General features: G+C 44.6%; 3 protein-coding genes across 4 annotated transcripts; 1 reads left to right on the top strand and 2 right to left on the bottom strand.

Annotated features, from left to right (window-relative positions):
* Window positions 1-17,253: 17,253 nt before the first annotated feature.
* MOGAT1 (monoacylglycerol O-acyltransferase 1) lies at window positions 17,254-41,963 on the bottom strand. The gene is made up of 6 exons (XM_063338150.1): window positions 41,284-41,963; window positions 31,367-31,545; window positions 30,750-30,951; window positions 27,966-28,140; window positions 24,086-24,285; window positions 17,254-20,925 (listed from the first exon to the last, which is right to left on the bottom strand). The coding sequence occupies exons 1-6, from the start codon at window positions 41,375-41,377 to the stop codon at window positions 20,771-20,773; spliced, it is 1,005 nt and encodes a 334-aa protein (XP_063194220.1). The 5' UTR covers window positions 41,378-41,963; the 3' UTR covers window positions 17,254-20,770.
* Window positions 41,964-42,349: 386 nt separating this feature from the next.
* FARSB (phenylalanyl-tRNA synthetase subunit beta) lies at window positions 42,350-82,063 on the top strand. Its single transcript, XM_063339251.1, has 17 exons — window positions 42,350-42,451; window positions 43,306-43,361; window positions 44,494-44,648; window positions 45,195-45,267; window positions 45,742-45,857; window positions 46,182-46,332; window positions 47,568-47,676; window positions 49,855-49,925; window positions 51,249-51,310; window positions 51,395-51,446; window positions 52,998-53,059; window positions 53,478-53,685; window positions 54,112-54,192; window positions 57,097-57,189; window positions 58,163-58,280; window positions 64,879-65,031; window positions 81,384-82,063. Exons 1-17 carry the CDS (start codon window positions 42,394-42,396, stop codon window positions 81,533-81,535), a joined length of 1,770 nt encoding a protein of 589 aa, XP_063195321.1. The 5' UTR covers window positions 42,350-42,393; the 3' UTR covers window positions 81,536-82,063.
* A 5,198-nt stretch (window positions 82,064-87,261) lies between these two features.
* SGPP2 (sphingosine-1-phosphate phosphatase 2) lies at window positions 87,262-126,350 on the bottom strand. 2 transcript variants are annotated; one of them, XM_063339008.1, is made up of 5 exons: window positions 126,038-126,350; window positions 111,887-112,045; window positions 100,143-100,322; window positions 97,084-97,173; window positions 87,262-89,620 (listed from the first exon to the last, which is right to left on the bottom strand). In XM_063339008.1, the coding sequence occupies exons 1-5, from the start codon at window positions 126,254-126,256 to the stop codon at window positions 89,075-89,077; spliced, it is 1,194 nt and encodes a 397-aa protein (XP_063195078.1). In that variant the 5' UTR covers window positions 126,257-126,350; the 3' UTR covers window positions 87,262-89,074. The 2 variants fall into 2 exon arrangements, with proteins under 2 accessions (XP_063195078.1, XP_063195079.1); XM_063339009.1 differs by lacking the exon at window positions 111,887-112,045.
* Between the last annotated feature and the right edge of the window lie 2,468 nt (window positions 126,351-128,818).

A 128,818-nucleotide genomic window follows, 5' to 3' on the forward strand; every position in this document is an offset into this window, starting at 1 on the left:
GAGGAGTGAAAGGATTTAGAGTCCTGCTTAAACTATGAAGAAAGCCGTGAAGTTGTTCAAGCAATGGGTGCATACAGTGCAGGTTCACCAGAAGATGAACCTCTAACTATTGAGAAGTTATTCCTGGAAAAAAAACCAAAGATGACTTCTGTATACAAACAGGTAGTTGTGCTGTGTATCTTGTGATGTGAAAAAACCAAAAGTATAGTATATATTTTGAAAAAAGAAAGCCATTGCAATAAGTCCCAGGTCTGGTGTGTAAAAATCAAATGGTTTTTGACTCTCAGACTCCAAGGTGCTGTTGATCAATACACTCAGAGTCTGATTATTCAAATTCATAATGAATTCATACATTAAATTGATTTTGAATCCTAACACCCACATCTGATTTCATTTTGGCATAACAAATCAATCATTTTAATACCCATGAAATTTAGGCCACCAAAATTAAGTTCATTGACCATTTCCTTTGTAGTGCAGTACAGCAGTGCTTTGATAGAATTGTGACACTTCAAAAGAACAGCTTTCAGTGTGCATTGCATAGGAACGAGCAACTCCTTTCCCCTGCCGAAGATACGGAAAGGAAGCCATCCTACTGATTTCAACAAGCTGAAACAGGGAACCCTTCAGGAAGTGAGGGATATGGCAGAGGTGTCCTGTTTTGCAGGCTGTGCTCACCGCTGCCAGGCTGCCTGCTGCTTGGCACCTGCTTGGTGCTTGCAGTTAGTGCAGTGTGTCCATCACACTTCTGTAGGACACTTTGGAGATGCTGCACCTCCACAGCAGTGGAGTAGTAGACCCGAGACAGGCTGGTAGCGGATGGGAGAGGGGAAAAAGTTAACTATTTCCCTAAAGCCTCATTTATGACATTTGTACACATGTAAAAACAGGGATTATTCAGGGGCTTATGTGTCCATGGGTTCTTCTGGGCAATGCTGAGCAGAATGCCAGATCTGCTCAATTAGACATTTACATTGTTCCTTACTGATTGCATCAGACACTCCATACAGCTTAAGGGAACCTTCCGTCTTCAAGTTACTCCTCAGTAATGATAAGAGGAAGTTTATTTCAGTTTTCACTGATGGACATACTCCTTTGCTGCATAGCAATTACTTAGATAGAGAATATCTGGTATCAGAAACAGCAGGCAATGAAATAGAACTTCACTAGCAGCTAGATTTTATATGTCTAATAAAGAGTCATTGCAAAATTCAATACATTTTAAGGCCATCTCACTGCAATACCGGAGAAAGGGATCACTGGTTTAAAAACAAAGAAAAATAGATTCTAAATCAAATACTAATATACTTAAATACACACTAACATTCTATTCTATATTATAAAATCCTATTAGAAGACATTTTAGAAAGCATAAAAAGCATTAGAAAGCATATAGAACTTTGCACTCACAGTAGCAAGTAAAATCAGAAAATATACAGGGAATAAAAAGAAAATATGCAGAGAATAAAGACAGGAGGATTTAAGAGAAAGGTCTCATTCAAGAATTCATAGCTGGAGGTGCAATAATAAAAGTATGATTCTAAAATCCTCCTACGTCTTGGCATTATTCTGAAGTAAATCTAAGAAGGCATAAATAACTGAAGAGAGTGTGATCTCTTTGATGATTAAAGTGATACAACACTCTTGAGTTCAGACACAGGGTGGTTCGGGTTTAGGGAAAATCGGCCGGTAATATCTGGGAGCACATGGAGCGTTCATCCTCACCTGACACAGGAAAGGTCTAAGGATTAGAAGGATTAAGATTAAGGAAGACAGTTGGTGCGTGAGAAAGACTCTAACCACGCTTGCTTAACAGCACAGAGAGAGGACATCTGCGTACCATGGTCTGCATCACTGCAAAATGTCTGCTTCGGCAGCTAATGGATCATGCGCGTGTTCTTCAAAACACTGCATTCTGTACCTCTTCTCTCCCCTGATATGTCTAAGACACAAGCATTTCTAAGAACTGAAAGTTGAATATATGCAAATGTCTACAAAAATCAGAAACAACAAATACTTTGTATGTGCAGTGAATATTTTTAAGGGATTGTTCCCCTAAATCTTTCCCTTAGGAGACCAAAACTCTATCACATTTGCAGGAGAACATCATAATTCAGAGAAGTCTTAGGTCTTGAAAGGGTGATCCAGCTTAAACAAGAGCGTATTTCCTCCTGCACGCTGTACGCTGGACCTTTCTGGAGACAGCCCATGCCAAGAAGTTCTAACCCCGGTCCAAATAGCCATTACGTTTGGCAAGGAGGCAAGGAACGTGAATTTATCCTCTCAAACTGTAAATAACTCACAAAATACATTTTGGGCTGGTCTTTGCTAGCCAATTAAGCATCGGAAGGGCACAGTGTGCTCAGTACTCAGTGCAGACATGGACCATCGCCTTCCTGTGAGGCAGCTGTCAGCTAACAGCACGATAGCATGGGGATTCACAGAGAACCCCTATAAACAAAAAAACATGTGTGGTTTTAGTATATTAAGCTTTCACACTTATACCAGCTTGGGAAAAAATGGACATGCTTTAGCTAGTGATTAACTTACTAGTTAATCACTGTAAGATTTTTATACTGTATCTGCACATTGTTTAGTATTATTTGGGTTGTTTTTAAAGGTGTTTTGTCTCATCTATTCCTCTAGTTGAGACAAAAGCCTGGGATTTTAAATCATCGTCATTAGCGCAGCTCACCCAAGGTCATGTTCCCACATAACCTGTTTTGCTCCTGGGAGACAGCGCTGAGAGCTGAATTGCAGGTACTGAGTCAGCTCCCCTTTTCTTCCAGGATGGGATGCTAACACAGGCAACAGCTTTATTTTCGCTTGTAGCAAGGTATTGCTGCTCACCCCGGGAGGATTTGGCAATAATTGCTTCTTATGTAAACAACTAGAAATGAACGATGTTTTCTGGAGGCCTAAATAAAAGTCTTGTTAATTTACTGAAACCATGCATAGATGTAAAATCTTGCACCCGATACATATTAAGTCCTTATACACTTAAAGTTCTATTTCACCTCTTAAGTTAAAGCAATAAGGGCAGTTAGTTTTGTAGCATGCTGATGTCTTAGAAATACCTGCAAACTATGAGGCTGGTTTAGCGTACAGTATTGTTAGAATAAATTAGAGCATTATTTTTTCCAAGATTTTAAGTCTGTAATAGACAACTAGGCTGCTCTGCTGACACTGTAATTAAGAGTGATGTAAATGTAATATGAATAATGAATGTAGTTACTGAAAGTATATTGTAGAATATCTAATCAATGTGTGAAATCTGGATGCCTTTAGGATATGATCAGCTGGAAGAACTGTCATTAGGTGTCATTTGCTTTGCTCCTGCTGAGGCAAAGAAAGCATGATACAGACCACTGAGAACTAATATTTATCAAGAAACTTATTTTTGAAAGCCCTAAACTCTCCTCATTGCCTCCTAATTTTTCTTGTGCAAGGTATACCAGATTTTATATTAAGTTTCCTCTGAGTATGTCAAAGAACGAAACTTCTGGGAAAAAAGATGCTTAACTGAGCCATCTTTATTTCTATCTTTAACAGTTTGCAACACCAATTCGTGAAGCCCTTTATACTTATTTATTACTCCATCTGTCTCCTCCTCGGTACACAGCACTGAAGGTAACAATCACCATCATAGTCATTACACCGTGGAAAGAGCAGTTATTTTTTTAAGCGAGAAAAAAATCCAGCTTACAGTTTGATTTTAGAAATTCATCAGTACTATTCTGCAAACATACAAAGAATCATGCAGTGAGGAACAGATTACACCCCATCAACCTCATGTAATATTTTGATATGATATTTAGTAGTATCTTTTGCCTGGAGGAATACTAAATAGCCACGCTTTTAATTCTAAGGCACCAAATGATCCCCCAACCTGCTGAAAAGCATCGCTCCCAAAGTGCTTCTAGCCCTCACCGTCAGCCTTGGGGGAGCGTTTTCCTACATTTCATTTGCCAGAGTCACGTACAAAAGAAAAACTAGTCTTCATCTAGAAAAACCCTAGCAAATAAGACACCAGTGCTTGTATAAACAAAGCCTGAAATCTTGACAGGCTCCAAATCCAGAATGCAAAGGATGCAATCTTAGATTTGCTATTAACATTTCTTAGATTTTCTGTGGTGCAAGTAAAGATTTTATTTAAAAAATTTAGGCTTACAATGTGGCTTTCAAGAGACACTACCTATAGAACCCAGCCTTTGATTTAGGAAATATATATATGCTATGATATCATGGGAATTGGCTAACGTAAGTCCCAAAGAAGTCATGTTTGAAGTGCCGGCTGCGGAGCAGCCCAGCCGTGCGCTGCTGGAAACGCAGGCAGGAGAACTGCCACTGGCACGTCAAGAAGTGGGTGTTATATTTCAGCAACAGCTCTTTTAAAAGAGCACAACGAAACTGGTGCTGGGGAAGGAGAGGCCGACAGGTAATCCTCCTGCTGAGCTAAACTTTTGGGTCCCCTCAAAATTCTGGGTTTTCCCTTCCTGCAAGAACTGTATTCCTCATGTACAACTTCATCTGGAGCAGGCTGTTCCCAGGACGTAACTCACCTGCTCCGACTGAGCTGCCATAACCCCTGCTCTCCATCACCTTTGCCCTTTTTCTTCATCTTCACGGCTTGTTGTGGTACATGGAACATAGCCCTTGATCTTACAGCAGTTGCACTAGACTAGGATCAAAGTTTAGAGGCTGGCAAATGAGCATGGGAGACTCCAGCCACAAGGAAAAGGCCTTCTTATACTTCAAAAACAACATGCATACTCCTGCTGCCATGTAACTAAAAACATAGTTATGGTTAGACACATGATGATGAGTAACAAGGATACAGATTACTGGCTCTTGAGTGCATGGGGATGTGTTCACGCCATCCGAAATGCTGACACTGCCAGCATTCATCACTTGCTTTTAGTGACACCTCCCCCTCCGTGCTTTTATTTTTTCCATCATGAGCTAAAATTTCAGAATATGACAGTAAGAGCTAGTTATGGGTGTCCTGAACTGACAAACAAGTGGTTATCCACAGAAACGGATATATTTTAAAAAAAAAAAAGGGGGGGGGAAGTTCATGCATCTGTATCCCATCTCATCAGCACTAATTGTGGTAATAGCCCCCCTTTGTGACAGGTCTAATGATGATGTCTCAACAGCTGCATTCCCTGCCCCTTAGCTGGGCTAACTGCTGGCTGACCACTTGGGCTGACACGAGACAGGGAGGGGAGTTACAAACCGAACCCGGTTTTCCAGCTCTTGGCAGCTCTGAGCTGCTCTTGCTGTTGGTTTTCGTTCGGTCCTTCAAAGGGTGACGGAAAAGACAGGATAGTGGGGCTTTGATGTCCTCCATGGTAACTCTGGGACCTGCAGCCGGTGTTGGCAGGAGGACAATTCTCACTGGGATCAGTGGAGGCACTGCTGCTCCCCAAAGCCAGTTATTTTAAGTCACATCTAAACGAGGAATTATCAGCTTAAGATCAGCCTTTCTCCCCTGCAGCAGGTTCAATTAGATGCAATGCTTGGTAACTAAAAAGCAAAATTACATCCCTCGGCTTGAGCCAGACTCCTCTTGGCTTCCCGTGGGTGTTGTCTCCTGCTGAATGGAGGAATCCACAGCCTGGCCGGAGGTATGCGGGTAAATACCTGGGAGGGTGACGTGCCCTGTGCGCCTGTTCGCATAGCTGGACCCCAGCCAGGGAGGCAGGGCAGCCTCATTGCAGACGCTCCGTGCTAATTACCGCCATCCTTGCCCGCAGGAGGGTAGGTGACTCTGTACCACTTCTTGTACCACCTGCCTGGCACCCCCTTGCTTTCTGGGGGTAGTTATTTGCCTTCTCTCTAGCTCATCCCCCCAGCAAAAACAAGGAAACACACCACCAAAAACTATCGCCAGGCTCTCTACACCTCACAGCCTGCCCCCCCGCCCCAGTTTTTCTCCTTGCTCTCCGTACCCCGCATTTTCAGCGGGTATTTGGTGCTGTGGCCATCCTGCATTTAGTGGCAGCATACCTGCACCCGTGGCTGGCATCAGATACGCTGCTATGGCCCAAGCAGAGGCTAAGAGCCCATTGCAGACAACGTCTTAAAAACATGAAGAAACTTGCAATAAGGAAAACAAAACAAGACCAAATGCTCTTAACCACTGTGATTTTTTTCTATGAAGCTATTTTATGGCTGGGTTTTTTTTTAATCCATCACTAGGGCTCCTATACAGTGTTGTTGCCCATTAAATAAAAAGATTTACATACCAAAACAGAAAGACATACCAAAAAGCATATTGTATTTCCTAACAACCAAATCCCAACATCTTTATTTTTGCCAGGCCCAGCTCAGGAAACCTCTTGCTGGGCTGAATGTCTAAGCACCAAACCAGGGCCTCAACAGACATCTATATTGGAGATACCACCAGACGGTGACGGCCAGCTCCAAAGAGTGAAGCAAGGCCATCCTCTTCTCACCACTGAACTACAAAAAGCATGGGTGAATCCCCTTCCCCTCACAAGTCAGAGTATTTCTATTAACACCAGTCAGGTGAGGACTTCACTCTATGTCCAAATACCTCTGGAGTTCAGGCGGGCGCAGATCCAGGGCTGACACTCATGTCTTGTGGACATCCATGATGTTGCTCCTCAGCTTCACCGGCCCACATCTATGGCTGCGGCTCCATGGAGCATCTCCTGCGGCACGCCAAGCCTGTCACCCTCAGCCCCAGCTAACCCCTCAGCTCCTCCAGCTCACTCCGCCCGTGTCCGTCTTCTCGGCCAGATTTCTGAAATGATTCAGTTTAGGAAATAAACAAAAGGGAGCTTCCACCCCCCAGGGGAGAGGCACGAGCAGCAGGCGAGCAGCGAGAATGCCAGCAACCTGCCGTCACAGCCTCAGACTCCCATTACCTTACATTGCATATAATTAAGGCTGCGATTTAGCATCGCTGAATTAATTTGTTCAATCACCGCATTCAACTACATGTGGGCTTCGGCCGTGAAGGCGGGTTCCAGGTTTGCACTCTTCAAACTTAAAAGGAGAAAACTCCAGCCCAGACTCCTCTCTAGTTCTTTGTGCCTATTTCTTTACTTGCAAAGATTTCTTTGAAACTGATGATGAATTGGGAAACTTTTGAAGAATCTAACCAGAATGAAAATCCAGATGAATTTTGTGTACATATACATTTTGAAAGATTTCACTTAATTTCATCAATACTGCTGTACTAAGCACAATGCTTTTGAGAATCCAGGTATGCATTTCGTATAAAAAGGTAGAATAAGCCTAGGACTGATGGTGAGAGTGCTGGTGGAACTAACGCGCATTTAAAACATAAAACCCCTCCCTTCAGTACTAATTTGGTCCGGGATCTAGTAGAGCAATGGCAGCCATCAGGTTGCTTTATACACCAGTGAGTTAGGCTCCAAGTGCTTTACAAGAGAACTAAGAAAGCTCATGGCGAGAAAAACCGTCACGCAAAATTTCTAAGAGCTATTAGGAGTGGAAATTAGCTGCAGAAAGTTCTATCATTTTATTGCATGCATGCACACACGTGTATACACATCCATGTATGTGGAACTGCTTATTTACGCATTAATTAACTTTTCACGCCTCCCATCCATGGTAGCTCCTTTGCTGCGAGCCCCCAACCGAAACCTAGGGGTGGCTGCAAAGCCCTTTTCAAATATTAATAGGACCTGGACATTATGTTCTAATTCTCTTTATTTAAAATGTTTATAGATTATTAAAATAGGAGACGTAGCTAACTGTGCTGTAGAGAAATCATGTTATACCTAAGCTCAGCCTGCCGTTTTAACAATACCACTTCTTTCAATAGCTGAGAAGTTAAAACGTATTGCCGGCAAACACGCAACAGAAAGTTATTTTTCTGTCGACAACTTAATTGAAAGTTATGCCAAGTAATAATGGAAAACCATAGCAGCATTGGCGTGACATCAAACGTCAGTCCTGGGGCATTAAAAATGTACCTCTCTACCTTTCGTGGTGAGAGGAAAGATTAAAGGATACAGAGGGTCGACTGGTGGGTTTTTAGTAAGTTCTGGCAACCGGGCCACGACTCTGGACAATGGCCAAGGGCACAGTTTTTACTTGCAATCAGGGCTATAGCTTAAAACAGAGAAGGAATCAACCCCCCCTCTCTGCAGTCAGGGCTGGGGAGGGCAAAGCCAGCAGGTGGTCACGGTGGAGCCCAGGAGCCATGACCGGGGATGGCTGTACATTACACTCCAATTCATTTTCATATTGATTTTTTTTTTTTTTAATGCAAGCGATTAAAAATCCAGCTGTCCATCTGCACTGCCCAATGACAGCTGGTTTTGCCTTCTCACAGATATTAAGTCGAAGCCCATCAGTCTCCGCAAGCCATGGAGACCACTGCCCATTGATGTCAGTGCCTGGTCCAGCCCCGTTCTCCCTCCACCCATTGACTGCGAGCAATGGGTGACTCCAGTGGGCCACCGCCATGGCAAGTGCAATCTGGGTGCCTTGGTAGATAGGTCAGGCTGGGGAGGCTGTGCCCGACCGCTTCCCAGCCACCACGGGGCAGAGCAGCCCTCCCGCTGCGTAGATGAGGTCAAGAGCGGCATCAGGCCCAACAGGAATCGTGAATGAGGCTGAGAACGTCGTACCCAACAGCCTCGCCTTTGAGGAGCATCTTCGACCCCAGCACACCCCTAACGTTATGCCCTTTTACAAATACCGCTTTGCCTTAAGCAAAGGAGTTGCGTTTAGATGAGAAGGTGTCGCGAGGGTCCCGCAATACAAAACTTCACTGGGAGCAGAATCAGATTTCTTTTGATGCAACCGTGCAAGAAGCGCAATGGCGTGTGATTAGCAATTTTACATGGAAAGAGCCAATTTTATGCTCCTCTCTATTTTCTCCAGCTCGTACCATCTTGCGCCGTGAAATGCTACACAGCAAACATAGCAATATAGTCAAGAGATTATCAGAAGAATATCCTTCCAACGCTGAAAAGGATACATCACATACAATGTTAGCAAAAATGACAGTAATGCCATATAAATACTGAGCAGGTCAGCATGAATATCCAGCTGCCGCTGCAGAGGACTGTAGACAAATAGTGTAACAAACATTTTTAAAACTGGGGATTTCCATGCAGGTACCCAATCAGTAACCTTTTTCCCCAAAGGTTTAGAGTGCCAGGCTATCGTCATACAAAATCAGATGAAGATATTCTTGTGGAAACAAGATACGGGGTTTAGGATTACAGTCAGTGAAACAATTAGTTGCACTTCAAAATAATTTTATGTTGTTACATTCAGACTTTTGAGTTTCTTCTCTCAAGTGTGGCTCATTTTCTTACACACTTTTTTTTTTTTAACTAATGGTTTCACTATCAATAATGTGCCTGTTTCATTTTCTCATCTCTTATAGAAAAGATCAATCAAGGAGTTTATACCAGCTTTTAAAACAAAAATTATTGTCTAAAGGAGTAATCTAGGAACCGTTTCTTCTAAGATAAACTTCAATGCTTAAAAAGGAAGACCGAAGTTGGTGACAATATCACTTACTAGTTTTACCTCCACTGAGAGCGTGTCCAGGCTGAGATAAGGGCCAGAGCTTTTCACACCCACCAGAGGTTTTCTCCAGAGGGCGAAGAGCTCAGGACACTCGTGGTAGGGCTCCTCCCCTTGCAGTGAGGGTCGCGTTTCCAGCACTGGGTTTTGAGAGACAGGGAGATTTAGTGTTCACTGGGATCAGGCCATGAAAATACCTTACTCTCTTCTGCTTTTTACGCCCGTCTGTTATGGTTGGGTTACTGGAAGCAGGGGTCCCAGGTGCTGCAGGGGAGCAAGGGAAGCAGGGGGTGACTCTGCTTCCCTTCTTCATGGGAAGACATGGTTGTCTTCACAGAAGACTCTTCTTCTGTGATTCTGTGACCGAGCTGTACGCACCGGTACGTGCCAGCCAGTGCGGTGTCCGGTGATATGGCTAGCAGTTTGCAGCTGCGGACGCCTGGGAAGCAGTAACGATGCTGTGTCCAAAGAGGTAAACTGAGGCACAGAGGACGAGGACCTGGGCCGAATCCCACGGCAATCAATGAATGAACCCTGATTGTTTTATTACAAAATGCTCAGCCCTTTGTGAACCCGTTCGCTGTTTACCAACCCACCGTCCTGACTTCTGGACCACGTTTAGACTGCTGGATCAAACCCACTTTCACCTGGTTAAAAGGCCTGAGAAGCCAGCAGAAGATCTATTTCCCCATTTGAATTTGGTTTTAAACACATGAGGGAAGTTGTTGCACTGCCAGTACCTATAAGCAGAATCCTCTTGAGCTGATTATCCATGAGTAACTTCTCCCAAGGTTACTACGAGTTTTTAAGGCTGAATTAGGACCCTCTGTAGTGACTCATTCCCATAGGGTTTGTGGCATAGCGCTGAAGTCCATCATACCTAAGGTTTCTGTTTACTTCAGCAGTTCACATTCTCTCAACGCTTCCTAAGACATCTGGAGTCGTATAGGAGACTCTGGGCGATGAGAAAACTTCAAGGGCTTTGCTCTGAAACCTCCCGTCTCCGAAGACAACACTTCCTGAAAGGCAAAAAGGTCTTGAGAACGAATTCCCGCGAGGCTTGCAAGAGGACCCCAAGTCTGAAAGCCAAACAAACAAGAAGCCCACACGGTCTACAAGGCAGAAGGCATCAGCCCTTTTTCCTTGAGCTTTGAAATCTTCATCTGACCCGCTGGTGACTCCTCGCTTTTGCCTCGTGTAAAACTGAAACAAGCTTCACGGATAAGACGCAGGATAACACGCTCTCTGCTGGGGGAGCGAAACCTTCTCACGTTTTCCTGCTGACTTCAAGACCTTTCCCCTGGCACCGTACGTTTTCAAAGAAAGAGAAAATGCTACAGCCAAATGCATCCCAGCCTCCCCTGCTTTTCGACTGATTCAAAGCAGATCTGAATTAGCCGCATCAGATATATTTAAGAGTTGCGGTACACCAGGGAAAAGACACCCTGCTTTGGACTTATTTCTGGAGTGCTTTTCGGGATGGACGCCTTAAAGGCTACATGATGCTTGGTCACTGAGCAAAATCCAGAACCTGAGGATTGCGGCTGGGGAAATTATTGACATGTCTGCACTAGCATTTTATTTCACCTTGGGGATGCGCGTTTGAACTGAATCTCCCAAACACAACAGTCAGAACTAGTTGAAGTTATGATTTGTGGTGAGTAAACACTACAGGAGTAAATTCCTAGGTACAGCTTCGCTCCTCACCCGGGAGCAACACTTAACGAGGGACTAGAAATGGAGCCACTTCTTCCCTAGTAGTTTGGGTTTGGTGAGAGCTGTGGATGCCCACACTGCCCTTTGCGCACACCTGTGAGATACCCGGCATACCTTGACTCCTCAAAAATGACAACGCTTATTTAGGCTTGGCTGCGTGCGTTTTCTTTCTCCCTCTCACTGTAGTTTGCAGCTGAAATTTCAGCTTCGCTTTCTTCTCCCCAGCTTCCCCCCGCGCCGTCCTGTCCCCACCTTACAGAGGCTCTGCACCGCGAGATGCAGGACACGCTGCAAATTCAAAGGCCAAAAGTTGCTAAAGCGCTTATGCAAGTTAATTACTGTGCCTGTTTAATCCCACGTAATGCAGATTAGTGCTGTCAGCTACTGTAGGGAGAGCAGTTGATGTAACAGGCAGCAGGGAAACCACTCTCCTCAAGAGCAGCGGAGTCGCCTCAAGTGAGGAGATGCCGATCAGCGCCGGCAACTTCTCCCCAGTTGCTGTCAGGACGCAGGAGGTGGACACAAAAGCAGATATGACAAACAGGCAGGTTTAAAGAAGGTATCGGACCCCTCATTTCCAGAGAAAATTGTCAGCTTTGACCCTGTGTCCCACTTCTGCACGTTCGAACGAAAAACTTCTAAGCTTCAGAGAACAGTCCCACGAAAGACATCCATAGGTCAAGACGTGAGCCAGAATGAAGTCAAGCCACTAGCCACTATTCTCATATCAAACTAAAAATCCTAACACATGTTTCTATGAAAAATGAACACCGATAGGCCAAAGAAAGTCAACCAGTTTGAACAGCCAGTCATTCCTACAGCAGGAGAAGGTGGAAACTTTTCCTGGGAACTTGAGCTTCTCACAACTCGAGTCCAATCTAATTGGATTAATTTGCAATCGTTACTCAGGTAAAATGCCCTTTGGCAGCAGCGTGTGTTTTCGTAGGCCCTGCCTATCCCCCAAAAGAGTGCAAACACAATGTGTTCAGATGGCTCGTTCCAGAAGTTAATGGCATGTAATATTTCAGGATTTCCAACAATGCTTTTCCTGTTCTGGAGGGCTAAATAATAGTGGTTATCTTGATTTGTCAGGGGTAGCCAGGGCTACAGCATTTCATACGACACCACTGGTAACCCAGCTATGGCAATAACACCCACTTCCTCCACTCATGCGTTATATGACAGTTAAGCAAATATTTTCTACCTCAGCAGATTTTATGGTCAAATTACAGGCTTTTCTCTCTCTGCTTCACAGCTGACAGAACTTCGTTTGACGGAGATAGTAATGACAGAATATGTGATAAGGCTCTCTATCACTCTCCACCACTGGCTGAGAATCAAGACACGGGGCACTGAACTTCCACGTTTTTAAAAGCCTTTCTTATTCCACGTGACACACAGATGCAGTAAAAGTTTGAGCAGCCTGGTCTAGTGGGAGGTGTCCCTGCCCAGGGCAGGGGGGTCGGAACGAGATGATCTTTAAGGTCCCTTCCAACCCGAACCATTCTGTGATTCTGTGTAAAAACTGAAACACTATTTAAAAAAAAAAAAAGGCTAATTAAATGTAAATCACATAAAAAACTTTTTTACATTAGAGATCTAAATCTTTTGTATTCTAATAAATGAGATTTTGCAAGCAAAAGAGACATGGGATGAAAAGGTGAATGAGTGCCTAGCAACTGTTAATCTCACACCCAGCGTGCTTCAGCTGTTAGCTCTGATGCCTGAGGACAGACAAAAGTTCCTCTGAAACCTGCAGACATTTAACTCACAATGAAGCCTGTCCCCTTAACATCTCCCTGCTGGGACCCCCCCATCTGTGGCATCGCAGTGATGCTCTCCGGGATGGGATGCTGCTCGGGGGTGAATGCGCACGGGTCTCGGTTGCACCCAGAGCCGTTCCTGCCCACAGCTGCCTCTTCCTCACCCCTCTGCCACTTGCTGCCAGCCCGAGCTTCGGTGGTGGCCTGAGGTGAGATGCCAGGCTGAGATGCGGACGCACATCTTGTCCTACCAGCTCTGCTAAGGGAGTGCCGACGTCCCTCAGGGAGATGGGGCAGGCAGCAGAGGGGTGACGTCTCAGCCATCACGGCCAGACCTGCAGCAGCACAGGTACGAGACACCCCACGTCTCTCTGCTCGTCCCCAAGGACAGCGTGAATCCAAAGGAAGAGGTGGGTTACCTCTAACTTCGCAGGAAGGGAAGGTGGGCAGATATATTCGTCAATCGTTAGCCAAGTACTCACTTCACACAGCACTGGAACAGAAAGTCACAAACGAGGGAGGCAAAAGCATCCTGCAGAGGGCAAGTACAGGACAACGGAGAGGCTCAAAAGGATGAACACACCAAAAGATAAATCCTAATAAAAAATAACCCCAAAAATAAGAAGTAAACAAGTTTCCAGTTTGAGAATATTAACTATTTTTTCCACAAGGCCTTTTTTTTCTTTTTGCTGAAGATCAAAAAGCAACGATATACTTCAAATAGCTTCCAGACCACCAACAGCTTTTTCCGTTTTTTTTTTGTTTTGGGGTTTTTGGTTTTTTTTTTTTTTGTTTGTTTTTGTTTTGGTTTGGTTTTTTTTTCTTTTTTTGCCTTCCTTCCATCTCCCGGCCTCAGGAACAAAAATCTCAAGCTACAAAGTCATAGAGAGAGAGAAATTTTTCAGGCAGAACATTGAACCAGAAGGAAAAAAGGCGGAAGAAGATGAGGTCGGAGCCGGGAATGAATGGATTCCAGCAGCAGCACCTTCCTCGGCACGGGAGCATCCTCCCCTCCCCTCCCCTCCTCCTGTCGCCACCTGCCCTAGTCAGAAGTCTCTCCCCAGCTTTCTGCCCGCGAAGGGCCGCGTCCCCGCGATGAACACGGCGGGATGCTCGCACGTCCCTCGCTGCCCGGCTCCGACGGGCTCCCCACACCCCGCGGACAGCCCCCACGGCGTCCCCCGGTCCCCTCCGCTCCCCGCCGCCGGGACGCCCCGCTCCCCCCACCCAGCCCCGACGGGCCGCGGCGCAGCAGCGCCACCTGGCGGCGCGGGCCGTGGGTGACACGCCGGTGCCCGCCCCGCCCCGCCCCTGCACCGGCAGCGCCTGCCCTCGGCGTCACGGGCACCGGCAGGGCTTAAATGGGGAGAAATCCGCTGCTGTGTGACCACGGAAGGCTCCGGGGAGACCTTACAGTCCCTTCCAGTACCTACAGGGGCTACAGGAGAGATGGAGAGGGACTCCTGATCAGGGAGTGGAGCAATAGGACGAGGGGTAACGGTTTTAAACTGAACGAGGGGAGGTTTAGATTGGATATTAGGAAGAAATTCTTTCCTGGGAGGGTGGTGAGACACTGGAACAGGCTGCCCAGAGAAGCTGTGGATGCCCCATCCCTGGAGGTGTTCAAGGCCAGGCTGGAAGGGGCTTTGAGCTGCCTGGTCTGGTTCAAAAGATCCCTGCCCATCACAGCGGGGCTGGAACTAGATGATCTTTAAGGTCCCTTCCAACCCAAACCATTCTATGATTCTATGACTTACAAAAAACCCCCACATTTAAACGATAGAGCCTCAGGCCTTCATTTATCAGGATGCATACATGTGGTGTATCAATCAAAGCCGATGGGTATCCGGGGGCGAGGGGGCAGGGTAAGGTTCACCAGGCACCACCCGTGAAGCTGAGCCCTCTCCTGCAGCCAAAGGCAGCCTGGCACCCAGCTCCTCTGCGCTGGCTACCGGCACCATGGCCACCAGCTTCCAGCCCCTGGGGTAGGGAGCAACATCCTCACCTGAAACATGTTCTTCCAGCACTGAACGGAGGTCACGCCAAAGTCACGAGCAGTGGGAAGTGATGCTCTGCGCAAGCAAAAGGGCACGGTCCGGCCCAGCCTGGCGCTCGGCTTCTGCAAGAACTACAGTGGCACAGAGTACCAGGATGCCTTGTTTTAGCTGGACTCTGGTTTCAATAGGCTGCTAACGGCCAGGAATAACATGGGAAAAATCATGAAAAAACACTTGCTTTAAATAGAAAAATTCGGTTTCCACCTTGTACATACGCAGCAGGCAAATTTAGAGAAGCAGCACAAATTTTAGCAACAAATAAAACACCTAGGTTCTGCTTTAATGTGGACTCTTACTTCAGTGCATTTTAAAGCACATATACGATGTCCATATTATTATGCCTAAGAATTAGTCCTAAACAATTTCCCCAGGAATACACTATAATTCATGTCTTTACGGGACAGTCTCTGCCCTACAAATAGTTAGCGAGAATGCCAGTTTTCCAGCCAACAAACCGATTCTCTATATTTAAATATTGCTTGCTCACTGCAGAAGGAAAAGATTAGATGACTGCTGATTCACGTTAGCCAAGAAAAGCTCACGGCCAACGTGCCAGGCTCGCTCTTTGTCTGCTCATTAAATTTCATCATAGCCACTCAAAAAGCAACAGGGCTCCGTTCCTATCAGTAGGAAATTTGACTGAGAATAAACTGCACGAACAGGAGGCGTTATTTGGCTAACAGTTGTAACTGATACTGCTGTCCGAGACAGAAAAGAAGCCAGGTTAGATGTTGGCCAAACCAAGCACACACAGGCAACAAGTATTTCTGGATCCCAGCACGCTCTAAGGGCACCTCTTCCTCTTTGCAATGCCAAAGGCTCTGCCCAGGCTTGCGCTGTTTGTGAAACTTGCTGCTAGGCTATGGAAGGCAACCACAAAGCATAGGGTTCCTCACCTTTTAGTTTCTTTTTTAGATGGATATATTTCTCTGGCATATGACTACATTAAGTGAACTAATTTCCTCCTTTTTCTCTTCTCCACTTCCTTTTCTACAGCTCTGTTCAGTCTGTGACACTGAGAAAAGGCAAGGGGGCTCCTGGGTCTGCAATACAGGCATGGCTCCAGCAGTTCAGCTGAGACAAAACTGGTAACGGCCTTAAGAAACATCAGCTGAAAAACCATCTATGTCCTTCCGTCCCCCCGATTCCCTTCAGAGTCAACTCCCCAGGTACGGAGATAACATCACTTACCTATCACAAGCAGTCGTGATCAGGATTAGTGTTGCCACAGCACTTCAAGAAGCATGAAGATTGAGTTGCTCTCCATTCCTCATTCTTCTCCGCTTCTTGCTTTACCAGTATAACTTGCTTCTTTTTAGTATTTCAGCAAAAACAGGATGTGATGTTGATCCATTGATGAACCATGACACACCTCCCACTTACCGACACGTGGGTATAATGAGACTACTTCAAAGCAACTCGAGCCCACTTCACTTTTTATCCATTTTTCCCCTTTATAGTATACTGAGATGCACAGTGGGATCGTTCCATAAAGGAAGTATTAAAACGGTAACAAAACACAATTAGCCTTTCCCAGGCTTGGGAATTCATACCTGTCAGTGCCATACTTCTAAAAACCCTGAAATACGTCATTGTTTTAAGATGGCTGGTTTTCCTCTTCACAACAAACACAACGCTTTCTTACTCCAGGCAGCGATTTAGTTCCCCGGTTCCTAGAGTTCAGCAGAGCCCTCTGCTGAGTTTGTTCTTCTTTCTGGGCTACAGATATGAAGACTTGGACTCCTTGATGCAAGTTTCACTTAAAATTCGAACTTATCCTTAAACTTAAGTTGAATTCAAGTCCAAAAGCTATTATTTCACCAGTTCCTGAGAGGAGCCGCCCACTCTCCTGTGCTCTGGCTTCCCTGCTGCGTCCCCGCGTGGCGTTCCTGGCTGTGAGCTGCCGCAGCCCGGCCCTTCCCTTCCGTGGATCCCTTCTTCCTCAGACCCTGCAGGCTGCCAGCAGGAACATGGCTCCAGGTGAGCCCTCAGGAGACTGCAGCAAGCCATCCACCCATCTTCCCTGCCCCCCGATTTCTCAGTATGTTATGACCATGGCCTTCTAGCTAGTCTAATAGGACCTCTTCAGTCCAGCCAGGCTCCAAAGGTCCGGGGGATGAAGGCCTTGCCCAACAGTGGTGATGTGTATTTGAATTCCAGTCAGCACAAGCACACATTGGTACAAACCTTTATTATCTCACACCTCCTTGCCACAGCCACCATTGGAACAACTGACATTCATATCTCACAGGGACCATAAATACAAAGTGTAAAATATGCTTTGTAGTCCACAGTGTAAAAATTCCCGAGGACTGATGTGTGAAGAGTTTCTGTAAACAGAATTTGGCAGAGGGATGTTCACCCCCAAGGGAAGAGGCAGGCGCCGTCAGCTTGAGCCCACTGGAGAGGCAGCGTGTGCGTGGTGGAAGGCTGAGCATCCACCTTGTTGATAGATGACTAGCATCCCCGGGATTACCCGTGTCATTAAAAGGCACAAAGAGAAACACATCACAAAGCAGGCCCCAGTGAGTGTGGACATCCCATCCCACCAGAGATGTGAGCGCTACCTGACTCCTCTAATGGCAGCTGGCGGAGGGAAGCGTCACCATTCCTGTGAGCTGCTCGCTCTTGCTTTGTCCGGCACGAACGGCAACCGAGGAGTGCGCTGGTACTTACTCTAACGAGCACGGGCAGCCTCCTCATGGCTGCAGTGATGGTAGGGCTGGTACCTGCACTAGCCACAGCTGGTCTACCTGCAGGGCTGTTTTACAGATCGATATACTAGCACAGAGGTAAATATTTCAGGTGACACCGTGCCAGTCAGGTTTAGAGACTGATATTCTATTTTAAAATAGTCCCAGATACACTAGACAATTTGTTAATAAAAGGTAGTTCAGAAGGACCATCATAAGCAATATGCAGAAGTTATTGAGCAACAATATACATTTAAGTAGCTTGGAGATTTTGTTTTCTTTTTTTCTCCATCTTCCTGTGTCACAAAGCAATGAAAATTTCAGTAGTCAGAGTAACACAATCCCTACTTGTTTTGTCTGTGCCGGTTATTGATGGTATTCAGAGCCCACGATAATTTTCGCATGGAATTCAGCCTGTTTGTAGGGTACCCTCTGGACCAGATATTGCCCCAGAATCAGTATCCACATGTTCCCTATAAGTTTTGGTTAATTTGATCAACAACAATCCACTGTTACTTCCCATCCTCAACCCAACGCTAATGCTTTTAAATTTACATCCTGAGCTCCTATGTCATTAAGGTAATAGGTAAAGAGCAGGCTGAGAACGAGAGGAAATATCTCATTAGAGCAGATGACCTAGGAGAGAACAGTCTGACACAGACTCCAAATTCTTCTTTCATGAATAATCAGCGCTACTCATCAGGACAGGCAGCAAAATAACAAATTCAAAGGAAATTTCTCACAGCTGGCTAAGCAAAAATGACTACCCAGGGCTCATCACTCACTACAGTCCTCAGCACCCTACAGACCTCTTCCCGGGTATCAAACCTGCTGTCTTTGACCTCCCTAGACGCATGCCCTTCCAAGAGCCGAAACAATCCTGACCTTAAGCTCGTGTTAAACACGCACAGTCACAGTCCTTCCTCTTCTCAGGCCCTGCTCCTAAAACCCATTTCTGCTGAACGATAACCCACCACTCAATGTTTTCTATGCATACATAGTCCTTTCAGAGATCTTAACCCAGAGAAAGGTGGAGAGAGAGTGAAGAGATAAGATGTCTACGCCACAGTGGTCATCAGGTAGCGAAAGCCTGGGAAGGGAGGGCAAGCACACATGGCACCGAGAAAGCTCGAGTAGAGTAGAGGTGAACTGTGGGCACACTGACAGCAGTCTGTCAGGGAGGAGGGGGCTACTTCTTCAGGCATGACGAATTCCAGCCATGGCTCCCAGAAAGACATCTGCCTCCTAGAGAAAGCGAGAGCAGGATTTACTGCTCAGTGCTGGTCACCTCTGAACGACAGATAGGCACAGGAAGGAACAGCCCTCCTAAGGAAACCAACCTGTTGTTGGAGGTTCTTTTGGAGCACATCAGATCAACGTACATCCACTCTGTCCGGCAAATACTTACTCAGCTTCGGGGCTTTGGTTCATTAGGAGTCCACTCCTCGGGAGCCGAGATATTTCCAGCCTTTTCTTTAAAGGCCTTCATCTTGCTAAGATCTTTTCTTTCCAGAGTTTTACCTTTTTCCCAAAACCCCAACTGTGTTTCTTCTGAGGAGGCTGCAGCCCGGCAAGCACACAGTGTGCCCAGTGCCTCTGTGGGACCAGTGCTGCCGTCCCCGGGGCGCACCAGCGCCGAACTGTCCTGGCTGCAGTCAGCCCAGCCTGCCCTACAAGCCTGCCCGTGTCCAGTCAGAGCACGTAACTGGTGTAATTCAGGCACCAAAATTGCTTAAAGCAAATCAAACATTTTTCAATAAAACCAGATCTGCAAAATCCACGTGCAGATACAAAGCATTTACACATACAAGAATTTATCTTGTAAAAAAAAAAAAAAATGCAATAACGTACTATAATTCTCTTCACACACACCATCATCTCAAAGACCTAGGTATTTTTGCTGGAAAAGACGGTACACCATCTCTCAAATTTAGGCACTTGTTTGAACAGAAAGCATCCTCTTAACCTGCTGCGCCCCGGAGCTGTGCGGACACTGCCTCAAGCACAGCCGTGTCGCGCTGCGGCACAGCGCGCCACAGACCGCCCCACATCTATCCGCGGAGCAGAAAAAGGCATGTATCAAGTATGCTTTCCTTGGGGAAGTTTCAGAACTAGACTGAACAAACCGAGCTCCCCTACCTTCTGTGGAAGTGCTTGGAATACCATCAATTAATCTGCCCAAGATGCACAGTTCACATGATTCCCCCGCCAGCTCCCGCGGTACGCTTCTCCTGTCCGGTGCCTGCCGTCTCCTCTGAGGCTGGAACTACCAAACAAAGCCGCTTCATCTTCCCAACTGACAATCCAAAGCACAGCTTGTCCAAAACAAACAAAATCACTTCGCTCTCACCACCCAGCATATACACGCTCACAGAAAACTCAACGTGCTGATCTTCCTCCAAAGGGAGGGTTTGCTCTGCTCCATTACTTGGACAAACCGCCTTTGCTGATATCCTATTCAGGGCAGAAAGCTCCTATTTATTCTTAAATTCACACGTAAATGGCTTATAATAGCTGAAAACACATGCCTTCGTTTCTACAGAAGAGCAGCGGGGTTTTTTTGCTATTCAGAGAACAACCTGATGTCATGTTTAATATGTGCCAGTAAACCTCTCAAATTATAATCACGGACTTCTCAGGTTTTTACTTTTCTTGCTCGCAATCTCACGCTGGGACAATTTCCTCTGCTCAAGCTACGGTTAGGTACCATGGTGGTAAGAACACGCATGTTGAGTTTCTCATGAGCATTTCTGGTACGAATAAACCTAAAAGGACAACTCAAAACAGCTCACAGCTTCCAGGCTCACACCTTAAGGATTTATTTATTTTTTTTCCCCCAAGAGTAAGATAAAAATCAATAAATCATCTAATAATCCCTTCTTAAAATTATTCCTTACACAAGGATAATTACAGATTGCAAAATACCGATTGCAGGGAAGACATCTTTCAGCATACGTTGTTTTTTTCCCCGAGATTCGGAGCTACGAATTATAATTCGCTACTCGAAGATGAGAGATTTATGCTCAGGGATCCCATAATTTCTTTTGTGTTCTTCAAACAATGTTCTTAGTTTCTGTAGGTACAGTGCATGTAGCTGTTCAATCTCTTCAGTGGTGGGGTTCAAGTTCTGTTTTACAGGGATGGGGCTTCCCACTGTAAATCAAACACAAGAGCAACATTAGCTCCGTTGACATCTCTCTTCATGTAGAACTGCTCTCCTTCCGGTAACAGCTCCACCACCGCTCCCAGCCAGGCGGCAGAACCACGGCACAATTCTCCTGCCCCGGGGCCTGATCCTGCCTTTCACAAGCCTGAGCCCTGGCTCTGCTTCTCCACTTCCTTTTGCTCGAGTTCAGATCACGTGAATTTAAACACCCCCCCCCCAATCATTTCAGTTTAGCAGCAAAATGAGGAGGGGGTTAAGCCCTTACTTGAAGGAGCAGGTCACAACTTCAACGTACAATCCCATGGGCCACGTGCTGTCTTGCCATCGGGGCAGTACTCCACAAGTTCAAAACAGCATTTAAAAAAAATGTACCTTCTCACCATCTTCTGCTCTGAAAGCTAACAGTATCCAGCGTGAGGGACACGCCTAAGAGGATAGTGGTGGCCTCAAGCACGCAGCCACGTGAACAGGACTGAAGGAAATACAGATAGCCTCCGATTTATTCAGAATGGGTATCGCTGCACCAGCGCCAGAGATTATGTTGGCTACCTCAGCCTAGGAAGCGCATAAAACCCCCAGACCCTGGAAGGTCTCTCTGAACCATCCATCGCCCACCAGTCTCATCCAACTGAAGCGTCCTCCAGGCAAGAAGCACGGCACAAAGCCTGCGACCTGCTCTGTTGGAGTGAGAGGGAGAGGGAGCACGGGAGGTAATTCCCCAGCAGTCCAGAGGGCAGCCTCCTCCTCCTCCTCCGCAAAAAGCTACCGCTAAAAAGCCTATGATAAGCTAAGAGAAGCTTCCCATGATCTCAGTCTTCCTTGCGTTGTTCAATCACCACAGATTTTGACACCTATTATTGCACTGGAGGCACTGAGAGCTTAATAGACCGACCAAGATTACAGAGGAAGTCTGTAGAGGAGCAGAGAGCTAAAAGCACCCCCCAGGAGCTTTTATAAAGGCACCCGAAAATCCCTTTCAGCAGATGTTGCGACTTCAAATTGGATGGTGTTGACTAACAGGAAGGGAAGTTAAGCCAGAACCACAAAGGGGCTGATTCTGCATTTTCCTGCTGCAGCTCCAGCTGCCAACAGCTCTCGGGCCCTACACGGTGCTGGAATTCAGACATTAGGTGGCTACGGGTGAGAATGAGAACCCAGCCCTGCACTGAGCAATACCTTGGGGGGCGGGGGTGGGAAATCAATATACATCCAATGCAGGATTTCCAGAAGCATTACTGGAAACATCAAACAACCCCCACCACCAAGCCCTTCTGCAGCGGTCTCTTCTCCTACGAGCAGAGACTTCTTGTGGAATTGGAAACTACACTCATCTCTAGTTTTATATGCAGCTTTAAGCAACCTGCTTAATTTAATATTTGAGAGTTGATTCTGTTTCTGAAGATTCAGAATATTCAGTAATAATTTTCAGGAAAAACAAAAGTACTCCACTTGTCCAGCCCAAAACACCCAAACTTCATGGACCTTGGTTTTGCTGAATTGCACCTCCTTGCTTTAGGAACCACAGCTTCTGAACCAGGAGGAAACTCGCTGACACCCGGCCACGTTGTCAGCACGGGTAACCGGCTCGGGTGGAGCTCAGCGTGACTCTGCAGCTTTCGGGAGCTGAGCTAACACTTTCAGAGCCGTGTTGAGCCATACCGAGACCCTCCCCAAGAATCCGGGAACACGCTGATAGCTTTCAAACATGAGGAAACAGAGACACCAAAGGTAGGGGATTTCTTGAGATCATATAAGTTCTGCTTCAAGATGTTGGTCTTGCTGATCTGAAGCACTCAAGTGCTTTAGCCATGGACCACCTCTGTCCTTGCAGTAAGCGTTACAATGATGAAGATTTGCCTCAAAGCGAAAGGTGTTTTAAGCTTCAGAACAGTCTCTATACCATCAGCCCAAGGAAAACTGCAGAAAATACGTTTCTCTCATTCCAGTGCTTTGAAAACTTTTTGGCTTTAAAATAAGTGGCATTTTTAGCCTGCCTGTGCGCAACGTGGGCTTCAAAAATTAAATCTTTTCTAAAACATTTAACTATATGCACTGATGAGACACAGAGCGGCATGAAATTTAACATAAAAAGAGCTACATTTTTGCCTTAAACATTTTTGATTTGAGTTGTACTAACCATACTAAAAGGTGGGCCTTCTTAAATGTCCCTTGTGGAGTACCACTCGATGTACTTTTCTGTAGAAATAGGCTTCATTAGTTCACTCAGCTCAGAGCCTAAAAATGATCCATCCAAAACACATAGACTGCCAGCTAGTCCCTTCGCATGATGCCCAGCACAACTTTTTTTAAAGGTGTGGTTGCCAGTAGCACTAGTTAAAGCCATTCCAATAAAAAAAAAAAAAAAAAAAAAAAAAAAAGAGAGACAGACATTCAGTCCTACACTCCAGTGAGAGCAAACAACCAGGGATGAAAGCTTTTGGGGAAAAATCTCTTCCCAACTGCCTGTCGACATGGCATGCATGCTCTCAATTAAACATGAAGGGATCTTTCCTTGGGGAAAAAAAACAAAAGGGAAGGAAAGACTCTAGGGAGCTGCAATGCCATTGAAGCCGCAGCCTGCTGCAGGGCTGTGGCAGAGCTGCCACAAGGTGCCCTCTCCCTGGCCTCCTCCGTCTCTCCCCAGTCCCCAGACGTGCGGGGTCAGGGCTGCACCAGATCCTTCCTTGCTCTGGAGCACCACCACGGCGGCCACGCATCAGCTGAGACACCCAACCGCTGCTTCTCTGCAGGGCTGGGAAATTAAGGTGCCGGGCATCTTAATCACAGCGTCCAGAATCCGCAACAGCAGCTCCAGAGCTGTGGCAGCCCTCTGGGCTGGACAAACTCTTGGGTTCCCTTGAGGATTGCTGAGGATAGAAGCCTGTGAATAACTGCGAATGAAGAATAAAGTTTGGCCTAGGACAGAAAGGGGAAAGGGAGAAAAGAATCTCCCCTTTTAATTGGGGAAGGACAGGAATGTTTTTAAAAAAAGGAAATATTTATTTTAAACCCCACATCCTTGCTTTAGATGCACGGTAACCAATTGTTTCTGTTAGAACAGATTTATAAATTTGCACAGATATTAGTAGCACACTTACATGTTTTTAAACATTTGCAAAAGCATTAGAAAAGGCACGGGGAACTTACCAACAGTATGAATAGGTTGCCTGTAAGGTATTAAGCCAAAACTGTATTGAAATACTCCTCTAGCATGAAACAGTGGTAAAGCAAAGCCCATTATCTTCTGCAGCTTCTCCTGCACGTTTCTGAGCCGTGAACCTTTGGGGTTTGCGACTTGCTTGAATAGTTCATTTTCCCCAAAGGAAAACACTGGGACCAGGTGAGCCCTGTAAAACAAGGAGCACACTGAGAATCCCGCATCAGCCCGTGCTTCCACTGCGGTTCCCGTCGGCAGCATGGAAACGGTTTCACAATAACCAGCCCAGAAAGCGTCGGCAGCTCTAGACTTCATCAGTAACAGGCATTCAGCTCTTCGGATATGCAGCTGCTTCGGGGTTTAAAAAAAAAAAACCAACACAAAAACCCCACAACACAAGTGACTGGCATATAACTAGCAACTAGCTTTTGGGCAGTATTTAGCTGGTTGGTACGCATCACAACTTTTTATGACTGTTCATAACCATAAAAATTAATAGTTGTATATATCATAATTACAATTATGATCTTATCCACCGCTATTTCAGCAAGTCCACCACAGCATTTTCTCCCTTGGCAAGCAAAGAAACATCATCGTTAACCTTATAATGCTCCCAGCTGGGTGGCATCAAAACCAGATCTTGGCTTTCTCCTGCCTTTTGACCGGGGTAATGCACGCACTTCATTTCAGCACAAAAACCGTGATAAAAACCAGACATCCTTACAGACAGGAGTGCAGTGCCAAATTCCCCTGCTGCCCAATTCCCAGTGAAATCCTGCTTCCTCCAGACTTCTTTGAAAACGCGAGCCTTAATCCATTATTACCAGAGGTCAAATCCTACCCACAGAAATTATACTAACTCACTTTGGCTCCTGCGCAGCCTAATGAATTCTCCTTCAGTTCATGAGTTGGCTTGGGAGGAAAGGCACTGACTAGCTCCGGGACAAACTGCTTAGGCGGACGGAATCACTGCAGTTGTCTCCAAAACCACCGCTATATTTAAAACCTTGACTGCAGTACGCTTTTTGATTAATGCTTAGTTTCGTTAAATCGTATTCTACAGAGTTTAAGGAAAAAAAAGAGCAGGGTAATCCCAAGCAGTCTCTGAAGGATACAGAGGTGGTTTATTTGCTTTACTTAAGCCTGAGCTTCTATATCTTAGCTCAATTCAGCCCACACTATCTTTGAGAAAAACCTTACTGTAAAAGAGCCGCATTGCTGTAATATTGTCAAGATGAATTGCTGCGGAGCTCTGAATGCTTGGGAAGGATGAGTTGAGCACAGAGCTGGCTGGAAAGTACTGTGGACAATCAAAATCCACCTGTACAGAAGAAACAAACGCTTCTGCAGCTTCTCAAGCCTGAGGAACCCCAAGGACTGTCATTCCCAGTCACTATTCTGATTGGCGTCTGCTCAAAGGTTCTTTCTCAAATACAGCATATATCACCCAGCCACCTGTAAAGGAAATATTAAAAGCCTGGTACATACTGTGGCTGTGCAAATACCCCACTTTTTACTACAACACTAAGACAAACAGGAACATCTTGTGGTGCAATAGCACCCTGAGACTGTGGGATTTGTTTTAATCTGGTGAAGGCTTTTGCAAGATGCTATGTAGGAGGTTGAGACAGAGAAATAAGTAACTTACGATTGTGAAACTAAAGATAAGTCAGCTGATTCGTCATTTCTTTCATGTCTTTAGGATTTCTTCACTTCGCATCAGATAGCTGTACTACCTCGGACCAAAATGCCTCTTCCAGAAGCACAGAGGACTTTTGCCAACATATTCAGACCACATTTGACAAGTTCCTAACTGAGGAACCGCAGCTTCTGTGCTGGCAGTACAGGAGCCAGGGCCAGAGGGCACAGGTCTCCTCACTGCCCCTGGTCCCCGCACCGCCCCTTCCTCTCTTGCTGTTTGATGCTGCAGATGATGAGCACCAGAAACATGTGCAGGCATCAACAGCAGGTGGTTCTTCTCACCCACCTCCCGCAAGCCTCCCTTGCCCTTTCACTTCCACGTGAATTGGAAGCTTGTTTCACATTTTGTTAATTGTTAGAAACAAAATGTTAAAACCAGAAGCAATTACTGGATGCAGAGTTTTCGGCCAAGTTCAGGAGTGCCAGCAGTGCTGCAAGAGCTGCGAGGGCTGGAGTCATACTGCCCTACTGCCCCACAGCCCTGCTCCACAGAAATGAGGTCAGGATTCCTATGCTTCACACAGAAGTGGTTTTTCTTGCCAGTGTTTAGACCCAGACTGACTTGTAGCCGGGTGGTTAAGGTGACCATGTGCGAGGTGTTAGGTTTCAAGTCACAGGGACAGAGACAGGCATTAACACCCTAGTGGAGGGCTCTAGAGAACGAAGTCTCTTTCTTGAAAAAGGCTTTTAAGTTATCTAGAAAAAGTTATCTGTAGATCTTAAGTTATCTAAAAAGTTATCTAGAAAAGCCTCATCATGCCTTTCTGTTAAGAAAGAGGCTTAATTACCTAGAAAAGCCTCATCTTTAAGAAGAGGAGGAACATCATTTGAAACAAAGGACATCATTAGGAAAGAAGTGGCCATTCCTGTGTTTTGTAAGTGTCCTGATCTTGTTGTTGTGTGTTGGGGATGCTTTTGAAATCAAGGCCATGAGAGGCACAGGTGTATCTAGTTTCTCAATCCAAATCAGTTTAGATGAGAGATAAACACCAACCTTTGATCTGACAGATCAGATATACATGGACATGATGAAAAAAATGGCACCTAAATATTCTTCTAAACTTTATGGTTAAGAAATAAAGACTACTGATAGCGTTTAGGATCCCACTGGAGTAAAGACTCTTTTAGGCACTGAAGTCCCAATTTAAATACACAAGTGTTGATTTTGGGTGCAAATTAGACTAAAGTTTTACTTTCTATTGGAGAATAGGTCCTTTATGAGTCTCCTAGTGATAAGTATAAGAAACCGTCTTGGAATTTTGACACAGAATAGTTACTAGAAAAAATGGACCTCAGCATAGTGTGCAAAACCAGAAAGCTCTTCTTCTCAGACCACCTTTTTTACAGCTAATAGCTCAAAAAACTGTTACAGATTTCTCAAGGCTAATATTTTTTTTCTCATTGCTTCGCATGTCAATATATCATCCTGGGAGCTGTTCAGAAAGATTTTGCAGGAACAAGTCATTGATTGCAATATTTCTAGTATACAAGACATCTAGACCAGCCCAGTGCAAATACAATAGCTTCTACTGTGTAAATCACTCACAAGATATTAATACCACCTCTGTTTATTACGCACTGATGGTTGTACGATAGTAAAACGTTAAGCTAGATTTTCTTGAGATTTTCACCAAAAATTCCCAGAAACTTACTTTTACAAATAATAATCTTCAAAAGAAAGTCTTTAGAATAAAGGTGAAACCAAATCCTCTTAGACCACCATTTTCAGTGATTTAATAAAACAGAAAGCTAGGCCCTAAGATTTATTTTGTTTGCTTAAAATGATAAGAAAATTCTATCTTAATATAACTTCAATTTACAGAACAGAAAGCAGAATGTCTGCTCCACTCAGCAATAATAGCCAAGGTTTACTAATATTGTTTCATAATTCTTACTCTTTGCTAGGGCAAAAAACAACTGAAACATAACACCAAGATATGCTAATAACACCTACTGCTTACAAATTATGAAAGTCAAAGGGAGTTTTCAACACTCCCAGATTGGATCTAGGTGGACAGACTGGCTCCTGTGCCAGACATCTGCATGTTCTTAGACAAGTAACTCTTTCAAATTCTAATTTTATGAGTTTACTATCTTTAATATGAACTATTTAAGAAGCAATCTGTATTCAACACATGCTTACTACAGCAGCCCAGATGGGAAACCTACCCATGTTTCAAGGCCATTTTAATAAAGCCCTTCCTCTTGAGGATGTTCAAAGTTAAACTTCCAGGATGTGCATTCAGAGATTCCTCTGCTCCTCCGATCACAATGACGGATGCGTGGCCACCTCCTTTGTTATCCAGCACGTACGAGACGCTCTCCTTGGACGCAGAAACCATGCCTTCAGGAGCAAACATTACAAGAGTGACCGCTGGATCTTCATGTACAAGTACAGTGGTATTTAAGAAATATTTTTCAGTAGCTAAATGATGTTTCAAAATGATCACAGCACAGGTCAGGGTTCAAACCCCCTCACTCTGCAAGAGATTTGGTCTTAGGTAAGTCTTTTGCTTTCACCCTGATGAGCTAAATGCTGTTTGCCCGTCACAGGTGTTTTGAGATCTTGAGGGAAGAGCGTGCTCTTCTGCCAACTTAACTCGGCCTCAGAGAGATTCTGTGCCGAGAACAGAAGAGCTGAACGGCAGCAGACACTGTTGAGAGGCAGCAGCTAAAGCCATACAGCAGGTGCATACAAACACAGGCACAGAGGGTTTAACAGAATGAATAGAGGACTTGTTAGCTTAAACACGGGTCCACAGTGCCAAGCTGATCCCCTCCGCTCTTTTCAAAGCGATAAAGCAGCAGCCCCATCCAAGGCAATGACACGGCAGCATCAGAAGGAGCAGAAAAGGGTCACTTGTACCGCTCCCAATGACTGCAGCTCCTCATTGTCTAGCAACCAGGGCCTGGCACTCGTCAATCTATTTAGGATAAAATAGCAGAATATATGAAGCTTTCTTGGTACTCCTGCTAACTCCGATACTTCTAATCAGAGGGACACTGCTGTATGAGCCTTTAACCTCGACTTAGACCTTGCTCTGAACTCGGGGCTTCAAAAAAATCCCCTTTCTAACAGATATGCATCTGGCCCCTCCAGAGTCCTTTGGGCCATAAATTTTACTTCAAAGGCTCACAGTGGTACCATTTACACAGAAGCCACATTTAATTACATGGTGTTGAATTAATATAGCCTAAATTAGACCTAGAGATCAAGTCTAGTTCGCATTGTTGGTGGTCTTTTATAGGGTGACTATCGAGGTGTGGTCTTTTGGATGCTGCTAAGCAGAGACTTCATCTCCTGTGACCTGCTTGCTTTTTTTTTTTTTCCTCCTTATTAGGGACATTACAACATGGATTATGAAAAACTCACAAGAAAGGGAAGATGATTGTGACCTAGTTTTGCGAGCTGGCCACTGAGAGGAATAGCTTGCTACTGAAGCAAGCTCAGACCTCAGTAAAAAGCTACTTCCATTTGCCATATACATCTTCACAGTCATCGTTACTCTGAAAAATGCAGCTGACCTGAGACTCACAAATAATTTGAGTGATGCTTGTTCACCGGTCGGCGTGTGTTTTCTCTGGAAGAGAAAGCAAGAGCCGCTGTCTTTCCACAGGACGACTCTATCTGCCTGCTGCAGCCCAGATGCTGGCCCGCGCTCAGGGCACGGCTCCCGCTCACTCACACAGCAGCTCGGGACCTCGACAAGGATGGCCGCAGCCCAGTAGGCTTCGGGGACAAAGGTGGTGAGATGAAACAATGTGCTAGCAGCACGGCTTTCAATACAGGGAAGATTTGGGAAGCATTTTGTTATACCAAAGGTATATCTGGTTTATCAGCTACGTACCTGTGAAGAATGAGCTACAATTCTGGCTATTCTTCAGCATGCTTTTTACTCAAGCTATTTCTCATCTAGCAGGTAAATTACTTGTTCCTATGGGTCAAGATGCCAAAAACATGTATAGCTGACTTCCAGGCTAGGCAATGTTTAAAACTGCCATCTTCCACCACTGCCAATCCCAAGCCTGAAAGAATCCCCTCAGAAATAACACTTGCATGGAAGGGCATTCTCTGGTATGTTGAAGTGTATATGGATATACAATTCCGATTTTAATCTGAACAACATGCTGGGCGTGTTTCTACAAATGGAGCAGCTGAATAGTGTCTGTGTTGCAGTCAGGAATAAGAGCTGGATCTCTGTCTCCCAAACCTAGCTTTGTGCACCAGACCGTACTTACCCAAAAGCTCTAGTTTAATGAATTTAAGTAAAATAACTCCTGTATTAAACCACTGTGGGGGGAAACATTAGTCCTGATCTCATTATACAATCTTCTGCTCCCCAAACTTTATTGCTTGTTATTTTTATCTTTTATTACTGCAGTACCAGTCATTAATATCACCCCTTTACGACAAATGCTACTCAGAACAGAGGAAAAAAAGGTTCCTGTCTTTAGAGTTTACATCTCCATTGAAATTACACAAATTTGCAATATGGAACCTCAGTCCAGTCCCTACCCCAGTAGGTAACTAACTTCTGACTAGAAAGATATTTGGAATGAGGAGTACTTTAAGCCCTTCAGGTAAGAGATTATCCTCAACTTGTTTTACAAGTGTCTGTGCAGTGACTAAGTAACATTATAAATTAACATGCCTGTCTCTTCTTGTAAATAACTGGTACTCAGTACTGCTGTCTCATGGTGGACAGGAAAACCAGCATTTTTTTTCAGAAAGATAAAAAACTTAGTGATATAGTTTAACAAAACTATTGATAAAACCTTCCAAATTGTTTTGCAGACAATTTGTTCATCATAAAACAGAGGTTTAACTTAGCACCAAAGCTGATCCTTCTGAAATGAAATTACTTACCACTCACAGGTACAGGAATAGGACCCTACGTTTGAAGCAGAAGCTACAACACAGGGCAACAGCTGAGACATGCTGCTTTTACCTACCAGCGCTCATTATGTATTCTCTGAAGAAGGGACAGCTGAACCAGATGGGCATGATATGAAGATACGGAGTAAGCCCAGGAAATAAGTTTTTGAAACTTGAACTGGTACAAAAGTTTCCGAAGGCTCCAGCTACGAGGACGCCGTGAGGGTGAAAGCCAAGCAAGTAGTTGTGATTTGGACTCAGATCTGAAGTTTTTATAAGCTGAAAAACAGAGTCAAGGGAGGACATTAGAATACTTACCTCAGAAGGATTCTCAAAAACAAGTACAGAGATTGAACATTGACAAGACACAGAACTGATGAAAATTAATTTCCTTCTGAGCACTTTAAACCACTTTCCCATTTTACAGCTGAACAAAGTTAAATAGATGTGTCTGAAGATATCAAGTCTAGCACTTACTGTGCTGAGGCACTACCTTGTGATCCAACAGTCCCAGCGGAAAATCAGCCACTGCCCCTTTTTGTCAATAAATCTCAGACTTCCCATGTTTTAAAAAGAAGCACACCCTGGAGTAAGTATTAGAATTTTACCAAAGATGAGTCTGAGACATCTATCCATGCTCATGGCTATTCAAGCTGTCTTTGTTCCAATGTTTACAGAGAAAACGTTTACTCACGTGAATGGGAAAGTATTCCCTAAAGTACTTCCAAACAGTCCAGTTTCTGACCCACTGGGACCGTCTGCCCCCTGTGCATGGCGTTTCCCAGTCGAGGTAGAGCCACAGTAGGTACAGGACAGCAAGGAACCAAAAGTTGCCCAGGATCAGGATCACGAAGAATCCACAGCAAAACTGTGCTACAAGAGACAAAAAAGGAACACGCGGAGAACATGGATCACACCTGTCTCCTTTTAAGATCTTGAATTCCCAGCCCTGACACTTTTTTATGGATGTTACTCAAAATGCTTACAAATTGAAGTTAGCTTATCCCACATTGTGTGAATGTTGTTACACTGAGAGTGAAGCACCTACAAGGGTGTACCACCTCAGTCTATAGTTCTTACTCTACTTCGCAACTGGAGAAATAAGTCTAAGAGGATGATGATTTACTTTAATAAAGCAAAAGCATAAGCTGAGAACCAGCACATTTTGTCTTCTCCCCATGATGAGGGTGAACACTAACGTTTGGTAGAGAGCATCTGTTTTACCTAAGGCAGAATAAAAGGAGACAGCAAGAACTGACACAGATGTGATGCTCCAGTGAGCGAGAAGAAGGGAGGAGAGCTAGGGAAGGACAGCAGGGAAAGGGAGCCACAGCAAGATCTCTTTTCTATTGGGAGTGGTGTCAGGCAATCATTTTCCCTTTCTGTTTCTTAACTTCTCTAGCTATAAAATAGGAACGGCAGTTCTACTCCCCTGTGAAAAGTGCTCTGTGACTGGCCAAGGAGATACACTAGACAAGACCAAAACATTAACAAGTTCCATTTCAGCCTCTAAACATGTCGCTGTAAGTGGTAACTCACTGTTGCTATGGGAAAACAACAGCAGTTTTAAGTCCCGACACTTTCAGACCCAGATTAGTAAGAATTGTAACATCCTATCACAATAACAATACATAGGCAGTGTATTATACACAACTCAAAAAGCCAGAAAAAGTTGTTTGATTAAACAGAATGTGTTACTTTGGGGCTCAACCCTGAAATAATCACGCAGGGCAACTCCCTATGGAAACACTACCTTGGCAGGACCTGCAGAATTTCGCGCTCTTGCAGCAACTCGAGCAGCTCTGGCCAGCGCTGGCTGAAGCGCGGCAGAGCCGCAGCCGCTGCTCTCCCTGTCCTGTGAGCCAAACGCAGCGGGCTCACCTATCGGAGTAATTCAGCAGGTGCCAAGTTCCAGGTTTGCAAGGGGGCCAGGGCTTTAGCATCATGTATTTATAGAAAGGCAAGCAAAACAGGACATGGCTCTCGCTGGAAGTCTCAATAGGCAGATATAAAACAGGAGTTTTTCTGTGACATTTTACAAAGCAGAAGTGGTACTTTGTATGGCCCACAATTGACTGGATTTCATGAGGGCAACGTCCTGTTATGTCCTAAAAAGAGTTACACTGGTGAAACATGTTGAGCTAAACAAGTAAATAGAGCGAGAGTAAAAAAAATAACAGAAGTACATCGGGCGATAATTTGCCTAACACAATGTAAATATTGACAGACCTGAAAACTCTGAAATAAGCAGATGGACCAAGAGTAAAAACCATTCATCCTAGTTAAGATCAGCTCCATTCGAGAGAGATTTCTTGGATGTTGAAAACTCACAGCAGATTCCTTATATCAAGCAGGTTTCGAGCTGCTGAAATTCTGAGCTTAATTTGGCCTAGGAGCACTCTTGTGTTTCCTCCAACCTGCATACTTATTTTTTCTGAACTTCAGCCAACTTTCCCATGTGCCTAGGCTGACTGCACCTTCAGAGCAGAAATGGATATATCATCATGGAGTACCCGAGAACTACTGCAGAATCCAGAAGCAGACAGAGCAAGCAAGGCTGCTGGTTAGATTGAGTAGGAAAGAAAGGGATGAACATTCCCATTTCTGGCAGGGAATGAGCAGAAAAAGAAGGAATCGTATTTGTTCTGAGGAAGGAAGAAGGGAACAGCCATAAATAAAACCAGAAGCAGGATCACATCTACTGTTTTGAGGGATACTCTATTCTTCAGTACCATCAGGACAGAAGCTACTTCTTAAACAGACAACCCCGGTCTTGCACAGAGAAGCACCCCAGTAAAAGCCCTAGAAAAATACCAGAGCTAACTGAGGTCCACAGACATCCAAAGTCAGTGTGGGAAAATCCCAAAAGCTGCAACAAGTCCTGGGGAACATCATTAATGCAGGACAAGTAACAAAGTGTAGGATGACGCTCAATTCCACTGCTCCGGAGGGAGAAGTCACTGGGAAATCCATACCAGCAACACTTCAAAATAGGCACTGAAATATTTTGAGCAAGAGTCATTACCTGTTCTTTGAAGAAGAGATCCTGAAACTATAGAAATTTCTAGGAATGCTAATCTGGACAGGATGCCAAGGTTTACGGTCTAAGTTTGAATAAGTATGAGAAGCTTTTTAATTGCCATAAATCAATTAATTTCAAGTTGTTATGCAAAAATTGGCAAGGATTTCTATTTCCTACCCTTCCTTTCAGAAGGACTTTTGGCTCAGTGCAAAATCACGTGGCTTTTTACTATCGGTTTCCTAGCCAAATACCCGAAATGTGCTTTGGATCAAAGTATCCTTGCCGTGAGAGCTAATTAAATCAGCAGTAGTAAGTGCCAGATAGCACTATTTAATACTTTGGAGACAAACAAACCTGAGATCGACAAGCTCACTGCTTTGCTTTAGCTAGAACACATTCCTGCGTGCATGTAAGGTATGGGGAGATAAGTACGCTGTCAGCACGTCCTGAGGGGAGTTCAGCATCTTGTAGGACTAAGCTGATTTAGTATTGCATTGGCAATGAGACACGCAAAGCAAATTCCTTTTACCATACCTCCTTATTATTTCAATGCATTAAGAGCCTGCAAGATGAGTTAAACACTGGTGACTCAAAACCAATAAACCTGTAAACACAAACCCAGTTGTTTTCTCCTTCAGAGAAGGCAGCGAGTAAATAAATAGCAACCATTTTACATAAATTCATAAACAAATTCCAGGCAAAAGGTGAATAACTTGGAATTTGTCACCTTACTATATCATTGCCTCCTCAGATGTAGTTCCAGTGTTCACTGTAAGCATATTTTTTTGCTTAAACTTGAATTAAAGCTTTGAAAATACATCTGTGGTGTATTGGAACAGTGGGGACAAAAGGGAAGCAATCTGAATTAAAAGGCAAATCACTGCCATGGGACTCTGAACATCTGGTTTGCCAGCCAACATTGGCACGTCCCTTTTCCTTCATTTCCCTATTTACAACACGTGGATGCTCATCTGTTGCAAGAAATGGATGAAAAATACCATATACAGTGTTAGTTAGCAGCACTGGCAGCTATCCTGCCCAATGATGTTCGAACACCTGATGCTTCGCTCATTACTTATCCTCTAAGTTTGCAGAGGTGGGCACCAATTCATAAAATGTTAAGTGCCACAGAGATAGGAAGTAGGAAACCAACACATTGGGTGGGGAAATATGGGTGATCCCAGTAATTGGGAGCTCTGAATGCATTTGCAGTTACTAAGGAGTCAAAAATATTTGAGTAATATCTACCGTGAGGGCCACCACAGCTAAGATTGTCCACTAGAAGAAAAGCCTCCCATTACTGAGTGACGGCCTTAGTCATTTTGTTTAGTTTTAGGTAATCCTGCGAGGAGCCGGGAGTTGGACTCGAGGATCCTTCTGTGTCCCTTCCAACTTGAGATATTCTATGATTTTATTATTCTATTCTCAGAGCAGTCACAAACGATGCCTGGCCAGCGCAGGTCTACCCTAGGTGGCCAGGGTGCTCATCTCAATCCAATGAGCACCGCTGTAGGACCCCATAAAGCCAAGCAAAGCAGTTTGCGCTGCTTTGGAACAGAACATTGGAGGGAACACACAAGAAGAATTGCACAGGAACGTTTCCATCCCTAATAAACATTTGCTAATATTCATCCCTAATAAACAAATAAAACCAGCCTTAATTCCTGGAAATACTTTGTAAATTATTCATAAATGGCAAAGAAAGGGATAGAAATGTAAATGAAATAACACGTACAGCAAATGAACTCTGACAGTGCTACCAAAAGAAGACCTGAGACAACAGACAGCACCCGTGAGGAGGCAATCTGCAAAGGCAACAGTAGGCAAGTTCATGCCTCTGCAGAGTACTCCTCTCCAGCTTTTACACAGAAGGTCTCTTTTCTTAAAAAAAAAAAAAAAAAAAAAAAAGTCATAATGTTAGTACTATCCTGCTTAGATCCTACTAGTCTGTGCAATTCTGTCAATATACAGATTCCCACCAGAACCAGGGGAACTTGCTGTGGCTTTCTACCCATGACATACAGGAACTGCCCAGCAAAAATTGTACCACTAGCAAAGAACAAACCGGGACTTATTTAAACTAACTGCACTGGAAAATTGTTAAAGTCCACAGGAATTTGGTAGCCATCCCCAGGACCAAGGTAGCAAGGAGGTCATTATTTGTTGAATAGCTATCAGTCTCCCCTGGCAGAGGTCCTTTCTCAATTTATTGGTCACAACTGGGAGGCCCACTCATAAGCTTTCCCATCAAAGGAGCTGTGTTTCAACACTACGATGATAACAAATGCAAACCCTCAGATGCCAAGGTTTGAAGGCTGGTTTATAGGCTGTTTACTCTGGAATTTGGTTGCAGTTCCCAAGCAAGCCAAGCAATTCCGTTGACAAATACTGATAAACTAGAGATACAGAGCATTAGGGACTATTGACTTGTAGAGTCGTCTGGATACAGTAAATCCTCGAGTTACTAATTACCAAATCCTGAGACAGCATGTCAAAAGTAGTCTACATATTTCCTGTTTCTTTTATTTCTCCTTACATATCCACTACCAGTTATGGTCACATACAGGTTGCCAAGCCAGGGCCTCTGGCCTGACGCAGCACAGCCATTTTTCTGTTCTTATTCTTCAGAGATACAAATATTCATGGACACATGCTTAAATTCCCTCCCTAAGATATAAGTAACATAGGTAGAATTCCTAGAAATACTAGTCAGTCAAGCATCAGTAAATACCCTGTTATTCTCCGTGATTACACATTGGTCCCTGCCCATGAGCCAGTAATCGGCTTCGGGGACAGATGAGCACGGGCTGACAAAACCAAGCAGCAATGCCAGCCAGCCTGCTAGGAAAGGCTCGCAGAGCTGAGCTGAGTTTTCTTAGGTATCAAAAGAGAGTTCTTTTTAAAAAGGCTCTGAGGAAGAATGAGACCCTTTTAGTTAGCCAGCTATAGCTGATGAATTAAATCAGCACCAGATAACAAAACACCATCACACGTTCAGGGAAAAGGCTATTTTTTGCTTTAGCACATTACACTGACACCTGCTTTCTCAACACTTAACTCACTTATTACTCCAGCAGCAAAATTTTACTCTGTGGCAAACGTTTCATCATTTCTATTCTTTTGCGGAAGCCAGATCCACAACTCCAAACTGTCTCCTGCCAACTTCAATTAACAGAGCACTTCATCCTACATGCACAGAAGTCTAATCACTAGAGAACAGGATGTACTTTAATATATGCTAATGTCTTTAGCATATTATTTTGTGGCTTCATGCATATTAAAGTACGCCTTGAACTATGCACTAATTTCATATTATTATTTCGTAAATAAACAGAGGGCTGCATGCACAACAGTCACTTCCTAGGCCCCCAGTAAGGAGAAGACCAGCGTGCCACTGCTGGACCCAGAAAGTGAGCCACAGAAGATGCACCATCCTCCCTTACCACCACCTTGTCTCAAAATAAAATCCTGGTATCGTTGTCATAGGGTCAAACTCTCTCTCATTTCCATCTCTCCTTGCCCGGACCAAGACACCACCCCCTCCCCCCCCAATTTACCTAGTTCTCTATTTGATTTTGTACACGCTCAAATCCCACTGTCCCTTTTCATATCAAATGCACAGAAGTTGGCAGAGGGGAAGCTCGCCCACTCACCTTCTGGCTTTGTTTTCTCCAAAACGCTGTCATTTGATTTGTATACATTAGAGGGGAAGAAAAACAAAAGGCTAAAGCACCCGCGAAGGGGCACTTAACGCAAATCTCATCGATTTTCTTTGTTTAAGTTGTTTTGCCTTGAAACGAACCCTTTGATCTACCTCCGGCCCGGGTACTGATACAAACTGAACCTCCCTCCCAGAGGCACGCAGCTCAGCCCCGCAGCACTGCGCGCTCACCTACCGAGGGGAAATCACTGCTCCCCGCTGTGCCAGAAACAGAAAACCTACACTAACAGAAGGATATCAGACATACTATTAACTGCAGCAAAATTAACTCAGTCAAAGTTCTTAAGAAAAAAATTTCCAAGCTTAAAAGCAAAGATTTCACGCTAAACACCAGCGGCGCTTACAGGCTTGGAGATTCCATTTCTGCAGGTGACTTTCTGCCTGGGGTTGGGCTGGACAATGGCACAGAGAGCCCACAAGCAGATATCAGCACACAGCTTCACAGGTGGACACAATGTAGGTGCCACAGCAGGTGGAAAGGGGCCAGACCTGCCCCGGGACCGTCATCAAGCTGATGAACCTCTAATAACAGTAATTACAGGTATAAAACTACACCTATCAAAATTGCCTGTTTCAACTTTTTTTCCCAAAGTAGGTACTCTGAAACTGCAAAACTTCATATATTTGCTGTTTCAGCACTGAAACGCTAATGACTTGAAATTATGCTTCAGCCTGAAGCTCTTTGGGATTTCTGCTTCTTTAAAAAGAAAGAATCCCATTTAAAACACTTTTTTTTTTTCGTGGAACTTTACCTAAACTGTTTTAGTCTGCTGTACTTACTACAGCACACAGGAAAGGAAACCTTACAGCAGTTTCAGCTGGCACAGGGTGGGAAACTGTTACATGGGCACTTCTCTCATCTAATCCAGAAGCTCTTAAACACAGATCACAGTATTTCCAAGCTCATTTTTGCTTCTGGTGTCATGCCCCTGGATAACTAACAGAAGAACTACTGCTACAATGAGAACTTGTCTTTTCTGTTTGAGGGTGAACTTTGGCAGCTCAGAGTACAAAGCAGGGAAGCAGAACAACTTATACCCGGAATTTTAAAGAGGTTCCTTTTGTACGTAATGAAATTCTGTGTGCATCTGTACAGCCTTTTGCGGGGCAGGCGCATGTTTATTCTGCCTACGCTCTACAACAGAAGCAACGTATGTGTAGTGCAGAACCAGCCCAAGCCAGGACACTGTGCAAAGAAGCCGAACTTTCTTGTTTGTACCATGCTACTGCAGCTATTTGTTCAGTGTTTGACAACTGATCTGCTCTTTCTACAAGTGGTGATGAGATCCACAGTCTTCAACAACTATTGCATATATGTATTTCGGGCCAACTTGGGAGTCACCTTTAGTCCCACATGCAAGAGGGCACTTTCAATCATCAGTTCCATGGTCTCAGAAAACCACGCAGCATTACAACAAAGCTAGCCTGGAGAGACAGTGGCAAAGACTAACACAACACAACTGGCTTATAACCTTAAATTCAGCTATTCTTAAGGGTCTCAGGGGAAGATAAAACCAATGCATCATTTTCAGAGTCTTCTATGCAAGTCATATTGCGTATTCCAAGTTGTAATAGACTCATGTTCCCCTTACGGCTTACTCTGGGTGCCAGATCATGTTTTCACATGTCACTCCCCAGATCTAAAGGATATCATTACCCAGTTCAGCTTTTGTCTTTCAGAGCACTAATTTTTAGAGTTCTCTTACTTTATCTGTTAGTCCTATCGGTACGTTTTATTAAGATATGGCACCTCACTGCATACCTAGATGGACAACTTTAGCAACTAAGCTAGTACCCCATTTATTCACTGCTCCAAACAGAATCCCTGTATCTACAATATGAGCCGTTAGTTATTACATGGTGTTCATGCAGATATTTTTATATAAAAAAAAGACTGAATCTACATAAGAACTTGCTTGGTATAAACTAGTTCCAGCCACATACCCACCCCCAAACAACACCCACCCTTGCAACCTATGCTGCCATGACTTCACACGGTATTTTCACTTGTACTTTGGCATCCCCTACATGATTTGGAAGCGTCACTCTTGAATTCAAGAGCTTACAAACAAACAATGTTTCCATGCTTTGTCTGCTCAGGAGACAAGAAATAGAAGTCTGAAAAATCCAGACATAATGGCAATCCAGAACTTCAGAAACCAACCCATTTTTCCCTTCTTTAAGTCATGTAGGATTCAGCCATCTGAATTTTCCTGGAGCTAAGCGAAGCTTTTCAGCCAGATCACTCCAACTGTCCTATGACCGAAAAGGTACGCCCACGAAGTTACAAGGTCACCTTGGATAGCTCTAAAGATCAACATCCCCATGAAAGCACAAGCAGCTTATTATTACTAAAATCAATTTGTCCACCAAAATGTAAGCATTCTTGCAAACATATTTTTTTCATGATGGCGTGCACTCACTGTATTCAACATAACCAGCCATAAGACGCCCTCCTTGTTGATTTTCCTTGACATTTATTCCCATGCAGCTCCAGCTGCAGAAGACAGCTGCCTGCTTCTCCCACTGAACTGCACCAACTGAGGATTTTCTGCAGCCCAGTCACTTCTAGGAAGCAAAGAAGGATGGGATTTTCTGCACCAGCATTGTTACCAACCAACCTAGGATAAAAATTGTTTCCTTCCACTGCCACTGAACTTCTACTGTGTTATCATTAGACTGGACTAATGGATATGCCAAATTCTAATTCAGTAACAGTAGCACAGGCTATTTACAATGTTGCCACAAACATGAACTGTTTATAGTCTAACCACATACAGTTTAGAGGTAACATAAAACAGCGAAGTGCTAAGGATAAACCTATGAAGGTGCTTCATACCCTCCATGCTTACCCCACACACCTGAATCACTTATGTGTGGGCTGACAACCTAAAAACAATTGTCTGAAAGACAAGAAACCACCACTGAATGATACTGTATTTGCAAGATATACAAGGAAGATACGTGCACATTTCGTTTCTCCTTATATGTCCTAAAGCACATGCGATGGTAAAACATTCCAACATTTACAGTAACACACAGGTAGCCAGTCGCTTCACACCTCAGATTCTGAGTTTTCTTCCACATAGACTATTCAATAACCTCTTGCCAATTTACACAATCCATGGATCCGGTCCCAGAGCGTTAAGGCTTAGCTTACCTTATCAAGTGACTCATTTTATCAAGTTCAAGATAACTACCCATGAGAGTAAGATCTGCTCCTGTGAATAAATGTTTAGTGATAGGAATCTATTAAGATATTAGGAAATTTCACTATAGAAGAATAATCAGACAAAAAAGTTTACCAAGAAAATTTGTTAGCAACGCTTTCTTAAAGCAAGTAAGGACATTTTTAATACATTTACAGAAGTGGCTGCCCTTAAGCCAGTTCACTGTTGATCCTTACTAATTTTCATCAGCTAGCTAAATGAGAATTTTATTGAACTACAGAATATAGAGTTATTTTACAAAATCAGTAATGAAAACAGCCATTAGTCACATGCCAGCCTTTATAACCATAAAGTTCAGTAAAAAGTTAAAAAGTTGGTAGTTGTCAGAAACCTAGTGGGCATCTCAATGAGAAGATGCGGTCACTAGCTTTTAAACATCATATTCGAAAAAGAACCCATAGAAAGAAATAGACCCCCCCAAAAAAGAGAAAAAGCCATCCAAAGTTTTCAGAGAAGGCCCAAGTCCAGATGTGTGATGCTCTTGCCCGCCCAGGGATAGCCGGGGAGCCACTCGCCACCTCTCATCCCAGGTGGAACCACAGGTGACACAGACCGATGCCCACGGTTGATGCTGGTTAAGGAAAAAGCTGACTTTTTCCCCCTTTTCTCTCCGGGGCAGGGAGGAGGAAGGCTGTTACCCAGCAGGAGGAAGGAGAAGATCCACTGCAGCACGGCAACCGTCTGGATCCTCCTCTTCAGGGGGACGTTGATGGGGGCAAACTCGACCTTCATGCCGGCGGCGGGAGAGAGCGCAGGGAGACACGGACCCGCCGGCTCCAGCCCCTCTCCCGGTCCCGGTGGCAGCCGGCCGCCGCGCCGCTCTGCCGCCGCCACCCGCGGCCCCCGGCTTGTGTGGCAGGGACGCGCCCCCTCCCGCCGCCGGCGCTGCCCACGGCCGCGGGGCCCGGGCGCGGCCCCAGCGGGCGGGGACGGGGAGGCGGCCGCCCCGCCGCAGCCCGCCCCGGACACCTTCCGCCCCCGCGCCCCGGCAAACCCGCTCCCCGCCGGCTCTCGGAAGGCCGCTTCCACCGCCCCGGCTCCAACAAACGGCGCCGGGGGAGCGGGGCGGGCCGCTTCTCCTCAGGGATAGGCGCCATTTCTGCCGTACCCCCTGCCCCCTTCCCGGGCACACCGCCGCCCCTCAGACTCTTACAGCGAACGCGCTTACGGCGGCTGGCTAAGAATGTAAGATTCCCGTGGCATTTGGGTTTAATCCTGTCCTTTTTAATTAAACCGGCGCGTGCACAGCCTCCTCCCGCCCCCGGCGCTTCACCTGTCAGTGACAGGTGTCAGCAATAAAAAAAAAATATCCAGTATGGAAAAAAAAACCACCACACCCCAAAACTTGCAGACGCGCTGTCCCGGCTGCGCCCCGTTTCCCCCGGGGGACAGCGGGATCGCGGCGGCTCGCAGCCCCGCTGCCACCGGCCCCGCACCGCCCACCTCAGGCCGCCGAGAGGGTACGGGGGCTCCCGCCCCTCTGATGTCACGGACGGTAGCTGCCCGTCGCGCTGCCGGTGCTCGCCGCTCTGCCCGCCGCCTCCGTGAGGGCAAGAGACGGGTCGAGCCGCTCCATGGGAGGCCGGCGAGGCTGACCGCGCACCGCCGAGGCGGGGGACGAGGGGAGTGGGGGGAGCGGGCTGGGGGAAAGGCCGGCGGCCGTCAGGCAGCGCGGCGGGAGGCGCGGCGGGGGCCTGTCGGGGGCCTGTCGGTGGCGCAGGCGCGTCGCGGGCGAGGCGGCCGCAGCCATGCCGACTGTCAGCGTGAAGCGGGACCTGCTCTTCCAGGCGCTGGGCAGGACCTACAGTGAGTGGGGCGGGCGGGACGGGGCTGCGAGGGGCCGGCGGCCCAGGCTTCGGACCTGTGGTGGTGTCTGCATCGGGGGTGCTCCCCAGCCCTCTGCCCTTCGCCAGCCCCCGGCCTGCCGGGCAAAGCCATGTGTCCTCCCTGCGCCCCGCTGGCCAGGCCCAGGTCCCTCAGGAAAGCAGAACCACGCGTTTCCAAATGGCGGTGTCTGGTGGGGGTGTCACGGTCTGTGACAGGAATCGGTTAAATCGAAAAGGAGAGGGGAGAGGCGGGAGCAGGCAAAGCAGTCGATGAATTGCCGTGCTTTCATTCAGGCCTCCTTCCCCGGCCCTTTAGAAATGTGGCTTATGAACTGTCTGTTTGGCTGAAACAGCGTTTAGGGACGTGCAGCTCCACGCTGGGGTTGGCAGGCCCTTAAGACACATGGGTGTGAATCTCCCTTTTCTGATGGGGGCTGTGTTACTCACATGTCATAACACGGCTGATACCACCTCCGTATGACAAGCCGACTGATTAAAAAAGTATCTGTTGGCAGAAGCTGTCCAGTTCCTCCCTCCTGTTTGCATTATCTGTTCAGGCCAGAGTTACCCTGACAAACTTGGCTGAGGAGCTGGTAGTGAAGCTCGGCTGCGGGGCTCAGAAGTCCTTGCTGTAAGAATAACGTGTGAATAAATGCAATATGTACTGAAGAAACTGCTACTCAGATGCAAATACAAGGAAAATTCTTTAAATTACTTTTCCCTTTTTTCAAAATAGCATTTGTTGCCTTGTTTGAAAACATTCAAAACAAAAAACAATTATTTTAAAAGTCTGAGGTCTGCTTATTAACCAAAATTCACCTTCTTTCTTCTCAGCTGATGAAGAATTTAATGACCTTTGCTTTGAGTTTGGTTTGGAGCTTGATGAAATTGTAAGTAACGTTTTTGCTACTTTTTCAGTAGATATGGTGTACTGGCAGCATTTATGTTTGGTAAGAGTTTGTACTGCATGATTTCCAGCGTATTCCCTGGTACAGTGTTGGCCGATGCCCTCTAGCTTGTACCAAGAAGAGATATGGAGGATACCATGCCACAGGTATCCTCAAAAAGCAGTGTGGACAACACTTGAAGGTCCCCTCCATCTATACAGCACTGCAGCAGGCTTTTCATCCTGAAATATCCTCATACATTTCCATACCACAGGGCTGAATATTAACACATACCCTTAAGTTGTTGTTATAAAATACTGTTGTAATGGACTGTCTTAGCACAGGTGTTTTGAATCTGAAAAAAAGCCCAGACATTACCGTCTTGGAAGCAAGAGACCCCGAGATGGTATATTACTATACTTTGTGAAAGTCGGCAGTCTGTGCCGCTTGGTCTTCAGTCTCTGGCCCCATTTTATTTAGCAGCATAAATGGGGCCACGGACCATGTATTGAACATATTTTACAAGATCTGTTTGGTCTTGTTTTGTATGCATTCCTCTGTGCAATAGCCACAAAAATGTATTTGTCCTGGACATTGTTACCTAAGCTGTATCTAATTTATATTTAAAGTTTTGATTTAGATTATGTACTTGTGAAAACTTGCCAGGCCTGATAACTGTATGCCTGTAAATCTTTTCAAGTAGACCTGCTTTGGTTTTGCTTTTTAATTTGAATTGATCTTTTAATGATGTTTATCAAAAGACATCTGAACATCATATGTTGCGTTTTATTTCAGAATACCCTTGATATGACAAGTCATTTGCCGATCTATTGCCAAAAATAAGGTCTCATTTCTGCTAGCATGGAAACTCTTGCTTCTATAATATCTTTTTTTAAAATTGCAGCTCTAACAGTGAATCTTTCTTTTGGTATACTGCATTACAATCTCTGAATCTGAGAAAGGTTTAGATTTTATGTCATTTCTGGTATTTGGTGCGTCCATTTGCTATATAAATCCAAACTACATTGTTAAACTTCTAGTTAATACAATTTTTCCTATTGTATTATCTTAACTATCATACTCCTGACAATGTTAAGATATTTCAGGTTAAAAACACATTTTTGCTTAATTCCAGACATCTGAGAAAGACATAATAAGTAAAGAGAAAGGTGAAGAAAAGGCAAAGGGTGCATCTGAAACCATTCTCTATAAAATTGATGTTCCTGCCAACCGTTATGATCTTCTTTGCCTTGAAGGGTTGGTCCGAGGATTGCAGGTCTTTAAAGAAAGGTAATGCAGAGTTATGATATTTTTGTGTGGTTTGTTATTTGTTTAAACACAAGTCCATTTCCGGCCCATAAACAAACTTGCCACTTGCTTGGATTTTGAGTATGATCACATACATAGATCAGATTCGTCAGATGTTCCTCTGGAGGAGGATCTATTTTTTTTAGTATGTTTTTAGAAGACTAGACTAGAATGTTACTGGGTTTTGGATCTGTCCTAAAAAATTTTCAACTGCTGTTCCATTTGGGACTTATCCTGTAGAGAACTCCTGCAGACGAACTTCCTTGTGATTGTCTGTAATAAATGCCAAAACAAATTATTTATTTTGGTTTTCTGCTATGACTTTATCTTCTTGAGTCCTTCCTTTCTAGTTCAGTAATCTGTTTACCATCCCATAGAAAACAAGTTTTAAACAGTTAGCTAATTTACATGCCAAGAAAAGTTACTAGGAAAGTTTTCTACATATAATTTTGCTACCTTTCTAAAGTGTCCTGCATTTGGGCAACTTTCCTTCCTTCAGTTACAGACTTATTTCTGTTTTTATTCTAGGATAAATCTCCCTAGGTATGAAAAAATAATACCACCTGAGGGTGAAGGTCAGAGGCTGATTATCACTGGAGAGGTAAAAGTGTTTACTGCACCTTTGTAAATTTATAGTAAGTTTCTGGACCAGCAAGACAGGTATCAGTACCAATTTTATAAGAACAGTGAGACTGGACATCTTATTTACAGAACAAAAGCTAAAGAAATTTAAATATCTCTACTCATTGTGATTTATTTTTAGGGAAGGGGAGGAAAAATAGACAAATTATTTTGGGTGAACCTAGTAGCAGATCAAATCAAAGTTTCAGATGCTCACAGTGCATTGACCTGGGTCATTACACAGTGTATTGGAAACCTTGTCTTTACCAGGCCTGGAGTGGGTTTGTTTGGGTTTTTTTCCCTTTTGGAATTCTGATGTCTTTCCATGAACTTTCCATTTGATTACTATTTTTCAAAAGAGGGTTTTATGAAGAGAAGTGCACATTTAATTAGTTTTAGTTTTGTGTATTTCGTGTACTTGAAATTTAGAATGCGTTGCTGTTGTAAATTGCAGACTGTCCATGTCCGTCCTCATGCTGTAGCTGCAGTCCTTCGTAATATAACTTTTACCAAGGAACGTTATGATAGTTTCATTGACCTCCAAGAAAAACTACACCAAAATATTTGCAGGTTAGTGCTTCACTTGAAAGTAGTGTATAGTGTCTATGTGTATGATTTTTTCACATGGTAAGACTGCACATCCCTGTGGCAGAGAGGCTTTATATATATTTATATTTATGCTAAGGATTGGATTTTCCTTTGACTGCTAGGTGTGTTGTTAACATTTGTTAAAATGTTATTCGTGAAAATAATTTCTAGGCTTCTCAAAATTGCCCTTCTACTTTTTCAGTAAGTTCTATGAATGCCTAAGAGTATAGAGCATCATGAAATACTGTCTCAAAGGAACTCCAAATATTACTAGTAAAATTATTATTTTGCTTTCTATCTTTCTAGGAGAAGAGCGTTAGTAGCAATAGGTACCCATGACTTGGACACCATCTCTGGTCCATTTACTTTTACAGCTAAACCACCTTCTGAAATTAAATTCAAGCCCTTGAATCAATCCCAGGAGTACACAGCTTCACAAATTATGGATCTGTATAGGGTAAGTGGGCTTTTTCAGACTTGTTGCACAAAATGCAGGAAGATAAATTTCCAAGCCTTAACTTCTCTCATATCCTTGTTATTAAGAGTTGTTCTTACACATAAACCACAGTTATCTTCTGTAGCTTCAGACAGTGATTGTTCCACATTTTGCTTGTTCATGAGAAATGCGTGGTAATGCTTTATTTTTATTGCCCAGGAAGGATACATCATGGTGTTTTGTGGCTAAGCATGACTCTTAGGATAGTGGGTTTGATATTAACCCTCTGGTTTATCAACACAAAGACTGCTTTTCATAATGCTCCTAATAAAACTGTAAAAGCGTTGCATATTTATCTACACTGGTAAGATACTCAGTGTGCAAAGCTGAGAAAAGCTTGGGGTAAATAATATCAGATTTTTAAATGTTACTTTAATTTGGCCAATTTACCTGGGGAAGATGTTGAATTATTTACCCAACTATGTATTAGGCAAGTGTAGCTGTGTAAAAGGCTCAAGTTAAGTCTGTCACTGCTCTTGACCCAGCATCCTGATGAAACCAGGTAAATGCGAGGAAAAGATTCTATCGAGTCTAATTTTACAACATTTGCATGGACCACTTTAAATGTCGGCATTTGAAAATGATAGTGTTATCACCATCATTACAATATACAGTCCTGCTGGAGCACACATACTGGTCATAGAGATAAATAAATTCTCAAAGATCTCTGACTGACAATGAGTAAGAGAGCTAGGAAACAAGGCGTATCAGAGAGACTAAAAGTAAATTATGGTTTTGGTACAGTGTATACCTATGCCATTGGAACAGATGTAAATTTTGAATCAAATTGAAGCATAAATGTGTCAGTATTCAGCAATTTATAATTAAAAGTATTGTAGTGCTAATTTCATCACTTCTAAGCAAAGTTCCTATAAGCTAAGGATGTCTCTCCATGGGTTCGGCAATGAAAGGTCTGCTGTGGTGAACAAGGGCATCATTTCGACAGCATGGCCTATGCATCTTTGAGAGAATCCTTAAAGAAATAATTTTTAACACTTCTGAAGCAAATCCAGGTCTCTCATTTCAAAATTTTCCTGCTTCTGAGAGCAAACGGCTTTTGCTGCTGAAGTGCCTACCTCTAAGACCAATCCTTCCCTCTTTCAAAATTCCCTTTAATCTCTCAGCAAAGGATTGTGGCACTACGGAAGTTCACAAGTGAGCTAATGTGAAATTTACGTTGTGCTTTGTTTCTCCAGACTGACAGCCACCTTCGACACTATTTACACCTAATAGAAAACAAGCCACTTTATCCTGTCATTTATGACAGCAACGGTGTTGTTCTGTCCATGCCACCAATCATCAATGGTAAGATTACTTACGACTAGTTTATGTTGTCTCTACTATTTTGTGTGTGGGTCAGAATGTCTAACAGAAGCACTGATGTGTAAAAGTCCCACTGCAAACCTCTGCATTGAGCTTTTTGTACCATTCTAGAACTCAAGAAAGGTTCCTTGTGAGAGGAACCTTCATTCGGAAAGCATTTTGTTTGCATGCATAAACATTGTTCATCAGACATTTAGCTAAAAGAAGCATGTAAGAAATTATTTTTTAAACTGATAACTGTAACAGTCTGCTTTGTACTCCATTTTATGTGGTCACAGTACGGGACTTTTCACCTAGGTCTTAAGCCCAGTGTATTTATCAGCAGTGTAAACCAGTTCTTGTGGATCCTTTTGCTATCACACAAGTGAGTCCAGAAGACTTTAATCGCTTAAAAAGAATAAATTGGTCTAGACTTTTTTGCGTTGTTTCTAAACATGGGTTTCCTCTGAATGCAAAAGAAACTATGTGTGATTTTTGAGAACAATGTTAACTGAAGCCACTTAATGATATGGCAAGAATTACTCCTTTAACAAAGATATTTCAGTATACCTATATATTCACTTCAAGAATCAGTAACTTGCCCTACACTAACTGATAAAATCTGCAGTGATAATTTCTATAGATGTATTTTTCCTGGTCGACGTTATCCAGATCTTAAACAGCTAGCCCAAATCTTTATTAAAGGCAGCTCAAACTCCGTGGCAGGGACTGGTAAGAACCAACTGTTCTGAACTGAAGGTGGTGGTCAACTGCTGTTGTTAGGCTCATGCCAACTTTGGAGTGTTCCATGTATAAGCACTGCATATTGTTTATATTTTAGCAATTTAAAAGGTTGAGCTAAATTTAATATGTGCTCTGTTTTGAAGAAGAGTATTTGAGAGAAGCTTCCAAGTTAAAGGTTCTTTTTAAACAGATAATGAAAGGTAAACATTTTTATTGGGTTTTTCTGATTATCTACAAGCACTTAAGTGCAAAGTTATATTTGCTTTGAAGTAAGTCCAGAAATGCTGAATACATTGCATCTGCAAAGAGGTACAGCGCAGCAAAGGGAGGGGAATATACGATCCCTCAATCTTAAGACCTTCAGTGCACCAAACTTTCAGTTTAGCTGTGACCTAGTTTCTCAGGTAGGAAACTAAAACACAGAAGCTGAACAACTTGCTCAGTGTCAAACAAAGGAAGCAAGAATGCCCATGGTATCCAAGTGTGTGCTTCCCTTTGCCTCCTGTGGGGCGCATCTACTTCAGGAATGGTGCGATGAAAGGCAAGAAGGACAAAGAGGTTGGATTTGGCACGGTCCCATGCAATCCCAGGACTGTGTATGTCCATGCTGCAGAGTTACCGGCAAGGAAATTCATTCAAGCTATTCGCTGCACATCTATACCTAACAGGCAACATGAAGCAGATTTCTTTACAGCTGCTCTAGATCGCTCGTGGCTTACTAACAGAACACCACTTTTGTAGGCAACCGACTCCTGGGGGACTTTGCATCCAATTTGCAAGAGAGATGCTTTAGGTGATGTCCCTAAGTGTATGTTCTACCTTGCTTTTTCCAGATGAGAAACAGTGCCCAGTACAGACACAAAGCAAGTTCACGCCGAAAAGGAACCTACACTAGGACCTGAATCGCTAACGTAGACAAACCCATAGTGTATCAGCAGACAGTGTCAAGAGATCTTGGTTATTCACAGAAGTAGCTATGGATATTCATCAGTCTAAATCACTTTTCTAAAAACCATTTAATTCTTTCCTGTCCAAGGCTGCTTTCTTATGCACATCACACATCAAATGCAAATGTGTTACTAAAGCCAGGGGAGATACTCTGGAGGTGCAGAACCACTTTGCAACCAGCAGATGGCCACTATTCCACTAGTTTACTTTTTCAACTGCATACTGAGATACCTGTAGATTTGTCTTTCAGTGTAAAGCATAACCCGGTCAGGGGGTCCAGTCTGTCTTTTCCCTCTTTTTGATTCATAAATTTAAAATTAAAAAGCGCTGCTGTTCTGGTAAGAATTGTGAATGTTGGTGCAGTAGACAGTGGCTTTTTAAGCTGCAGATGACAATGATCTTTCTGAATCATAAAAGGAGTCAATATTAGTGTCATTGCAAGAAAAGTAATAACATTTCTTGACATGTTTTTGTCTTCACGTGTTTTAGGAGATCATACAAAAATAAGCGTAAAAACCAGAAATGTGTTTATTGAATGTACGGCCACAGATATTACAAAGGTAAATTAATCTTTCCTGCTTTTGATATGCTGTAATATCATTGTTTTCCCTTTGGGTGATAGGGCTGCAATACAAAGAGCCACAATAGCCAGGCACTTACTTTATGGAGCCAACCTCCCATTTCAAAAGGACAGGGTAAGTTGTAGGACTCAACACGGTTTTAGGCTTGCTGTATAGGCAGTGTTGTATTTTCATGGGATTTTGTTTTTACTGTGTCTTTACATTGACACTAAGTGTTTGGTTTGTATGAGAAAGTAATTTAAGTCAATTAGGGGCTTTTTTTGTTGTTGAGCATTTTTTCTAAATCTGAAAGGTTTCAAAAAGAGTAAAATTCACTAAGACTGCCTATTTTGCCAGAATACTCTTTGTAAAGAATCACTTTGTCTCCTGCTTAAAATTTGGGCTGAGAGAAGGAAGAAGACGCTTTTTCTTCTTAGTTATCTTTTTCAAGCAGGGATGCTGTGCAAATAATTCTCAAATTGAAGCTTTCCGTATGCTAATTCTGTAACTCAAAGATGAAGCATGAAAGCCTAGCAGTTACAATTGCCTGTTCTTGAATATAGGTTGTGCATTCATTGTTGTTTTCCCTAAAGTATGTATCTTGATGCTTAAGAGCAAAAACATTTTTAACATTCCCTACTACACAATACGTTAACGACATAAATAAATTTGCACATTGGGGAGTGGCTTCTAAGCAAACTTAATAAATAACTGCTTCTTGCTACTGCTTGTCTTGATAGTAAAACCAAAGATAGTGCTGTTCTAAGTACATGAAGGAAATTATACTGTGAGGCATCAAAAAAACCCCAACGCTTGTAGATTGAGAAGTTGATCTGAATCTCATTGTTATGTTCTGTTATACTAATCTCTTAAAATATTCACTGTAAAACAAAAGACGTTGCAGATGAGGTTATTTGATAAGATATTACTAAACAACGCACAGTCCTTCAGCCTCTACATTCTCACTTGAATTTCAGTGAAACAACTAATTAGACTAAAGGTTGGGAAGACCCAGTTCCAACTAGTAATAAAGACCCTGTGTGCCTTTAGAACAGAGTTTAGCAAAGATACACAAACGCTTCAGAACCTTGAAAACCAAAGCTTTCACATTTTTGCATAAATGTCTTTGCAGCAGAAGAAAAACATTTTTTAAAATTCAATCTGGTATTCTAGACTGCTAGGATTTTGGTTGTTATTCTATTTAGAATAGAATGAAGAGAGCGTAAGACAAGATTTTTTTCCCCATTTTTTGTTAAGATATTTTGTCTACTTCAACACAAGTAGATGACAGATTTCAATGTGATTATTATCTTTATTTTGTAGGCAAAAATTGTTCTTGATATTATAGTCACGATGTTTAGTGAATATTGCGAGAAGCCATTCAGGTGAGTATAAATCTCTAGTCAGAGAGACATTACATTTGGGCCACGCGTTAAAAACATTTTTACTTCTGTTTTTCTGTCTCTCAGTGTTGAAGCAGCAGAAGTCGTTTACCCTAATGGGAAGACCCACATCTATCCGGTAAGCATAGGGATACGATGTCTCAGTATCCTCGGGGAAAGGATTTTATTTACACAAAGTCTGGCAAGAGTGACATTGTCATCTTTTTCTGCAGAGGCAGTATACACTTGTTCTGAGATACAGCGTAAAAGCTCAGCTTGGCACTATCTGTATATTAGTGAGTCAGGACCTTCTCTAGCTCCACAAAAAATAAGTTCAGCTCCAGCTTCCCCTTATCTACGAAACTCATTCTGAAGCTCCACTAATTTATGATACAGCTAAAAACACAGTCTCGCTGTGCCCGATACTCCAAAAAGAAGGGTAGGGTTTAAAGTTACGAGTGGTAATCGCGATTGTCGTTTGGAGTTCATGTGATATGAACTTTTTCAGGAACAAGTAAAGATTACAATCGAAGGTCATAATCTGTGCCTAAAGCCTTTAAAACCTATGTGTTCCAAATCAGGAAAAATGAATGCAGGAAGAGGTCCTTCAGGCTTAAACCAGTGGACAACTGAAATCAGCCTCAGCATAACTTTCTTATCAGATCTGGAAGCTGTAATGCCCTTCAGTTAAAGTAACCTTGTAACACTGGCTTTTTCAGTCTTTCACTTTATAGATTTCAACTATATAAAGGTCTATAAGGCAGGATGTTGACTTCAAGTGCAGGTTTGCCTGCATTCAGAGTCCCAGACAGACCTCTCCACAGTAACGTAGTCTTACTTTTTTGGTCTCTTAATAAGTGTAAAGAGAGCAATTCCTCCCATTTCCTGAAGGTAACTGAAGACAAACAGAGATCTGGTTGAGTTCATAAAAATCAGATTTATCAAGCAAGTACGAACTGTTTAGAGGGAAAGAAACATATTTTTACTGAGAGCTTTTCTAGTGGTATTTCAGCTTTTTCTTTTAGCGATCTCAGCTTTACTCAACAGAGGAAAGACCTAGAATCCTGAAGAGATATCCAACGAAACAGAAATCTCTGCAGTAACCAAAGTAGCTTCCCTAGATAAAATGGAGAAAAAAATCCTGAAAGTTTAAGACGAAGTTTAGAAACACCTAAGTAAATACATACAAAGTAACTTTCTTAAAACATGTTGCAAACTTTCTAAGTAATATACCCGTAGATATTTCTGTGCCAATATGGAAATAGAAAGTTTTCTTTCCTTTTCCTCCTAAAAGTCATTTGATCTGTACTAGACCATGAGCTCTCATGCATGACTATTCACTGCTTTAGGGCTTTGACTTAGGATGAACTGGTGACTAGAAACTTTTAGCAACTCTGTTACTTGCATATATCAGAAATTATCAGAAGTTTCAATAACAGGGATTTCATGCTGCATTCAACCTTTTAGCTTAACGGAGAACGGCTTTTGCATCGTGTACTATAATATGTTTCCAAGAATCGTGTTACCTTAAAACATTAAGTTTAACCTAATATTCCACACTTGTCTTCTGTGGATGTCATTTTAGTATTGTAATTAGAAGAAGCTAGATTACCAAGATGTCAAAATTGAATCCTCTTAGGTAGTAATGGCAGGCATTGTGCATGCTGAAAAGCTTTGTCTTTCTTTTTAGGAACTGGCTTACCGAAAAGAGAAGGTGAAACCAGAACTTATTAACAAGAAAATAGGCATCAGGTGTGTTATTGCAAATGAAAACATAGTTTTCATTAATCATGAAAAAGGTACTAGAAAACATTGATTATTGCATTGTTTTAAAAATGTTTACACTATGTGATTATTTTTTTTTTTAGTTTATCAAAATTCAGGGGTTATCTTAGGTAATCAGACTGACTCTGTAAGACTTCTTCCCCTGTTTTCAAGGAAAGTGAATTATTCTTTACAGCCTCACAAGTGTTATAAGTAAAGAAAAATGACCATCTCAAGAGTCAGAATCTGAGCTCGTTCTGGTGGAATGCTAAGCCTATGTACAGTCCATAACGCGCTTGGAGATTCTTCAGGATATAAGGCAATGCAGCAAAAACATTAATTACTTTAAAAAGACAGTCGGTATAGTACAAGATCCGTAAATTACTACTCTCTTGTTTTGTTTCAGTGAGACTCCATCAAGCCTTGCAAAGCTGCTGACTAGGATGTGTTTGAAGTCACACGTCATAGGGAATGGGAACAATATAGAGATTGAAATCCCTCCTACCAGAGCGGACATTATCCATGCATGTGATATCGTAGAAGATGCAGCAATAGCTTATGGTTATAACAACATTCAGATGACTATTCCGAAAACGTACACCATAGCTAATCAAGTAAGATTGCCCCTTCAAATAAACGCTCTGTTGTCAGTAAATGACTAGTGCATGCCAGAAGGGCTTTGGGGAAAACAGAACCTAGGAATTAAATATTTTGACATGCTTTGCCTTGAGAAGTATTTACCATGGATAGGATACAAAACAGATGCCCCACTGATTTGAATAAGTCCAAGACCAGTGGTTGCTGGTACTTGAAAAAAGACAGGGTTTAAGTAGGGAGCCCATATTAAATCTCTAATTGGGAGATTCATTTCCTCAGGCAAGCCTAAAGGCAGCTGGCTCACGCTTTCAAAAATTTTAAGCACACAAGCCTAGTACCTCCCTAGTGAATTCAGCGTAACGTAACAGACAGAATCACCTCAAGAAAGAATAGAAAAAGTGTTTTTAGATGGAAGTTGAAAACTGTTTTTTGTTTCATTTTAGCTCCCCCTCAATAAGCTCACAGAACTTCTGAGACTGGACTTGGCAGCTGCTGGATTCACTGAAGCACTCACTTTTGCCCTGGTATACTATATTGATTTCATATTTTTCTTAGTTGCGTGTTGGAACAGCGATGCAGCCAAAACTGCAGAGGATGGTCTGAGGATATGCTGTTGTATAAATGTACCAGTATTAACCGTTACTGTTTTGACAGGTGATTGTTTGCTCGTGCTTTGGAATTACAGTATAGTATTTTGTGAGTTTGTAGGTCAGAGAAATTGAATGAGTCACTGTTAATGTGGCACGTAATTCTAAATATAGAGACAAAAATAACTGCCGAAGAACTGTTTTTAGTTTAACTTCATAGGATGAAATTGTGAGACAGCAAGTCTCTCTCGAGACTTTGGTCACCAGATGTGAAATTCACCATTGTTTGATAATCTGGAAAACAAACATAAAAATTGAGTACTTTCTGGTGGATATTACTAGAGGTTAGAGATTACTCTGTTTCTATTTGTCTCTTTTCAGTATTGTTGCTTGCCCGTGATTCCTTGCATTAGATACCAAGCTGATATGTAGTTATTCAGTCAGCAAGAAGTTTATTTTAAGAACACCTGTAAAAAAGTTTTAATGCACACTGAGAAGACACAAATTCCTCTGTAAATTTCACCACAGGTGGGGTTTTTTTGCATGGAAAAACAAATAGAACTATAGTAATTGTCATTACCACTGCTTGCAGGTACTATTCATATTATTTGTTACGGCCGTGCCAGTAGTCTTTTTACCAAGAATTAGGACTCTGCAGCAGCACATGCCACTCCAGTACTAACAGCTGGCATAATTTCTAATACTGAATTTTTGCAGCAGCATTGTTTTATTGAAATAAAATCTTCAATAGGAAACACCATCTTGGTCATGGCCACTTGTTCATACCCCTTTGCCATAGCTGTGAACTGGATCAGAGAACCCGATCTACTATTATTTAAAAAAAACAACAAACAAACAAAGTTAAGTGCACCCCCATGCCCTCCAAATGTATATGGTAGCTGTCCATTTGTGGGCATTGGCATAGTCAGCTATTGAAAATACACTATACATTTTAGAAAATCCTTTCTGTTACAAGATCTGCTCAAAGCCTTTGCCTTAAAGTGCAATTTGTGGACATTTTAGCATATGGGGAGCTACCATCACATATTCTGTTAAAACCTCTGTGGAATTTCTCAACCTTTTCCTGAACTTAAAACCTATTAGATGCCAGAAGTATACATCCCTGAAAGTACGCAACCTTTTAAGAGACAGTTATCTGATCACAGATTATTTTTTGATAACTTACTCAAGGATTTTAAGATACAGTGATGCAGGCTCCTAAAACACTTCCACGCATTTGAAAAGTTCAGGTATTGCAACCAAAGTTGGTAATCCAAATGAATAAAATTTTAACACCTTCAGATTTCATGGAGGTTCAAAAGCAAAATTTGGACTAATTTTGAAGTCTGAAAAACACATTCCAGTTTTAATATTTTGTTGTTAACTCATTTAAGTAACCAGGACAATAACTAGTATTACTTCCTGCAGTGCTAGTATTTGACAAAGATATTCAGACTACCTGTGGTAGTACCATGTTGGGGAAATAATAGGTATAACATGATCAAGCTGTTATAGATTTCCTTATTAATTAATAAATATAATTCATTTTTTCAGCACTGAATGGGTAAGATGCTTAAAAACATTGAATATGTTACATTGCTACTACCGAGGACCTTTATGAACTGCAAGAGCAGAATTTGTAAGATCATGCAGTATGTCATGTTATCACATTACATATTTATATTTCTGCTGTGGCACGATGAAACCCTGCAGTCTGCTGTGTCATCAACACTTTATTAAAATGTCAATGTGAGGCCTATGGCTGTGACAAATATCATATATGCTACAACATTCTGTAGCCCAGTGTTATGTGACAAACACTGCTTATGTATTTGTGCATACAGTCTGTTTCTTGGTTTGAGCCCCAAATTATACTTGTACACAATAACATTGCTTTCTGTGGGGAGCTCCAATTTAGCCAAAACGCATTTAGTTAAGTCACAGTAACATACTGTAGTTTAGATACACATCTGAAAACTGTTTAACACAGTTTTCTCCTCCAAAGGTCAGCATTCATTTAAGATTTTTTTTTTTTTTTATTCCGTAATCCACTTTTTCAGATGGTATCATCTGCTCATTTTCCTCACATTTGGTCTATCTACTTTTCAGAGTGCTGCCAGTGCAAAGGCAATGCTTCTGGGAGACTGCAGTGTACTAGCAAATCCTCAATTACATGCCTAGTCTGCTATTGGTTTCTTTAATACATTAATAAAGCTATAAATTCTGGAAATCTGTAGCGTGGATCTTATCAGTAGCATCTGTTGCTGTATGTGCCCAGATATCATCTGAGCCTGATAAAGTGCAAGTGTATTGCTTTACTGACTAGCTTAAAAATACAGCTTGAGAGTAAGGGCTTTAAATACTCCGATGCAAAAATTATGAGAACAACAACAATGAACTATGAGAATCCTGCGCAGCTATGAAAATTGCAGGCTTGGCCATATGAGCCGAGAAGCTCGGGTGCCATTCCCCTTACAAGTGCTGTTTTCAGAATAAAATACTTTACCCCCTGCAAGTCAGGGGGCAGAATCTGAGCCTCTTGTTTTTAAAACAGATGACAGCAATCCATGATAGAAGCCTAAATAAACACTTGCTTTTTTTTTTTTTTTAATAGGTTTATTTTGGTTAGTAATTAACATTTGTAGGTAAACCAGTTTGCCTACTTAGTCTTAAGACTGGGGCTTAATTTTTATTATGAGTGGGTGTTGCACATGACAGCATATATTATGGGGCCTCAGAACAAGTGCTACAATTGCATTGTTCATTCTTGATATCAAATTTCCTTGACTTACTGTCTGTTCTGACTACTTGACCTTGGTGGGTTTTGTCTCTTCCTCTCAGTGTTCTCAGGAAGACATTGCAGATAAACTTGGCATGGATATCTCTGCAACAAAAGCAGTGCGCATAGCAAACCCCAAAACTGCAGAATTTCAGGTGAGAGAATTCAGGTCAAATTTTGACAGCAACATTGTCACAGATTCTATATTTAAAGAGGAAAGAAAAGAACCAACAGGAAATAAAATTTATAAACTGTAGAGCTACTTTTCCTGCATTACAGAGGATGTGCATATTTATGTGCTAAACTTGCTAGCAGTCATTTTCTGTTACCCCTTCACTGAGAAATACCTTATTTGGTGTGAAATAGTATTAGCGTTTTGATAAAGTAAAATACCATGCTCTATATGACAGCATGTGGCAAAATTGAGCTGTCTCATTACAGAAAAATCCCAGATAATTGTTCAACTCCCACATTTAGAAAAGTCATTCAATATAAATGGAACTACTAGACCCGGCAATCTCTAAACTTACTGAGCTCTGGATAGGAAATGTTTTTTTTAAAATTATTAAATTATTAATCATTATTACTTTTCTTTTTTTTTTTTTTTTGGTAATTCTGTATTGCTCTAAGTATTTTAATACCCATTTCTAGATCCACAACTGCAATCTGAGTATATCCGTTTCTGTTACTTACGTTCTGCCTACATCATTGATATCAGGAGCTATCAAGATAATATTCAGATACCATTTAATATTTCCAAAATAGCACTTAGTATTTACCTTTTGCATAAGTGAGATTGAATTTATGGGAAATTTTTTGCACTTCTTTCTGCATTGTTTGTTTTCCAACCCTGCACTGCAGCTCAAGCATCTGCGAGATGATAACCTATTCTTAACCTCACATACATGCTCTTTCAGAAAATGCAGTATAAAGAACATGCAGAGAACATACGTTTTCAGGTTTAATAACTCTAAAACAAAGTTGCTCAAACATAAAGAGATCAGTGCACTATTTGCATCTGACTACTTTTAAACTCTTGTTACAAGTGAGCAAAACAAAAAATTAAAAAAAAATCTAACAGCTGTTTTGGAAGGTTTTTCACTTGCAGCAACCATGTTTGTCCTGCAGGTGGCACGTACAACCCTCCTTCCTGGGCTCCTGAAAACTATTGCTGCTAACCGAAAGATGCCCTTGCCTCTGAAACTCTTTGAGATCTCTGACATTGTAGTAAAAGATCCTAATACAGGTAAGAGAACGTTTCTCAAAGTCTTCGATAATGGAAATATATGCTTACATACTAAATGGTAATAGTAAGTAGATCTGTATTTCTTTAAAAATCTGATAACCGTTACAGACTACATTCTGTTTTTTAATTTACATGCACGAGTTAAGAGGCTAGCATAACATGTTAGATTTTAGAGTGCCTAGAGATACAATTCTCAGAAGTGCAAGTGGGTACCTTGTAAATATTTTTAGGCATCAAAATCTCCATTAAAATCTGTCAAGAATCCTGCAAGATTCTAAGGATAAATAAATGCAAGACAGTTTTGCACCAAAAAAGAACCTGCTCTAAATTGCTGATGTTGATGCACCCATTTTTGCTTACTCTTAATCTAGTGCTTCTTTGCATTCTTATCAGGGCTGTAACTCGTGAGAGAAACTCCCTGCTGGCAATGTTTTCAAGTGGCACAAACCTTGGAAAGTAGCAAATATCGAAGGCACACTGCTATCGCAGTGCTAGAACCTGTTTAAACTGCTGCAGTCTCAAAGACGTGCGGCGCTGTGCCATCTGAAAAGCAGTATGTCCCAAGCCTGTGAAGAGTGGGTTGCACTTGCAGACTCGTTCTATTCTGGAGAGCTGTAACTCAGAAGAAAATATTGGGGTCACTGTGTCTCAGCGTGAATCCCTTTTCCATCCTCTTTAAACAGGATCGCTTGTATTCGTTCTCCAAAACTATCTTCTGGAAAACTGACAACCAATATGAAGAATTAGATTTGTAGCACAGATACAGGCAAAAGAATGGAGCAAGTCTGTGTATAAAAATAAATAAAAAGCTCAACAGTATAATATTTCCCCTCTCATCTATAAAAAGGTTTTCCTTATCTTTCCACTTCATCCAACTATGCTAAGAAAGCGTGTCTGCCTTTGAATTGTTCTGTAACCTTAATTGTTTTACGTGAAACAGCCAAAGCAGCCAGTTCACTTTTCAAAAGCTTCAGTGAAACCTTCCCTGCGTGGTGGGGCCTCTTTGCACCGATTTCACTGGACAGGATCAAAATTTCAAATTATCTTTTTTGTCTGGAAAAATGTATCAAAGTAAAACAAACTGTAAGAATGGATTTTCAGAACCTTAACAAACATTTTTCTAAAATTTACTGATTCATTTCTTTTTACTTGGTATATTGGGCAAAAGGAGGGCACAGCTACATCTTGCAGGAGGAAACTTTGTATGCTGAATTACAACTCCAAATGAAGTTTTGCCTCTCAGTGAAAAAGGCTGACATTACTTTAAATTCAGCAGCAGAAATCATTCTGTTTCGTTATCTGGTTTCAGATTTTAGTGGTTGTGTTTAACGTATCTAGGATCTGCAAAACAAAGATTTATATAAGGCATAAACAAAATGGCAAGTAAATTGCTTTGGTGATGAATTTAATTTGTAGATTACTTTTATTTTTTTTTAAGAAAAAAAAGTCTTGCCAAGCAAAATAAGCAGTTCTAGCAAGCCACGTAGACTTTTTTATTAAATACAGGCAGTTTGGTGGTGCAGCTCATTCCTTGTTGGGCATGCAGTTAGCTAGAAAGCAAAAAGACTTGGTACAGATGGCAGAATACATCAGCATTCCTCAGAACCAAGAGGGAGGCTGTTTATCTTAGTCTACGGAGTGCTTTTATTCTGGCTTATAAAATTTGCAAGCTAAATTGTTACTTTTATTTTGTGTGCGTTAACTGTAGCTCGTGAAAGCTTTTATTTACGTGGATGGCTGCTTAACGGTTTTATAAAGACTGATTTTGTAGTGTACTGCGTTTTGGTGGGAATCACTGCAACGCATGAAAGATAACGATTTCGGAGGCAGCAGCTTTGTACCCCATGCTCCTGGGCAGCCCTCTCATGGGTTGAGCGCTTGCAGGCTACGAACAGTGGCTTTTAATGTTGTGTTTAGAATAGCTATTGTCTTTTTCCCAAATTTACTTCCAAAATTAAACTTGGCTAATAAACAGTTTGAAAGGGGAGGGGAGAAAGAAATAACTAGTAACTCTGCAAACACTGAAAAATGCGGGGTTGTCCTCTCACATATGGAATGAGATTTCCTGCAGAAGGCTTATGTCATCAGACTGACTAATTTAATTTTATTATTTCATGATTTTGGCATGCAGAATTTCCAATTAATAATTTAAAAAGTATGGGTCAAAAGAGTACTGACATTAACTGTATTTGAAATGGCATCTTGTAGTCATTCATGTGTGAATGAACCTAGCTCTTTTAAACGCACTGGTTTTTAATAAAATACCTTCTTACACGGAACTCGTGCTTACCAAGGTGAACTGAACTCATTTCTCTTCAGACATATCTGGCAGAAAGGTTTGACGTACTAAATTAGCAAAACGTGTGCCAGATTTAATATAACTAAATGAAACCAAATCTGAGCAGAATGTTTCTTCTCAAGGCAGGAGGAAATGCGCTGATTTTGAGTATGTTACACAGTATTTGTGTGGTTAGCTTGTAACACTAGATAGCCACTTCTGGTAGGATAGTTACACTAGTTCAGCGTTTAAATCACCACTTTACACCAGCAGTCCTAACAGAGAATAGCCTTTCTCTCCCTTACCGCAATGAAAGAAATGAATCCATTAGAAAATCACCTCTGAGCAGTGATCTTGGGGAATCTGGCAAGCTTATGGTAGCACACATTTAGTACAATTTACATCATTTGCGAGTACAGCCGCTGCCACGCTTTGGAGCATTTTCCAAACTGTCTGGAAGTGTTAGTTATATGCAGAAACTCGTTTGGGATTTTTGTGAGGCTGAGAGACGAGTTTAAATGAGCAGGTGCCCCCTTTCAGATCACCAAGTCATTTTTCTGAAGCATCTCTAATTTGGAAGGGGGCAGTGCACAACACTGCTTTATCTTCCTCTGCACTCTTTTGGCTCACATATTCCTAACCAGCTGCCCATCCTTCGGATTGTTTTTCAACAGCATCCCCAGGAAGTGCTTTGAAGTCTCAGAAATATATATATATATAATTTAGGTTGACATACTTGGCAGGCTCATTTAAAAAATAGAATTGTTTCATGGCATGACACAAGAGATCTCTTAAGTGAGTTATAAAGAACTGAAGCATTTCTAACATCCGCCAGCTTTTGCCTACAGTTCCTAATACTTCCTTTTTTTCTTCCTATCGCCTGTGAATGTGAATGAACTTCTTGCATTGTAATATAACTCCATAAAGGACTAAGTTTCATAACACAGCTTTTTGGAATGCTTGAAAAAACATCCTTTCCCTTACCAAGGATTTCTACAGTTGAAAACACGAGGTATAAAAATTGTTGTGTATATTTATTTCTGATGCTTTAGTTAAGAATAATGATCTGAAGACACCATTGACCTTCTGAATAATAATGAAATTAAAATTCAGATGGTTGTCACAAATTCTGCTAGCATAATGACTCACCGGAAAAAAAAATGAAATAGTTCTGGTGAATGTCTAGCCCCAAAGAATGTGCTGTCTTAGGGAAAGGAAAAACATTTTCTTCTTTTCTGTGGCTCAATACAACGCAAAAATAAATTATTCTCCATTCAGGACTATATTACTGATTGGAATCTTAGTAGAGCTGGGAAACAGAGATAGATAACGATGGCACTGAGCAGCCAGTGTACTCAAACCAGAAATCAGGTGTTGCATTTACTGATATGTTCTCTGTAGCCTTTACTTTTCTGTGTTGCCATTTCAGCTTGAGTTCGATTCTCCAGTGTTACTTAACACTGCAAATTATTATAATGACAGGAAAAAGATCCTGAGTGACAAAACGCAGACTTACTGCTGCAGTAAGTTCAGCTTTCAGTGACTGCTGAGAGAACTTGCAGCTGTATTGCCAAGTTGCTGCCTTAGAAGTGTTGAATGACTTTTGGCTCAAAAAGGCTGTGCTTTCAATCCTTGGTGCAGCCTCTTGCTCCTGTATTTTGCAGCCCTTTTTAATCTGTGTGTTTCTGGTCACTTGGTAAATGTTTTCCTGTTTAGTTTTTGACAGACTTTTTTGTTACTAAATGGTTCGTTGGAGCAAATAAACAAGAGGTAAATTTAATTTAAAAAAAAAGTCTCTAATTTCTTATGTGGTAGGGATTAACAGTTCAGGGAACTCTCAACAACCGCTAGAGTTTCTGCTTGTATTTCAGCTCACTGTACATCAAGCACAAAGATCAGCTGTGGTGGGTCAGACCAAAGGCTCTTTTAGCCCAATAACCTGTCTGTAACACTAGCTAAAAGTGGTTGTCAGGGGAAAAGCATGAGAGGGGGTAGGCATATGTAGTATTGCCAGAGTGCTCCCCTGTTCTCTGGCCACAAGTAGCTCAGGGACTTCCCGACTCAAAACATGGTTCTTGGTCTGCAGTAACAAGTAATAGGCTTATCTTCTATGAACTTCCTCTGCCTCCTCAGAGCTGTGTAAACTTCCAGCATCCACAAAAATCCCGTGGGGAAAAAGTTTCACTATTTAACTCTATGCTGCCTGAAGAACCCATTCCTTTTCTTGTTCTGATCTTGGCTCCTGTTGAGTTTGATGTGCCTCATTTCTTGTATTGAATGCAGCAGCAGACAACTGATGCCTGTAGAGGAGAACCGTCTGAGGTGCTCGGTTCTGACACTTATATCCAGAACTACCTGGAAATACAATTCAGACCGTAGGTGCAGCTGTAACTCCCATGAAGTCACTAACCATATAGGGATCTTTAACTGTACTCTTTCTATGAGCAGTATGCAGTGCAGTGCCTTTTCTTCTAGGAACACTAAGTCCAGCTGAGATGTTTCATGACCAGACCTGCTCCCTGTGAACACAGGTTGACTGTGTAAAGAATGTAATTCACCCTGGCATGTATCAGAGTCCAGATGCCTTCCTTTTGGGTAATTTTGGGAAAGAAATATGAAAACCCAACACATGCAACTATGCCGCATGGTGCTGCCCTACATTAACTTGCAGACCAGACAGACTTGCTCTTTTTACTCATTCATTCCTTCACTGCTGAAGAAGTTCTTACTCCCTCTTTCCCCTCAGTATTTGTAGATCAGAAGGATTTTTTTAAGGGAATGCAACTGCTGTCAGTAAATACATTTCCTCCCTAAATCTAATCACCATTAAGTGGAAGAGGAAGATGAGAATGTCCGTCTAGACATGAGCAACTAGAAGACTACAGAAGCCAGAGGACTCTCTAGAAAGGGATGAAATTGATGCATGAAAATCTGTCTATAACTTGTTGTGCTATATGCCAATATTACGAAGCAGTGCAGCACAGAAGATCAGCTGATGACTCGCAGTCCATGCTATATGTCCTTTTGACTAGCTTTAGTCTGATTGTGTGTGCTGAATGCCCTGGAGTGGTTGAAGCTATTTAGGTGCCCTTCTGGAACACTCGTCCTACTGAGTTGCAACTGAAAGGAGTCTGGTTTATACGCCACAGGGTTGCTTTACAGCGTGAACAGAAGCACCTTAAGTGGGGATGATCAGGAGATCTCCTTCAGAAGTACAGGTCTGGCCCAGACTGAAATGCAATGTATATACTTAAGATGCTTTCAAAGTATCTGAAAGTCCAGAAAGAGAGGACAACCACATTAAGAGTTCTTCCCTGGTTTCAGCAAACTTTGCCCTTGCATACGCCAACCTTGCTGAACACACACTTGCACTTTAACCTTGAGAAGGTAAAGACCTGAAGGCAATAAACAAGTTCACTACATTAATCAGTGTTTTGAATTTCACTGCTACTAATTGGCCAGTTGGCACAACAGACTTGTTACTCTGTTCCTAGATGGTTCCTCTCAAAAAGTGAAAACAGTGAAACCCACAGCGAGTAAAGCTGTGAAGTAGGCCACAGGATTCCTACAGAGTATATTGCAATGGTGTAGCCTAAAGGTACAAGTGTAACAATATACTACTACATACTAAGTTTGAGAGTTTAAAAAAAAAAAAAAAGTATTTTGATGAAATCAATAATGTAAGAAAACTTAGAGCAGGGAGGAGGCAGAGTTTTGACTTAAGGAACTGTCCTAAGTGGGGGACACTCATGTCAGTCTTGATTCATAGTCACTTGGTTTCAGGGATGTCCAAGATGACAATGAAAAGCATCAGTTGCTATTTAGAAGCCTGTGTGAATTTAGATCTTTTCATAAATCACCATGCTAACATTATTACTCGTTTCAAGTTGTGGGCTAGTTGTTTTGTACTGGTAGTTATTGTGCAGCTGAGTTATATAAATATCTAGTTTTTCCACCAGCATCACAAGTTTCCTGATGCTTACCGAGTATTTGCATTTTGGATAGTCTGCTTTTAATTTCTTTAACACTTAACTTGGTACCTGTCACTGTGTGGAAGATACTTGTATTTAAGAATCCAGTTTTCTGCCCAAGGCATTGGATACTTTAAATCTTTCTTTAGAGGGGAGTCCAGTGTGTTAAAGAAATCCCATTATTTCCTCAGATTATACAACAGCTGTGTCAGAGAAGCCATTTTACATACTCATTTCTCCTTTCAGCCACAGGTACCTCACAGTTGCATCAGTTTTCTTCTGATAGAAAGACAACGTTGAAAGTGTGATAAAGTTTCCCAGATAACACAATTTTTTCCTTCTTCTTTAGATGTAGGTGCAAGAAACTACAGGCATTTCTGTGCAGTTTATTACAACAAGAGCCCTGGGTTTGAGATTATCCACGGTTTGCTGGACAGGGTCATGCAGCTTCTCGAAGTACCACCAAGTGAAGAGAATGGCTACACAATCAAGGCAACTGAAGGTAAGGAAGACAGAGCTGCAATGCACAGCAGAAGTTGTTCTGGAGCTTAGGTGTTCCCCTACCATCCGAGGTGAATTTTTGGTTGTTCTCAGCAGTAGGCACAAAGAATTAATATTATTCTATATGCTATCATACTGCAGTGTAAGTGAAAAGGCATTAACTGCATTTACTGATTGTAAAATGGGACTGCTGTCTTTCTGTGAGCTATTCCGAGTAGTTTTATATAAATTGCAAGTTGACAGCCTTTTAAGGAGACTTATAGTAAAGCGTATGCCATGAGCTTCATGGACTGTTTGTAACGAATTAATCTGCTGGTTGCCAGGGTAGGTTGAAATTCACTGAAATGAATAATATGCCAGATAGCCAAAGAGAATACAGTGGTTAACAGTGCCTGGAAAAGTCAACTCCTTACACCTGATCTTTTAGTTTATAGCTTTATCTATAGTTTTATTCATAAGTACCTTTTACTTATATATTCATATGAAGATATATGCCTTATATATCTCTTATTCAAAGACCTGCTGTCTTTGAGACTGAACCTGCTGCTTAGACAAGCAGTTGTATAACAGCACTCTTCCTTCTCCATACAGGCTGAGTTGCACATGAATTAAAAATAACATCCTTAAGTGCAAAATCTCCTCCGTGTATATGCATATGCACGTAAGAGAGAAAGCAAGCAGGTTGACCCCATTACTTCATTGAGAGCGTGTAGGTTGATGCAGGACGGGAAGCATCAGCAACTAATCTGTTCTGCTACCTAAAATAACAGCGTAGTAAACACAGTATAGAAAAGCAAGACTGCAGGGATAGCAGCTATGATTCTACATATACGTCATGCATTGGTGCGCAGAGATATGAGACACTGACTCAGCTTGAAAAAGTGCCTCCATTCTGCACAGACTGGAACAAGCAGCACTGACAGTGTGTCCCTGACAGCCTGACCGAGCTTGCCTATTCATAGAACTTTAATGAAAAACTGTTAGATGTCTCCCCGTTTTGCAATGTACTGCCAAGACACCAAACACTTCAACTAAGTGGCCTCCTAATGCTTCAATGCACATTTCTGTCATATTGATGGTTTTTTCCCCTCCTGTTTTTTGACAAAGTAGTATTTTGCTCAGTATTATTTAGGCAGACTTTAAAAGGGTTTATTAGAATATTGTTAATAGGATTCCCAGGTTGACCAGAAGAATGTTTAAACAATTGTACTTCTTGTTCTAATTCTACCAAGCACAGAACAGGTGATAGCAAAGCTTCTTATTTGGAAGGGGAGGTTAGAAGAGCCTGGAGGAGCTAGGTACTCAGCTGTCACTGAAGTCAAACTGAACCGTTAGATTCCTTTCCAAAACTCTTCTGTAGCTTGTTTTTGAATAGACGTATCAAGAGTTTGCTTTAGTACTGAAAATATTTGCAAGTGTTTTCTATCCTGTACTGTAGCATTTCAATGACGTATGGCTGGCTCCAAGAAAGTGGAAAAGAGATCTCAAAAAATAATCCTAACGCAGTGAAGAAGTTATTTCTAGATACTAGTGCTGCTTAGTATTCCTGGTACCGAGGGATTTGTAATGCCCATTCAAAATCCTTGCATTCCCATGACATTATTCCACAACGCATTTAGTGTAAAGGATGGATTATGCCTTGTCATATGCAATATATTACAAGCAGTTTGTGGCTTTCGGCTATGGACACGCACACAAAAAAAAGCCTACTACTTTCTGTTTCACCAGCGTTTCAGAAGCTCTCCCGGGATGGCATGGAGATTCCTTGCAGTTCTGACATTGGAATTTAACCTTGGTAACAATGCAGATGGCAGATACTCTAGTGCCATAGCGAATGCAGTGTCACTGCACCAACTTACTTAAAAGACCTTGACTGCAGAGATGGTTGGAAGTCAAAGTAGTTTGGGGGATTTTGTTTGGGTTTTTTGTTGTTTTGTGTTTTTTAAACTTGCTTCGCCAACTGTCAGTTAGGCACGTGTGAGAGAGAAAAATGTCAGCAGATGACAGAGTAAGGTCAATTGCTGAGTGAGGGAGAGATATCCCGTAACATCGTAAGAGACTGCAGCATACCAGAATAATTCAGAGGAACAGTGCAAGTTACTTCAGAAGTTTTAAATCACGACATTACACATGGCATGGATTTTTAGATGCATCTGTATGGAGCACTTTTTTTTTTTTATTGCCTGTGCAAAATTAAAATTTATACAGTGAGAAATGGGTTTATCCTATGACTCTGATTTAGAACGATCCCAGATACTTTTTCCGTATGTGATCTCCAGCAAAAATTCAGACTAGTAAGCAACACAGTGTAAAGGGTCTGGTCCGGGTTTTTTTGTTCCTTGTGTAACTGATTAAAATAGTTCCAGTGATTGTTGGAAAACAATGCAGGGGGTAAAAGTGTTGTTTTAAATGAGCAACAAAGAAAAGAGAGAGATGTATTGGGCACATAATTGTCTCTTTCCCAAATTCACTTCAGAAAATGAAATGCCTGTACTATAGTCCTGTTTGGTCCATATGTGCAAATCATGGTTATTTAAGCTCCTTCTGTTCTACCAACACCTAAGTGCCCTGTGATTTGACCTTAAGGTCAGAGCCTTTTTGCCTTTATAGCAACACCTGTGAAAAAAGTACAGATGCTGGCAAATATGGGTGAAATTGTGATGTTCCCCTGGCCTTTGCACTACGCTTTGGTGTAACCTGAGCTAGGTAATAAATGGAGAAGAGCTGCTTAGAGCAGCCTTAAGGAAGAGAGGGGTTTGAGTGACTGAATTCAAGGATTTCAACATACATTTGGCACTCAGTGCTTTTAATTTTCTAAAGTCACTAATGGAACCATTTTTTTTTATTATTATTACCACGAAATATACTAAATTATAAAGTTTGAAAGACAGAACTCTGAAATGCTACCCATTGTTCTAAAATACACAGAATGGACTTTTTGATATATTAGTGAATCCTACAATTAGTGGCCTAGAAAAGCATTTTAGGTGGGTTTTTTTCCTCTTTGTTTTATAGCATAGGCATCCATAATCAAACATAGCTTGAAAAGAGTACAATTATTGCATCAATCCTCAAATTTGTATGTGCTCCATAATAAAAGATTTTGCATAAAAACCCTTGAAATTTTAGCCAGTTCTGTACCATTAATAAAATACAAAGATCAGTATGGATGTGTATGATTAGGAGGTAAACAAAATAAAAATGAAACTTTTTAAAAGAATAAATTATGGGTAGAAAGAGCCCACAAATTTTGTCATATATTGTCAGGTAATTTAATACAATTATTTATTTTTTTAGTTCACTTTCACTGGTTTCAGTTCCCTTGAATTCAAAGCCGCAGGCATTCTGATAATTATATCCAAAGGCATTCTTAATTTCAAGTTTTAATCTCTGCAGGAATGGGTATGTCTTCTGCACCACTTTGGTCATCTTGTGACCATCCGAGATGACTATTTTCTTCCAGAACTCAGGACCACGATCACAGGAGGTGATGTTAATTATGGGATATGGGTCCATAGTAAAGTCTTACTTAGGTTAAAAAGAATAGAACAGGCTTAGTAAATACTGACAGTGGATTCTGTATCGTGGTCTTCAAAGGAGCGGTGTGAAGTATAAGGTATAATTATCCTCACTCACATTATAACATTTAGAATGACTGTCCATGTTTTAGGAAAGAAACCCTATTTTTGCGGTACCTCTGAGAGCCTCTGTACTTTGCAAATGGAAGTTAATTGGGCACAGCCTGTTTGAAAGGGAAAATAATTTTCATATTTTATGAGAATGAAGCAATTTGACAGGTTCACAGAAAGTGAATGGTAAATCTGTGCATCGATACTGCTTCACGGTCTGCCCTGCTGCCTTCTGTGACAAAAGTGATATTTGATGAAATAGCATTCATTCGTGTGAAAACAAACAATCCCCCAATAGTGTGAGCTTGTGAAATGAGCTACTTTTTTGTAGGTTACTGAGTCTTGTGAATTTCAGTTAACTCTTGGAGATTTTTTTCCCTTTTTTTTTTTTTTTTTTTTTTTTTTTTTTTTAAAGCAAGTGTTAGTGCCATTCATTCTTTTAGGGTAATCAACAGCTTAGTAAAGCTGGGAAGTCTTCCCATTTATGTTCAGTGTAAACATGTACTTAATAAGCGCATACTAAGTCTTGCTTCCTTCAGTAATTGACAGTTGTCTTTCAAAAGAAAAAAAAAGAAACTGCACTCCCTTCTTTTACTGCCCTTATTTAATTAAATGAAAGGTGTGGTAAAGTGTAGAAAATTTTAATTCCACAGTAAATCATAGCGATAGCTTCTCATTTAGCAAGGTTTAGCTGTGAAATTAGAGGTGTAATAGTTATCTCCATAACTAAGAACATCAATAAACATTTGCTTTTATAATAATAATTATAAAACAAACCACAGTCTAAGTCTTCTTTTAAAGTTAACCTCAATTCACAAGACAAGAGGAGGGAAGTCTGGGACTAATTCTGAGTCACGCGTATAGACCTGAACCCCAGCCCTATCTCTGCTGATCAGTTTAGATGGAGAGACTCCAGTATACACGGATATTTAGTACCTGTGTTGCAGTTGGCATTATTAATACCTGTTTTATTTTAAGGAACTGTAACTTGATTGCTCTTGATGGCAATCCTGGCCTTTCAGTTGCCTGTCTTGGCAGCCATTGCCTTGTTCATGGATGTCAATAATTGTCTATTTACTCGTAGATAACTAAAGGATGTATGCCAATTTTACTATGAAGCCTCCCAATATCATTTGTGACATACTAGAAGACAACAGTCAATTCTTAATCCATTTAATTGGCAAAAATAGATACTTTATAGGTGCTATTGTGTCCTTGTAATTTTATTTATCTACCAAATGTGTCATTTGAAAGACTATAATCAGATTTGACAACATCCATTTTCAATAAAAACATATCAGCTGGTAATTGACTGTATTCAAGTCCTCCAAACTTCACATTTGCCAATTCCCAAATAACTTTTTCTGTCACCCAGGATCACTCTAGATCATCCACCTTGGAACACCAACACCACAGTAACATTTTTCTAGTACTACAGAATTCCCAGTATTGCTACTACAGGGTAACAGCAGCAGGCAGCGTATTTGCTTTGAGAATTGCACCGTAGTTCTGGTGCCTAGGACTCCAAACATCTCAGAAACATCCTAGTCCTGGTAGACATAACCGAACATATCCTTCATTTTTTCAGTGGACTGGAAGACACCTTATTATATTCAGGAATATTCTTTCCCCCCCTCACCCCCCCGCCCCCTGATGAAAAGAAATATTTATTAAAAACATACACATTTCTGTCTCACATAAGAAGTTCAGCCAGACTTTTTAGCAGATTAAAGTATCTCTCCCTACAATTAGTTTCCACTATTCTTAAAAATCTTTCTAATACTGTCTTTATTGCCGCCAGACATTAATCATTCCTACTTTATTCATTTTCCTTGATGAATTTTCAGCCACTGTTATAAATCATATTTTATGATTTGCGATTTTATTTCTCTCATTTTTGTCTGCAAGTGACTTTTCTGATTTTGGGCCACTTTCACTCCAGCACTAAATACGGATAGGGTTTTAGCCAAAAATCTTCCCAGTTTTTGTTGTGAAACTAGTACTACCCGTTTATCAAATAAATTGTTCTTGGAGATACTCCACTCCTATTTTTCTAGTTAGTTCCGCCCACCCCCACCATAGTCACCTTCATGAATTAACAACACTAAGAGGTAAGGACAGGGTGGTGTTTTGGTTTGTGTTTTTTTCAAATCTGACTGATTTTAGTACTTTTAAACGTATTACCCTAATTCTGCCAGTGGTTTCAGGAGTTCCAGCACCAATCATTACAACGGCTTAATTAAAAGTCATTTTGCAAAATTACATGTTTGTCACTAGTTCTTGTGGCTTTCCCAGTATTGGCCACTACTCTGAGATCTAATTAATTTCTCATTCTTTTCTCTTGAGCAATTTTTCCCTACAGCATGAAGGGAGCTTAGTTAGGTGAAGAACTACAGTTCTAACACCTCAAAATTAAATTATCTCATAAAATGGGTGCAGCTGATCACTTCATGTCCCTTTAATCCTCTTTTATCTCCGATCTTTATTTCCTTCCTGTAAATACAGGACTTTGGATTTATAGGAACTAACTCCTTACAAATTTAGGCCATGTTTATTTCTGTCTTACCAAGTATCTTTCCACACCAGTGTTGATGCCTCAAATTTGGTTGTAACTGTTTTAACACCCAAGAAACACCTGGCAAAGACATGAACCAGACGAGCTGCTTATATTTTTTAATTAGCCAAAGTGGGAGTCTTACAGTATCTGGAGTTTCTCCAGACAAACCTGATTTATCAAAATTTGACAGCCCGCTGTACCATCGGACATCTCAGAGATGTTGTGCTGTTGCAAGTTGGTGCAGTTACGGAAAGAAACACTGAAAGTTTGTGGCAAACCCCATTGTTTGTTTCTGGAAATAAGTCTCATTTCATTATCTTTGTGTCATACAATTGATCTTGATTATGAAAAGAGGCTATCAGAACGGAGACCGAGGAGGGCTTTTTCCATTCCTATCGTCATTTCAGCTCCTCATCTGGAGGTTTTTGAATGTTCCTTCCCAATATCCTTCAAATATAATCTGTTTGCACAAACCTTAACTCTCACCCACACACACAAAAAAAAAGATGTATCAGGTTGAGGAAAAGTACGTTATTTTAGCACTGCACAGGATAATACAAGACTTGACAGGCTTAGACTTCTGTCTTTCAAACTTTCATCATCAAATTATGTTTGACACGCTTTTTCCCCCCACATAAAAAATTAAAAAGTTCAAGAAGAGAACAAAGAAAATATTCGTTTCTCAAATTCGGAATATTACTTCAGAAGAGAAACTCCTTTGAATTGACTCGTTTGGAAGTAAGTTTCCTATAGTATAACAGTGGGAGGAAAAAAATGGTAACTACAGAAATATTCTGGGGAGGGGCGTCAAGTCAACTTGTGAAGAGACACAAGCTAGCTTCTCTTATCTTCCTCTTTTTGTGAGTACTAACTAATAAAAATTACAATATTTTTCCTCCCATCCCTTTTTATTCTGACAGATTAGGGATGCTCCAAGAAGTAGTAGCATTTCTCCTGACAAACTTTTCATTTTCTACCAGGTTTTGTCAACTCCCAGAACCACTTAAAACATTGGCATTTGTCTTCCTGAGCTCAAGCTTTTAATTTCTTCTCCCTGACATTAAGTTCCTTTACTAAGAAGGCCTCTTCAGAGTTTAATTCTTTTTGCCTCCCCAAAGGCAACTTATCTTTTTTAATCATACATCATGACAAGTCTAGCATAAAAATCTTCCTTGCATCGAGAGTTTTAACCATCAGGCACAGCTTACATTGTATAATAGAGAATTCGGGCGCTTCCATTTTTTCCTGTCTCCTTACATTAAGAAATAACTTTCTATGTCAAAATCATAAAATGTATTTTCAATGTTGCAAAGTCTTCTCTAGAGAAGAGACGATTCGTAGAGGCCAGCAGCAGAAATAGCAGCACATCTCCTGCCTGAGCGAAGGAGGGAAGAGATCTAAGGGGCCAGGGTCAGGGTGCGCGCCTGGTTGCACCAGCTCCTGGGGTGAAGTGCCACAACTTCATCCTCAGGCTCCGCTTTCACCTCCTGCACAGCTTGCTGCGGCTAGAGGCCAACTAAGTGTCCGTATGCTTTCATTTTCACTACAATATTAATGTTAACGCTAGCAATGGTGATCATGTTGAGTTTATAGCTCATAGTTGAGCGGTTCTCTCATCTGGTTTGATTTTTGAACTGTGATAGGGAGGCAGAGGGGCAGTACTTCAAATTTAATCTTGCATACAATTTCTAACATTTACCTATGCAATAAGTTTTAAATAGGGATTTGCAAGATTTCAGCTCAAACTTTTGCATCAACGTGAACGCAGGATCTTAAGATCAGTGTTTCTGTTGCCCGTGGAGGAGGAATTGACTTTACCTTTTACCTTTGCTTGTGGTGTATGTGTTAGAAAATAGTAGATCGCAAAGAAATGCTGAGCTAGTGCCGACTCAACCTGGTACGCGTGCTGGGCACAGACCCTCCTCCTCTGGGTGCAGAAGCCATGTTTATTGCAGACCCAGGATTATTTCTGGTCCCGGGCTAGCTCGCACTCGGACAGTTCAAGCACTTCTGTCCCTAGTGGTGCAACCTCCTGCTTCAGCCACAAGGCATTGGTTTGCAACAGGAATCTTAGTTGCTAAAACTAAGTGATTAACAGTTCCAGTGACTGCCGAGATTCATCATTTAATTATGTGTTATTCCATGCTAGTTTGTTGAGTGATTTTCTAAAAAGCATGAAATGTGGTGGCTGTGAAAGCGTAACATCAGGTGGCTGTTATTTATCTCAGCCAGTAATGTCAAGTCATCGGGAGGGGAGGACGGCGTGGTCTAGGACATGAAGTGAATAAACAACATGCAAACTAAATATGACATACTGCAGTAGACTTGCAGAATTACTCAGTGCTGGTTCTTGTTATTCTCTAACACTTGTATGAAAGCGGAGCCTAAAAGCTAAAATCTGCTGCCTTACTGTGCATACATAGAGTGTTATACCCCCTATCATAAAGAATATAGTTTATTGTTTCCTAGTTTCTGATGTTTGCAAGGATGAATTATTCCTTTAAATATCTAAAGGGCGATAAAACTAGTCATGGAACAGAAAGAAATTAAGTTTTTTAACATTCAAAGCTTTGAGTTCTCTAAAGCAAAAGAGCAAGACATCTCAAAAAAAAAAAAAAACCAAACTTTATTTGGGATTAGGAATTCTCTAGTTTTCTAAATAGCTGTGACACAGGATCACCTTAGGTTTGTGACTTTTAGATGGGACGAAGTATAACATTTCAGATAAATCAGATAAAACTGGCCTAAAAGCAAAGATTAGCTGTGTAATGGTAACTCTGCAGTGCAGCTAAACTCCAGTGTAGAATTGCTGTTTCTCACAACTGCCACACATATACAAATTTATTGAGCTTTATATGCAAATACCGATTTCTAGAACAATACACGGAATTTGATAGATTTCTTTCTAGGTTTCCTACATAAGTTTTTCTGTATGTGTTATTTAAGTGACCACCCTGGTACTCCAGCAGCGAATATGTGAAATCCTGTTACCTGGATCAGTGACCCAAAACGTCTGCTTTCCTTAGCCTCAGCATCCATCCAAGTATTACGTTCCATTAGGAAAGGCAGGAACACAGTGATTTTACCCAAATAATCTGAAGTGTCTGACACTGCTGTAATCATGAGAATAAGAGGTGAATAAAAAGGAGCTCCAAACCTATTACATTCTTGAACCACTTCCTGACATCCAGCAACACCAGACATTGTCTGTTAAAGCTCCTGGGGCTCTCTATGGCAAGAATGAAAAATAAATCTAGCCTAAAAGTCCGTGTTGGTCTCTGTTCTCAAGGCAAGTGAAGGAAAGAGGTTGCCAACTACACCAGTCCCCAGTTCATCACTGCAACGCGCTTCAACATGACTAACAACGGTTGACTCTGCACCCAGGCAGTATTATGATTATTTCCACGCTGCTTACTTAAGTTTGTGTTTGTAAAACAGTATCATTGATCCCTAAATAGTCTTAAATATAGTCAAATACAGAATAGAATATATCTAGTTGTAGAGCTGTATATGAGGGCTCTTAGGAGATAGAGGAGTCAGTTTTCCCTCACATCCTCCCCGAGATACGCATTAATAAAAATGCAGCTGTTGAGTTAGTTGTAACACGAGAAGATTAAATGACTGACCTCTGCAAATTTGTGGATGACTCTCCATATTCCCTAGCCTCATTGTCTGCACAAGGACTCTAATACTCAAGTCTATTTTTGGATATCCAGTGTACCAGTCCAGGTACATAACTGATTGTCCCTTTACCCTCTTCTGCTACGCCCTGGAATTTGAAGAGACATAGGAAGAAATCAGAATGAAAGATGTTCTTTAGTCAAGGGATATATTTGTTCATATCATACAGATATTTCTTCTGTTATCTTTTCAACTGTTAATTATTTGAGGGGGAATAAGTCTAAGGCGCTCGCCTTAAATTTCGTTGTATTGATTTGCATTTCCTGACACGTCATTACAGCTAAGTGTGATCTGGAGAGTGGAGGTTGTTCTGGCATGGCTTTAGTCAGGAGTTAAAACTCAGGAAACTAAAGTTAATAAATATCCCACTGATCCCAAAGTATGTTTTTTCTGGACATAAGAGTATATGGGGGAAGAACTGATGATGCCATGCAACTTAAAAGAGCAATTTGTCTCTTAGTATGTTCCAGAACTCATGCAAGACTTGAGATGTGCATGATTTTGAAAACTGGCTGAAGGTATATCACCTCATGACAAAGTAGGATTTTGAGGATGCCATTGCGTCGCATCAGGTGCTGGGAGCCTGACTGCACTGTGCACACGGGCAAGAAAAGGGAGCTGCCTTTTAAAATACTGACTGGTCTGATACCGGCCTGGAACTTTGCATTTGAGCGTATCTGACCAAAGAAGGAATTAATCAAAAACATGAAGAACCTGATCCTAACGAGAAAAACAACCACTAGCCTCACAAAACTAAATGCCATCCAATGTAGCACAGGTGAGTGAGGATGAGGTAGTGAAAGGGCATCTGGAATGACCAAGGGGCTGGAGAATGAAGATGAAAGACTCTCCAGGCCAGATGAGCTCTGCTCTATTACCTTCTTAAGCTTCAACTTCCGATGTGCCTTCAAATTACAGGAACAAATGAGTGGGTTTGAAGGCTTAGTGCAACTGTAGGCCTGTAATACTACTTTAATCTATTTCTTTTTGAAAAGGAGGGAGAGTAAGGCAGAGAAAAGAAACTGTGCAAGGTGTTTGACAACAAAGAGTGCAGGGGACTCTGAGCTCTTTGAGGGTCAATTAGCCAGAAAACGTGCTAAAGACTACATGCTCTATTGGATTATCGGGCAAAGAATTACCCCAAAGCAATCAAAGTGGCCCTGTTGCCTGAATACAGAGAGGCAATTACAGATTTTGAGGACATGCTACAGAAGCTTTAATTAAAGGTATTATTTCTACATCACTGAACATTGGAAATTAAATTCTTACTTGCAGCCACGAGAAGCAGCTTTTGTCTTTTGCTTGCGTGTAGTATGTCAGCATAAGACATGACTGGCTTTGGCATCTCCTCTTTAGGAACGCGTATTGTGTTTCACCCCACCCCTTCTCGTAACTACCAATTATGATGTTGACATATTAAGAGGTGGGTTTCCATTGCTAGACCTTCTGGCTTCCTCTGGTATTGTGTAGGTCTCTATCAGCAAGGACAATATGAGCTCTGACTAGATTTCAAGGTGAAGTTTATGGAGTACTATTTGCATGCAGAGCAGAAAGGATTAGCTATAGCAACAGTGATAAATTTATTATCTTTAAGGTAGATGGTATAGTAAATTGAAGTTTTTTTAATTAATTCTGGCTGTCTAGGTACTTGATCGCACAACCAACCAGACTACGAGAGCAACTTTTCTGTATAATTGGACCAGCAGCAAGCACAGCCCCTTTCTAACACACTTAATGGTAGCAGTGCCTCCAGGTGCACATTGATGACTAATTAAAGCTTTCTTTAAGAAGACCATTCTCTTCACAACCATCCAGTTCTTGACAGTGTTACATATACAGATAGGGCAACAAACACTATTGTCAACTTTTACCTCCTGCTCCAAAGTCGGAGGTCACTACCACTTACTTTCCTGGGAAGGCACCCTTTAGACTCCTTTTGGCATCAAGACTTTACTGAAGCTTAAGAGCACTGGACTTCAGCTTATGGTGCTTTTTTTTTTCAAGCAAAATAATAGTCTGTGCATTTTTTGCTGCTCTCCATACATACAAATAGCGTAACTACATGTCTTTCACACAGACTGGACTCTCATTCTTAAGTTTTATACTTGACTTCATAAGCTGACATGATAATCCAGTCCATAACCCAAGCTTTGCTAGAAGTCTAGAACACCACTACTATTTACTCAGTAATGCAAGAAACATGCAAACCAGGTAAAAAAAAAAATATTTACCTTTGTTTCCTGGTTAGTTTGATGCATCCTCAGGTTTGCTGTCCTGCTTCTTGGGTTGGTCAGGTCCTCCTGCAACCCACGGCTTGTCCTCAGCACAGTGAGGTTCCTTCAGCTCAAGTTTCCTTTTCTAGTCATGGTTGATCCCGCAGTCAAAGCACTCCCCCCGGCTGCAAAATGCTAGCTTCTCTTTCCCCCCTTTCTGCTCAGATTTTTGCATGTTTCTTATGAGTTTTGTCCTTTTTTTTTTTGTCTTTTTTTTTTTAGTACTTTCCTTTCAATATCTGAATTTTTTTATCTGAAGTTTACATTTGCTTCAAATTCAGGTGCCCTTGCAGAGATAGATGGACCAACAACACCCAGTCTCAGGCACGAGCCAACTTCCTTCCCTTACCTGTACGTGGGCAATGGGGGAGTCACTCAAATGAAGAAGACTTTAGATCCCCCATCTGTGGGATGTGGTCTGGGGGCCCTTTTGGCAGGCAGGAATATACTTTGAAGCATTCTGTAGTGGAGCCAGTTATCATAATAATAGTTTCATTATTAACCAGAGTTCATAAACTCTCTGTAAACCTACTCCTCAGCTCATGTTTCTTTGGTGCAAGAGCCAAGTGTTAGCTGGACAGATGGGGACCCTAAAGCTTTTAACAGGTTCTTTTGGTTTTATTCGCTTATTGTCTGATCTTTTCAGTCACGGAATAATGCTCCGCAAGCGCCGTGCCTGCAAAGCACCAGGCACACCAGCAAGCGCGCTGTGAAGTAACCAGCATTCCAGGGTTAGCTGAACTAGAAATGAAAGGCATTTCAAGGGCCTGCTTTCTGCTCCCCTTTGGGGAGCTAAGCGTTCCCCCTGGATATTAATTACATATTTACCCCTTCACTGCAAGGAAGTGCAGAGTAAAATAAATACCACCATGGTCCAGCATTGGCTGCTGCGTGTGAGACAGAATCACAGAATAATGGGGGTTGGAAGGGACCTCTGGAGATCATCTAGTGCAACCCCCCTGCCAGAGCAGGGTCACCCAGAGCAGGTTGCACAGGAACATGTCCAGAGAAGGAGATTCCGCCACCTCTCTGGGCAGCCTGTGCCAGTGCTCTACCACCCTCAAAGTAAAGAAGTTCCTCCTCATGCTTAGATGGAACTTCCTGTGTTCAAGTTTGTGCCCGTTACCTCTTGTCCTGTCACTGGGCACCACTGAAAAGAGCCTGGCCCCGTCCTCCTGACACCCACCCTTTAAGTATTTATAAGCATTGATTAAGACCCCCCCCCAGTTGTCTTTTTTCCAGCCTAAAAAGACCCAAATCCCTCAGCCTTTCTTCATAAGAGAGGTGTTCCAATCCCCTAATCATCTTGGTAGCCCTTTGCTGTACCCTCTCCAGTAGTTCCCTGTCCTTCTTGAACCAGGGAGCCCAGAACTGGACAAGAAAACATGGCTGAATGTGAAATGCATGGCCTGGTTTCATAGTAGAGGCTGCAGCTCAATCAAGAACTTATCCCACCCTCCTCCCCTTGCCAGGTGAAGAGCCACCACCTCCTTTTGGGTGGCAGTGATTCACTGATTCAGTTCACCTGTAACAGGAAGCTGTGCTGCAAGCTCAAAGTAAGGAGGGATAAATTTTGTTGGTGTTAAGGTTCTAGATAACACAACACTTGACTCCATAATCATTAAGCCATTTCATTGTTTCCGACCTAATATGAATTGCGATCAGTTTTCAAAATTTATCACAAATGCATATTATTTAGTTAAATGCAAGGGAACTTCTACTGAAGTTTACCTTCTAGGGAAGATCGATAGTGGTGGATGTGAAGGTTGGGCAAAGCTTCAAGAGCCCCCACCGCCTGTCCACCTTCTCCTGACCGGGAGACGGCCAGCTGGTGATGCCTGGGTGTAGCAGAGCATTCCCTGTGCCTGAAAACATACCATTGTTTCACACAATGGGAAGCAGCACAGATCTGGGAAGCTGCCTCGGATAGATTGCCTGAGTGCAGTATTATTTTAGACCCCCTCCAGATGTCCAAAACAAGTTTAAAAACAGTTAAGTCTCATGATATAATTGGGTCTAGATGTGCAAGAAGATAAAGTAACTTTCCCAAGGCTACACACAAGGCAGCTCAGAAGAACAGACAAGTCAGACTCACAGCTCTTTAACTAACCATATTATCAAAGTCTTTTTTTCCCTATAATTTTATAGCGGGGTACCATGCCAACATTATTAACTTCTGCTTGGTTCTTGTGCTTGTGCCAGTGTAAGCTTTCAGTCAAGTTTCTAAAAGAACGTCCCTGTGTACTGCTCGCATCCGTGGTACAATGCCAGCTTTATTCACAAATGGGAAAGCCTTTACCGCTGACTACAAGGGTACTTTATTTTTAGGTTATGTTTTCACTCACGATCTGCAGAGGGATCTGTACGTGTGGCCTTTGTTTCTTTTCTATATTTGCTTCATCAAGTTTTATTTTAACACTTGTTTTGGGTAGCGCAGCTTTGGCAGTGGCAAGTGTCTGTTTGGCCGGAGTCACATGTGGTCGCACCCAGGGGCGAGAGAATGGCACTTTTTTTACATCCAGTGTAAACGCAGTTGGTTTGCGCTTGTAGCTCAGACTGGAACTGGGTGTTTTAAAAGATACTGGTTCTGAATGGTTTTTAAACCAGCCTTTACATAATGTTACTGTGAGCGTTTACTGCCGCCGTCAGATTTCACAAGGCGGCCAAAATTGAAGTACGCATTTAAGTTAATTTGTACATGCAACAAGTTGGACAAGAAAAAGGCCTAATTGCTGTTCTTGTGCTTGTAGCTGCAAGTTATGACAACAAACCTCACAGGAGACGCTTCTTAAATGAACTATTTCCATTGGGGAGCTAACAAAGAGTGTATCTCTGGGCTTGACCACAGGCCATCAGAGTGTCGTGAAAATGTTCCTGAAGTTTGAGGTTAATTTGGCCCTTTGTGGCCTTTTTTAAATAGCTGCTTGTAAACGTGCTAAAATGTCCTGGGCTGATCCTGAACCTTTAAATAGCACTTGGAGCAACCAGAAGGTAGGTTGCCATGAGGCAGTTCTTGTGGTCTTTAGCAGGATGCAGAGGACGCCGCAGGGCTGCGTGCGGTGCCGGTAGCAGGCAGGGAGCAGGGCTGGAGGCAGCTCCTCGGCTGTTGTCTTCATACCGGCGCGGAAGCAAGCGGAGCAGGGGTATTTCTCGTCTGCACGGGTGCAACCTCACACCTACCCAGTCACCAGCTCTTCTGGTAGAAGGTGCTTTGTTGGATTTTAGGTTATTGAGAAAAAGATGCACAGCAAGGGGTGAGAGCAGGGGAGCCCAGTGGTCCCCGATGCTGTCCCTGCCCGCTTGTTTAACTTCTGGGTGGAAATCTGGTAAAGAGCCCTTCCCTCTCTGCAAGGGCAGTGCCGTTACAAACACGGCGGAGGCAGCTTTCCACAGGAGGATCTGTCGGATTCGTTGGCCTTGTTTCATCCTCTCCCCTTTCCTCCTTTGAGTTCACAGCATTGTTTGCAGCACTACTCGCTGGAGGTCCCGCGCTCTGTGCCTTGCTTCCGCGCACTTGTTGTGGAAGAGGTGGCTTCAGATGGAGCAGCTTGGTGATTTGGCCCGCTTTTGTCTTTTGAAGGGCCATCAGGTCAAAATGCCACTCGCCTCAGGACAGAGACACAAAATAATGCAAGCGTAGATGCTGTAGACGAGCTTGAATGTATTGCTGGTGTAGCCACCACGCACAGATAACTTCCTTTGGGTTGGTCATTGTTCCACAGTTTTACAGAGCATATGAAACTGCTTAAAAGCTCTTCTCCAGATGAGGAATGTAGGTTGTTTCTAATTATGTGACATGTAATCAAGCATGACATGCCTACTTACCCGTTAGATGACAGCAAGCTTCGTTTCCTTAAACAGAGTAAGGTGGGAAACGTACAGGTGTTAAATAGCCTACAGCCCGCAAAAGCTCTTCATTTCATCCCTCTGACGCGACTGATCTGTGCTAATTTCTGTTACAGGAGTAACTTAGTCAAAACAACTGGCGTGTGAAAAATGCCCACGCTTTGGGCTTCACATTTTATTTTTAACTCGAAGTGTTTCCTCGTTCCCTATCAATCACGACAACTGTTAATGCAAGAAAGTGAGAGCCCCTTCTTAGCATCGCAGCACAGGGAAGGGCTTAATACTGAGAGCTTTGTTCTCCACGATAAATGCCTATTGACTTCTTTGGCCCGGAGAAATATTGATTTTTCTCTCATTTTCTTCACAGGCTCTGCTTTCTTTCCTGGTCGCTGCGCCGAGATCTTTGCCAAAGGTCAAAGCATTGGGAAACTTGGAGTCCTACACCCCGATGTTATCACCAAGTTTGAGCTCACCATGCCGTGCTCTGCCCTAGAGATCAATATTGAGCCCTTTGTGTGAAGATGGGACTTGTCTCCTCCGACAGCCATCCACTGTCAGATGCAGCACCCTCTGCTCTTTTGTCGTTCTCTGTGGGGGACATCCGCTTGTGCTTTTATATTCCAATAAACTAGAAAAACAGATCCTGGCTCCCTGGGTAAATATGTTCCGTAGAGCGCAGTTTGGCTAGCTTCTGCAGGGTAGGAATGTGGCATCTCGGGACTAGACCATGCCCTCAGTATTTTTAAAGAGGAGGAAGAAACAAGTTGGGTAAAAGCCCAGTGTTTTACAAGAGAAATGTAATGGCAGAGCACATGATTAGTTTTCAAAATCAGAAATGTTCCACAGACACAGCTTCATACTGTAACTGATTATGGCTGCATAACAGGAATCTCATTCTTTTCTTATTGCATGAAATAAGATAATTGATTAGAGCAAATGTTGAGTGAATGTGAGCAGAACTAAGGAGTTGAGCTTTTCTTCTGTACGGTTGTCATGTGCTCATCAATGGCTGGGGGAGGAAAATAAACTTGTTTCATGAAAACCAGAGCTATTTTGTAAGCAAGATGTGTGTAATATCTGCTTCCCTACTCCAGACATAACTGTTGATCCTTTATCATTCTAAATGCAGAAAGGGGAGGGGGTGGAATTAATTTTTTTCATGGGCAATGTAAGCCTAGTGGTTTTTGAAGCTCCAAACCAAATTGAGGAAATGCATTTAAAAGCATATGCCAGTGGTCTTTTGCATGAGGAGCTGAGAAATATCAAAGTCTTTGTCGGACTGAGGCTGGCGTATTTGTCTGCAAGAGCGAGTGTGGTCCTTGCAGTCGCGCAGCTCCGCCAGTGGCTTCCTGGAACCCAGCTGCACAGCAGGGACCTCGCGGCTCTTGGACAGTTTTGGCTTTCCTTGCAGTCTTGCCCCTGACAATACGTGAAAGCCTCTCGCGGGTCAGGCTTGTCCTCGAGGTGCTCTCTGGCAGCGGTTGTGCCACAGCCTGGCACGGTGTGCCTCTGCTCTCCGGGAAACGGAACCTCCATCCTGCCCGGCGATGCCCGAGACATCCCTCCCGGTGCAACGTCACCGAGTGGGTGGCCAGTACTCTTCAGCAGGCTCTTTACCGGATTGCTAATGGAGCCGGCTATCCCTCGTTTGCAATATTACAACCATCGCTAATGTTGCGTGCTGACTACAGCGAGTATTTTGCATTAGGCCAATACGCTGTGGCTTGGTTCCTTTGTGAGAGCCCTGGATCCTGGGAGGGGACCGTCCAAGGGTGGACACCTGGAACGTTACAGCTCGAGAAGAGAGATGTGTGATGCTGAGGGTGAGGTAAGCCCGTAGCGATATGAGCTGCAGGTCTGCGCAGACCCCTATCGCTGGACCCACGATGGCTTTTCGGTGGTAGCCCTGTCGGTAATCTTAACAGGTGGGAGGGCAACAGGCAGGGCATTTTGGTGCAAGTGTTAATCCAGTATGAAAAACGCACTACAGTTACCCATCTGGAAACCCTGCGGTTCCCCTCAGATGGAAGTGTAGATTTTAATTATCTCTGCATGACAGAGGTGAAATGAGACTACAGCTATCGCCATACGTTGCACGACTGACTCCAGCGCCCGCAGCGAGTGAGAAAAACTGCAGCTCACATTTTAATGTCTCCCAAGGGATTAGCCAGCTTGTCGTTTGCGGGATATATCTCCCCGTGATGCCTACACAACTGTAACCAAGCGAGCTCGCAGTGTGGGAAGCAGCCTGTAACGCAGATGGTAAGTATTAACCCCCCCTGTTTATTAGTGTGTCATGCATGGGGATTAGGACGACAATAAGGCAGATTTGCATTTCAGCAGAGCGCAGGCATATTTGTGTGCACTAAATATATTTCTCTACGCAAGCTTTGCTGACTCTTTGGGTGTCCCAATTCTCCTGTGAATTTACTGTCCTTTGAGTGTAAAGACGAGATTAGGCTGGGGCTAAGGGCTTGGGCTGCAGCGGTATGTGTTGCGAGGCTTTTAGGGATCACTTCTTTTCCAAACCATTTGCCCATGCGTCGGCAGCCAAGTGCTCCACAAGCGGGACTTCAGCTCCATCCCGGGGAGGCAGCGTTACTTGCTAAAAGTAGAGGAAGAGGATGGAGAGAAAGGTTGAAAAGCCTCTGCAGAGCCACCGGCCCCTCTCGCAGCTAGCCGTGGGGCTACCAGCCTCACACAGCCTGCCGTAGCTCTGAAATCTGAGCTTCGCTGTCATGCCGTGCTCGGGATTAGCTGGGAATCCTGATGAGTGGGATGCTCCATGCAAGTCTAGCATATTTATGGCGGGCCGTTGTCTTTCATAGCCCGAAACCAATGATCTGATATTTACAGCTTGCTCATAGCTGTATCCAATAATCGAGGTGTCCAACACACAGCTTTGCGCGAGAGCGAGCCACCATGAGCATTGCAATTTTGCTTTTACCCTTTGCTGTAGCGACGGCCTCTGGCAAAGGAAATATTGCCTGCTGATGGTGGGGACTTTTGAGCAATTTTTGAACATCTTTTGAAGTTTGAGTGTTTCTTTAAGGAAGAGTTGGAAGTTAGATTTTTTTCACTAGTGGTCCCCAATTATGAACAACTTCTGGCTTGCTCCTGCTGGCTGTGGGGCCTGGGTCATCTCTTGAGATCTGAGCATGAGCGTACAAGGCTGGAGGACTGGTGACAGAGAGGGTAAAGCCCATTTTAACGTCCTGTCTGGGTGACTGCTGGGTTCATTTCAGCTGGACGGAAGGACTGACTTCTGGGTTTGTCCTTGCTGTCCTTTGGTGCTGCAAAGATGCTTTTCAGAAGAGCAGGAACCCCTAGGGCCTGGCCGCAGGTCCCAGCCGCCCATCTCTGTGCGGCAGGTTGCTGTGGCTTCTGCCTGGGAGTGTTTATGCAAAGGTAACGCTTGGGACTGCTGCCATCTCCGGCTGGTAGCCTCCTTGCTTGCAATTTAAATCATTCGCTGTTTGGCAGGCGATACAGAATACGCTGAGCACAAGCAGCGGGCGCTGCCGTGGGGGGTCACGGCCATGGGCACACACGACACCTCTGACCGCCCAGCGACCTTGAAACCGAGCCCGGCATGAGTGTGGCAGCAGGGACAGTGGGACGGCGGTGGCCACGGGCCGTGCATGGTCCCACACAGGAGGTGACACGCTCTGTCAGGAGCAGGAGCCGGGTGGCAGCACACGAGGGTCCTGCTTGAGCATGTTTTAGTACATGTGCCAGATCCCACCCGCTGCTGACCGCGCTTCCACCCCCTTGGGAGGTGTGGCACTGTTCCCAACTTCTACTGGCAGCCAGCACTTGAAGGGTTAACACTGAAACTGAAACCATTTTCTGTTCTTCTGTCCCAATCACCTGTATCCAGAAAAGCAACCAACCTCCACGCTGACTCGCAGTTTTTACATAGAAATTTGAATGGATCAGGAGACTGGGGTCATGACAAAGTTACTGCTGGAAAATTCAAATAGGCGCATTCGGTGTTTGCTGGGTGGGTTTTAATCCCTTCGGAGGGGTGCAACAACACGCGGACACTGCCAGAGCAGCTGGTTCTGTGCTGGGGGATGGGCACACAGAGGTGCCCTGTGCCAGGAGGAAGCCCCGTTGGGCACCACGCACCCAGGAAGGGGTTTGCCGAGCGAGCACCTCGGGGTGGGGGCAGCCTGAAGGCAGGACAGAGTGGACTAAGCTAAGGGTGAGATGCTGCTGCGTCCCTCTTGGCAGCAGAACAAAGGAAATTTAGAAGAAGGTTGCCTTGGCGCCACCCCTCTGCCTGAAGAAGGTGTTGGGATGGAGAGCTGTAGCGGCTGGACCAGGTTGTACAGGACAGTACCAGGGAGAAGTCAACAGCCCGGGCTCCAAGGCTGGTGCATCCATAGCTGGAAGTTATCTCCTACCCCATTCACATGAAAAGCAGTGTTTGCTTTAAAAAAAATAAGCTCAAGAGGATCCAGCTGATGTCTTTGTGTTACTGAGTAGAGAACACGACCAACAAACTGGCAACAAAACCTCATTTTCTGCCATCAGGCCGGAGATGCAGAGGCACCCAAACTGCAGGACAGAATCACAGAATGGTTTGGGTTGGAAGGGACCTTAAAGATCATCTTGTTCCAACCCCCTGCCATGGGCAGGGACACCTCCCACTAGACCAGGCTGCTCAAAGCCCCATCCAGCCTGGCCTGGAACACCTCCAAGGATGGGGCATCCACAGCTTCTCTGGGCAGCCTGTTCCAGTGCCTCACCACCCTCACAGGAAAGAATTTCTTCCTGATATAGAATCTAAATCTCCCCTCTTCCAGTTTGAGGTCGTTACCCCTCGTCCTATCACTACACTCCCTGATAAAGAGTCCCTCCCCATCCTTCCTGTAGGCCCTTCAGCTACTGGAAGGCTGCTATAAGGTCTCCCCGGAGCCTTCTCTTCTCCAGGCTGAACAACCCCAACTCTCTCAGCCTGTCAAAGGTATTTCCAAAGGCAGGAAAGACACACGTAGGTTTGCTGGAGGACCTGGTGCTTCGGGTTAATGAAACACAGGAAGGTTGACGTGTCCTACCTTGTCAGAGGACTTGCCTCTCCACGCCTAGCCCTGCGGGAGCAGCTGTGGTCCTGGGAGCATCCCACAAGCACAGCCTCAGCACGAAGCCCAGCTGAAACCCGTGCCTGGTCCCGGCAGCCCAGAGATGCTGCAGCAATCGGGGCTCACCACAATCAGCTGTGGGCACTTGGGGGTCCACGGGCACGCCGCTTCCAGGCGGGACATGATGCTGAGGGGAGGACACGGCCCTGCCTGCTTTCAAACACACACATCCTTGACAAGAAAATCTTGTTAGGCTCCTCAATGAACATGAAATATTCTGTGGTTTACGGGTCATCATGCTATAATTGGGTATGTTAATTTAAAGTCACAGTTAGCTTCCAATTAACTGCTTAGTCTATTAGAGGTAGATGTTGCAGGTGAAGGAGATACCAGATGCCGAAGTGTCCCCCATCACTAACAACACAGCAACTCACAAATTTCCATTTGCAAAGGATGTAATAGATACTTGTGAGTAGATCAGTAGTTGTTTTTGTATGTATTTAAAAAAGCAGGCTGTGGTTGCTGAGCCCGGGGCAGCCGAAGGTCGCAGCTGGAGCGAGCAGGGGACAAGGGACCGCAAGCGGGACGGCTGGGGAAGGGAGGGGGGCGGCTGCACTTGGGAAGCTTCCTAAACCGCGACTCATTCCCCTTATATCAGTCATGTACAAGTAGCAACAGAGGACACAAATGAACAGAGAAACGCCAAATTTTCCAAAATATGTATATTTTAAAATTTGAACCAAGTACAGGTTGCATGTATTGCATGAGTCACATGCAGGTGAATACTATAAAAGATAAAAATACTTGTGCGCATACTTTATAAATCTAAGCATTTCTATATCATTTATAAAATCTTCATTAAGCGTAAAATAGCTGTGATTCAGAACAGAAATTTTACACATAAAACTGCAGGAATGTCCCCGTCAAACCATGCCTTTCTTGGGACTAACTGGTCCCACCCCACAGCTTAAACAGCGTGCTGTCAAGATTTTTTCCCAATTTTGGTCCCATTTTCCCAATTTCAGCTCTGCCCTGCAGCTGTACATCATAAAGCACTCTTAACAGAAGGTATTTTAAAGGTGGTTTAAAGCCTGATGGCGGTGCTTCTGTGGTGCGTGGGCAGGATGGAGATGGAGGATGGGTCACTGTGGCTTTGGTGGCCCAAGCCCAGTGCTCCCCAAAGCCCAGGTGTGAGCGGGTACGTGCCCTGCTGAAAGACTGGCTGAAGCTCTTTGCATGCATGGGTAAAGTCCTAATTTAAAATAGTTTATCCGCAGCCTGGGCAAATCTGAAAAATGGTTAAAATTTCCACCTGCATTTCTTCTGGAGACTACCGACCCGGTTTTAAAACTCCCAGCTTACATTTTTGGAACTGGATTACGTTTCTCCAAGCGGTCAACTGACAGCAAAGCACCTGCTTTACTTTCTTCAGCTTAATTTTTCTTGCAGCCAAGAAGTCGAGCGGACATGGTTAAAAAGCTGGCTTTCACTGTACATTCTGGCAGGGAAAGGCACAGGGGCCATGCTTGAAGCTCCATGGTTATGGTGTGCTACATTTTTCTAGCCAAGCAGACCACATTCACCGCTGTATTTCTCAACAGCTCATCGGTCCAACAGTTGATATACATATTGTTTTTTAAAATAAGCAGCCTGAGTTACAGCGACAACCCTCCTATGAACATTCATCAACTGCTATTCTACAAGTGTACACACGGTATTGCAAGATGCATGGAAGACCAACTGTAATGCTGTGCAGCACCAGAAAATGACGGCATCTTATCATCGCCACACGTCGTAGTCACCAGAGTCACCGCTCAGCTCCTTCCACAACGCGGTTTAAGGACACTATTTGTCACCCCTGCACGATAGGAAGGACTTTGTCCCGTCCCCTAGACAGGAAAGCTAAATCAGAGTTAAACAGTTTGAACACAAGTCTCAACATTGCGGTAACAACTCTGCTGAGTTGTATGCAGGCAAAGGACCTTTTACTGGAGGCTACCTTATTAATATCCAAGATAAATTTGTTACAAATTACTTAAAGTGTTTTGTGTTGGATTTTTCTTTCTTCTGTTTCACTTCTTTGTTTATTTTTTTTTATTGTTGGGTTTTTTTGGTGGTGGGTTGGGTGGGTTTTTTTTTTAGGGATTGCAGTGGGTAAAACCATACACACAGAACTAGCCAGGTCTGGCAGTGCCATCAGAAGACACTATGACAAGCGACAAGTACAATAATCACCAGATTTCTTTAGGGAAATGCTCAGCTATACCCAAGCGTGGCCGTCTCTGATCTCTGCTGACGCTGGCTGCTGAAGAAAACTGCTGGTCTTGGCCAGCAGGACGCTCCCACCAAACCCCGACAGCGGGAAGGTGCCAGCACTTGAAGAGCATCCACCTCCACTTCACCTTCCCTCGTTCAGCCACTCTCTCTTCACCCCCCGTCCCCAGGGGATAGCGGGATGCAGACAGGGCTCTGCATGTCCCAAGGACGGCGCTTCACTCTTGGCTGGTTGCCTCTTCGCCCACCCCACCAGCCGCTTGCTCCCCCACGCCCCAAACACAAGCCCTGCCTTGGCTTGCTCTCCTTCTTCAACAGGAGCAACCCTATGGCCTGGCAAGCAGTTTTGCAGCCCAGGGAGCCCCAGGGCTGGTGTTCCCGAGGCACAGCCATGGCTCCCGACACCCCCAGCAAAACCAGCCACTGCTGACGCTCCGGCAGGGACTTTGGCTTTGTACTCTTTGCTTGTCACCTTTAGTCATCTGGGCCAGGGGTCTCTAATTATGGGACAAAGTATGGGTCGGCACTTTCTAACCCAAAGTTATTTGTGTACAGCGATTCCCGTGACTCTTCCGAATCAGGTATTTTAGGCCAGTGCAGAAAGGCACAAAACACTTCTTGGTCAAGTTACCAGCCTTGGTTGACTCATCTCTGAAATGGTGGTGCCACACATGACATTGTAAGGAAGGCGCCACACTCACATCAGTCCTAACAGCCCATGCAACAGCGGCACAAGCACGGTAGCACTGAAGCCAACTGAGGAGTACGTTATAAATTTATACGGCACTTCGACTTCCAGTCGTCTCCGGGCTTCCAGGTCGCCGATGGGAAACTTGTACCGATAGCCCAGCATGCCAAGGACCACGCTCTTCATGAGCCGGCGCGTCAGTAGAACAATAAAGATGCCTACAAAGAACCTGGCTAGCACGACTACCAGCATTTTACTGGTGATCAGAGGAAATCCAAGCTGAAAATTTTCGCTGGTGTAGGCTGGCGTGGCGTACTGGTTATTTAACCAAAATCCCACAGTTGCTCCAGCTCCTGCTCCTAAGATAGTAGTGGTGTCTCCCCTGGTAGGGCTGTAATAGTCTAGTTTGGGGTAGTTGTAGCATAAGACAAGAGGCACAACTATGGAAAGCAGTGGACAGAAGGGACTGGTCAACAGCAAGTGATCTATCGTGTCCCACGCAGGATACAAGAGCACGAGCAGCACAGCTGAAATTAGCGCTCCGCCGATCACGTCCTGCAAAGAGATCACGTTAAAAAGCTTTGTGAGACATGGCAGGCAAAACAGAAATTTTCAGGTGATGGGTGAAAGACCAACATGTGCACCCGTGAGCACGCAGCCCGGGAGGAATGCCCCAAATTCACAAGCGATGGCATTGTCCCTGCAACAGGGACAACTTGAAGGCTGCGCTAAACAAAACGTGACAATCTGTGAACCCAACCTTGTCCTTGTGAGCATATCTATTAAATCACATCTTCCCCTCACCTGCTTCCATGTTTTCAGGGCACTCTCCACCTACAACCTCAGTGGCAAAGGCACACGCGCAACTCCATCTCAGGGACGGTATCACGGCAAGCTGCCTTCATACAAACCCTTCCTCTCCCATAATCCTACAAGTAATTTCATCAGATCAATAGGATTATCGCTTCCTTGCTTTGCATGAGTGGGAAGATGCTGTCTTTTGTCAGAGACAACCACCCAGCCCAGAAACACGGGCTCGGGGGCAGCAAAGCCGCAGAGCCGCGGGACGTGGTGTGTGCGCGCCACGATTCCTGCCGACCGCGGGGAGAGGCAGGCACCGCCGGGCAGGAATACACCACAGAGAAATTTGTTGCCCAAGACTCTGAAATCTGGCTTGTAGTTAAGCGCCCGAGGCAAGCACATAGTTAAAACCTAATTTATTAACAGAGGCAAATAAGGTGTTTTGAGAACTTGATTGTTGTCGGCCCCGCGGCTGGGAAGGGAGACAAGAGGTAACCCTGAACAAAAGCCGCCTGTATGACAGCAGCCAGGTAAAAAGCACCATAACAAGTTTCCCTGCGCCGCTCTCCCGACGTGGCTCAGGAGGCGGCAGAATTTGCATTCTGACCATGAAAAACCCTGCAAAAGCTAGAGTTAATCACAGGCAGAAACATCCCCTTCTCAGGATTGTATCTTTTTCACCGAGTCATGACAGTTGACTACTACCATGCTTGGTCACAGTCTGAAATGAATTATTTATGAGAACTTCATTTATGGTGAGGCAGGAACGAGGGGACTTTTTCACAACAGAAATATTTAATGACTTTCTGGTAAATGCATTACTCCAGTATGGCTGAACTTTAGCTGTTTACAACTTCCAGACAAGAGATTCGCAGCACATTTGGTTTTAAGCAACTCCCAGAGCCATTTTGCATATTCCTAATACAAATTCCCCCTTACATTTATTCCCTCATCCATGACATGAGCATAGCCACAGAAATACACAAAGTTTTTCACAGATGCCTAATACGTAAAATACCATTAGGAGCCAATATTTCCCAACAGCATAATAATCCATCTTTTGATACCCATTTTTAGATGATAACTTTACACACAAAGGCACGTTCTGGCCCAACACTAACGGCATCAACACAAAAGAGCTGGGGGTTGCTCCCAGCACTGACGCCCAGAAGTCCCATCACCACTTTGTGCCTCCATTTCCCACACTGCTGTTTGTCCACCTCATATTAGAAGAAAAAGTCCTGACATCTCAATTAAGGAGTGAAACCCAAAAGCTGTTGACGTGTTTTGCTGTTCCAATGAAAGACATTTGACCAAATGCCTTACTCAGATTTACCCAGTTGACTCCAGCAGTTCCCGGCCGGGGCGCAGGCGGCCTCTATTTATGGACCTGATTAAGGTTTTCTGAATTTTATTCTCCTCCCGTCCAGCCCCAGTACAGTGACATGGCTCCTGTAGTTTTCAAGCAGGACCCAGACAACCAGCTCTGCTCCCGACCACTGGCTTATACCAGTGGTCTCCAAAGTCGGCGTCCAAGGCAACCCACTGGGCTGTGGGAAGAAAATGCTTTTTGCACCACTAATAAGTAAAATAAAAAATATATATATATTTCTTTTAAAAGTAGTGCTTATTTCATCCTTTCTCATCCTTCTTAAATTTCTAATTTTTGTGTATGTTTTATAATGTACGTAGCAGCACAGTAGGACATGTATATAATTCATAAGTAAATATACATATATTTGGGCTGCACGCTCAACAATTTTTTACTGGCAGGGGTGCACAATCAAAGAAGTCTGGATACCGGCGGTTTATTCTGGTTTTTCCCCCGTCCACCAATATAGGGGCTTCTCATTTTGGAGACTCCTTACTAGAAGCCGCTGGAGAGCGTGGGACATACCCAGCTGCGGCCGTCAGCAGTGACTCCCTTTGGTTCTGGTAGGCACGGGCAGAGGTTTAATTTTCTGAACAGCCAGAAGGGGTGGGCAAATTCAAGACCAACACTTTACAAAGACATTTAGCAGAGCAGAATTTATGATTTCCTCCCCCCTCGCCTGTTGAAATAAGGAGAAGATGGGAAGAAGAGGGATGGCTCTGATTTCTGTGAGAAAAACTGCTGTTCTGGACTCTCCCTACTGTGCACGCAGGAGCGGGACCTTAGCTTTTCCCGGCGGTGGAGCTGCTGTTAGCACTCCCAGGAAGCACATTCTTGCCTGTCTGCCTGTGTAAACAGATTAGCTTCTCGCCAAACCCGCAATTATAAAGGAATTTTTAAATGAGGGCAGGCACAAATTTTGCTCAAGGTGCAGCACTACTGGCAAAGCTTAAAACCCCACATTTCCCTGCTGGGACGCTCCAGCTCCCTTTGGCACAGACAACTCCTCCACAGTCTCCATCCCTCCCAAAAAAGCTCCCCCCCACCGCTCAGCCCCACTCCCGCACAGCATCCCCCTGCCTCCCCACAGCCACCAGCATCTCCCCAGCTTCCACACAAGGGAGGCCTTGCTCCTATCGATTTTAGCTAGAGAGCCGTCATTTGGTTTTGCTGCCTAAAGAATGGGCCAGTATCAGGTTTCTAACGCTGCAAGACCTTCAGGTTATTTTCCTGAGCTACAGACACATAAGGAGAAACAATGGAGGTGAACATCCAGCTGCAGGCAATGGCTGGGATGCAGGGAAGGATGCTTTCTTCCCATCACCAAGGGAGCATGCTCCACGGGTACTGGCACCTCCGCTGCCCTTCTTGTGCTGGGATGGGTTTTTTTTGTTTCCCAAGGTCTTAGAGCATGATTTATGGTTTTTTAGGATTGCAAAAGCACGTGGTCTGGCTTTCTGAAGGCAAGACCCTCCTATGCTCCTCCCATTGAAACTACGGTTGGAATGGCACACGCTCACAAAATACCCCCAGAATATTGAACCAGCACCCCAAACACGGTGGCACTCGAGCATCTTCCCTGTGATTGCCAATCAAAGCAAAAATAACACTTTTCCTATTCTGTCTTGTATATGGTCACTTACTGCCCGAATTCCCTTCACACTTCCATTTCATGTGAGGTGGTTGAGGCACCACCCCTGGAGGTATTTAAAAGATGAGTAGACATAGTGCTTAAAGATATGGTTTAGTGGTGGTTTTGTCAGAGTTAGGTTGATAGTTGGACTAGATGATCTGAAAGGTCCCTTCCAACCCAGGCGATTCTATGATTCTATGCTACTCGCTCTCCTCAACAGAAATCTCTTCCTTGCCTTCCACTCCTGAAGGCTACTCTGCTTCATCCCGCCAGGACTGTACTGCCACTGTGCGTAAAGTGATGCCAATACGCTGTTCGGTTATCAGCTTTAAAATATTTAGGATAATTTCAGGATTAATGGTGGTGTTAAAAAACCCAAGATGCAGCAAAGGAGGAGGGTGGGGGTTACAGAGCACCCTTCCCTGAGGGTGCTGTGATCAGCAATAAATGCATCAGCACTGAGTTGATATAACTCAGGGGAAAAAAAAACCAAAACAATTTACTTTTAGAGAAACAACTTTCAGGTTTCTTTTTGGTCATAAAAAGTGATCTTTTGATTTCTCCCTATATCCTACTGCCCACACTGGCCGGCACAGGGCATCATTGCTTCTGGCTCGGGGCAGCCCCGGTGGGAAGCTGCGGTACCAATAAGCCTGTCACAAGGTCGGCTGTGGCTCTGGAGTGACATCCCCAAGCCCCCGCCGCTGGCTGGACACAGGGGACACCCTCTTCTGCTGCTGCCACAGCGAGTGCCAAACCCATCCGCTTGGTGCATTAAGAAATTCTGACTGCTGAAGGGTTAAAAGAAGGCTAAAAGCCTCCCCTCCTGCCCCTGCTCCGGGGGCGGCCCTCGGCTGGTGAAGTTCTTCCCAACAGGATTTGCGATGACCTTGCTCACATCTTTTTGGAATACTGGGTACTCATATGAATGCCATCACTCATCGTTTCAAATACGAGATGAACCAGACATGCTTCAGCAGCGGGGGGACAGAAAAACTTGTTAATCTCACTGAGGCAGTGATCAAAAACTGGGCCAAAGTTTTAGAATGCGGAGTAAAAATACAATTATCTGGGGAAAAAAAAACAAACAACAAAAAAGCCCGGTCCCAGTGTCTCCAATTGCTTCTTGTTCCTTAAAAATAACCCCTAAAATGTTACAGGTTCTCTGCTTCAAGACATGTCCAAATTTTTGCTTTGCCCTTTCCAAGTAACTCCAGATTCTCTCTTCAGCACCTCCTCAGACTCCATCATTTAAGACCTAAAAGGAAGAACCCTGCCTTCCTCCTGCTTCTCCACAAACATGGGATATTCTTCTGTCACGGTGGTGAAGGCGGTTTGCTGTAATTAAATTATCTCTCAGCAGTGCAAGTGCTTCCATCCCTTTCTCCGGCTGGGTGACGCTCTCCTGGTAACAGCCCAGGCAACGGGTGTTTATTCCCTTTTCCCTAATCACAGTATTCATTCTGATCCGGCTGTAACGATGCAGATAGCTCTCGTACCGGCTCAGTGCATCTCCAGAAGGTCTTTAATTGTAACGTCTCTTCTACTGACACGACTGTGCTTTTTGAGGCGGCTCCTGATGCAGAAGCAACGCCCACAGCGCCGAAATACAGACTGATTTGTAGAGCTGGGGCTACAGAAGACGAGTCCCCGCAGCGGAGCTCCAGCTCCAGCTGCAGCAGAGCATGGTGCAGCCACCCTGCCACCCTTCTCTGCTTCCTCGAACAGGAAAAATTCAGTTACGTTAATTCGGTGGATGTATTTTACCTGTTCATTTGCTTTACTAAAATATTATGATCGTTTAATACGTAATTATATCCTGTCGGTATTCATTTTCTATTAAGACCTCGGTTAAGAATTCATTAGCCAGAGGCCATTTTGGTTGGTGCTTGGCTGAGAGGGCACTGCGCCTGGGCCCTGCGGCAGCTCGGGCAGCTCAGGGAGGGAGCCATCCCTCGAAGTGCGGCAAACGGCTCCGAACCGCCCTTCTTCCCCAGGGAGAACCCTGTCCCTGCAGGTGGGACACCAGAACCTGTCCCTGCAGGTGGGAGGGAGGGTGCCGCAGAGAGCGGGGATGTGTTTGGGCACCACCGTGATCACAGCCGTGATCACCAGGCATCTCCCCAGCTCTGTCCCCACCGTGGCAGGCACGGGGTGAAGACCCCACCGAAGCCCCTTTGCCCTTTTGAAAGGCAGCATTGCTCACAGTTCAACTACAGAGCTTTTTTTTTTTATTTTATTTTAAAGCCCTTTCTTATCGTGTCAAAGGTACAAAGGGCTTTTTCTTCTTTACCCTAAAATCCATCTAAATTTAGAGGAGTCTTTCATTGCAATGGAGCAGCAAGGGAAGTATGTGAAGAATTTTTACAGATTGACTTAAGGTCACTAGCCAAGAAAGGGTGTCTCCAGCTTCCATTTAAGATACTGTTTTGATCCACTAGGCCTGGAAGGAAAGGTCAAGCTATATTTTACAGCTAACCTTAATCTCATAGGAGCTCCCTTTCTTACATTCATCAAGCCTCCTTATTATAACAAACATAATTATTACTTAGTAAAAAAATGCAATTATTTGTGCATGTGCAACCAACCAACAATGTGTATCAAATTCCTGTGGGGAAGTAGCCGGGAGATTTTATCCGTACTTGGGAAGCTGGACCACCCCCTCTCACCTCTCTGTGGAGCAGATCAACAGCGTTTCCTCTTGTCGGGAAGGAACCAGCTACTGCCTGATCAGAGCCACGCTGAAATCTGTTCTTCAAGCAGGGCTGGCATCTCTAAACAATCCTCATTATCAATACAGGCTGGGGGATGACGTGATAGAGAGCAGCCCTGTGGAAAAGGACTTGGGGGTACTCGTGGATGAAAAGCTGGACATGAGACAACAATGTGCACTTGCAGCCCAGAAGGCCAATCGCATCCTGGGCTGCATCAAAAGAAGCGTGGCCAGCAGACCCAGAGAGGTGATTCTCCCCCTCTGCTCTGCTCTCGTGAGACCCCACCTGGAGTGCTGTGTCCAGCTCTGGAGCCCTCAGCACGAGAAGGACATGGACCTGCTGGAGAGGGTCCAGAGGAGGCCATGAAGATGATCCGAGGGCTGGAGCACCTCTGCTATGAGGACAGGCTGAGAGAGTTGGGGTTGTTGAGCCTGGAGAAGAGAAGGCTCTGAGGAGACCTTACAGCAGCCTTCCAGTACCTGAAGGGGGCCTACGGGAAGGATGGGGAGGGGCTGTTTGCAAGGGCATGTAGCGATAGGACGAGGGACAATGGTTTAAACTAGAGCAGGGTAGGTTTAGATTAGACATTAGGAAGAAGTTCTTTACACTGAGGGTGGTGAGGCACTGGGACAGGTTCCCGGAGGGGTGGTGGAGGCCCCATCCCTGGAGACATTCAAGGCCAGGCTGGATGAGGCTCTGAGCAACCCGATCTAGTTGAAGATGTCCCTGCTGACTGCAGGGGGGTTGGACTAGATGGCCTTTAAAGGTCCCTCCCAACCCAACACATTCTATGATTCTATGAAACAACTGTGCCCAATGAGTCCGTCATATAAAGTCACTGATATTTTACTATTATTTTCAGATGAAGTATTCATGCATCTCAATCCTTTAAGAACGAATTTCCCACCAGCTGAAAACAAGAAGCTTGTCATAATATATTTTTTTTAAGTGCCACATCCCTGGATGGTAACATGAGCCTCGCTGTCCCCCAGTCCCCCAAGGGCAGCTCACTTGTCAGGTTTTACCTTCTCCTCCCCTCTCCGCCGGCCGTCGCCGTGACTCACCAACCTGCTATTCCTCCCCTGACACTCCCAGGCTGAACCAGCCTGGAATATTTCTCACTGACAACAGTGATACTATTGCACAAAAGGCTTAGCTAAGGAGCAGCAGTCAGTTGCCCAAGTGCATTCCTCGCAATTAAAATTTCAAAACAGAGAACTACAATTCAGATGCCACACTGACCTCACCCGGCTCCTCAACCCACGCACGCCGCCGCTTCCCTAGTGGTATAAATAATTCCCCTGCAGACTCAAATAGCAATAGCCTGAGGGTTTCCTCACAGCTGCCTTTGAATGTACAGCCTGAAATTTAGTGGCATGACTCCTATATTCCGGCGGTGGCACAGCCGAGGCAAGACGTGCATCACTTGAAGAGCGGGAAATGGGAATGGCTGCAGGTCAGTGGAGCTGGAGGCACGAGTGGCGCCGGGCATCCTTACCAGGACTGTGTGCATCCCCGTGTAGAGCCTGCTGAGACACACCAGCGTCGAAAACACAAACGCCGCTACCAGGCCTAGTTCGAACGGATACTGTGAAAAAGGGGAAAAAAAATTAAATACACACATTACACCATTATCCGCTTTAAGATCAGTATATATGTGAAATGAAACATCCAAGCAGACAGGCCGATGTAAGGATATTGCGTTGGGAAGTGGCTCCTGAGCCGTGCTTTCCCAAAGAGATTAACATGACCCCAGACTCACATGGACTACGTGCAATCCTGCTGGAAGGTCGTTTCGTTATCTGTGGTGCCCACTTTTGTGAAGGTCTAGTCTTAGTGTGGGGAAACCTGGCAAACAGACGGTATTTGCAGCGTTTTTCCCCCACAATGCCCACCTGCAAAACCCGTGTTAGTGCTAAAGACCTCACAGAAGAAAAGGCACAGCACGTTGTGCAAGTGACGCCCGAGGCTGAACTGCAGCCTCAGGCCACCGGAGGGGAAGGCGACAGCCGCAGTGCCTGACCAGAGGCGGGATCGATAGACCTGAGCAGCGGGCTGGGACCGGGAAATCAACGTCTGGGCTGGAACCGCAGCCCAGCCATTAGAGCTGTCAGGACCGCTCTTCCCTCTGACACTTCAGGTTTAATCATCTTCTCGCGAAGCTGCTTTTGCTTAATTCCCTCTCTGAGGAGGCTATGAACACGGAAAGAAGCACTGAAATAAATCAACATTTAAAAAGGAAAAAAAAAAAAAAACAACACGCATTTGGTGAAGAATAAGCTTAACATATTAGCCCTTAATCCACTCATTCAAATCCTGGAACTGAGCGGGCTGGTGGGCTCCTTTCAGTCTGCAAAGGATGTTTTTCTGAAAAAAAATAAACCGACCCAAAATACAAATAAATGAAATTCATTCACTTGATTTGACACAAAGACTCCATCTGCTGCTGAGAGGCTGACGACCAACCAGCGCAAAAATGCTTCTGGGGAAACGTTAAGCGTAACAACGCGCTCCTGACCCTTTTTCCCCGGCCCCCAAAACAGAGAGCTCAGACCCAGCTGCAGATGTCACCCCCAGTTCATAAAACACTATTTTTTCCTCAATTCTCTAAGCCTTTGGAGGATTCACGCCCGCTTTATTGCCCCCTCAGCAGCAGCCTGGGAGCTAGTCCAGATCGGTAATTGATGACTAGGGCAGCTTTAGAAGATAGCAGCATAATGTACTGGTAGATTTTTCCTTCTTAATAGAGGCAATTAAATCATTTAATTATTTTACAGCAGCTTTATTGTTTCATGGCTGTTTCCAAGAAGCATGAGACAGCCCGTGAAGAGCTGCGTGTCCCACTGGGAGCTTATCGACGGAGGAGGAGGAGAAAGTGCCGCTGACCAGGTCTTTTTGGCAGATCTGACACATGGGATGGATCCGGCCTTCCAGAGATGACAAATATCCCGTCCCATGGCTCCTCCTCCCCATCCCCATCCCAGTGCCAAGCTGCACCGACCAGTTACCGTACCATTACCAGGGAGCAGGAGGCTGTCGGCGCAGCTTTGGGCACCACCGACCTGCTCACCCATCCCTGCGCTGCAGGCAGGAGCAAAGCCCACCGTTTCACGGCCAGGACCGGAGGAGTCTGGAAGTTAAATTAACCCAGAGATCCGGATGTAATTCTGAGATCTCCACTTCTATGAGTTGCAGCCCTGGGACGCAGCACCAACTGTCAAACGGGTGGCCACCTTCTGTCCCCGCACACACACTGGCACCGTGGGGAGGACACCATGGGACACTGTGACAGTGAAACCCCCCCAGCCGTACTGCGAGCCCTCTTGGTTACGTGGGTTTATTGTTGAAATACGCTTCAGGAGGCTGAGAAACACGCTTAAATACGATGCAGCCAGGAAGTTATTACTGCTAGAGTACAGGAAATATGTGTTTGGATTCATAAAATGAAATGAAAATCATCATGGAGAGATGAGTTTCCAGGAAACAAACCTTCTAGAAAGATAAAAGGCTGAAGATTTGGGGAAAATAATTATAAGATCTCCCCAGGCAGCCTACAGCTCCAGTGCAGTGAAACTGCTGTTACTTGTCTGACAAACGGGCTCTCGAACCGTGTGGCTTGCCCTCAGTTGGACACAGGCTAGGGCCAGGGGATTTCCAAGGATGCTTTTCCTGCATCATACGGGCTACAAAGATGATTAGGGGATTGGAACACCTCTCTTATGAGGAAAGGCTGAGGGATTTGGGTCTCTTCAGTCTGGAAAAAAGACAACTGAGGGGTGACCTTATCAACACTTATAAATCCTTAAAGGGTGGGTGTCAGGAGGATGGGGCCAGCCTCGTTTCAGTGGTGCCCGGGGGCAGGACAAGAGGTAATGGGCACAAACTTGAGCATAGGAAGTTCACCTAAACATGAGAAGGAACTTCTTTCCTTTGAGGGTGGCAGAGCCCTGGCACAGGCTGCCCAGAGAGGTGGTGGAGTCTCCATCTCTGGCGACATTCCAAACCCACCTGGACACATTCCTGTGCAACCTGCTCTGGGTGACCCTGCTCTGGCAGGGGGTTGGACTAGGTAATCTCCAGAGGTCCCTTCCAACCCTACCATTCTGTGGTTCTGTGATACAAAAGCCAGCCGACACAGAGCTCCTTTGGTTTCCCTGGGAGCCGGCGTTTCCCGACATGCAGTGTTGGCTTGGCAGGCACATGACGAGCACAAAACGCTGATACTGGGCACCTCCCGCAGCAGCACTGCGGCTCCCCCTGGGGTCACCCGAAAACACAGGGAACCCTCCAGGCCAGGGCAGAGCAGCCTGTGGCAGCTCTCAGCCAGGCTCATGCTAAAGAACAGAGATTTCCCCTAAATTTCTTCTTGGATCTATTATTGGCCATCTATGGGCAACAAGAGGGAAAAATAAGCGTCTGAGAAAAGCAATACAGAGCTCCTCTGGAAGCGGCAACAGCTTTGAATTTTCTAGTTTTTTGTAGCTTGCTGGAAGCAGATACATGCTTTTTTAAAATTTTCTTTCTTTTCTTTTTCCCTCCTCTTTTTGTGTCCCCTACCTTGTACTGGTTCGTGGTTGCAATGAGGAAGGAGAAGGAGATGGCAGTGGCTGCCATGGCGTGGGTGGAAGGCATCCCGTACTCCGCGTCCGTCCTCATTTCCAGCTTGACGACAGGTGGCGAGAGGGGTCGAGGCCACTTCAGGATGTCCTTGGAGACCTGCCCTATGTACATCACTATCTGGGGAGAGGAAAGGCCACAGGGCTGTCAGTTGGCGCGGGCAATCCCCGCTCAGCCCACCCGAGAACCATCTCTATTTCTGCCCTTTTTCCTGCAAAATCCACCACCCCAAGCACAGAATTTATCCCCTGAATTATTAAAGGGGTTTCCATTATCCCAGTTAGCGAAGGAAGCAGCGGTTTTACAGCACCATGTTGTAATCTGATCAGAAATGGGACCAAAAAGGAGGGTTTGCTGCCGAGATGCATCGATAGAGGATGGCGTGAGACAGACAGCTGGCTCCCAGCCCACACCAAAGAACTTTAAGTTTCCTCCCTGTCCCTTACAAGCCCTCTCCTGCAGAGCAAAGAGCTATAAGCGAAATTTTTCCACCAGTAGCGTCAAATCACTGCCTTGCCCAGTCGCATCCCTCCCAGCTCCGCGCTGCAGCTCTCCCAGGGCAGCACCCACTCCCCACGGCTCCCACCCACCGCACAGGGTGCCGTGGGGACCCCATGGGGATGCACCGGCGGCGCGGTTATTAAATAACAACATTGGCATCCTCCGGGAGGCAGCAGAGAGAGAACTGGACGAGCAACATGAAGTACCAGTTCTCCTGCCTAACTCCCCAACAACAAAGGGTTTTTGTGCCCTGCTTGGGACACCAGAGGTTTAAGCAAGGACTAAATTAATTAGCTATTGAGCACTGCAATGCAGTGATTTGGCGGGGGGGGAAATGTTGCATTCTGGGGTCACTGCAGGCAGCAGCAGCGGGAAGCAGAGGCGAGAGGCAAAGTTGCCCAGCATCCCCGAGGGACGCAGCCCAGCCAGCAGCGCCCAGGGCAGCCGCCGAGCTGACACCCTCTGCTCCTCAGCACCCCCTTCCCAAAGGCAACGGGCTCCCCGCATCCACAGCGAGAAGGATGCGAACAAAAATCACCCAGGCTGTCCCTGGAGGATGTGTTTGCTTTCTATTGCCACCCTCCTCCCTTTGGTTAGTGCAGCCAGACGTAAGCAAAGCAAGTTCTACAAAACAAGGCAAACCTTCTTTCTTTTTTTTTTTTTTTTAAAAAACCCACAAAAATCAAGTTAACTGATGTCTGCCATGAAAGCTCAGTTGCTGTGCGAGACGGCTCACTGTTCTGCTTCTCGCGCTTCCACTTTATTCCACTTAAAATAACATCCTCCCCATGCTGGTGTTAGCCATATGCCAGAACAGCAACATGACCATCCGCTGCCACAGTTGTCACCAGCCACATTGCATCCCTCTCTCTCCCACCAGCCGTTTAAAAAAAAAAAAAAATGGGTTCACATTAAAAGAAAGACGTCAGGATTCAGGATTCACAAATCAGAACCAGGGAAAAGCCCAGAAGTCACGTTCTTCCATCCCCCCTCTCTCCAGCAAAGGGCACACTGGGGGAGCGCTGGGCTTACAGCCAGCACCAGAGCCTGGAAAAGTGAGTGCTGGTGCCTTTGCGTGGTTTATCCCTCATCACATGAATCACATCACCGCCTGATTACCGGCACCACCTATGGCACGCCTGGCTGCTCCCACTGCACCCTGATAGATGGGGCATAGGGCAGGCAGCAAACACCCTGCCCCAACCGCTCACCATAAACAAAGGCTCAAGGAACAAGTCTCTTAAAGAAGCCACAACGTGGGTTTATTTGGTTAATGCCACCAGTTTCCAAATGGATGCAGGCACATCTTTGGGAGTTAATTAAATTCCAGGCTTGAAAGCAAAATTATTCTCTCCGACAGGACATAAAACACCGAGGCTACCATTTGTGATAGCATCTGAGAGGCAAGGTAGGACGAGCCAGTTTATCAGCAGTCCTCTATAATAATGACTTCCACTTGTAGAATTATTATTAGCACTAGTATGTAAGTCCCCCCCACAGAAAGGGAAATGAGTCATCTTTGAAATGAAGGCTATGCTAGGACTCCTCTGATGGTGAAAAACAGGCTGAATGCTGGAGGTGGTATGGGTAAGCAAAAATACCAGGTATCCTCCCAACACCTTCCCTCCCAGCATTCCAGATTAAATTCTGACCCTTCTGTTTTTCAAAAACACGTATTGTACAGACACGTAGGGTAATGAGAAGTGAGACAACCTCCATGAAGGGGAGTCCAGAATACACTGCGCTCTGAAGCGCCAACCTTTGCCTTTAGCTTATCTGGGTGCCGTGCACATGGTTTTACATGCAATATCCTGGATTATTTGGCAGAAGCGGCAGTTATGGGTGTGAAAAAACATCCGCCATCAGCCGAACTGGCAGGCTTCCCCGAGCAGGTGAAAGATGACAAGCGCACCGTTGCCAAACGCCACCCAGCAAAGGTGCTGCTCTGCTTCGCCCGCTGCCCCACGTGCTGCGCAAGCGGCTGGAGGAGCACGGGACCGCCTGGGCTCTGCGCGGGCTCTTGGGCTTGCAGCACAGCAAAGCAAGTGGCCCGGAGCTCCTGCCAGTGTCAGGCAGCGGGTTGCCCTCCCCAGGGGATGCCCAGAGCATTAGCCAGCCCTGCCGGGGACCACCACAGGGCTGGCCACCGAGCGCAGTACCCCTGTGAGCATACCAGGCACAAACTCCCAGAGTTCAGACACAAATAGTAAAAAAAAAAACAAAAAACAAAAAACAAACAAAACACAACAAAAAAAACAAAACAAAAACACACACCAAAAAAACCAACCCAAGCACAAAAAACCAAGCAAGAGGCCACTGCGGATGCGGTCACTACGTGACAAGTGTTGTGCAGAAACACACTTACAGCGTTATATTTAATTGCAGGATATATCCGAACGGCACTCTACTGCAGCTCTCATCTTCTGAGGAAGGTAGGTATCTGCCTTGGTTAAGTGGCATACTCTCTCTCAAGCCACATTTCATTATTTCCTGACCTGATTTCTCTGTCATTTTGGATTTACTCACTAACAGCCCTGGGAAAGAAAGTTTTGAGCTATTATCAGCTTTTTTCAACCTAGCAGATGAGAAAACCCCCATAATACACATTGCAAACCATAAGCACTGGAAGGGAGGAGAAGATGGAGAGATGAGCATGGGGGACAGGCTGCAGATCAACACTGAGCTAAACCTCACCCGCACTTGACTTGAACCACCTATTTGCACAATGCCAAAAAACCTTTGATGGCCCTGGAAATAGATTTAGCATGGGCAGAAATTACCCCAAATCTGGAGCAGCGGGTAACTTGGGATGGCTTAGGGCACAAAGACAAGATCCCGGGACCGGGGGATTTTGCCATGACGTCCAGCCAAACAGCACACTTGCAATGGCTTGGGACAAAGAGGGGAGGGCAGGTTAAGGGCTGGCCCAGGAGCGCGTCACCCTGGAGCTGCTGATGGGCAGCAGGTTTCCGTGTTTCCAAGCGTAAGGCTTCACCCAGCTCCCCTTCCTTCACAAGGGCTGGGAAGGGTTACGGAGGAAGGCGGGGGCTAGGCTGAAATCATACTGATCTAAGTTTTAAATAAAACCCATTCCAAAAGTCTTTATGAACTCATGAGCTTTTCCACCTGGTGGGTGCCCAGGCCCAAAGCTGAACCTTGGAGAGAGAAACGGGAACAACAGACCCTTGAACACAGAGCGAACAAACACAGTTTGCAATGGCATAGGCGCGGCCAAGAAGAGAAACCTTGAAGCAAATAACTTCTTCATGCTTTATTGTTCTGTCTGCTTCTTCCCTACATTACTGGCATTTTTGCCTACCTAAAGTGCAATGTTATGGCTCTTGATGCTATTCTTCTGTGTTTATTTCTAGCACAGGTTCTCTTCCTCTCTGAGTGACGCAGATCAACCGAATTTTCTGCCGTTCTGGTGGAAAATGGTTTACAAACATTTCACCATACATAATTTTAATTTGCACAATAATAAGCACCTCTGTCTCTGCGTGGGGGAATTTGGAGACTTTTCCATTACCAAAGCAACAAAGTCAAAGCTGTGATGGGTTGTGTAGGACACAATTAGCCCGAGAAGATAACTACACAGGAATGCACGGGAATTTAGTGGAGATTTCACAGAAGTTGACGGGATGGGCATGGCTAATTCCCTTTACTCTGAGAGCTGACAGCAGCAGCTCTAACTGCCATGTACCTCAGACCGCTCAAACTTCCCAAAAATGAAACTTAACCATTTCACACCTGAGTTACAAAGATGTGTTGTCAAAGAGGGGGGCTGCTCGGGCTGGCAGGGATGGGGGGGAGCTGGGATTCAAGGATGGGAAAGCAAAAAGCACCGGAGATGAACAGCAGAGGTGAGCACCGCAGCCTGCCCAGGTCACTGGACACCCACAAGCAGGGCCCGATCCTGGGCAGAAGGTGAAACGCTGCTCTTGGGCAGGTCTGTACAGGGAGCCCTCGCTCCCAGACCCTCACCACAGTTTCCCACAGGAGTGCTCCATTAGGGGAGGCAAAGGGACTCTGTGTGTGCAAGTCCTACAAAGCTACAGGTGTGACAAATGCCATGATACGAGTCCTTAATAAAGGAATGATGGCAAAAGCAAGGTGGAGGGACCATGGCACGGGAGCAGAGATGCGGTGGAGGGGTCACTAGCAACAACCACACACACACATGAAGTGGGGAAAAGCTGCTTTCCCTTCTGTATTGAGGCGAAACACAAACCGGGCGCTTTGTTTCTGTGTCTGAACCTATGAGCTGCCTTCGGAGGTGCAGGAGAACCCAGGGCTAGGCGAGACAGGCTTTTCCTCCCGAGGGCTCCTGCCCTGCACTGCAAGGGAATATATTACCCACATCTTGTTCTGCTCCACGGTGAAGCAGTAAGCAGCCTGGCTCACTGATCCATGCTCAAAATCCAGGGTATGGCTACCCTCATCTGTTCACAGTTGAAGCAGCCGCCACTGTTTCTGCAGCGCCAGGTGACACTGCATCAGCTGGGCACGCTGCGGCCGTGCCGGGAACGTGATGCGGCACAGACCATGCCGAAGCCGCTGTGTTTCTAACCACCAGCCCACAACACCAGCATTCAGCTTGGGATTTTCTGAATTTCCACTGCACTGCAGACAACTCTGAAGCCTTCAGAATTAAATCCTTACAACAAATGCAAGAAGCATTTAAAAATTATTTCACAGAATGGTTTGGGTTGGAAGGGACCTTAAAGATCCTCTAGTTCCACCCCCCTGCCCTGGGCAGGGACACCTCCCACTAGACCAGGCTGCTCAAAGCCCCATCCAGCCTGGCCTGGAACACCTCCAGGGATGGGGCAGCCACAGCTTCTCTGGGCAGCCTGTTCCAGTGTCTCACCACCCTCACAGGAAAGAATTTCTTCCTGAAATTCTTTACTTGGGTAAAGCCTTCTTACTTGTTGTACACGCTTGTTCCCCTCTCAAAGGGCTCTTCTGTACTGCTGTAAGCAACGTAAAAACAAGACTTTCCTCAAACCCTGGTGCCTACCAGTACTGCTGGGGCAGCCCGGGCTGCATGAGGGGAACAGCAATCCTTTCCAGGCAAGGTATCAGGTGAAGGAAAGGCAAAGCTTTATTGCCACTATGGGTCAACAGCATTACATTTTACTACATGAATGCAATTAGCAGTTGCTATAGCAGCACAACAGCCTTTTTCTGAGGGTTTCCCCTGAGTCATCTATATGACCCATCACCAAAATTACATCCTTACCTGGGGCTTCGCACTGGGGTAAACAAGATGAATCTATCTTTGTGTTTTAACAGACCTTGCTTTAATGAACAGCGATGAATCAAACTCAAGGCATCGGCATCCACATAAGTCCAGGTGCCAACACATTTGTCCCAACGGCTGCAGGCGTTCTCTCTGGGGTGAGGGGCTGCTCCTCGCCCTTTGGGCATCAGAATCCCATAAAGGGACCTGGCTCCTTGACATTCGCGTAATCCTGGTTTTGCTTCAATAATTGAAGAGGTGGTTTTGCTCACCTGCAGGTGTTGCCTGGCACTTTCAGTGGTTTTCCCTCACTACCCTCGCCATGGCAGGAAGCAGGAGAGCTGCCCGTATTCAGCACGGCAGCGCAGACGCAGAACCACAGATGGTTTGGGTTGGACGGGACCTTAGGCATGTACGAAGGCAGACAGACAAACACAGCCGAGCCAGCTCTGTACGCACAGCCACGGGACTGGTGCCTCAGGTCGCAATTTCCCCTCTGGAACATTTACACCGCAGGCGCCCAGATGCCGAGCTGGGCAGGTTTTAGGAACCAGGCAGAGTGCTGCAGGAGCTCTGTGTGGGGCACATCCTCCTCGCGCGCCGGCCACCTCTCCCTGCCACAACCTCTACATGGGGACACGCACCCGCGACCATCCCCAAAGGCCTGCGAAGGTCAGGAGGAGTGATTCTTTTTGCACTCTGTAATATTTCAGCTAACAAAGGTGAACCTGAACATATTTATTTTCAACTTCTGATTTCACAGCTCTGCCATCCGCGCTATTGATCTATTAAAAGGACAAGATGAAATTCTAGAGAAGACCCGGGGGTCAAATAGCATTGGCGACTCCTTCCCTGAGGCTCACACTGTGGCAGCCTGACTTTGAACCTGCTGGTTTGGCTCCAAAACAGAAATTCTATAACCTGGCTCTAGAAGCCCTGCAATAGTATTTGTCATCTTCCCAGAAAGAAAATTTACAGTTTGAAAATATTATTGCTTTTGTTTTTATCATGCTCTGTGCCGATAGCAGTGACAGAGCACATCAGGAACACTGGAAAGAGGGGGGAAAAAATAAGGATGCACTATTAATAAACTGGCATTTGCAGATTAGTCAAGCAGAAGCAAAGACTGTATCCTGAAAGTGCCAGCTATTTTTCGTGGTTGTCAAGGCAGGCATGACTTCAGCTCACCATACAGAAATTAAACCAAGCACCCAGTCTGCACTGTTCACAGCTTCTATTCTCAGCATCCCCAACTAAGGCTTAAGGGAACAGATAACACTGCAACAGAGAACAGCCATGACCGTGCCCCTTGAGCATCACTTGGTTCACAGTGAAAGAGAAGCAGAGCGAGGAAGAGTATGTTCTTCTTGAGATGCTCCTCCTACCCCCAAGTCAATGCCAAGAACTAAGGTTTGGCTTCAGGGAAATAACTGTGAAAGTCACTGAGCTGCACTGCCAGCCTTGTGGCCTGGTGGCAGCCCAGGTGGAGGAGGCCCTGCAGAATTCTAGGCACCCCAAGTAACCCTCTGATCGCATCCCGCTCCCCATGTCCTCCCCAAGCCACCTGGATGCTGCCCATAGGCAGAGAGCCAACAGCAACCAGGAGGCTGGGCATCTCCATGAGGCACCTGTGCCTTATGGGAGAAGGCAGCTGTCTTGGGGAGCTCGAGAATCTGCCATCTCCAACACGGTCATTATTTTCCAGAAAACACATCAATCTTGTGCAGACTGCGCAGGAACTTTACACAACATTTGCCAAGGATTCGGTCAGGTGCAATGGGATGTTCAAGGTCACATTGAGCTGGTGGGATGCTCCAGCACTTGCGTTATTCCATCCACGAGATGAGCAGCACCTCCACAAGGAAGGTCTCCAGCCCACCACAAGCAGTGCCGCGGTCAGCAGTGAGCAGCAGTGCAGCACGCATGTCATGGCAAAGGGCAGCAGGGGACAGAAGGGAAGGGACAGCACAAATAGCTTCTTAAAAATACATATATCTGTACAGGAGGGAGGACTTCAGCTCTCTCAAGTCAGACTTCAGAAACGCAAAACCAGAAAAAGACCAAGAGAACTTTGTGCCTCCAGAACTACAACTGACCAACATCCTAGGTTGTTCACTGTCTTAAAAAGAGCCTTCAGACAAAAACTATAAGGTATTTGACTATCTTATGATGGGTTTAAATAACAGAAGTTTGGGGCCCATATTCTGGTAGCAGGAAAAGCTACTGTCACATTGATCTGGTTTATCATCTAACACCTAAAACTGGGAAACTGCTACACTTAGGAGTTCTAGTGAAACACAAAAGGTTTCCAATTTAAACTTCACCTTAGATTTATTCCCAGCAGTTCTCAGTTATGAAAGTCTCACTTTTTCTTCAAGGGTAGACTATAGCTACCAGCACAGACAAAACTCTCTTACAATCAACACTTTATCATCTTGCACATAGCATTTTCTTTTATGGACCATTTATTTCTGTGTTTTGACATTTTGTAGTTACTTAAATGCCTGAATTCAGTCTTACGTGTTCTTACACAATGTAACATATAGCACTTTTAAGAGTTTGGTTTGCCAGTGACCGTTTATCAGCTGTTCCAAGCTTGTTTTGGTGAAATGTTGCAAAAACACAACAACATTTTGGTGAAGTGTTGCAAAAGCACAAAAACTAACAAACACATAAGAATCGTTACATCCAAAGTTTGCTGCAAAGTGAGTTCTCAAAGCAGCGTCCCGGGGTTCAACCACGGCACAGCAATGTCAGTGGCATCTTGACTGCAGGTAAATTCCTGCTGGTCGCCCTCAGAGCCCAAGTTCGGGGATCATCGTTCCCACGTAACTACATGCCGTCAGCCTTTGGAAAACTATTTGTTTGAAAAGCAAGATGGGAAACTAAATTGCCATGGATTCAGACCTTTTTAGACTTGCTGAAGCTGCCTGCACCCAGCGCTGCTCGAGGAGCCTGCTGGGTGCACCGTCAGCCACCCAAACCCTGCCTTCCTTCCGAGATGCCACCTTCACCTGAGCCAGCAGCTATCGCTGTCACGCACCAACAGCTTCCACACCTGCCCTGGCTACATCCACGCTGACCAGTGAATGTAGGATACAATACTTAGATTGTATAAATTAAAGTTCTCTCAAGAGAAGCAGGGATACATTTTACATCCAAGCTCTCTGAAAAAAATAACTGGAAAAAAAAAAGTTCCAAGCATGCTGAATAGCAAGCAGAAACTGGAAGGATTTCTCTACCTTCCTTCTGAAATTCCACATCAAAATAAAGCTTTCAACCCTGAAGTGGTGTAGAGATTTTAAAAAAAAAAAACCAACCCAAACTGAGCTTTCACCTCTTGAGCCGAGATATGCAGTAAATTTAAAGTACATTTGGGGACTGGTTGATGTGAAGTTATCTTTCATCTCTGCACTTCCTGGTTGAAGGACCCAGAGTCACAGGCACCAAAGCCTCGTCTGCGCAGATTCAAGAGCATTTACTTCAAATTACTGGAGAAGGGAAGCAGAGGCAGCAGGGCACCTTCAGCACTCACCCAGCATCTTGCTCAGAGGCTTCAGGCAGCTATTTCCCTTGTCTATCCACAAAGAGAAAGATAAAGCCTACACATATACTATGAATCCTCAGAGGAAAGGCACCTTGGAAGCACAACGTCCTGCTTTAAGCTTCTAAAGCGCCTGGATGTGACCACAGATCCATCCAGCTACACAGAAAAGCACAAGCAGCTGGTTTTGGGGACCCAGGACTGGAGAAGACATCCCAGGGCACCAACCCCACTCCCTTGCTGCTGCTGATATAAACTCTCTTCATAATTTTTTCTTACCGTCCTTTGCCCTTCTAGAACTATTTCACAACCTTTGGCTTCAACTTAGTTTATTTACGACTGCCTTATGCACGTTCCTTCTTGTGACTGTACTTTCATCTTAAGAAGCTCCTTCCTTCTCCTGGTGTTTACAGCCAGCCCCGTTCCCTCTCTGACTTCATTTTGTTAGGGACTTATCTAAGCTTTCAGTCTCCGCTCAGGAAATATCCTGTTCCCTAATCATTCCTGGCCCCGCTCCAGTTCGAATTTATCTTTCTCAAATGTGGGTGACTGGCTCTGCATAAACTATGACAGATAAGGCGGCAGGAAGACCTTGTAAACAGCATTAATACTGCTTTAATTTTTAAGGGAAGAAACTCCCCTGGTTCATCCTGCAACCCCGACGTTGTCATTTCCAACTTGCAGCAGAAACTCGCAGGTTTAAGACCCCAACAGCAGAAAATGAAGTACCACACTCAGCACCGCGTCTGTGTCTCCACCGAGGTGTCCAAGACAGACCGGCGCTGCTCACGGCGCCATGAACGCCGGTTCCGGTTCCCATCCGGCAAACGAGCTGCCCAGCTCAGCTTGCCATAACATTAACACGTAGCCTGCACGGACATTTTTAGCCATTTCACAATTATATGTAATTAAAGTGTTTTTAAAACTATAGATTGTCACAGGCCTGTGTATTTCAAACAGCTTCTCCTTTTCAGTGTAAAATGCAAGTCCAGAACTCCCCAAGCCAAAGAGTAATGTTAATAATCACAATATCCCATGCTTGAATACTCTAATTAAACCAGCCTAGATCTGGCCGGTACTCAGATGGACTCCTTGCAAGGTAAAGGCAAGGCAAGTCTGCAGGAAGGCACGCAAGGAGCTCTAAAGAGTCATTTTTTGAGCAATATGCAAACCCAGAAGGCAGTGACTACCAATTATCATCTTCTGTGGCACGTTTCCAGAAGCAGTAGGTGTACTTCTGGCCAAAGCCCAACTCTAATTATACAGTGTCCACCTACTTCTAAATTTTATCTGCAATTTATTTTTCATGTTCTCCTTATAAAATGTATTGACCAGGATTACTGGCACGGAACAAGAGATGCCTTCTGTCCAAGACCAGGTGCATTTGAAGTGTATGACCCAATTCAAATTGTTTTTATTATTTCTCATCATATTATTTGGACAAAAGGCAGAATACTATTAACCAGAATTGACTAAGCCAAGGGGAAGCTTCACTGTAAAGAAACAAAGCTAGATATCACATCCCAGTTTTTACCAAGCTTCAATTTCTTAAATCAATGTAGATTGACAGCTAAACATCCAGGGCTGTCATCTGCCAGAGATGCTTCCTACCTCCCTTCTTTGTTCTAAAACGGTCTTATTTGGGCAGCAAAGATCTGATCAATACCAAGACAAGCAATGGCAGTGACAAAACAACAGCCATTCCTAGGCTGAAGTGCTCGGTTATCTTCTGGTTTTCGGTGCCAGAATGGAAATACTTTCTTCTGAATACCCAAGAACCACATTCGTAAAGCCTGAAGCAATGCTGAAGCCAGTTAATTTGAGAATGCTCCGGTGTTAACAAAAGTCAATGCTTTTAAGTCTTAGCCTTCAACAGAGAGTCTGATTTATTTCCCCCCCTGCCCTCAAGTGACCGCAAAAACACCTTGTTTATTCCGCTGCAGCCTGCAACCCCCCTTCCTATTACATTTATCCTGATTTCAACTGAGACAGAACTATACGAACAGACTGCCCAGAAGAAATCAGGGTAAGAGAAAAATTTCCTACAAGTGACAAAGAAGGATTCTTAAAATACCACGATACATTGGGAAGGAAGTGTTTTCCCAACTGTTCTGTGCAAACCCTATCAAAAGCAGCTCAGTCAGTCATTAAGCCGAAAAAAGTAAGTCAGTGCAAGACATAAGGGAGATGAAGAGTCACCCTGCGTCAGCCAACACCTCTCGCCCCCTCTCTCGGCGTTGCAATGCCTCCGCTTCCTGAACACCCGACTTACACCTATAAATAATGTTGGCTTTTTTGTTGTTGTTTTTCGAAGGGACATTCTTACTCTTAAGTATTCATTTGCTACAGTTACAGAATTAACCACTACATGTTGAAATAAGTCACAGAAATACTTACAGACCAAATAATTATCATTCTTCTAGACACAGAGTGATCTATGTTCCAGTAGATAAACGGGAGGAAAGTGATATAAAAAATCTCTTCGCCCAAAGCAGCTGAGAACTTGAACAAGTAGTAGTAGAAGTAGTTCTTCACAATATACTTCTGCGCGCAACCCTGGAAATTAGAGGATTTTAGAAAGTTTTAGTGAATTAGAAAATTATATCAAACATTTAAGATATTTTAACTGTTACGGTTCCCAGCTCTTAAACCAAATAATTTGCTGGAACAAGGGTCAAGAAATTAAGTTCAATTTTTATAATAAAATGAAGACTATAACAATAGCTCAATTACATTCCCTGCAGATAAAAAAAGATCCATTCAAACTAATTAAGAGTAGTCTTTCCTCCAGGGAAACCAAGGATATTTAAGAAAAGGTACTGGTGCTTAATTTTGAAGTTTCTACATCTGTAGACAAAGAGAGCCACCACTGCTTTTGCTGGAAACGCGTTTTGAGATGAAAAAAGTAAATTGCAATTACTGAACCATTTCATTTAAAACTTGCCTCATTACGGCAGCTTATAGTGAGATATATTAGCTTATAGCGCTTGCAGTGGCATTACAGCAGCCCTTACGCGCGCGTTGGCTCAGTAATCGCGGCTGCGTGAGCTGGTCCAGGGGAAAACAAGGCTGCGAGCGGGCAGAGAGAAGAGCTGCCCCTGTCACCAACAGATTTTTCTCTCCAATATCTTGAAGTAACAACAACCAGGATGTCTCTCTAACCAGTACCAGCAGATATATCGCAAGCAGTATCAGGTGACGCCGCTTAGGACTTCAGTCATTTTATTAAGCTACAGATTTCACTGCTGTCTGGATTTGGCAGCTAGATGATTTCATCAGATGTACCCCACCTAACATACTCGTTTTCTCTCTTCTAAAAGGCTGCACCCAGCCTGCCGGAGCTGGGAAGCCACGCAACAGTGTATATTATTAAGGCCATGACTTTGGTCACTTGTGGCAAGGTTTGCTGCCCTTGTTGCTGTTTGGGACTAGAACACCACTAAGAAGCCTCCCACCCTGTTAGCAGGAGCAACATGCGAGTGAATCGCGTTTTATACAAACATCTGTATGCTTCAGAAAAGAGCAGAGAGATAGGAAGAGGATTTTTGATTTGGGGGCAGGAGAAAGGGAGCCCATCTAGTCTCTCTCCATCTCCCCAAAAAGAAAAAAAATAAAATATGGAAGTTGGCTGTGTAAATATGAGATGAAAGAACTTCCTGAAGATGAGAGATGAGAAGGCATCATGAAGGTTTCAGCAGAGACACACTTAGTTAAGATATAGCTTTGGCATAAGCTCCTAAAACTCTTCTAAGAGGAAAGCTATTACGCTTGGACTTGACTGTGTAACTAATCTACCAGAGAGTACGTCTCATCCTATGTGCTAGTGCAAAAATGTAAAAATCATCCAAGGAGTCTAGACATGCAACTGTGACTCATTGTAAAAGCCATTAGAAGTTCCAGTCCCTTAATCTGCTTTCAATATGGAGATGAGGCAAACCGCATGAAGACAACAAAGGCAAGATGGAAAGAAGGTGCATCCATTCATCTATCACAGAAAAAAAAAAAAAAACCAAAACCCGACAACTTAAGTTGATTTTTGCATCAATAAACAGAAAAGATGAGTCAGTGCTTTTGAAACACTGGGGTCGCAGGAGTGTTCCCCCATGCATTAGTAATAGAGGCCACAGATCAGCTGCCGGCATCCCTCTAAGGTCATGCAGCAGCGTGCTACGGCTGGCCAAATGATGGAGCAGTCAGTCCGAGTGTCTCGAGCCTCATACGCCACTTAGAAAACACCCCCAGTGCCATTAGCAACTCTGGTGCTTCTGTCTGACATCCTGAAACTGTATTTGGTCATACTTACGTGGCCCCAGAGAAAGCTCTCTCCTGGCATCGCTAATTCCTCAATTAAGCATCAATCTCCAATGTATTAGGAATTACGTGCTCATGTGCTTTAGACCAAAAATGATCAGACATATCCCTAAGGTAACTCTTTTATGCTTAGAGCCTCATGGGATGAGGGATAAAACTCTCTAATTCCAGTAATCTGTTTTGCGGGGTCAGGGGGGAATAATTTTTCAGCTTCTAAAATAAATCTGGAGTTAAAAAACATTTCCAGGCAGAAGACAGGGCCAAGTCCTTCCACATGATTTTAAAAAAAATTTTCTTTTTCTTCTTTTCCTTTTGTACCAGAAATCACTCCCCACTTGGGATTTTAGTTTGGTTGGGGTTTTTTAACAAATTTTTTTTTTTTTTTGAAGCACTGCAGCAGCAGTTGTGGACAGCCCCGCGTGCGAGGCAGGGGACAGACAGCTCACGCCTGTGACACAGGATGGTAACAGCCCCACGCTGCGTGCACAAGGTATCACAGAATCGCTCCACTTGATTGTAGGTAGCATACAGTAATAAAAAAAAAACAAACAATTTTTTAGCTCCTTGTGATCCTAAAGCATTGTATGTGCAGAAAGTCTGCTCCCATGCACCTTTGCACCCTGGGCCATGAGTGGTCCGTGGCCGGTTGCAGCCGTTACCTCACATTTACTATTTATAGCCGTTATTTCTGCAGAAAACAAAGACTGCTGTGCTTTGTGAAGCGCCTCCCCCTTTTACTCTCATTCTAACCCCAGTGCAGGAAAAAGCCATTACAATTATTTATGTGAAGGTTTAGCATCTCCTAACACTCTCAGAAGTTTATTCCATCTCTACTTTTAAATAACTCTGATCTTTAGGCCTGTTTATATTTAATGTACTGAAGCGACCTGATGCCTTCCCACAATCTCTGAAGCACTTTCGGTGATTCGGCCCCTCCATGTCCATTGCTATTTGCTCTGGATCAGAGAAGTTTTAATGGGCAGTAATTAAGACCGTAGAGAAAGTCAGCATTTTAAGAGCATTTCAGAAGCAAGAAGCCACGACATTCACAGACACAGAAGACAGGTAATTTCACACAACCCTTCTTACCAACTATAAAATACCTATTTGGAAAAAAAAAATAGATTTAACTGCTTAAATTACAAGAGATTCGCATGTTCATGTGAGTATCCGTGAATTAAATACTCACCTGAAGTATTGGCACAGAAAATGGCTACTGTAGGTCATCCTAATTTCGCAATCTCTGCACACTGCTCTCAGGTGGGCGGCGCACGCCAGGGCTCCCAGCGCAACACCCGCCGAGGCGTAGCACCCACCCAGCCTCCCCCGGGGCACGGGAGCATCCCCACGGCCTCCCTACGGAGCCGTAACGACAGGGCCAGCAGAACGGATCACCACCACGGTGACACTAACACAATGACACAGTGCAGCAGGAATCCCTAATTTTAGGCAGGATGCACATAAAGAATATTTAGCCTTTAGAGCTGAAGTAAAGGAGCAGCAGCTGAACCACTAATGAAGTGGATTTAAAACATATTTTTAGGCTGAGGTATACATCCCCATAAGACAAAAAAAAAAAAAAAGCAGTTGTGTAAAGATACCACTCCTTCCAATTCCCATAGGATTTCTCTCATCAAAGCACTCAAGAGGCAGCAGCTTTCCCTGCCCTCTCTCCGGAGACGAGCTTTGCAGCATCAGACATCTGAGGCTCAGAGCCTGACCCAGAGATACCATTAACCAACATTTTGTTCTCAGCTCTCAATTACTTCGGATCTTTCAGAAGACGTGCATGTTTAATTAACGCTCCTGAAGTCCCTTGCTTCCCTTCCAATGGAATTGCCTTGCAGAAGATCAGGAATTTCCCTCCCAAAGCCCCTAGTTAATACATTGCGATATTTCTTACTTAATGGATAGTGGGGGTTTTTTATGCTGCAAAAAGGCACAAAATTTAAAGAAGCCACCGAAGACCAGGCACAAGAATAAAAAGCCAAAAAATTCCCATCTAAATGCCACTCCCCATGGAGACAATGGAAATCAGACAATCCACTCCCGCAGTGCAGTACTGAATGGAGTATAACCAGTGGGAAAAAAAGCCTTCTGTATTGCAGTATCCTGTATAAGCAGTCAGTTTTAGGTCAGTTCTATGTTTATGAACTCTACCCAGTCAATAGAACAACCTGTCACGTCACAGCCAAAAATTAGGTATTGATCAGATTTTGGAAAATAAGAAAGAGCAAAAAACATGACATCAAAGGCTTCAGCTCCTCCACCCATCTGCGCAACCCATGAGCCCCTGCAGGGATGGGTTGAGGTGCACAGGGCTGGCAAGGGAAGAGGCAGCAGAGGAGGGATACAGACACATGAAGAAATCGCAGAGGTGTCAAAGACAGCAGAGGGGAAGGCAGTAGCTCACAGAGCCTGCAAAATGTATGTTAGGGAGACCCAAGGCATGAAAAGCTTACCTAATCAAGCTCATATACATGTGCAGCTTCCCACTCTGTTCAAACTTTTAATCACGTAACTGTTTTCTTTTTCTCCCCCCTCTACCCGCTCCAGAATGTGATGCAGCCAGTTAACAAGAGTTGTCCAAGTTTATATAGTGTCCTTGTTCTTGGAGAGACCCCCAGAGCTAACAAACCTGAGAAACGTGGGGATGGAGACAAACAGAAATCACAAGAAAACTCTCTCTCCTTCAACGCTATGAAGTTCTGACCAGCTCTGCTATTAGCAGAAAGGGCTTGTTGACTACCACACCAATAGGCGAGGTCCAATTGGCAGCTGTTGCAAAAGCATTTATAGTGGCATGCGCTAATGGCATAATGATTAGGGACATGGCCTTGAATCATCTTTTGATGCAGAAGCAAGACAATCTCTGCGTGAGAAGTAACAACGTGTGAGATTCAAGCCAGACAACCATAACGCTTTCAGCGGTCTCAGGCAAAGAACAAGCAAGGAGCCTAAAAGTCAGGCAGGACTTCTGGTAGCATTTCAGGAGTCTCTCCATTAATCCAAAGCACTAAAAAGGCCATTATGTAAAGCTCTCAGCAAGGTACTTCAGCAGAGCCATGCTGCATGGCACCAGGGACTGCTGGAAGCTGTCAGGCTAAAATGGGCCAGGCCTTGCAGGACCAAAGGCTGGGACCAGTCAAGAGGGAAAAAGGAATCATAGGATGGTTCAGGTTGGAAGGGACCTTAAAGATCATCTAGTTCCAACCCCCCTGCCCTGGGCAGGGACACCTCCCACTAGACCAGGCTGCTCACAGCCCCATCCAGCCTGGCCTGGAACACCTCCAGGGATGGGGCAGCCACACCTGGAAAGGTGTGCCCAGGACGCCCACCAGTGCTGCCATGCTGGGCACAACGCTCACCCAGTCGGTGTCGCACCATTTGTCACATCTTGCATCAGTGCATCTTCATCCAAAGTCTCCCCTTCAGTCTGTACAGGATGGTCAGCTGGGACAGACACACACACCTGCACGACCAACACACGCCCAGCACGTGGCAGCTAGGATGGGCCCAGGACATAGTTAAGACACCTTCGTTTATCCCTGAAGACTTCATTTTTTTTAATCTTCAGATTATTTTCCCTTCCACTCTGATTAGTACTCAGGAGGTAGACTGAATTACAGGTTATATTTCTATACATTGCTCTTGAAGTAACATAATTAGCCCTCCTTCCTTCTGTTGAAAGAACACAGGTAGATGTAACAGAATCTGCCAAGACATTTAAATATAAAGGGGAATAAAGTAAGACCAGAGTTCACAGAGCACTTGCTTAGGCAATTAATAGGAAGAATTAATGAAGGAAAAAATAGATGATGTAATCTTCCTAAAAGAAAGCCTTCCTAATTAAAAAAAAAAAAAGGGAAAAAGAAAAGTGCCTAAGTATCTTTCAGAGACATAGGGGAATGGCTGCCAATGAGACGGAGATTGCTCGTGAAGGACTATGCCTGCAGTCGGCTGGAAGGACAGCCCCCTGTTTCCAAAAAGACAGCCTCCCCGAAGTCGAGTCCTGCTCGTCCACCAAGGACGGATGGTTTACACTCCTATCACTCTGACAGAAGTCTGTCTAACCTGTGCTTACTGACGCCAATGGTGGAGGCTCCACTGCTTGCTCCAGGCCATCTCTGTGTGCTTTGCTCTCCCTGACACGCAGCCTGAAACTTTTCACTGAAATTTAAACCTATGACAATTTTCTTATCTACGGCAGACAAGGAACAAATTGTTTCCTTCCTCTGAAGGCTGACATGGGAGAAGCTTGTTACCAGCCTTCAAAAAGGACATAACTGTCCTCTCTTCCACTGCTTAATTGCCTGGTATTTCTTACAGAAGATATTTAGTGTTTTTCAAACACGGCACTTAACATGCCCGCCTTGAATTACAGTGCCCAAAGATCAGACATGACACAGCAATGCTGAAGGAATAGTCCTGCATAGTTGCATTCATTTTGCAGGCTGTTTTCAGAACAGCATTCCACCACTGAAGCGTGCTCAACCTGTGATCTCCTCTAATATTTTTTTCTCCACAAAAGCACTACCAAGCCTATTGCTTCCCATTCTGTAGTTGGGTATTTATTACACCTGCTTGTTCAATAGGTATCTGCACCTATTGAATAAAGTCAGTTTTCAACCATACCTCCAACTTGACAAGACTATTTGATTTCTCTTCTTGTCCTCCAGCCTATCCACATCTCCTCCTAAGTTCGTCTCACAGGCAGCATGCCTCTCACACCTACATTTCCAGCTAGTTACTTCCACATGGCTCTGAAACCTATTCCGAGGAGACTCATTGTACTCCTTGCTTTACATCAAAAGGTCTTCTTCGTGGCACTCAAACTCACAGGCCATTCAACTTCATATATTCCTTTCTTAGCAGATGCCTGGAGAGTTGACATCCATGACTCCTACCAGCTCATATGCTTTGGAGCTTGTCCTAGTTGCTAATAAAAAAAGTAAGATCACCTGATCTTCTCCACAGTGGTCTCATGGTATCAGAATGATGTTTCAGCCCTTTTCTTCCAATATCATTCAGAGAAACCCAAAGAGGTCTACCTTCCACCACAGACTCGTGAGCAAACACCTACGGGCATATCCCTGACATGAGGGATAATGCCTTGATCTTTATTTCCTTGCACACTCTTCATAGAAAGTTGTCCCACTCATGGCCATTCCAGTTGCCTGAGTAACTCCTCAGACGTCCAGTTCTTATGCTTTTATTTTTAATCACCGACGAGTGTCAACAGCAGTTTCCTGCCAAGAAAGCCGCACAACGCCAGCATAAGCAGGGCTAAAGGCATCTGCTTCTTGGTGAGCTCTGTGAAGGCAGCTCACCTCCTCCATCCTCTCAGCAAGAGACTAACCCTGCTTTGCCAGCCAGAGGTTAGGCAGGTTGGACATCCACATTTCAGGTGCCCCTGACAAAAGTGGTGGGTGAGCTTCCCATGAGCTTCAGCATCCTCCCATGTTCCAGGAAGAACTGGCTGATTTGTGCAATAAGGAAGTAACAGGGCAAGAGAGAGGCGGGAGAGGGAAGGGCAGAAGGAAAAGGCTTCCTTCCTCCCCAGTTTACAGTGGGAGAACAGGTTTGTTTAATTGCATTTTAATTTGGGAGAATTAGATTGCAATTTTGTGAGGTGCACCACAGAGCCTACGCCTGAAAGTGTCTGAAGAAGTCATTCTGAGGGTTAGGTAGCTGCAATGTCTGTGGACAGAGGAGGGAAAAAAATTGAGTTAAGAACCAGAGAAAGTAAATTACAGAGAGCTCAGAAGGAGAGAAACTCCTGCTTTGAAATGGAGATCAAAAAAATTCCTCTGAAACTCAACCATATTTCATATCTCCAAAGGTTAAGTGTTACTAAAAGTGGTTTTGGATAGAAGAAGGATGCGTCACACAACAACAGTTTTCAAACTGCACAGCATTAGACGGCCACCCTGCCCACACGCCAGCTCCCTGCGAGCACCACCACCTCTTTTCTTTGACTTCCTGCCAGAACGCATGAGTCAGAGCGTCACTAGGACCTGCGTAGCTGCTAGATACCCAGGCTGCTCTCCAGAGATCTGGAGAAAGAAGAATGTGAAGCCCCTCAATCTGCTTTTCCCCCAGCATGCCTGGGTTTGGGGACCTCCCAGCTGACAGCAGCCTAACCCAACAGAAGCATAGAGGGATGGCCCAATGACCAAGGACTTCAATATTCTGTTTCTTTTCAGAGCAAAAAGCTTGTTCTCATCTTAAATCTTGGTTTTAGAAATTAACTATAGCCCGGGAATTTTACACCATAGATTAGTCACATATTTCTACCCAGCAGCATCATGAGCCCAGCCAGCCTGCTTCTGCACAAAGATCGTTTCCAAGGTAGAGGTCTATTTTGAGAGGCACAGAGCAGCAAGGCTTCTGGCAAATAAATGGGCAGAGTAACACCATGCCATTTTCAGACAACTAAATTATTATTATTTTTAATCTGTTATAATCAGGCAACAGCACAGGGAGCAGTGGCTGTTTCCCCAGCAGACAGTCCCAGGATTCAAGTCAAAGGGCAGTTTTCTAAGGTTGCACCAAATAAGGCTTCATGTTAACTATCATTACAAATGTGCCAGTCCCAGGTAGATGGGCTCCTGGAAGGCAGAGGCCACTGTTAACAGGAAGGGACATGGTGTTCAAACAGCAGCCGTGACTGTAGAGAGGCCAGCTGGGCGACACCTCAGCAGCCAGCCAGCCCCTGGGGATGAGAACCATAGATAAGATGTTCTCAATTCACTTGCTGCCTCATTACGAGTTGCAATTAGTGCAGGCCACGCTGATGCCAGCACTGTTTCTGATGGGGGAAGACATAAGGACACCAACGGGTGACACAGTGTCACCAACAAGTGCCGTTCAAGCAGATGGACCATCCTGGTCCAGGGGCCTCATATTTGTCAGGGAACAGGTTCCTCGCTGCTAATGCCTCCGAGCCCTTTGCCATGCAAACATTTGGTCTTTGTGGCATGACTGAGGTGTCTGACACTCTCCTGGAAAACACAGCATCTCAACGCACAGAGAAACGTCAATAGGGAACACCAAAGGCGATATACCTAATTAAACTGGTTAGCATAAGTAAGCAGTTATAATTATGTCAAGCCGAGCTATCTGCAAAGGGAATAACAACAACCCGGTCTGATGTTACAGAATGACCACACAGCTTCATGGGTACCAGGACTGGCAGGCTCAGGGAACTCCATTAGAAGCAGTTTACAGCAGCCAGTTGTCTTCAAAAAGAAGAATTAAACATACTTTTTTTTATTTTTACACCCAGTAATAAATATTCACCAATATAGTAATTAATTTGCATGGTAACCCTATACTAAATCATTCACATACCTCTAAATCTAGACCAATAGCCTTGGACCAACCTTGGAAAAATAAGTTACAGGTGCTAACTACACTGCACTGATATGAAGCCCTATAAAGCAAGAACCTGAATAACCATTTTAAATAAAAATCACATGGTTTAGACAATACTACCAGTACATTCTAGACCTCAGATTTACTTGCCATAGTAGTCAACAGTCACCTTCCATTGCCCAGATGACCCATAAGTATTCCCTGCAGAGCATACACGGGAGGTAAAGTAAAAGACTGGCTGTTGAAAGGAATTTTCCAGGGAGAACAGATTTTCTCTGGCTCCTCGCCCATTAAACCTACCCCTGCTCTTCAGAGACCCGAAGGAGAAAAATGACAGCAGATGAGCTTTTATTCTTCTGGTTGATATCTGAACTAATGGCCTAAGACATTCAGCAGAATTATAAAACAGCAAGTGGCTCACCTCCAAGTACTGGAATTAATCCTAGGATCCTGACAGCTCCTCACTATGAGGTCCAGCAGCCTCCAAAAAGATGACTCAGGCTGTGAGCTGGGAAGCGCTTAGTCACCGAGCACCTAATCATCAGCATAACAACTTGGGCTCCTGGTGTGGCCCCTCACACACCCCCTGCACCACCACCACCACCCACCTCGCCAGCAGCAGGATACTATTACAATCAGCAAGTGAAGTTTCACAAACTTTTATCAGCATCAGGTGTTTCCGCAGGAAGGTCTAAAAGGTGACTAGCCACAGGTAACGAACAGCATGGGCCTAGCTTTGCTGCCTGTTCTCCAGAGACGACACTGGCAGCAAGAAAAGCCAGCACTTACAGATCTACACAGGGTGGCCGCACACTACTTGAATCCTGGATGCAACTCTACTATCATCTTCTAAAGGACCATCACTCACAGGGCTGGCCAAAACCACCCATGAAACCATCTCTTTCATACACACTAACAATGTCCCTTACCAACAGCTTTCCATGGGAACCTTAAACCAAAAATTGGACACGTGCAAGACAGGCAAGCTCCCTCAGCCACCACACCGGTTAGAAGAGAGCTGGACATGAAGTACCAGAGCCTCAGGAGCGATGCCGAGGAACATGAGCCTCCTGCTCAGCCCATCGAAACAAGAGACTGGATCTCATGTTTCTCCAGTTGCAGCTCCAAACCGAGGAATGTCCAAAAGTTCAGCTATATCCTCTAGGAAGACAAAGCCCTAGCACTTGAGGCAGAAATGCCTTGCTGCCACCTCTCCTAATGGTGCTCGTGGGCTTTTCTCACGAGGGTGTGTCTCACATGCTGAACCTACCTCAGCTACTGTCAACTTAACTGCTGCATGGAAAGGGAAACAATGTGAAACCAAGCCAGTAATATGATTCAAAAAGGAAAAGCAAGACTCTGAGGCTGATGCAAAAAATCTATTGCAAGGGAACACCACAGGAGAGAGAATTTGACTCAAGGTCTAAAGCGAGTCTCCTTCAAGTCACCAGACATCCCATCACAGCAAAAGCAGTGCTGTCATCTATGTCTTGCCAGTAATTAACTACATTTTGGGGGACTGTAATACATCTGAGATGGATGTGCAGTTTTTACCCACCCTTTCCGTTCTTGTTCCCATCACCTTGCTGCTATCCCGGCTATTAGCCTCCTCATCTAAGGCTCGAGCAAGAACTATACAATCACTAAATGTGATGGGGAAGTCTGTAAACGTTGCACCAGTTCGGAGCAGTTCTGACAGTTAAGGTATAACTACAGAGTAAACACACACTGTGATCTTTCAAAGGCAGAAAGAGATCTCAACAGATGATAAAGCATCTGGGAAAAGGAAGAGTGGAGAAAAACAAACAAAACTCTACATAGAACTTTGAATAAGAGATTATTTTGTTCTTTGTTCCCTTTAATGCAGGCTATCAATTTCAGGAGCAAAAGTCCATCAAGAGGTTACAGATAAGCAGGGCTCTACTTTTTAAATATACGTAACATTTATTTGGCCACTAACTAAAACACCGGACAAGTCTCCAGAAAGTTAGTATTTTTAAGCATGCAACTCAAGGACTTCATACAGAGCATCAGCAAAAGATAATCTTCCAAGCAGTTTCAGAAAGAAATTGCCTGCAAAGCAAACTAATATTAGGAAGGAGTACAGAAAACAAAGAATTATTAGCTAGAGACAAGATAACTACAAGAAGTTACTGTCTTGTCTTCCATAGTAATAAAACCCAACAGTTCCTTCACTAAAAGCCCATGGGTTCAATATTAAGTCCAAGCCAGGGCATAAATCCAGATAACGTGTTGGACTAGCACCATTTTGTATCATCTCGGATACCTGAATTTTCACTTGAAGTATTAAAAAGTGTTTCTATCTGATCTGGTAACCAAGGGAACATCAAGAACATGAGCTAGGCAATGGCTTCAATATTTAAGAAACACATGCAGCCCTCGCTGTCGCATCTAAGCATTTATTTCCTTGTCTTGTCATCTCAGGGCAGCTCCTGTGGGACAGACAGGACTGAATTACAAAGACTCAGAAATACAGCACTCATCGTGCTGCTGACCACTCTAATGAGGCCTTGCTGACTTTAAAAAAAAAAACAAACCACAAATAAAAAAGCCAAACCAGAAACAAACACATATAATCTGCAGGTTATACTTAAAAGACGACACTGATACATCACGAGTAGCACTGCTGGCAACAAATGCACACAGGTAATTAAAGGCCACCTCCTCCCAGATCATGAGCTGTCCTGTCCCATCACCCTCCTGAGGGATCCCACCTTCTCTCCATGCAGTATGGCGTTCATCCCTAGCAGGGCTGTCCACTCCCTCCCAAAGCACCACCAGCTGCGAGCCCTCAGCTCCTTTTCCCCCCAAGTCCCTCCAGCTGGGCCAGCTTCAGCACATGGTCCAGCCCACATCAGATCCCAGGGGTCTGAGATCTGGCACAGAAGAAAGGGGAACGTCCTGGGGAGATGGAGCTATGGCAGCCCCATCTGGCCAACCCTTCACGTCTTCTTCACTCAAGTACTCAATTATATACTCTGTTTTTGCAGGTATAACCTACTGATCATTCAAGAACTTACACAGGAGAACCTGAGAGCTTTTAAGGCTACTGCCTTGTGACAGTAAAGACAAAGTAACACAACCTCATAGAAAACTTCTGACCTGATAATACAGACTTTGAAAGCCCCAAGCTTCAGAAAGGGATGCTCCAGCTGAGCACAAGGTCACTGGGAGTGGGATGGAGGGGCAGTGCTTAAGCACCTTTCTGCAAATGACTGCAGCCAAGAGCAAGTAAACCACCACTGTCCGTAGAGAGTTTATGGTCGAAGACTTTTCTCTCTGGATTAGACGACTCCACTTCTTTGCAGACACACCAGGGCAATCCCAGTTCACTTAGCAACAGAGCAGTGAGTATGGTTTTTGGCATAAGGAAGATCCAAATTCACTTTCTGCATCTCCTGGCAGGTTACAGAAGACCCTCTTTGAATAAATGGATCTTCGCAGGAGCATGTCTTTAATTCTAGCACTTCACTGAAACATTGGTCAAGTTATTATTCCCACCTCCGTGTTCTTTGGATTAGAACCCAACTTCCACATGCTTCAGAAGTGAGTGTCCTGATTATATGCAAACAAACTCTTCTGCTTTTATCTCCAAGTCTCATGAGGTCTCACCCAGGACATGTTCACCCTTCAGTAAGGGTAGCTGTTTCTTATTTTGTGAAATGCAAGACAATTGCTCTAAGCGAAGTGAATGGCTCTGTTCGTGGAGCATTAACTTGGATAGTATTTTAATATCAATACTGTTATATTAATCATGTCTCCGTTCAAAAGCAAGTACTAAAAATAAATCCTTTAGTGAATTATCTGCATAATTGACTGAAAATAGTTTACTATTTTTCAGAAGTGAACAAACTGAAGGACTACCCCAATTTTCCTTATCTTCTAATTGAGAAAGAATCAAACAGCGCCTGATGAAGAGTTTTAGATGCTTGAAATAGGAAACGAAGCATTAGATGTAGAACAGGGAAGGGTAAGATCGTATGAGAGGGGAGGGGTGGCAGCGTTGTGGCGTTCACAGCTGGCACGTGTTTATTTTGCAGGTAGAGTTTGGAAGACCATTATCACACCTCCTTTCCAAAAGGCACCACGAAGTGATCTGCTAATGAATTCAAGCCATTACAGTAAGAGAAAAAGCAGGTCATCCAACCTGTAGGCATGGGTTGCGTCATGCCCTTCCCCGTTCCCTTCAGATACACAACTGAATTACAGACCGGGCCACGGAACGCCGGGACCTGCTCGGCCCGGAGGAAGCGCAGAGAGCGCGGCCGAGCCCCCGCCGCAACCGACAGCCTCAACCCGCACAGCCCCGGCCGCAGCCCCGAGCCCGGGCCGCAGCCCCGAACCGAGCCCCGTGGAGACCCGCCGGGAGCCGCGGGTCGGCGGAGCACCGCCGCCACTGCCCCCCGGCTGGGCAGAGACCCGCGGGAAACGGCACCCCGCTCCCAGACGCTACCCACGGGAAAACGCGCGTCCCGGGGCGGGTGAGGGGGGTTTCAGCGCTGGTGCGGAGCTTCCCCGGGCCCCGCTGCAGGCAGATCCCCGCGCACACCCATTACCCCATTTCGGGGGCGCCAGCGATGGGGGGGGGGTAAGGGGAGAACCCAAGAAACACCCCCCCGGCGGGGCCGGGATGATGCCGGTCAGTCTGCGGCCCCACGCAGCGCTCCGCGGCGCCGGCGCCCCCTCGCAGCCCGGCCCCTCCATCTCTCCTCCCGGTCCCCCGCCCGGGCAGGCGGCGGGATGACAAGGGGTGTCCCCCGGGGAGCCCCGGCGCGCACGGCCGCGGGGGGCGGCTCTGCTGAGTCACGGCCGGGCCCGGCCGCCCCCCGCGGCACTCACCTGCGGGCCGCGGCCACTCCGCATCCCGTTGCGGGGGCCGCGGCCGGCGGCTGCCGGGCGGCGCAGCGCGGCCGTGCCGTTGCAGGCGCCGCTTTCACCGGCCCCTTCCGCGGGGTCGCCGCCGCCGCTGCCCTCCTCGCCGGCGGGGAAGAGCCCGCAGCAGCGCTGGAAGCGCGCCACGGGCTGGGAGCTGCGCAGGGTGCCCAGCAGGCGGGACATGCTGCCAGCAGCCTCCGCGCTCCGCGCAGCCCCGACCCGCGCAGCGCCCCGCCGGCCGCGGGGCCGCGGGCAGGTGAGCCCCGCCCCGCCCCGCCCCGCCAGGTGCGCCGGCCACGCCCCGCCAGGCCACGCCCTCCCGGCCACGCCACGCCCACACGCACAGGTGCGGCGCTCCGCCCCGGAGCGCCCCCTGCCGGCCGGGTGAGAGACACCCCAGCACCCCGGCGGCAGGAGGAAACTGGGCCAGTTCCTCCTTTTTTGTCGTTTTTCCTCCCGTGGAGGCTCTCATAAAAAAAATGAATGTAATGTGGCATGAGATAAGCTCCACCCGCTCTCCTGACCTAGGGGTGAAATGCCCTGAAGCGCGTCAGGAGCTTCGGGATTCCCCTGGAAAATGGATCATCTAGTTCCACCCCCCTGCCCTGGGCAGGGACACCTCCCACTAGACCAGGCTGCTCAAAGCCCCATCCAGCCTGGCCTGGAACACCTCCAGGGATGGGGCAGCCACAGCTTCTCTGGGCAACCTGTTCCAGTGCCTCACCACCCTCAGAGGAAAGAATTTCTTCCTACTATCCAATCTAAATCACCCCTCTTTCAGTTTAAAACTGTTACACCTTGTCTTATCACTACACTCCCTGATAAAGAGTCCCTCCTCATCCTTCCAGTAGCCCTTTAGGTACTGGAAGGGGCTACAAGGTCTCCCTGGAGCCTTCTCTTCTCCAGGCTGAACAACCCCAACTCTCTCAGCCTGTCCTCACAGCAGAGGTCCTCCAGCCTCTGATCATCTCCATGGCCTCCTCTGGACTCGCTCCAACAGGTCTATGTCCTTCTTGTGCTGGGAGCCCCAGAGCTGGACGCAGTACTCCAGGTGGGGTCTCAGCAGAGTGGAGCAGAGGGGGAGAATGCCCCCCCTCGCCCTGCTGCCCACGCTGCTTTTGACACTGCCCAGGATGCGGTTGGCTTTCTGGGCTGCAAGCGCACGTTGCCAGCTCGTGTTGAGCTTCTCATCCACCAACACCTTCACGTCCTTCTCCTCAGGGCTGCTCTCCATTCAATGGGTGCCGTGAAAAGGCAGGCTGGGGGGGACTGCAGGGAAGAGCCCCTTCCCCTCCCTGCGCGAGCACTCCCACCTCCGCTCCTCCAGGCGGAGGGGTTCCCTCAGGTCTTCTCCCATCGACCCCCCTCTCAGGTGTGAAGCGTACCTGGACTCATCCCCCTTTCATCTTGTCCCAACTTGGAGCCAAGATCTATTTTTCCTCCTGAATATTTCCACATCTATGTTGTACACATTCATGTGGACGCATACACCTATAAGCACACACCTCTAAGTGTTTTCTCCCTTAAAAACAGCTGTGGAGCTTCCCACAGAAAGGGAGGAGTTATCACTCGGAAGATACACCTTGAGGTCTGGGGCTGCAAAACTTGACATGGAGGACACTTGCTGATTTCTGCTCCTGAAACATTAAGGTGTGTTTTGTTGGTGTATTTGATTTTCTGGAACAGCCAATTTCTATGGCCAGAAATATATTTTGTGCAAAGACTGCAAAATCATCATTCGCTCAATGTAGGCACCTTGCAAATTTGTTACTTCCCCACCGTCAAATACTCCAAATTACCCAGGATTACACCCAGGCTTTTTTTTCTAGAGCCATTGAAAACCAAAGCCAGGCTCCTTTGCTTTTTAGAAAGTCGGTTTGTCCCTGTGCCATTGTTTGTGCCGACTGTGGGAGATGTTCGCCCAGCCTCTGCGAGCGTTGGCGCTCTCGAGGTGACAGGGTCATCTCCTCGCCCAGCTTCTGTGAGTGCCGGTGCTCTTGAAGTGGCAAGGTCATCTCCTCGCCCAGCCTCTGCGAGCGTCGGCGCTCTCAAGGTGGCAGGGTCATCTCCTCGCCCAGCCCCAGCCATGGCGAGGCCAGCTCCACAGCCATGGGCAGGGTGGCCTCCACAGCGAACTAGAGGGACAGGTCTCCTTCACTCCCGCCCTGGCTCTAGGGCAGACTCTGTAGATCCCATCTAATTGTTTCGTGTGATTCATTTTCTTTTATCTTCTCAAAATGTAATCTTCTATCGCTTGAGGTTTGCCCAACCACAGCTCCAGGTGACTTCATGTTCCAAGTGCTTCCCTCGCTGCTCGTGGGCGCACGCCCTCATCCGCGGTGTGATGACAGGGCTGCAGCTGGGTCGTTGGCAGAACCAGTTGATGCGGGCTGAGGAGGGAGGCTGCCCGCTCCGCCTTGCTTATATGTTGATGTTGCTTACTTGCAGGAGTTATTCTTTTTTTGCTTCTGGTTTTGTTTTTTTAATGGCGGTATAATTTATTAGGTGCATTCATAAGTATCCGGGAAGCTTTTCTGTTCTTTTTCCTGTTTCTCAGATATGTGAAACATCCACGAGTCTGGAATTGCAATTAGAAATTGCTTTTATATTGCTTAATTCCTTCTACACAGACTGACTTCAGTAGAGCTGGATGAGTTCGGTCCACAGTTCCTTCGCGAAGGTTATTTTCATCGTATTACAGAAAGAGCCTTCGAAATGATTTCATTCTTATTTTATCCACCTATA

This window comes from Chroicocephalus ridibundus, chromosome 6 (genome assembly GCF_963924245.1).
Source record: "Chroicocephalus ridibundus chromosome 6, bChrRid1.1, whole genome shotgun sequence".
In the NCBI taxonomy this organism is placed as follows: Eukaryota; Metazoa; Chordata; class Aves; order Charadriiformes; family Laridae; genus Chroicocephalus; species Chroicocephalus ridibundus.

What these genes read in the sequence shown, in the direction of transcription:
- MOGAT1 (XM_063338150.1), bottom strand. Translation starts at nt 41,377, where the DNA reads ATGAAGGTCGAGTTTGCCCCCATCAACGTCCCCCTGAAGAGGAGGATC. An exon ending in CTTCTCCTTCCTCCTGCTGG is followed by an intron (nt 31,546 to 41,283) that starts GTAACAGCCTTC and finishes TGTCTCTTGTAG; the next exon opens with CACAGTTTTGCTGTGGATTC. An exon ending in AAAATGGCCTTGAAACATGG is followed by an intron (nt 24,286 to 27,965) that starts GTAGGTTTCCCA and finishes CTTGTTTTACAG; the next exon opens with GGCTCACCTGGTCCCAGTGT.
- SGPP2 (XM_063339008.1), bottom strand. Translation starts at nt 126,256, where the DNA reads ATGTCCCGCCTGCTGGGCACCCTGCGCAGCTCCCAGCCCGTGGCGCGC. An exon ending in GAATGATAATTATTTGGTCT is followed by an intron (nt 100,323 to 111,886) that starts GTAAGTATTTCT and finishes TCCTCTCCCCAG; the next exon opens with ATAGTGATGTACATAGGGCA. An exon ending in CGGGGATGCACACAGTCCTG is followed by an intron (nt 89,621 to 97,083) that starts GTAAGGATGCCC and finishes ATCTCTTTGCAG; the next exon opens with GACGTGATCGGCGGAGCGCT.
- FARSB (XM_063339251.1), top strand. Translation starts at nt 42,394, where the DNA reads ATGCCGACTGTCAGCGTGAAGCGGGACCTGCTCTTCCAGGCGCTGGGC. An exon ending in CTACACCAAAATATTTGCAG is followed by an intron (nt 45,858 to 46,181) that starts GTTAGTGCTTCA and finishes CTATCTTTCTAG; the next exon opens with GAGAAGAGCGTTAGTAGCAA. An exon ending in CCAAAACTGCAGAATTTCAG is followed by an intron (nt 57,190 to 58,162) that starts GTGAGAGAATTC and finishes TTTGTCCTGCAG; the next exon opens with GTGGCACGTACAACCCTCCT.